Source organism: Lates calcarifer, linkage group LG11, assembly GCF_001640805.2.
Source record: "Lates calcarifer isolate ASB-BC8 linkage group LG11, TLL_Latcal_v3, whole genome shotgun sequence".
NCBI classification, from domain to species: Eukaryota; Metazoa; Chordata; class Actinopteri; family Centropomidae; genus Lates; species Lates calcarifer.
This window is the reverse complement of record NC_066843.1, coordinates 7024942-7166781: the sequence shown is the minus strand read 5'-3', so window position 1 is coordinate 7166781 and position 141840 is coordinate 7024942. Positions and strand designations below refer to the sequence as shown.

Sequence of the window (141840 nt, the reverse complement as noted above, 5' to 3'; positions counted from 1 at the left end):
CTCATCCAATTTTTAATAAGCCACCAAATAAAAACATGACATTTGCTTAGTTCTGACATTTTCCCAAAGTCTCAATTTACAAAAACAAAATTTAAATGAATAAATAACCTTACTTCAGATATAATCCACCAGCTGATGAAAAAACATAATATTAAAGAGTCACAATCAGAGGAGCAACAAGTGGTAGGCCTAATTGTAGAGTTATGTTATGATCAGTCATCTTTTTCATTTCAGTTATGGAAAAACTTACCAGCTGCATTAAAGACACATTTGGTATTTCATGTTTTCAATATGCAAGTGAAACAACAGCTTAAAGACCAAACAGTGTGTGAATACTTTAAATTGATTAATTTGTCATATACATGTATACAGTTATGTCTACTATCCAAAAAAGATTTTTAAACTCTCAATGACTGAGAAACTACACGAGGACATACTGCCTGCGTCCTTAACCTTTTGTCTTTTTGCTGCACTGAATGCATTTTTGTTATTAATAACGAAGCTGCAAAACAGTTCCTGACTTTTAACACCTCACTTGTGAATATCACAACTCTAATAAAGGTGAAGCTGTGTGTAATGGGGGAAGTGGGAAAAACCTCACGTTTTCTCTATGTTAGACTCTTACAAGTGGTCATGTTGCCTTCAGATGCACTTCCAGCTCAAAATGTAACTGATTTTGCAACAGGTTTCATTTTATAACACATTTCAGTGCTAGTGATAAAAAAAAATAATTTTTAGGGTTTTGGAGATCACTTTTCTTTTTCTTTTTTTAATTACAAAGTTGACTTTTCCTGACTTTTACCTGTCTCCAGTGTGACTTTCCAAATTTAAATTTTGGTGTTAATAATCGAGTTTTTGTTTTCATATTGCCATCATATTGTCAAGCAATTTGATGAGGTCTGCTCCATCATTACTGAAGCATGTCAGACTTCAATCCCTTCTCTTTCCCTCTGAATCTGGGAACTTAATTGGTTCTGTCCAACTCTTTTTTTTTTCCTGTGAGGCATTTTAATTTACAAATGCAATTATATGTCTAATCCATTATTCAGCTGCTAAGGTCCACCGAGTGCACTGCCTTGTCATTATGCATAAGCCCTGGTCTATCCAGTTGTAATTACTTTGACATGCCCCCACCCCTAATGTCCAGTATACCTTTCTTACATAAGAAAACTTTTAAAGTAGACACCTTTATGTAAGATGTTTTCTGCATATTTTCAGCTGCTTCAGTAGGTTATAGATTTTCCTAAATTTCCAAAACCCACAAATATATATATATATATATTTTTGTAGACTCAGACATCCTCAAATCTGGCCAAAAACTGATCAGTGTGACATAAATATTGCAGGGTTTTTGTGCTGGATCACATGTTGTTTTTTTCACTTTGATGCCTTTGAGAACACTGCAGGGTTAATGGGTACAATGACGACATGATTTTAACTTCTTCATTCAGTTTAGTCAGTAAAAAGCTCTAGGACTTAGCAGCCCAATATTACACATGAAAAAACCCAAAATATAGTATTATAAGTTCTTTTACCAGATTGTTTTTTGCTCTCAAACCCATTGTTTAATCCAGCATCATCCAGAGGAAGTATTGTGGATGTAAGCAAGGGGAAAAGTCACACCCTCTTTCCTTTCTGTGACGTCAGCCACCAAAAACCTTTAACCTCACTCAGTAGTCTCAGCTGTACACACAGTCCACTGTCAACCTCTTCTCACAGCATCCCAAATGTGTGTGTGTGTGTGTGTGTGTAGATGTGTGTAAGTGTGATGTAAAGATGATCCTTTTGTCTCTCCCCTCTGTTTGAACCAGGGGGGTCTTGGCTTTGGTGTCTAGGTGTTGCTTGTTTATATCAATGAACTTGCATTGCTACTCGCCTTTCTTCCTGTCTTTGTGCCCTCTGTGGGTTTGTTAAAGAAAGGCTCTGCTAACAGATGATTTTAGCCTTCACACATCTAAACCCACAAAACACAGAATCTGTATGTAAACCTCTCTTTGTCAAGGTTAACAGATTAAAAGACAAAACTGTGAAAAGTAGAACATACTGGATGTCTTTTTTTTGCACAGTAAAGGATTTGGGGACATAAAATTGTGTAATGGAAACATCACGTAAAAAGAATCTTTAGTAACATGTACCACAACAAGTTTTGCATTTTTGCCGACCTCTAATAAACAATCACTCAAAACAATCCTCTGCGCTGCTTTCCCAGGCTGCTGGGACTGTTACAGCTGGAATAACAGTTTGTGGTTTGGACTCCTGTTTTTCCCAGTCACGCCATTATCTCTTGCTGCCTCATGCACAAACATAGCACAGGCCCACCACAGGTTGGCAAAAAACACAGATTTTATATACTGATGAACAATCTTCATCCTATAGGTGTGACAGAGTTTCCTGTGTTCTTTTTAGACCATACCAAACAATCTCTTCAAAAATCCCAATGCACAGAATTGGTTGTACATGATGCTGTATTGTGTTTGGTTTTGCAAAAATATAAATAACAGAGTAAATATTCAGTGTAGACAGATGACTGAAAGCGCTACTGAATTTCAGAAAACAACCAGTGCGATATCACAGAAAAAGAATTTATAATATTTGTCCTGACAGATCAACAAACAAAGAGGCTGTAAAACTTTATGACAGGTTACTATCAGGCCTCTGATAGGAAACAGTTCAGAATTTTTACAATGCACCTCTGTAGCCTGGTAATCTACATTACATTAACCTGTGATGACTGTGTTAATGAGGAGCGAGGACTTTCAGAGAATATCCAGTGATGTCTTTGAGAACGATACATGTCTGATGTCATATGTTTGATTTCAGTTTTTATATTAAGTGGATTTGAAAGAAAAATTAGTTGAATCAGTTCACAGACAAAAAAACAAACAAACAAACAAACAAACAAAAAACAGTCACAAATGTGTAGATAAAGCACGTTTTACTTGGAAAATTGTTTGTCGCAGGTCCATTACTTATGTCTGTGGTTTGTCCACTGTTGTTTATCACCGTAATATATGTTAAGACGGGTAAGAACAAAAGATTGAAGCAGCTTCATGTTATCAATGTTGAATGATGTGTTTACCCAGTCTCATCCCCTCCTGGCAAAACAACACCTGCCTCTTTGCTCCGGCATCACGCTAACAGGAACTGACAAGTAGGGTAATAACTCAAATGAGCACTCACTGATTCTTGCCTTACCACATCCCAAAATCTATATATAACAAGTCAGAAATAAAGGGTATAGCTACATTACCCTTTATTCATTCCATGTAATACTTAGACACACATATATAAAACTAATTTAAATGCTGTTTGCTATTTTTGAAATCTAAAAAACAAACTTGTTGCAATTGGAATCAATCAACAACTTTCATTTTATATGTTTTAAAATGTGGCATTTCTTTATTTTTGAAAATAAAACACATTTGTGAATATTTGTTTTGCATTGTCCAATGAATGTTTGGAATACTACATGCCATGTCCCCCCAGTCCAATACAGATAAAAAAGCAGGATGGAAAAGTACAAAGAAACTGGTGCTGTATTATCTCAGAGGGTGGCAGTGAAAAGCGAGTCACTGCTTCTTGCGGCGTCCTCAGTTTTGTTCCTTAACTGTGATGTCCTGAACTGCCAGTACATTGTTTTCAGATGCCCAACATTCATTTCGTCATGACTTGTCACAATGTTGTGGACGGTGGGTATGCTTGAGTTTTTTGATAAATGCCACATTTACTTTTTACAGCACGCAAGCACGCGTGGAGTTTTAACTGAAATGACTCCTCTAGTGCAGCTGAAATGGATAGCCTGATTAGATTTTATGTGACGCAGTAGTTCCTCTACATATGTTGCTTTAGCTGTGACGCAGCCTTTGCTATCCCTACCACACACCCAGAAAATGCCCTGGAGGATTTATATAAGGAGGTCACACAATGTAAAGTTCTCTACTGTTGTCTGTCTTACACACTTACACTGTTCTTTTCTAAGACTCATCTGTCCATTAGTTACTTTTGTGCACAGGCTGTGCTCCTAGGGCAGATGTTGACATTTTGCCTCTCACTAGTATTTCATTTACTGATGCCTGCTTTACCATCCAGCGCAAGGAATATCACACCAAATACACTTAAAGAAAAACAGTCCAACATGCAGATAAACATGAAATAGCTTTAAGTACTGTATGTGGATTGTTATCTACTTAAAAAGATACACACATCAAGTCATTTTCAGCTTTTGAGTGCACATTCTTGGTGCTTTTTGTTCAGAAAGTGAGCACGTTAACTGAGACACTGGTACAACTATGAGGCGAAGCTAAACAACAGTTGAAAGAAAGCTGAGGTAATATTTCACACTGGGTGATATATCACTGATATGAAGATTTCTTGGGTGTAGTTTGTGGATTCAGTTTCATAACGGTTGTCCCTTTTCTCAGCAGTCACACCTCCGACACCTCGCTCCTCACGGGGAGGTGTAAATCGAGGCCATGGTGGCAGAAGCGGTTCACTACTGACCAGCTGGCCTTCTGCTTAATGAAGAGACGCAGCTTGTCCCTAAAGGTTTCCCCTAGAAAGCTGTAGATAATGGGGTTGAGACAGCTGTTGGAGAAAGCTGCCAGGTTAACGATGTGGCCTGTGAGCGGGTAGTCGTGCCACAGGGTGGTAGCAGTCCTCTGCGATGGGTCAGCTGTGCCCTGCAGCAGCTGGATGCTGATGAAGACGTTCTCTGGGAGCCAGCAGATGAAGAACACCAGAACCACCACAACGATCATGCGCAGGGCTTTCTGCCGCCGTGGCCACAATCCACGGTGCTTCTGGGCCCTCATGAGGATGCGACCGATCAGAGAGTAGCATAGACCAATGATGGAGAAGGGCACCAAAAAGCCAATGGTCACCTCCAGCCACTGGATCTCAAAGACATTGGCGAAGCAGAAGTGCACCTCGCCCCTGTGCTGGGTCTGCACTATGGTGAAGGGGAGAAGCGTGGCCAGGATGGAGGCCATCCAGATGAGGCTGCAGCTGAGCTTGGCGTGCTGCATAGTCCTCAGCGGGCTGCTGCTCATGGAGCTAGCCAAGGCGATGTACCGATCGAAGCTCATCCACGTGAGGAAGAAGATGCTGCTGTACATGTTGACCTGCAGGAAAAGGGACATGAAGGTGCAGAGGACAGCGTAGTCGTAATACTTCTCGTTCAGGTTGAAGACCTCGATGAGGGAGTCTGCCACCAGGATGAGGTCAGCTACAGCCAGGTTGACAAAGTAAAGGTCGGGGATGGTCATCTTCTCTCTGTGGTTCAGGTTCACCACCAGGATTAAGATGTTACCAATAAATCCAATAGGAAAGAGGAGGATGGTGTACAGACAGGAAAGGAAGAGACCAATTATGTAAGACTGGTACTTGTCTGAGTCTTCAATCAAATCTGTAGTGTTGTATTCATATGAAGTGTTCAGTTGTTCTGTCCTGTTCAAATATATCCAGACTAAAGAGGTTGTCTGCACTTCCATACTGACTGTAATTGGACTGTCTTGAATCATAGGCCACATGTAAGTCACCTGTAGCAGCTACATCATTAGACTGTGTTCGTTCCCAGTTATGTCTCTTTAAAGGGTAAATCATCTATGCTGCATTGGCGTGCTGACAAAAGTCAGGTGAGCGCAGCAAAACATTTACGGCTTGTTTGACCCCATGTTGACATCAAGGCTCATCTGCCAACAGATCCCAGACACAAAACTGAAGCACCTCCATGTCTTAAAATCAACTTTGGCCTTTTGTCATCTGGCGACTCACATCATTCACACCGTCCAAACTGTTGACCTGAGATTAAAAGGTGGCTTTCTTTCTCCTCTTTTGAGTCATCTGATTTGAGTGCTGCTTTGTCTCCCAGAGCCCATGTGCATCTTTATTCAGCGAGCCTAGGCCAGAGGCACTATTGCTGTGACACCTGAGCTGTGGAGAGGAGAGACGAGAAAAAAAAAAAAAAAACAGAACATGAAAGAGAATTAGGTGCAGAGACTTGAAAAAACAGCAATCTCCAAATTAAGATACAAAAGCAGCATAGTACTTGTCTTACTTTTTACAAACAATTAAAAAAAATTTAAGATCATGTATGAAAATGATAAGTCTACTTTGGGTTCACAGGGGTTCAAAATGGACGGCAGGCAACAAAATAAGCACATTAACATTCAAGCTTCAGACTTAAACAGATGCATTGAAATTCTCCTTAGAAATCCTTGGCCAATCTGCGTTCACTCAAACAGGCATGTGCTGACTTAATGACTATCAATTGGCGAGATGAAAAAAATATTGCGCCATTAAAATTTAACAAACCTCAATGTGAACCTCTGTGTTTTGATGGCTCCAGTCCACACGCATCATGCTCAGTTTTTGATGTATACGAAGAAACAATCTGTGCTTTATATTCAATGAAAGCTTTTACATTTAAGGACCATCTTCTTTCTTAATTGACCATTATAAGGCCCCAAATCCCAGACTTTCCCTGGTGATAGAAAGACTGAGTTGTGTTTGGCAAACATGCCCGGCAAACATTCACAGCCCTTAGGGTTTTATTTCCACCAGAGGACACCCTCTGCAATATTAATGCATCCTTATTAACAGTAGTCTTCTCAGCAGTGGGTCAGAACATGCATACACATGAGAATAAAATGAGATAAAAATAATGTCCAGGCAAGAAAATGTCAACTATGATTTTAAAATCCTTGCTTTAAAAGGTACTCTGCAGTAAATAAATGATAAATATCACAGCGTGAGTAGCATGCAGACTTTCCTTTTTAATTTTAAGGGAGGGTACAAAATCCCATAAAAACATGAGAAATGATAAGAACAATGAACTCAACTACTTTCATGACCCAACTACATAATGTTCTGTCACTAATTTATGATAAAACATTCCTGTTATTAAAAATATTATTCATAGATACATTCAGAGAAATTATCTTCACCCAGAAGTTGGTTTACTCTAATTAGATACATGAAATCCCCAAGCTTCTCTGGAACAGATTGCAACACTTTTTGAAACAGTTCTTTTGGTCTGAGCATGTTTATATCTGCACATTTTATTATACCTAAACCAGTGAGACATAGATTAAGTAAAACTGCACTAGGAGAAATGTAACATGCCACTAATTGATTACATAATGTACATCACAGGACATGAGTGAATACCCCATCTACACTGAAACTGACCAGGCACCCTACTGACTGTAAATTAATAATTACATACAGTACACTAGACTCAATTATAGTTTTACTGTAAACTGCCCTTGTTTTTAAGACACTACTTGAAATTGTCATTAAACACACAAAGTACTACACTACAACCACATGAAGTAATCAATATCAAAATCAAACTCAAAAGCAGTTCTTACTTTTTGAAATTTGGGATTTGTTGCTCCTCCATGCTTGTCCAGTGCAGAAGTCAGAGAGCCAGAGGTTTGTAAATCCCATGTCCGGGGCTTCTCTTCTGCACCACCTGCTGTTTGGCCCAACCCTTGTCTGGAAAGGAGAGGAGGGCGGATGAGACAGAGAGCCAAGAGATGATCTGTCATCCATGGTTTGTCACCATGCTTCATCAGATTCCCCTTTTTTCTCTGCCTCTTTTTTTTTGTTTGGACAGCAAATATGGTACAGAGTTTGCCTCGACCAGGTTGCGTTGTTATGGAAACCACTTATTTTGCAGTATTTGTTCACCTGGGTTGTCTAGCTCTTGGTCTTAACAGCCATGTAAACACACTGTGCCTGACCTTTTTTAGTTTTTCCAAGATAGTTTCTTTTCAGATCTGTATTGATTATTGATTCCCACATACAACAAAAGACACTGACCCTTGCTTATTTAATGTTTATCCTCAATACTACAATTGCATTCAGATAAGGCTTATAAAACTGTGAGCCTTCATTCTCAATAAGAGGGAAACAGAACAGACCCTTTGCTCCTGGGCAAGGAGTAACAGTAACATAATTTGAATTAATCTATGAGTGCAAACTGTGACTATGGAGACCTATTTGATGTGGTGTTGGCTGGTGTAGTGTCTCTTTAGATGCATTAACTGCATATTCAATACCTGCAGACACACAATAAACATCTGCTACAACAGAGCTATATATACTGTATATTTAACAGATTGCATCATACTGAATGATACTGGATAATGCTGTTAATTTAACTAATTCCTGCATAATCTGTTTAGACCTGCTATTATTAAGGTCAAGTAGACTTATTTTCAAATCATCAGTAATGGAAAACAGCAGCAGGTAGAGGAAATAACTTTGGAATCCTCATACAAAATTGGGTTTGTGTTTCATGACTACATGGATTTTCAGTTTGTAAATAACTCTGAGGTTCTTACAAAGATGGGAAGGTCACTTCATTCATAGACAGCCGGAGGGCAGAGAGAAGTCAAGGCTGGATCATTGCCTGGAGGTATGGAGTTACAGCTACTTAGGCAGCACTGTGCATTGGCTTTGAATGTGATATGAGTAACAACAGAGAGTCAGTGGACTGAGTTTGCACTGTTGACGTCCATACCTTAAGCTTGGACAGAGGTGGAAGGAGCTCTTGGTGTGGCAGAAGCAGGCTTTTGAAAGTTTCAAGCCTGTGAAAACATATTGCTATAGGGTGTTTTTGTGGAGTGATAATCAGGTTTTATTGTTTATTCTTTATCTATCATCTCTCCCCAAAGGGTTTGCTGGTGAGAAAGCCGAATGTCACTGGCTCAACATGCTACATAGCCTATTCGATGCTTGTGCTAACCTGCATATCATGCATCGATAGTGTGGCTCTGTCCAGTCCTATTTGTGGCTGTCCTATTCGTTTACTGCTGTTAATGCTCTCAGTCTCTCACAGGTAGAGAGGGAAACACAAGCATATACCATATACAGCTCTCTTCACGTTATCCATGTCTTAAGTTCCCATGATCATATGTTCTTTTGTTCCCTAGCTCAATTGCACATATTAACCCTCCTTGTGTTTGGGTCAAATTTAACCTGTTTCAGTAAAATTTCATAAATATTATCCTTTGTTGTAATGGAACAATAGCCCTAACCCTGACTGTAACCATAAACCCTAACCCATTTGATAAGTTCCCACAAATGTGGGCCTAAAATACTGACAGCCATAAAGCAGAACTGGGGAACAGAAAACCTTGGATGAGTTCCCACATTGTGGGGAAACACCTTTTCAGGTTCCCATTATGAGCTATAAAGAGTTGGGAAACTCAGGACTGTGGGAACATTAGGCCCTTTGTCATTTTCCCATTATATGCCATATGAATCTGGGGAACATAGGATTCTGGGAACATGGTAATGATTCCCTCCAGACTGGCAAGGACAAGGAGCATGTGGGGACTTAGGTAAGAGTGAGAAAACTGCTGTGGGTGGAGTGATGCAGAATAGTTGGGGGCTCAGTTAGAGTCTGGTTAAAGTCAGTACTGTTTAAGCATGGGAAAAATGAAGGCAGCCCCTGACAGATGGACCAAGCACTGGCTTCATCTTGGAGAAACAGTGTACCTCTTGCTGATTTGAGTACAGATGGCACACAGCCTCATGTCTTGAAGAAGCTGATTTTGGCAGTCAGGAAACGGAGCAGCAGAGCAGCAGCGACGGTCTTAAGGAGCAGACAGGGTCAGTACGGCAGCTGGTAGCCCTGCTGGCACAAACAAGTTTGGGTCTCTCTCAAGAGAAGGAAGGGATTTTGGTTGTGTTAGAAAGTCAACTTGGTGGCTGAGATGAAGACAGACATGAGCAGAAGGTCTAAGAGGTCATACAGCAAGACAGATTTGTGCAATTTTCTCCCAGCTACCTGAAATCTCAGTTATTCAGTCCGCATGACTTCACACAGATAAGGGGGAAAGCGAGGATGTTGAGATCAGTCCAGTGGAAGGGTGCTAGAGACTGTCAGAGAGAGGGGGGAAGAGGAAAGGAAGAAGAGCATATTTCCCTGAAAAGTGATGACAGGAAATGAAACCAAGATAATTAAATATTACTCAAACGCAGCACTCAAGCAGAGTGGGTAAAATTAGTTATATTTGGTGGAAATAGATCTCAGACATGCATGTTATCGTCAAATAAACTACATTTGATACCACTGTTTTAAGCCCAGTAGAGAGCAGACTTAGTTCATATGTCATAACTCCCCCTAAAGGCACAAACAAAGCTAAAGAGAGGAGCTGTGACATTGACTGACTGTAGGATTTCTCCAGATTAGAAAGCACATCCAAGGAACTGATTAAGTAAGGTAACATAAGGTTAAGTAAACAGTGAGCCTCATCTGGATAATGTACTTCTAAGAGTGACTCAAAGAAAAAACCTTTTAGGTGCTAACAATGGTTGAAATTATGTACAATGGGAAAGCCTGATATAAACCACTTGAAGAAATAGTGCAATCTGTTGCAGCAAAATTATTTATAGCGACTGCTTGTTCTGTTTTATGTCTTTTACTGTCAGTTTTATGGCTGAAAAAGGTAGGCATATTATCTCCAACCTCTTAGACTGGCCTCAGCTTTTGCCTTTTCACCATCTCCATGATTTGGATTTACATACCGGGCCTCAGCTACTTCCTCCATGAGACCTTTCCAGCTACATTAATTTGCTTGGGGGTTGTGAGAGAGGATGCACTCCCTGTTTATGTCCACTGGGTGGCCCACTGGCATAAACGGTGAATAATGTTTGGCAAGATGAAGAAAAAATGAAGATCACTGACACAAGCCCTGGCTGAAAACAGAGACATGACTGATGTGGTTATGAGGATGGTTTATTAAAGTGATTTTCTGCACCAAAATAAATTAACAGATGAAAGGTGAAAGCAACAGTTAGAATTTTATCTAAAACTTTCAAAGAGGCTTCAGGGTATGATTGAATTATATGGTAAATGACAAGGAAAAGCCAACATATGCATTGGTCTCGGTTTGTTGTTATGATAACCATGAAATCCTGCCATAACTGTAAAAGCATATTATTATAATAGCTTTTTTGTTTTCTTATAAGAAAAAGGGGTTCCCCATGAAAGAAAGAACAACAGCACTTCCCATCCAGTGATGTCTAATGAACAAGACAACATTACCCGTGTTGCTAATGGGAAGTTGTGGGGCTTAACTGCTTGTGGTTGGGGGAGTGAAAGTGGGAGGTCTAATGGGGAGGGAGGGGTACAACACCCTCATCTGCCTCCACTTACCAGTCTGATGTGCTTCTGGCTCCATCCAACATCTCCCACAGCCACAACCACAACCTCTGGATGGAACATCCTGCGCAGTCCAGCTCCTCTGCACTGCTTCCAGGGCCATGTTTGATATTTAGCTGATGCTGGGATTTTATTGTTAGTATGTGTGTGTGTGTGTGTTTATTTCTCTGCTCTCTTTTCTAAGGAAGAAAAGCAAAGAGCAAGATTGGCAGTGGGGAGGAAGGGTGGATTGTTTTTCAAGTATCTGCCCTATGGTCCACTTGCCTCCCCAGAGCTGAAGTGACATGGTGGATCAAAGATAAAGTCTCTGCTCTGTTCTGTGGGATTCATTATGGTGGGAGCTTTCACATATGTCAAGGAATAATGTTCTAGGTACAGCCAACAACAATCGGTTCAAATGTTTTGATCCTGTTTTATCTGTGTTGTTGGTCCTGGTGGTCTTTTCTATTTGATCCCTTTATATCATCTCCTGTTCTCTTCCCCTGCGTGTACTCTCAAAATCCCCAACCTATGCTCTTCGATTTCTTTTAAATGATCAGTGTTGTTTCAGAAATATTGTTCAGTTGCTCAGACTCTGACACTTTCATTTTCTTCCTGTAGGATTTAGGGTTTTTGTTCCACTGCCGCCCTCTGTCTGACACACTTGATCACAGTATGAGATAGATTTCTACAGCACTAGCTGCAACCTGTCTCATCTTGTTCTCCTCTTTACATTCTGCAGCCCAATATGACCCACATAAAGAAAAACGATGGTGGTCTAGGGCTGTGTGTGAAACCTGGTTGACAGCCAGATAAAACATTCAAAGCCACAAGCCAAATGTTCTGACTACATAGGTGGTCTGATGTTCGATGTCTGTATGTGCGACTGAAGCTGACCCTCATACTTTTGGTCTGGCTGAACCTCTAAAGGAGAAAAACAACATTAAGACTAATGCAGCACATTAAAAACTGTGCTATGTCAGCATTACCCTGTTCGCCGACAAATGCTTGTGTAGTTAAAAGCTTTTCCTGGTACGCTTTGACTTTATGCAACCCGAGGAAAACAATGTGAAACATCTAATTTGACACGCACAGTTCAGTTTCAGATGTTCAGTTTTCAGTTTTGAACGCATAAGGCTTCAGGTAACAATATACATCAGTAAGGTGAAGTTAATAGTTGAAAAAAGCTTGACATTATGGGAAAATGCTCATTTGTTTTCTGGCAGACAGTTAGCTAAGATCCCACTCTTGTGTCTATTCATTAGATATAAACCTTCAGCCAGCAGCCAGTTAGCTTAGCACAAGGATTGGAAACAGAGGGAAACAGCTAGCATGGCTCTAGAGTCTCTCTGGTGGTTGCCTGGCAACTGCTCCCACCCAAAAAAAAGACAGGGACATAAATGTGAAATGGTAGATCGTTACTTGTACAGTTTGCTTTATATTTGATTAAAACAAATAAGACACAACATGTTAATTAGTTATCTTTCAAGATGCTTGGTCTCTCATTGGAAGTCAGGTACTAACTAAAGGTCAAAGGATGTGTATAAATGGCTGTTGGCAAATCCTCACCTTTGAGATATATTGAGATCTGCTGCCCAATTAGTGTTAGAGACTGAGACTGGGTTATGAGAAGTGGGGGAGTAACACATGGCTCACACAAGCGTATAGGTATCACTGATTTGTTTTGTTTTGTTGTTTTGAAGCTTGTTTTGATGTACTGCTTCCCATGCATGCATGTAATACACAAGTTTTGAACTCAGAAATTTGGACTGAGACTTGGTGGTTAAACAAATGGTTAATAATTCCCCCCAAAACTGCTGCTTTAAGCCTGCACACTTTTATCCATTCAGGGGCAGCAGAAACCAGCTGTGAACACAACATGGACATACATAACAGTTTTAGTGGAACATTATCATTCATTTGAAGTCATGTTTCTGGCCACCTGGTGAATCGAAGTCCAATATTCTCTCTCTTAGCTCTGTTTTTGGTCTCTACCAAATCCAGAGGGAAATATCTTGCTCTTTAGCTGCTAAATGCTCCACTATATTCACCAGATGGTCATTAACTGTGTCTGTGCTGGGCATATTATCTAGCAGCCTTTTAGAGCTTTTTTTGTTGTTGTTGCTAACAGCTGCTGTGGACAGCTAAACAATGCACTGAAGCTTGCTATCAAACTCAATAAAACTGAGGGGAGCTGCAGATTCAGGTGACATTTCTCTATAGGTTCAATACTGCAATCGACCCATGTCACATTGTTTTCACATTGTCATTTGATAAATTGTCACTATAGAAATGTTGATTATAGCCACTGTAAGCTAAGTGCACACAGCAACAACTAGACAGTAAAGACAGAAGAATTACAGTTAAAGTAATTTATTGATGGATTTCTCATTTGCCAGCTCAAATACCTCCCTCTTTTGAGAGTAACTACTCACCTTATACTTCTCTGTCTCTCTCAAGAATAAAAATGCCATGCACTTTTGTCTCACTTTATGCACCCGCAACCATGTTACACTTGTGTCAAGTGGGACATGGAACTGACTGTTGCAGCATGCATTCTTGAGGGCCTCTTCTTGACCCGCAGTGACTTGGTTTGTACCTCATTGCACATCACTTGGGACAAAAGCGTCTGCAAATGTGGTTGGCACCTTATTTGGTTTGTCGCCCTTTGTGACGAGTGCATTTCCAGACAGGCTAATGATGTCATACTTTTTCCAGCTAAATTAAAAAATCCAAACGTCTTGCATCATCAGCTTCCCGTTCTTTAAAAATGAAAAATGACATATAAATACAGACACTAAATACACAGTGAGTGATCCGACTTGATGATTTGTGTTGTTTGCTTGAGCTAAGAGTTGAATCAAAGCCCTGTGAAACTCTAGTCCTCAGAGGGGGAAACGGCAACCATGACAACCATGTTCAATTCACTCCATTATCATATCATTTCCAGATGTAGTACATATAATTCAAGACCTCCCCCTCCTCCTGCTGGACCTCTTATGGTTGGCTCTGTGTTTTGGCTCCTAAGATGTTGTTAATACATCCACCATTGTGCAATATACAGTGTTGTTATTGTTGCAGGGCTTGTCTGTAAGAGATGAACAGTGCAGTAGTAACAACAGCTAATGCATTATGACTACTCCTCTGCATATTGTGGCACCTTACCTCAGTATCTTGAGCTTTAATTGCAACTCATCTAATTATAAAGTTAGATTTTCACAGTGTGATCCATCACCTCATCATCTCACTTCTGCTAGCTTCCTGTTGCAGCGCTTTGCAGGGTTTTTTTTTTCAGGTCCTACTTGCAGGCGGCCGCACAGCTCTGTTTGCAGCATTGTTATCAGATGTAGCCTCCACAACATTGTTTTTAGTAAGAATGGCAGCAGTATTGGCCTGTCAGACCCACAGAAGACAAAACAATTCCCCGAATCCCTGGAATGTTGCTATTTTCCCCAGTCTGAGTGGCGCGGTTAAAGGGTCTCGCCACAAGCAATCTACTGTTAGCAGCGCGGCGAGTGTGAGGGGAGCTGTGGCATCCTTCACATCAACTGTCACCGCAGCTCAAGAGGGAGGACAACCTGCCCTGACCTGATCACAGGATTAGAGGGTTGAAGAGCTAGAATCCAACAGCATTTGGTTTTGATGTGCACTTGACTTGCAGATAAAAGCAAAACCTACCAATTTAGTGAAGCAGCCAGTCTTTTTCAAGTGAAAAAGCCAAAGTAAGAGGAGGTATTTTTCCATTTGAAGGGACATATTTGGGGACAAGGCACCATTTCCAAAGACTGTCTCAGCTGAAACTTGTCACATTTTGTTAGCCTGTCAGCAAGACTGCATGATATAAATATCATCAGGTTTCATAGAGATAAAAAGGAGTGGTAACATCCATGTTAGTTTATTGTTTAATCAGTCTTTGACTCAGTTGACAGTTGAGTAGATTACTTACAGAATCTAAATATATCTCTCTGAAAATAATACTGTACTTTTTTTGTTGAAAGAGCATGGTATCTTCCTGTAAATCTCTCACATACAATATATACACATTATTCTGTATTATACATTTACACTTGCATACACAGTCACAAAAGAAGCATCACATCTGAAAGTGGATTCATCTGGACTTTTGAGGTTTTGCCGTTCAAATAGCTAAAATGCACCTGCATACATTCGAAACACGAGAACTCTGAGGGTGTTTTCATGCATGGCCTGTCTCAGCAATTTAACTAAACTCGGTGATTATCACTCCCAATTTCTTTGCACTGATGTGAGATTACGGCCCCGCTGAAATAACAAACCAAACCCAGACAGACAGAGGAGTCATCTGAGTTGGGTGTGATTTGGAGCCCACTTTGATCAATCTTTAGCTGCTGGGTGTGAATATCGTGCAGTCAGTCAATTTGTGGTGACTGCTAATTATAACCTCAGCCATGATGTTAGGCCACATCTCTTACTTTGAAAGATATTTCAAAAACGCTGTGATGTATTTCGGCAAAATTTTAAAAATAAAAGCATGGACTAAGGAAAACTGCTTAGAACTTCATGCTTAAAGTGAGGCCCTCTTTACATAAACTGCTCTAACTCTTGAATGTATTGTGTAATAGCAACCAAATTTAGATGACACATGCACAAATCAACTCCAAGCAAACTTGCAAAACTATTTTGCCTCAAGGTGGTGCTGCAGCAATATGGTAAAGTTAAATGGAAATGACTTCTGATTAGCTTTTCTGGAAAAAGAAAAACAAACAAACAAACAACAAAAAAACCCAGCATGATTGTCATTCACTTTCTGTGGTTTGATGCTGATTCAGATGCAGATGGAAATTTAAAACTACTTTACATTTTTTTATTATCAAAATAGCATATTTTGAGTTTTGTTGAGTGTTTGTGGTCAGATTAGTTTACATGAAATGAATGTAAAATTGACAAATTCAACTCTGTTCACTATAATTCAAGTGTCATTGTTGGAACTAATGATTAAATAATAATTTAGTTTTTGGTAAACATCAATGTGGACACAACTGGAATCTCTCACAGTGTATAGTGCACCAATTCTGGGCTTAAAATGGACACCACTGTTAAGAAGTGTTGCTTAAATTTCCTCCATCAGACCGTTACAAGCTTTGATTCAAACCATTTATCATTTGACCTTGTCCTACTGTTTGTCTTCCAATCTTGAATGAACAGTAGGCATTAGGACTTTGAACTGAGTTCAAATAATGATTAACTGTGTCACGATATGCAAGAGTTTTTTTTTCTTTCCTTTTTTTTCCCAAGTGGGGCAGCACATACTGTAGTACATAATGTCAACACCGTCTCAGATGAAAATAAACAGTTACTTCCCACTGACTGATTGTAGATACACATAATGAGGGTGGGGCTATGCAGCAAAGAATAAATTGTTGGACACTGTTTCATACCACAGTCATCACTGGCCAGTCTGTTATATCCTACAGTCAAAGCCAAGCACAATTGTGCACAAAGGTGTAAATTAAAAACTTCTACAAAGATGAGTGATTATTATATATTGTTGTCTGTGAGTGATATAACAGTGCGTCCACCTTCCATTTTTCTTCAAGTGAATTCCCCACCACACTGCCGGTGTATCTGTTCACAGGATGATTAATAAACTGGCCCTTTCATTCAGAAAGCAAATAAAAACTACACTAATGCAGCAATACACAGATGTCATGCAGGAACAATAACATTTCATTGTTCATCTTATAACTGGGGGATTCATCTCTATTAGATTTGTCTGTTCAATTTTCATTAAGTGGCAGGCAAGAAAGCAAAGTAGCTTTGCCAATAATGTGCAGATTTACGTGATGCGTCTGAGCAGCATTACAGTTCAAACTCTATGTCTGTGTCTAACACACTGTTTGCAGGTGCTTGGCAGGCCGAGTCTTTTCACACTTTTGTGAGAATTGATGGTAGTGCCTCTGGTGTGACCCAGTCAGGCTACACATTTTCGCTGAACAAACCCTCCCAACCACTCATGAGTGTGCATGCAGTTTAGGGAATGTACATGCCATCTCCTCAGGGTCCTTTCTGTGACCCTGCGGGGACTGCACTGACCCTATGTGAGGCTCTGCATGCGTAATTCCTGCAGAAGCAAAACAAATCTTAACAAAAATCACATACAGGGCTGAGGCAATCAGGTCAAACTAATGAGTTGATTTTATAATGAGTTCTGATGATTTGAACTGCTTATGGTTGAACAGGTGACGTGATTTCAGCAGAGATCACACGAGGTATACCGGTTATGTCTGAACCCTGAATATGAGCATTATAGAAGCATTTCATGTAGTTCTGTGTGACTTAAAAGTGGTGTGGGTGTGTATAAGGGTATTTTATAATATTTGTTGTGTGGAGCTTGACATATGCAAGAATAATCTCTTTATGCTTGTGAGTGGATCAAAACCTCTGAACTCAACCTATGAAAATGAAACGAGAACATCTCTTCATACCAGCACCCACCTCTAGCTGCAATAAAGAAAATACCTTTTGAAATTAACCTGCGACTTCTGGGAGAAACCATTAATATTGTACTTTGAAATGTAAAGAATATTTACTCTGGTAATGAGGATTCCCTCTAAAAACACTTAAGTAAGAGGAAAATTCAGCTCTGTAAAGGTAGAGCTGCCTTCTCATTCAAGTGATCAAGGCCTCTAGCTTTTGGGCAGTAAACAGTGCCGTTCACACAAATGTTGGTTTGCCGTGTTGACACACGATGCAAATTCATTAGCTGTGGTGGGGTGCTGATACGCCAGTCGCCATCCATCAACGCGGGGCTGCAGAGTTCTTAAGAAACAAAATAACTCCACTCAATAATTAAAGTTTATAGCTTACTGGTTCTGCTTGTGTGTTAAGGGAAAGCTGGAGGAAACGCTACAAAGATCAAAATAAATCGTATCACATAGCATATTGAGACTTTACAGTGAAATTTAGGCAGTTCTGTATTAGCCAAACTTGCATGCTGTGAGCAGGAAATATATTCAACACAGAACAACACCCAGTGCAAAGGTATAGTGATTGGGAGTCCCTTGCTAACAGGATATTTCATCAGTGTCTTATTGGCTGATTGTGCCAAATTTACCGCCCTGAAACTAGAAGCCGAAGTGTCTTAGTGGAGAGCTTCACTCTGTGAAAAAAAAACAAACATAATAGCACTTAGTGGTTTTTGCTTGGTTTGTCCTCTCACTCACTGCAGAGCAGGATGGATCAGATCAAGTTCTGGAAGGTGACAGGAAATTCCACAGTTAGCTACGTCGCTCTTAACACAGTCCAGAGCAGCAAGGAAGCTCAGTCAGATACTGGCTCTGTAGGGGTGTGTGTGGGGGGAAGATAAGTGCCGGCAAGGCCATGAGGTGGAAATGGGGGGTGGAAGGGGTGCGGGTTTGCTGATCTTCCGGGGAGATCGCGAGAGAGAGAGAGGGGAGGGAGGGTTGATCTCACGTCACCACTTGCTGCACTGTTGAGCGTTCATGGGGGCAAGACTGGTCTCTGCAGTGCAGCCTCCTGAGCAGCCGCTGAAGCTTGTTGGAGAAGTTTTTGTTCATCTGCCTGTACATGAGAGGCATCGCAAAGCTGCTGGAGAAAGCCAGCAGCTTAGACACGCATCTCAGGAAATAATAGGTAGGTAGGTAATGTGTGTTGCTAGTGTACCCCGGTGCACCGGCAACAGTGTGTACCAACAGAGTCATGTAGTACGGGGTCCACAGTAGAAACTGAACACAGACTGAGGCTAGCAGTAGCCTGTGGATAGAAGGGTCCAAGCGAGCGGAGTCCTGATCCAGAGGTGTGGACTCCTTCCTGATGCGCAAAATGAGCACAAAGGCATAAAGAACAGCCACAGCTGGAACCACATAGCCGATGAACATCATGATGGCATCCGCCGCCTCCTTATTCTGCATTTTGGAGCATTCTACCATCTTTGTGGAGATGTGGTTACACACGTAAAAGAGCAGTGAAGAAAAGCTGGTGAGCACGGCGCCGCCCCAGATGAACCCGCACACGTGCTTGGTGTTGTACACACTGGACATGTACGTGCGAGGCAGCGCTCGCTCTATGTAGTAGTCCAGACTGAGCAGTGTGGTGGAGTACATGATGACCAGTGATGAGATGTTGAAGAGGATGAGGAGGGTGATGTAGACCTCGTTGTTGTACTCCCATGCGTGCCAGCGGGTGAAGGTAGAGCTCAGCAGCTCCACGGGCGCCACCACATTGAGCACAAGGCCTGCGATGGCCATGTTGACGAAGTAGACGTCCGGCATGGTCATGGACACCTTGTTGGAAAGGTTGACCACGACCAGCAGCACATTGTAGCACAGCCCCAGGGGGAAGCACACCAGGAGGTAGATGAGGGAGAAGACTGACAGGATGAGCCCAAAGTCCTGGCAGAGCCGGAAGTCCACGCTGGTGTCCGTCTCATTGTAAACCATGCAGATCCACATCGCTGGGCTCTGGCACAGGTCAAGCACTCTCAACAGGTCGACTGCAGGCAGAAAGATGGGGAGAAAGGAGTCAGTTACTGCACTAATAATAAATGTCATGTGCACACAAATTCATATGTTTTATACACAAGTCTGTATGCGTACATTTCCAACCCTCTCTGTTATTGGTTCTCTGTGCTGGCTAGAGGAGCAAGCCCGGCCTTGACACAAAAAACACGTCAGCGTCGGCACGGCTATTATGCCCTGGGTAACACTGTTAATTTCACTTCACTGCATCTGACTGGCTGAATGCAGACGCCCCACAATATGTTTCAATTGCGAGCTCAGCCTCAAAACCCACTGTTTCTCCTCTCTGAGAGCCACGCAGGCTAGAGCAAATGAGGCCCTTGTTCTGGTGGAAGAATACAAAACTGCGTTTGTTTGACGCCTCTGCAAGCTTTTTCTGTCTTCGCCCCCCCCCCTCCCCTTTTTCTCTCTTTGTCACAGTCACATGCGGGGCCTGTTGCTGCCTGTGTGGAGCTGCCCTTATGCTTTTCACATGGTCAAGCAGCAGAGATAAAGAAGAACACGTCTTTAAAGTTAAGCATTTGCACCTTCTGTTCAGGTTACTGCCAAGTTGACTGAAGGAGGGAGGGGTGGGGTGGGCTGGGCTGGGCACGCGATGATGGGTAGATTTATAAAGAGTGAAATGTGGCACAGGCTCTGGTGTAGGGTCAGTGAGGATTGAGTTGTGGGGTTGGAGTTCAGGGCAAGGTCAGAGAAAATGGCCGTGCATATGTCGGGAGCCTTTGTGGATGAAGCCTGATATGGGGATGCAAGTTTTTAAAAAGTTATGTAATGCTCCCTTTGCATAATTTACTCTGGTCATTTTACATAAATTATTCAAATAGCTTCAGACACGGAAAAGAAAGATCACAAAGCTATCGCAGGATTACAGAAATAAGTCACCTAAAGTTCACCGTATTATGTTTCCTCTGTGATAATTTGGCTATTGTGTTTCCACATGTTTGGCTTCAATCTCAAAACTGCATAAAACAAAAAAAAAAAAAAAAAAAAAAAAAAAAAAGATTCTCTGAGGAAATACAATTTACAGGAAAAAATACATGTGCTAATCTGTGCAAGAATTTTCTGGAAACCTCCTCTTAAAAACAGAAATTACCCTGGAACAAAGTGTAGGAAGGGAGTTCTGTTTTCAGGAGGATGAGTAACGATGCCAGTAAAGGGGAAACATTCCTCCGTTTACTTACGTAACTCCACTACAGAGGGGCTGTTTTGGCCTTAAGCCGCAGACACAGACGCACATACGCGCACGCACACACACACACACACCACACACCAAGGACTCAGTCCCTCCTCTATACTACTCTGGCTGCAGTAAGACTATAGTGGAGGCTGGAGCTCAGAGCTGGACTGGAACGGGATCGGGAGGAAGAAAGTGTAGAGTTACTCTTCACAAAAAAACCTGTCATTCCCAGAACAGGAGCACTGGTAACCCCCCCACACACACTCCCCCTTGTAAACATAGCTCTCTAACACCAGCAGCTAGGTGACTCATTGACTAAAACAGACCATAACAAAAGCGCATAATTAGCCACGGTCGTCTCCCATTGATTCTGTACTATTGTCTGAATGTATAGTAGTTTATTCACCCTTCACTCCTTCAACAACCTCTCATCACTTAAAGGGAAAATGACTCTAAGAGAAGTTGGTGATTATTAAAGAGAGCTCACTGCCTTGTGGCTGGCTGTCCCCATTCATTAGCACCTGCTGTATACAGACATTTCTGCCACCCTTTCATTACCACGTTGGCTCACTCTGCAGCTTCCGACAGCTGCAGGGCACCTCATAATTTTGCATGAAAAGGAGTCTTTGCTTCCAAAGAAGTCTTGAACAAGCAGATATGCACTAATCAAGACTTCAGATCAAATACTACAGAAACTTAGCACCGCTATGACTGAAATAGTTTATTTCAAAATCATAAGTTAGAAGAAATAGTTCCTGTTTCCTGTGCCTCTGTGGATAAGATTAACCCTGTATCTCATCTCAGATCTTGACACTGACAAAACGGCGATGAAGTACAGATGAAAGGTAAATTGAAAGTTAACTGCGGAAATTGAAACCTTAGTATTTCCTACTGGAAGTGACATTTCACCTGAGATGAACCATTGGATCCTTCCTCTTAAAATCAGAGGAAGGATTTCACTCATTAAAACTAGAACAAACAAGTCAAGGCATAGTTACCATGCAATGAATAATGACACGTGAAAAGTGAAGAAAATTCCAGTCACTTCAATATGATTTGTCTACTTTGCATATCCTGCAAGTCGCTGCAACATAGGAAAATATATTCAGCTGCTAGGACCAACACTTAATAACAATTTAAATTGGGTTTTTCATGTTAGGCTTGTGAGCAACCACTACTTTTGCTTTGCTCTGTCTGCATCAATTCACTCTGGGCAACTTCTACCCGGCTGTTGTGAAAGTCACTGCACTTTAGCTCTGCACATTTTGCCAGCAGCCCGTGATAATGAAATCTCTAGTTTTCCACTCAGCTGAGGGAAAAACAGGAGAGACGTCTACTCCTCCTGACTCAGAGGCACCACCACACTCAGTACAATATGAGCTATGAGTGTTTTCATTCAAGGTAATGAGGACAATCTCATTTTATGACCAGTTTCAGATTCTGTCAGTAGACAGGGGTGACATTGTTTGGGGTTAAGTGAAGGTCGGAGATTTGCTGTTAACATGAACGAAACAACTGGCAGCATTTTCGGTTGTTATATGTGTACTGTCTGAGGAATACAGAGTTGTGGTAGTTGTGTTTCATTTAAGTACAGAAATTTTCTTTTTATTGTATTATTGTCATTTACTGTAATAGCCACACAACATTATCATTATCACATTATTAAGGCCAGTTCATACTTATGCATAGGGTAGGACTGACACAGAGCCTACGCCATTGTGAGCATTTATACATGTGCGTACATTTGCGCCGTGAAAAGGTTGATCAACAGTCACTTTTACTGAAATTTCTGCAACTCAAAAGTGAGAAGACATCAGAGGAGATATGACCACTGAGGAGAGTGCATATGACCACTGAACCGACTGAGGGGACAGGAGTATTGGAGTGTGGACTGAGGTAGGAAGAAATACAATGCTTCCAAGTGGACCAATCATAGCTGTTGTGGTCTATGCCGACTCCACATGTAGTTACATTTCTAGGCATAGGCATGGCATAGGGTATGTGTGCTACACTCTACCTATGGCACTGAATGAAAATGATCAGGAGTTGCAACTCTAGCAGGTGCTTATAACATACTGGTACTCAGAAGTGACTGATTTTGGTCATGCTGCCCATTCCTATTACTCTCCATTATTTATGCAGATACCTGTAACTACATGAAAGATCACATTTCCAGAATTGTGCCTTTCATACAGCATTTCTACACATATATTGCTGTAAATATGCATGAGATGAGATAATAAAACCAGGAGAAAGATGGCCGCTTCTCCTCTGCTGCTTCCCATAAAAATGCCATATTTAATACTACACAAATAAGTAAGTATAAGCTAAACTAAGAATCTTTGTTGTGTTCTTCCTGCACATGACTGCAGTCGTAGATGAGATTAAGGCCTGTCTGAACTTTTTACACCACTTCATGTCAAAAGTGGTTAAGTTAAATATTCCCAGAGGGGGAGCTGAAGGCAGGCCCTGCTTCAGCACACTTCAGCTCCACCAAAGGCGATCTCGTAGGAGTGACGCACACGTGCTTGACGTCTCACTGTTTTGATGCCAGATCTCGCGGGCTGATGGGAGTAGTGTGACATACTGGGCCCACACCCCTCATATATCCTTACTGGAATTTACAGGCCCTTCTCAGAAAGCACTGAGTGATGTCACATGATTCGCTACTCATATCTGCAGACAGTGTGCAGTGGAGCAGCAGCAGAAGTACTACAGAAAGAAAATAAGATTACATGTCTCACATTTACACGTTATAACTGTTTAGCAGCGTCAGAGTGACATTTGATGGGCAGAATTTTCTAGCATAATTCAAAGTAACTGCCCATAAAACTATCAGACTACTTACAGCATGAGAGTCCATTAAGATGTAAATGATTCATCTAAAGAAGACCCTAAATCTTTCCTGGTTTTAGGGATCTTCTCAGCTGCCTATTATTCTTGGAAAGCAGCCCATTGACTGAGAGAATTAATGAGGGATCTGGCTTCAGGTGTATGATAATGCTGCATAACATTTTGCAAATTAAAATGACTAAGCTCCCACTGACTCCATTACCGTGGGGAAGTTTTATATAATTCAGAACGTTTTCCCCAAATCATTATCAGTCCCGACAGGATTGAGACAACGCACCTGAATTTGTGTGTGAGCAGAATGGATTGCTTGCCAACTACAGATGTCGTGCTTAGCACCATTCTTTCAAAATCTGTCGATCTGCAAATCTTGAATGGTTAACAAGATAAATGATAAATAAAAGTCCAAATGTTGATGATTTCATTCACTCACTGCGGCACAGAGGACATGCAATGACGTCACGTTTGCTTTGGAAAAACAGTCATTTCCTAACATCAAGTTCTAGTGTAACAGACTCCGGTCAAGAGCGAGTCACGGTCAGTCTCGACAGCCTCATGAGCTTCTTTTCAGCAACTTGTTCAACTGTCACAGGCAACAACAAAGTCAGAGTTCAATGGTCAGCACAAAGCAGGCTTACTGTCATTAAGTCACAGACGTGTGCGCGCGCGCACACACACACACACACACACACACACACACAGACACTTTTGTCCCTTTTGCTCACATGGATGAAGTTGACAAAAACAAGTGCAAAGCCGATCTCAAGAAGCATTTAATTTGGTGCCAGGTCAGACTTATCTGAGCACTTAAATAGCTCAGCTCTCTAGTTAATGTGTAATATGTACAGGTTTATGTGCTGGCTGTCATGTAAAAAACATAATTACCATATCATCATCATCATCATCATTACTGAAACTTCCGTCCACACGTTATCTTTACTAGCCTAAGTCTGAGCAGTAGCAAATAAGCATCTGTTAGTATCTCTCACAAAACAGTGACTTTAAAAGCTTTATTCATCAAAACAAAGACGCAGTAGTGTTGAAAATACAAAATAAAAAGAAAACTGCGCACACTAGGTGAATATTCATGTACATTTTGAATACAAGAATGTAATATTAATTATGCTTTGAGCAGTTTATGAGTTTATATTTTATGACAACACAAGTCTGTACATATGTTTAAAAACTAGTTACTAATGACTTATTGATGGCCTGGGAGTTAAGGAGATACATTAGTAGGCTGAGTTTACTGATCCAGTAAATCAGGCTGCCTTCATCCTGCAGCCTACTGGTTATAAACATTACATATGGTTAAATAAACAAACTCACTGTGACATCCCATTAGTTGTGGGTTTCAATGGAAGATGAAAAGGGCTGTTATTCATCTAAAGAGCAGTCTGCCACAACTGTAAAACTGTTTTTGGTGTTAAAATTTCTTGTGAAGGAGCTTTTCTTTTCTTTCTTTCTTTCTTTTTTTTTTTTTTTTTTTTAACTCAAGAGGTCTCTGATTAAACTGATAGAGCTATTTCCCAGCACTGAAGAAAACTGATCCCGTGAGAAACACCTTCAGGTGTTCTTTCCCAAATATAAAATGCGTCCTTAAAACCGTGGAGCCGCCACTGCTGAACAAGAATAAGAAAACAAACCAGCGTATCGGGGTCTCTTAGTATTATTATTATTGAGGACACGGGGTCCCTCCATCACACTTGACTGCGCAGATCAAAGCGTGGATAGCTGTCACGGCTTTACTATTATTCTACCATTTCTGCGGCTATTGTTGGTACAACTAAAGCCACTCACAGGCACCTTCAGCGGTGTAAATCCACTTTTCCACCACCGCGAGATGAAAATGCGATGCAAACCTATCGCGTTCGTGGATAGAAATAGTAGAAAAGAGAGCAAAACTCACCGGGAACGTATAGATTTGGCTCGGTGACAAACCTACGGAGGCATTGGGTTTGGATGTAGCATTTCCACTGGCATTTCTCAATCGCTTCATCTGACAAACAGGACATGCTAAAATACACACTTCGGCTCTCCCCGCGTTCTCAAAGCCTAAAAAGAGCGATAACAAACCGTTTTTACCGCATTTCGGTTGACTCGCTCTTCATCTATCAACTTTCCGGACGAGGCTTGTTCTGAAAAGGGGCCGTCTGTTGCAGACTTTACTACTGCTGGAGTGCTGCTGAGCCCTACAGTGTGTACACACGTGACCCTCCCCCCACCGTCCTCCTCGCACCGCTCTGCTCTGATGCCGCTCCACGGACTCGAGGCCCGAATGGCCGGTTCTCTACGCTGATTGGACGGAGGGCAGGGAGGTGGGGACCGAGAGGGAAGACACACACACACACACACACACGCACTCAAACCCTGAAACCCTGCCTTCTTCAGCAGTGGATGGTCCCCAATAAACTCTTCATATGCAGCCGTTCATCAGAGCAGTGCTTGGTAAGTCATACTTAAATATCACAATCATACGAAACACAAATCCCTTCTTTATTTTTGTATGCACCATCCAGTATTGAGGTGCATCTCAAGAATCTCATTTCATTCAACAGTTCATTTGTTCAGTTTGAAAAATAAAAAAACAAAAACACCTTACAGATCTCTTGTGTAGGAATTGGTGTTTTGTTATAGGTAACTTTAATAAACCAACCTAAACCCTAAAGGCCCCTTCATACTTCTGCAGAGAATCAATGCCATAGGTACAGCATAGCTGCATACCCTATTGCATAGCCAGAGCTGTAGCCTATGCAATAGCTGGTCAGCCTGGTATGCATTGCATTTCCCCCTACACAATTCACCCTCCTTTTGCTGCATTCAATTCAATGGTCATGCTCACCATTTCCTCTGACATGTTCTCTCTTTCCTGTGCTGCAGTATTTTCAGTAAAAGTTACTTTTGTTCAGCATTTATCAGCCCCGACTCCAACGTAATCAGCTCAGTTTCAGTCACCATTGTTTGAAGTACATGAAAAAACAGAAACCCCACAGGCAAATAGTGTTTTGGCGGTGTAAGTATAAACCTAACCTAACCTAAAGGCACCAGTGTGCTCTCTTAGAACTTGCTTTAGAGCATTTTTGACATAGGATCAAGGCTATTTCTGACCATTTCTATAACTCTCTCTCTACAACTTTCTCAGAAAAAAAAACATGATGTTTCCAAAGCTGTAAAATCATGTGTTGATGTATATCCCCCTCCCCGGCTTGTATTTCACTGTTCCACCGGTACCTGAAATAACACACCCCCAATCAAAGCAAACCCCTAGTTTTAATGCAGGGATGTTTGGTCTGAACGCCTGCTAATCATAAGCTAACCCAAACCACAGAAGGCAGCACTACAGGAAACACATTCAGAAAAACACAGACGGGACTGACAGAGGTCAGAGAGCCTAACATAATGGCAAGACATCTTCTTTTGGAAGAAACGTGAACTGTGAGTGGGAGGTGCTGCATTAGTTGCGTTACAGCAGTCATCGTAAATGCATTGAGTTTCATCCTTGCTTGACGGCAAATGTGTTTGGATTTGGCTCAAAAATCTGCTGCTTCTGAAACAGTGGAAACATCCATTTACAAAAACAACACCGGTCATTTGAATCACTCGACCTAATCTGAGATATGGGTGACAATTCACAGAGGTGTAGAACCAGGCTCCAGACAAAATATTTCCTGGGGACTGTATTGAGCCCAAATGGGAGATGTAATGGTACCTGGATATTTTCAGAGAGCTTTTACAGTTTTGCATTTAACTAAATGTTATCTCAGCCTAATCTCTGTTGATGTCTGTGGGCCTGCTTGTCTTTTTGGACAAACAACATCACTGTCTCTCAAAATGAAAGAAAAAGAATATTACTCATGTCTGATGGCTCAATAATTCTGTCTACAAAAGTAGAGTATTGGTGACTTTCCACTATGATGAACATGCTCTTGAGAAAATGAGGAAACATTTGTAATGAAACAGACTCGATCAGCACTTTGGGAAGTGTTGTAATAAATATTGTTTATTAGAATGATGAAATGCCTTTGTGTTGTTCTGTTGAATGGAGCCTTTAATAAAGCAGCTGAAGTTTGCTAAGAAGATTAAGGATTATGATGTAAATTCTTCACAGTTTATAGCACATACCATAATCCTGACATGGAGAACTGCGTAATGCAGCAGATGATTCTAAGTATTAAATGCCTCTTGTTTGAACAGAAGCTAATTTCACAATGGATCCAATTTAGTGGATAGTGGATTTTTTTTATCACTACACCTAAAGGGTGCAGTATTTTATTACCAAATACTCACATTTTCATTTTCTAGTTTCTTGCTTTGCTGTTTTCACATTCTTCATGTTGCACTGTGCAAAGCCTGAGATCATATTGCATTTTAACAACTCAAATAAATCACAGTAATCTTTTGGGTCCCATGGCGATATGTAATCCTTAGAATTCAGAATTACCCTATTATAGGTACACAACCTTTCGTATTTGCCAGTGAGTCACGCAGAGATAGCAGGTAAATGTCATGTTCATTTGTATTGCTGTTGTTACTGGAAACCTATAAAGTCTTATTTGATCATTGCTTAGCTTTATCCATGAACCAGAGATAAGCACGCCACATGCAGCTCTGCTACGACATCAGGTCTTAATCAGTGCTTTACTGTTTACACACACCTATCCCTTCATTTCCTTCTCGGCACTTCGGGTGAGGGGTGGGGAGGAGGAATCAGCAACAAAGCCCTGAAGTGAAACCCTGAAGGTCCACGGTGTTAAAAGAACCTGGAGATAGATATTTCATTAAACTCTCAAGAATTGTCTCTGGGCCTCTTCAGCTCCCCATTGCAAGTAATGGATTAGTTCTGGCCAGCAATAAAAAATGAAAAGCAGTAGTGGAAGATTGTTAGAATGCACGGTTTCAAAACAAAATGCTTCGCCATGGCTCTGCGAGCACACTCAGGCTTTATAGGGAGTGTGTAGGAGTGTTGAACATAAGTCAGCTGTGCCACTTTGAAAGAACTGAAGGAGAAATACTAGGATGGAATAATTCAAGAGCAGAGTATTTCACTGATCTTATATTTAAGAGTTACATAACCATGGCCTTGCAGAGTCTAACAGATTTTGTTGTTATCGTCTCCCTCAGTCAGAGATAACTGTAGCCAGAGAGCTGCGAAGTTAAAGAATATAATGTCCAATTTGATAACTGACCCTACAGGAAACTGTTAGTGAAACTGTTTTCTCGGTTGCAGCTATAACTGAATCTAATGAGTCATAGCTGAGAAGTCTGTGCTGTAAATAATGTCTCCAAAAAGCAAACATCTGCATGAAAATGATGCATAGTTCAAGACAAAGAGCTATGCTTCGTAATATCAGCTGCCACACTATGGCAGTAATAGGAGATTAGTGCAGTGGAAACATGTAGTCTTTAGTTTTGCATGTGCTATAGCCATCATTTATGCAAAGAGGGAGCACACTGCAGCTCAGGAGTGAGTCTTAAATGTCAAGCGCTTCACTTCCCCACAGCTGCATCGACAGTGGAGCCAAATCAGAAGCAAGCAATGGTTAAAGAATAGTATTCCCAGCAGAGGAAGGAGGAAGTATTTTCACTGAGGTGTACTGTCGATGGTGAAGACGGCTCTTACAATGTATGGCTGATATGACAAATGATGATTTGAATAACACCTTTTAGCAACGAATGAGCTGAGAAAATGTTAAACGGGCCAGTATGATATCAGATATCAGATCTATGAGTCTGGTTAATGAGATGTTTAGAGAGTAAACCTTGTTAGCATAGCATCTGCTTGACTTTGACTATGGTATTGCAGCTTTAATGGAGGACAAAAGCCAGAATGCAGAGGCAAGTCAGACAAAATAGTAGCAACAGCAGTTTCACGACCAGATGGCAAATCACCACAGAGCAAATGAGTTATGTCTTTTTTGAGTCCCCATAAAATGAAATTTTTGTCTTGTTTCTGGCCAGCTAGGCTTGATCTCTGTCTTTTATCGCTCCTTTTCAATTAATTGAGACGCAGCAGTGGAACAGCACACTCTGGTCTCTGCTTCTTGTGAAAGCAGCACCCTGGAGACAGAGATTAAAATTGTTCCTGTAATTCCACTGTTGTGACTGTGTTCACTTATCGGATAAGATATCACTGTTCAGAGTTTGCCACGTGGTATGATGATAGAGGACAAAGTGGTCATTAATGCGTGTATCACTTGCTTTTATAAAATGATAAAACAAATTGATTTTTTTTCAATAAGCAATTTTGTTGTCTTGTTTTTGTCATGGGATTATATTAGATGGTGCATGAGATATATTTTGTTTTGATGGAGAAATAAATTGAAGTTATCTGAAATTGTCATTGCTTGGGTGTATCTGAAATACACCCAAGCAATGGCAAACTCTTCCCTGCTTACAGCCTACAGCCTGAGTCACTTGTGTGCGAAGGCTGGGTGTTAATGCAATAATCCCCCACATACAATCTTCAGAGTTCCACAACATTAGTCCAATTAATTCTGCTTACGCATAACTGAAAGTCTCCTTCATCTTGTGTGACATGTACTAAAAGCTAGGTGTCCTGCCCATGCAGCTTCATATGAATTTATTCAGGTAGTCCTTAAGTGCCTAGTTGTCTAGAGGCTTGTTTAGTGTATATTTTATTCTCAATGTATAGATTGTTGCATGCCATATGAATAACACAAGTTCTTTTTAATTTTGATCGCATGCTTACACAGGAAACAAACTGTATATTAAGGCTGCTTTGCATGGCAGCGCCTGTGATGTGGTCATTTACTGCAGCAGGGGAGAAAGTGAGTGTTAGCGTTAGGGGCCGAGTGGACCATGGTCTGAGGACTAAATCACAGTTTATCCCCAATCAAGCTCTGAAATCTGTTCCTATTCTTGGAAGCTTGAGCACCACTGTAAAGCTCCGGTCTGCATTTACTTCCCCCTAAAGACTTTTGGCTGCATGACGACATATGGCTTGTTTACAAATGAAAGTCTACGCTCGGCCTCAGTCGGCCCCGGATGCATGTCAGCTGTTTGCACAGTCACTTTGGCAACAGATGGTCACAGACACGTCATGTGAGTTTAATGATAATGATTAAACCGCAGTGTCCGTGGGCATGCTGAAATTCTGAAATATTTCAGCAGATTATGACTTTGAGTCATATTTTTTTCTCCCTGAGAGAACTGCCACCCCACAGTTGTTACTGCACTGAAAGATGATGTCAGAAAGTTATGATGAATCATGGTGGGAGACACATGGCAGTGCTTGTGTGTCTGACTTTTTAAAAATGGTTTTATGTGGAGAATTATACTCAAACACACACATAGAAGCAAACAGTGCAATACAGCAGTGAAGTGAATGCTGTGCACACGCCTTTAAGCTCAGAGGCCTGGGAGTGCACATTAAGCTCATTAAGTCTGTGGTGGAGATTATAGTGTATTGCAGACCAGGCACCAGCGTCCAGTGGCCGGGACATCTCCTCATTTTCAGATGGCAGGGAGGAAGTGGATCGAATCAGTGTTTCCCAGTCAGACAAGTGCATGCTTCATTAATATATAAAATCACACTAATCTAATTTAAAGAACACATATTAATGTTGGAAAAAGCCACCTAAAAAATAATATATAATGTGACTGCATATATCTACACTGCTAAAAACACAGTACAAAGATACGTATAAGGCTGATATGTACAGCAGAAGAGCAGAGCTTAGGCGTGGAGACCCCCTGTGATAATCCAAAACAAGTTCATAATATAAACATCAGTACAAACCCTGCAGCTTGTTTTTGTTTTGCCGTCACGACTGATTCGGCACCACACTGAGGTCTGTCATCCTGTCAGACGCCTTCCTGGAAAAAGGCTTCCCATGTGGCAAGATGTGTTTGTGTCACCAGGCTTGGCTGTGGAAGCAGTGTGTGTGTGTGTGTGTGTGGTTATGTGTGTGTGGCATTCAGTGTTTTAATATAAAAGTGAACAGAAATAAATAAAAGTTATTAAAATGTTTGAAGGGTGGACTGGGTAAGTGAATATATATACATATAAATGACAGTACTGCTGCAGAGTGAGGACGGAATAGCAGTGGAGCCTGGATTAATATAACACTACGTAAGCCTGTCTCCTAAGCTGGTGTCTGTGTGTGTTTCCCTGCTGGGACCAAATGATGCTTTGGAAAGATTTTTGATGATGAATTTTGATATTCTCCTCCCATCTGTCTATCTCCTACCATTTACCCCCAGAGATTCATTAACCTTTGGGCTTTGCATGCTGAATAATGTCATGAGCAGTAGTATTTTTTTTTTTGTCCTGGCCCATGGCCCTCCTCTTTGTTTATGCTGAAATGAGCAGTATGACTTGGCAGAAGATGGCAGATAGCACATCTGCTAAACTGGAGTAACTCCTTATGGTTTAACTGCAGTGCTGAAAGATTGTTATAAAGGATCATTTTGGGAAACTTCCAAAGCACATCTACTATAATTCATATAGAACCTGTTAAGTGTTTAGGAGGAATGTACCCACACATGTGCATGCACACACACATGAATGACGTGCATGTGAAAAAGGAATATATTAGCTATAACCATGCAGACTATATGGGGTAGTGTTATACTGCTACATATAAATCAATAGCCACTAAACAGTCCAACTGCAGAAAATGCTTAATAATGCTCCTCTCCCCTGTGGCGTGCCTCAGGGTTCCACTTTGGGCACCATTTAGTCTGTGTTGTTTATACTTCCCCTAGAACAGATCACAGCAAAAAAGGTATCTATGGTAACTTCTATGCAGATGATGTCAATCTACACATTTCATATAGATTTACTCAACTTTGAATTGAGGGTAAGAGATGAGTTTCCTGCAGCTGTTTCCCAAGTTGGAACAATGTATTGGGTCTCCTTCAATCACTTTTGACCACCAACATGTGAAGTGGTTTTCGATTTCTTGCTGGTAAATGGACTGTGTTTATAAAGTGCTTTTATCTGAAGCACTTTTACAATTTGCCCATTCATACACTGACTGCAGCGAACTACCAGTCGTGTTCTGGACTGCCAGTAAGGAGCAATTTAGGGGTCTTGCCCAAGGGATGCTTCAGCTCGTGTACAGGAGTAGCTGAGGACAATGACCTATAAAGTGCAAAGTGAACTCTTACTACATTACTTACTCAGTGTGTTTTCTTTGGTGAGCCACCCAATAAACACAGTGTGAGTCTTATTATTGCATAAACTGGGAGAGACCGTGACCCTGCAGACCCCAATATGCAGATATGATATCCTGCAGTACATAGCTGCAGAGAGGCCTGCATAGCTTAGCAACATTCCTGGAGTAAGTGAAGAGGACAGTTAATGTTTTGGTAGTGGGCATGTTTTAAAAAAAAGGAGGGGATACAGGTTAACTGAGGTGGTGCTCAGTGGTGCAGGGAGAAAAAACATGCAGACAGGTTTCTACCCACTCTGCTGTTAGCCCGTCCCTGGTGAAAGAATGAACACTGACCTCTGGGTCAACCTTGTAATGTATCCTTTTCAATAACATCCACCTCAGCCCTATGCTTAAACAGTAGTTTTATGGCACGTTCCTTGGATTTTCTTTGTCTCTCAAGGGAAATTTATTTGTTGCCTTTTGTCACAGAATAGAAGTCTAAATCAGGTCAGCTCACATGAAGCTTTTAGTGTAAACACAATCCAGAAGATAGGGGTGACCTCCATTAGGAATGTGAGTGATTTAGCCTCCAAATCATGTGCCCTGTCTCTCGCTGGCAAATTGATGATGACTGTGATTTTTGCTGCTGGTGGATCATAGATGCACTCATAAGCTTTTTCATCATCATTATTTGGAGTGTTATGCACCTCACAGCCTTGTTTTGTGTTGCCTAAAACCCACTAGTCAGGGGCAACTGATGGTTCATTTTGGTGTCATAGTGAGAGGCTCATTTATGGAAGTGTGAAAGTTATTTGTTCCACTTGCAGGAAGGTTATACTGGAAAAAGAGTGGACAAACATACATTAAGAGCTGTGTTTTACAAACATGTATTCTTGTACATGCGTGATGTACGTATCACTGTTTGTTCATAGCACAAAAAGTAAAAAAATCCAATGGATTATATGGGTTAAGAACAAAAAGTCTTTTATAAAAACATACCAGTAGTCAGTGGTTATAATAAAATGCATACCTCAAACATGTGATTTTAGTAGTAAAATCATTCTTATAATAGGACACAATACAATGATTTAATTACTGAGTACATATAAATACAGTCACACTGCCTACTTTTATTAGAACTGCTGGGTCTGGGGAGGCCATGCAAATCCTCTTGCACCTAATCTAGTTAAGAATTTATTGAGTTTAAACACTTGTATTGTATAACAGTCCTGTTGTTTTTTAAAACATTTTTTTTTTACACTTGGAAAAAAAAAGTCCTCATGACATCTTTCCTTTTTTCATGCTTTCTCTGAGTGGGACAGAAGAAAGAGGTTGGGCTGCAGGGGGATCTGATGAGGGCCCCCCATTACTCCCACCTCTTGGGCCCCATGCTCCATTCTATGGCGGCCGTAAGCCAAGATTATTCCGCTGTTTGGTTCTACCAGATGCAGCAGCGCCACTGGATGGGCACTGTCTGGCCCTGATGAGCAGATCTAAGAGGGATTAGCGGGGCTGTTGTGGTGGATCGGCAAGAACAGTGGGAGGCTGTCCACACACAGCTGTGTGTTTGTGTGTTTCATAATGCTCTGGCCTCTGGCCCGTCTCTGGCTTTGGCTCCAACCCTGAACCACCTTTCCCTCCCTCTGACCTCACAGTTCGCGGAGCTCTCGGACTGCAGACAGCAGGAACTCGGAAATTTCTGGAACGACATGAAAGCTTTCAAAGAAACATGAGTCTCCCTGAAGGACTGCGGGAGAGAAGTGCTCAGACAGACACTGTATCATCTGCAAGTGTTGACTTTTTTTCAGTGGCCATAATTGTTTGGGATTTGTACAGCTTCACAAACATTTCAAGCAATTATCATAAAACAGATTCATCTCTTCAGGGAAAGATAGAAGCCACAACTGTAGTAATGCCGTATTAAAAAGGTATGTTTGCAGAACAATGGGTCAGTGTAATTCTTGGCTGCGACTAAATAATCTTCTCGTACAGAAAGAAATTCTCGTTTGGGCTTGAGAAACTGCTTCTTGACGTGCCGGTACCCCTGTAGACATGGACGATTGCTTCTGTGCAGGTGATGCTGCCAAGTTGTGTTTATATCCTTTCAATGACTGTGGTCATATTTCAAATCCCCATAGTGGCCACTGTTAGCTGGTGACAGTTTCTATTTACAGAAAACAATCCCCACAGACAAAGAGTTGGTAGAAAATGACAGATGATAAATGCCTCATGGAAAGAAATGTCTCAACATACCAGCTTTTTAAAAAAAAAAAAAAAAAAAAACCTGCCCTGGAGAAATGTATAAAACACTGCACTACATTTATCATAGGATTTGCAAGTATTGGAAACCAGCATAAGTCAAATAAATCATGTCGTCACAGAAAGGTTGTAAAAACGTTCTTCATTTTTGTCGATAAAAACAGTGTTCTCACATTTGTGGTATGTGAAATGGGAATATTTTTGTGAATTTTGTGCAGTTTTTGGAAAACACAACATGACCTCAACTTTTAAATTTTACCAAATAAGGTAACTCACTAAAAAAAGACGTGTGTATTAATCAATAAGGTCAGAACCTCTGTAGCGCTAATCAGAAGCTGATTACCTACTCCTATTATGTTTATGTTATGATTTCACTTAAGTACTTGTTTTCATGAGACTCATGCTCAGATTAGAGCATTGATACAAAAACCTGCTTTTGAAATCCTGTTCAAAAGCTGTCTGATCTCTTTTCTTTGTTGACCCAGATTTTTGTTTTCTTGGCGTGGGCCGTGTTGTTTTCTTCACCATTTTTTTTAAAAACACTTTTCCTCAAAGACTTTCCCAATAAATTGGAAAGTGGAGCGGTCAGGAGAAAACTGCCGTCCTTCCAAGCTTTTTTTTTTTCTCTCTTTCTAGAAGGCCTTACTACGCACACAACATCGCTAACAACTGTTTGGATTCAGTGTCTCTTTCCTCTCACTCTCTGTGTGTGTCTGTGTATTTGATGTCGTGGTTTGGCTGTCCTCTAAAGCATTCATTTCAGAGTGGTTACTTTGGGCCTCATTTTGACTCACTGGCTGTCTGCCTACACCCTGTGGTCTACCATCCACTACAGCAACTGCCTGTGTGTGCATGTCTGTGTGTGTGTACATACAGTATTTCTTTTTGTGCACAAGTACTGTACATTCTACAATAAACCATCTCTTCTATATACTGTACACTATATGTTGTTCTAACTGCAGACTAGACTTGTTTAGTCTGGAAAGGTGAACCATAAAGAAGAGATCCTGGCTGTCAGCCAGCACAGCAACCAACCTCCAGTCAGCTGATGTTTTTCAGCTCCACTCATCATCCAGAAGCATAGAGTACAGTATATTGCAGTCATCACATAAGCATATTAATGGAAGCGTACACAGAATGCACTCATTACTTTTTAATGGATTCCATCATCTTTAATCACAGTCAGAGCTGTGTTCTGTGCCGACTGCTCATTTACGAGCAGAGCATATCTTGTTGAAAGTGTTCTTCATTCGCTTTGTCAGATAAAGTAACTTCTGCAGCACTTCTTCGATGCCTTCCAGGAACAGATAAAGTTTTGCAGAAGGAGCCTCGTCTGAATTCATTGTAGCTACGACAGGAGGGTCCTGACGTACAGTCTAATGGAAATAATGACAGTCAGTATGGGCTTAATGTCCCGCACAGCATGTACAGTATATACTCATTGCCATAACAGAGCTTTGTATCTGTGGAGAAAATTGTGATAATGTAAGAACAAAAAAAAAAAAACAAAAAAAAAAAAAACATTGCTCATTTTACTTAAGTGTAACAAAAACATAGAAACCATGAAAAAGCTAAAGCACAGTTTTGGTTAGAGAGGATGTGATTATTGCAGATTCATTCTTCTGATTTTTCAGAAAAGAATCCTCTTTGACAGAGACACACATTGTTTAAAGACAATAATGCCTTTTTATTGTGCATGTGCAACGCCTGAGGGGAGCTCAGGCCTGTCGCCTCTGAAGCCATTTTTAGAATAACTGAACCAGAGAGAGACAGGAACTGCACAGAGAATGACTGGAGGAGAGGAAGGAAGCGAAGAAGTGTTAGGAACTCTTTGAATAGAGAAAAAAAAGGAGCCCATCGACGTTGGCATTTATAAATCTTGATTGGCGCATGGAGTTTGTCTCTGCTGCATAGCTGTTTGAGCTGCTCGCTGTGAATCAGGCCAAGCTCTCTGAGTGTGGAGAATTGAATTGGTGTGGATGTTTGTACAAGGGGATAGAAGACAGCAGGGGAGGAAATGCTAATGATTTTATGGGCAATAAACAGGATATATATCTTCAGGTTGATAGACGCACATGACCTTTGGGGTGATTTAGTTACACTTAGGAATCTGAGTGAGTGTCTGGGGAAACCTGACGTCAAAAGGTCTTTTGGAGTTCTAGTGATGCAGAGCTGAGAAAACACAGAAGTTGAAAAGCCCTCGCTCAGGGATAAACTATCTAGTCTTGATCTATTCTTTTCTTCCAGGCACCAAAACGTCTCTGTGTCACCTCAGCTTAAAAGGCCTTGGCACAAATCTGTGTCCTAACTTCCGCCTTCATTCAGACCCAGTGACTTACCGACACTGACATCTCATATTCAGCACACATCCTGGTGTCTGTGTCATTCGTTGTAACATTATCGATCTTTCCTGAGTCTCCCAGTCAATGACCTGTGTTGAATCTGTGTGTTTAAACATTTAAAGCTCTCTGTGTTCTACTTTGTGATCAAAGAAGAGGGGTTTTAAAAGGCAAGGGACAGTGGTGGCACCTTCACAGTGGATATGTGTACCTCCTGCTGCAGCTCTTAATGGAGCAGAACACCCCCACCTTTCTCATTTTACTCCCTCACCTCCCATAAGCCTCTTCTGCCTTTACCAAGCCATGATGAGATTGGCTTTGGGGCCCCTTCATCAGATAACATTGCGACTGATAAGGCTCGTCTGTTGCCTACTCTGAGAGCAGCCTTCCTTTATGGTAATGGATAAGATAAGTGTAGGCAACATACTTCAAAAGGTTTTCTTAAAGGACTCATTCCAGATTTCTGAAAACATATTTATTGGCTTTTTTGCTGAGAGTTAGATGAAAAGATTAATACCACTCTCATATCTGTATGGAAACTAACATGAGCAGCTGTTAGCTTAGCTTTAACCTTGATGGTTTAAATGAGTTTACACCTGTTTCCCAGTCTAAGCTAAGCTAACAGGTGCTTCACAATTACATGCCAGACATTAGAGTGCATCATCTTTTTTCTAACTTCAACCTTTGACTTATATCATAAACCTGGTAGAGAAAGATTTTCCAAACTTGTTTTTCATGTAAGAGAATAGAAAACATGTAAAAGTAAAGTGATCTTGTCTTTTAGCTACTGCGACAAAAACGCCTCTGACACCTGCTGATGTCAGTTTTTGTTAAATTACAGCAGACTCTTTCCCTTTATTCACCAAGTGTGGGTTTCTGAAAAGCAAAGTTCTCTGTATCTTTGTTCTACATATGAGGTCCACATGTATTGTAATCAAAAATGTTCTATACCTTCTTGTTGTGGTTGCGGCTCATTTTGTAACTTCACCACCAGATCAGGCTAAAAAACCACAATTTCTGAGAGATTTATCTTTCAACACCCTTGTGGTGTACCAAATAGCAGCCAGCGGGGGATCTAACATCAACCAGCCATTTGTAGAAAATAAAGCCGCAGAATAGGACCACATGTTTTACAGTCACAGGAGGTATATGTTGGCTTGAAAGTGTTTATACAGCAACAGCTCAAGTCGTGACTTCTAGATGGGCAAAATATACTGTATAATGTAAAATACATCAAAGAGACCTCAACTGTGTTAGCAGATGTACACCAGTGTGGACTGAAATTACATATTTATGCCACGTCTTTCTCTGCATCAGCCTCTGCTAGCAGTTATACGCATACAACAAGTCAGATGAAAACATACCCATACTAATGTACTACACTACACCACGTGCAAGTTGATGACTTCTTTCTGACACAGCCACAGTATAAGAGCCACATGATGTGTCACTATATAATAAATAATGTTCACAACAGAGTTTCTTTGCTTCTTCTTACTACATCAACATACTTAAGACGTGCACTCTCTTGTTTGCATAGAATAAAGGCCATATGATGACCCTAGATAACACAATGTGTAAGGTGGGAGCTGCTTTTAACTTTCAGTTCAAATAATACAAATCATTCTCAAGCCAGACATAGAGCATTTTTATATAACCAGCTTCATAGAGTGGCCATTTTTCTCTTTAGGATTACACTATATATTACTGCAGAGCTCAGAGAATATGAAACAACACGGGCCTTGAGTCCATTGATCTCGCTCTGATGCAAATTATATGGTTGACTGGCCACATGAAATCTCTCTGTGCAGTGGAGAGCTAAAAGGCTGCATTAGTACACAAAGAATACCCAAATTAAAACGTCTGCTGTGTGCATGATGTCTCGGTGTTCGCGCCACCTGTTCCATCTTGTGGCACGGGGCGTTGAAAGATGAGGTTGCGTTTTAATACAGATTTTGGAGCAGCTTTCAAAAATGTATGTAATTACTTTGCCATTTTTCTCAACAATTCAAACAGGGGACTGCTTTTAAAGAGAGAAATATGACAGCTTAAATTGAGGAGGGAAGACGAATAGATGTGAAATGATATGAACAATAATAATCACTGTGTATTCATTAGAGACTAGGTGGGTTTCTGCTTAAATGGTTCCAACAAGATTAATTCATTAGTTTAGTCAAGTACACAATGCTGTTCTAACTCATACGAGGATAAAAAAAAAGAAGGAAAAACAATATCAGCCTCTCTGGCATAGTTAGATGTGCTATTAAATCATCATCATGGCCACAGGGAAGTCTTTGGTTACTACGCCTACAGCTGCAGTGATGGAGGTCTGAACAAAGTTAGACACCATAGCTGGAGGGAAAAGGGCACTGATGCTGTGGGCTATTGTCGTTATCCAAACCCGTCACATTTCTCTATTCTGTGGTAACAAAACAGTTTGTTATTGTGAAACAGCACTTGTGTCAAAATGCAAACAACACCAGATGACAAATGGCTCCATTAACTTTGTTGTTTTTAGTCTGTATGCCAGAATCCGGTCTTAAACAAACAGGAACTGTAACACTTTATTGTGTCCCTGATGATTAGAACCATGGGAAGGGAATCATGCAGCTTGTCACTTTGCTGTTGCAATACCAAAATTACACAGAGGGTTCAGGAGAACGCTGTACTAGTTTGGTTGTTTGTTTTAATGCATTACATTCAAAATCAATGGTGTAAGCTGTGTCCTAATTCAAGGGATGGATCTTTTGAAGGATGCAATCAGTACAAGTGGGACCTTCAGAGGAGTTGAAGATCAGACCGAACCTACTGTCCTTGTGAAACTGAATGTATTGGGGTTAGCTTAGCATAGCTTAAACTATGAATCCTGAGTTTAGAGTATGACTTTTGATGCTTCACTAAAAACAAATGCACAACCAGGAAATTAACAATTAACATATCCACATAACCTTTAACATTTTTTTTTTGTTTTTTTTCCCACAAAACCCAGTGTTTGCATTAGTATATATGTATAAACTCATGCTATTAAACAAATAATCTACACAGTTGATTAGAGGCATCTGTAAGAAGCAGCACTGGATGCTAAAAGAAGGCTACATTTACCGGCCCGGTTGGGAGGATACTTTTGGGTGTAGTTTGCTTGTTATGACATATCCATTCTAGAAATGTGGTCCCAGCCCCTGACTGGGGACACAGCTACAGAAGAGCCGAAGCTGAAATTCTGTAGCACTGCCTAGGACCCAAACCTTAACTCTGGGTATTAGCTTGTGGAGCTTCTGTCCAAGTGAAAGCCCTTTGGATCCAGAGATGTGTAGAGCACATCACTGATTTTAGAAAAACTGCACTGGGTGGTGGAGTTTTGCTGACATTTTTTAAAGCTGATTTCATTCAGCATTCCAAATGCATTCACCTACCAAAAATCATTTTATTTTTCTTTTAGACAGAAACATTTTAGAGTAAGTCTGAAGAACCAAATAGAGAAGCTGATCTGTGAACTGGTGAAAGATGATGGCAAAACAAATTCGCTGTGCTGTTTTCAGAGTAGTGCTGTCAGCATGGTGCTGTGTGCCTCCCTCTCTCTCAGTTCTGCTACACTGTGGGGCCTTTCAGCTGCCCCTCTCTGGGCCCCCTTCCTCTCCAAAGCCCTCCTACTCTATTGTTCTTCTGTTTGGTGCTTTGTTTGAGGCCTTCTCTTATCAACTGTGCAAGCTCCAACTCTCCTATTTATAAACATCTCAAGTATCTCCCCCCTCTGACTTTTTCTTGCCCCACTCCCTAAAAAACACGGAATATCGCATGTTACATTGAACAGAACCAATCGGCTGCCAGATCAACGGGCCAGATCTGTCTTCTTCCATCGCATATCACCACCCTCTCTCTACTCCCCGAACATCCCCCTCTCTTTGCCTGCTAGCAGCCCTGTTTATAGACCTTTTTAATGCATTGTGGGAGGTTTGTGTGTGGAGGTAGAGCCGAGGTGGCCGCCCTTGTCTGGAAAGCTTGTTTTATGGGAGGTCTACATTCACCGCACAGGATTTTCTAGAGACATGCAGACTTTAGCAGACGACATAGTGTTGGACATGCCCGCCTCCCTTTCCCACACAGAGCTGGAATCAAGACATTGTTGGAGCATAATCCATTGTCCTTATGTTCCTCATGTGCACGTTATTTATGTATTTAAGGTGGTAGAGGGATGGGTTGTGTGAGCACAGTGAGGTCATGTAGAGATGGGATTCTGTGTTTATAGCCAACACATGGGGGACCTTGGGTAGGATCAGTGAACCACAAGGGTGTCATTACACAGTTTTTCTTACATCAGCCACTTTTCCTTCACACCCAAAAACACATGACTGCAGTGCAAACAAAGAATCTGCTCTGTCCGGTAACACAGAGACAGATTGGCTGCTAGAAAACCCTAACCGCAAAGTTTTCTAAACTCCTGGGATTGTCTGGGTGACATCTTGAACTCAAGTCACTCTGCAGCAGCTGTGCAGGAGAACCAGACTTCAGGCTTAACCAGCTTGTATAAGAGAGCCTGAATAAAAACATGGGCCTCCCTGCACTTTCAGTCAGACAAGACTAAGTCTGAGGAGCAGGCATGGGCTTCCCTGAGCATTCCTCTGCCAATGCACACAAGGCAGCTTTTATCTGCCCTCCATATCTGTGGCCTATATTCCAGTGGCAGTGTAGGATGCATGTTATGTAGAAGCCTTTAGTCACTTGTACATAATTGGATCACTTAGAAAGATAATGCGATTAGAGCCTACATTTACTATACATAATAGCCCACCCAGTTAGCTTAAATGGCACAGAGATAGGGTAGTCAGTCACTGCCTCTGCATATCAAAAGGAACATATCCAAAGTTCTAGTTTTTCTCTCTGTAGTTGTGTTAATCTTTCTGCACCTCCTGCATGTGGTAAAACTGAGAAAATCCATCACAGACCATCCATGCGCATCACCTCACAATAAGTCTTGAGGTGTTGATACATCACAATATATCATTCAGCTGGAGCTTTAAGGGGTTAATGCGCTCCACAGGGACATGCAGGAAGAAAAGGTATCATTATATTTAAAACCCTCTGGGGGCATTCCTGAATTCTACACCTGGATCCATTAAATTCAAAGCAAGTAAAAACACTGACTCGAAGTAATGTAAGATTTACATTGTAGTAGTAGATAGAGAGTCATCACTGGTGCTCAAATAGCAATTTATGACTATGGTTGACAATAGATTCTTTTAGTCTTGATATATGAATCTAAAGCACAAACAAAAGGAAGAAATATGAGCTGGAATATATCACTTGAGTTAATTTGTTACATTCTGAATATGAATGAATGGGGTTAACCCTTTAACAAGTGGTGGCTTGCTGGTGTAGAAATTCATGCTGTGCAGCCGAGCATTGTTCCAACATAACTTTATTTTATATTGAAATAGAGATCTCAAATATATTGAAAATGTGTATTAAATGAAGTAATCTGGAATACTTCCAGTTGGCAGAATGGTGCAGCCATAAAAACAAACAACAGTCTTAGATTTAACTGTTTCAGTCAATATAAACATTATATGGTTGTAGTTATGTACATAGTTACATATGTAACTGCTTGCAGACACAAAATGCTCAGCTTCCTTATTTAACTGTAAGCTGCTGATTTCCGTATGTTGGACCCAGATTTGAAAAAAACCACGGCACTACTCTTCAAACTAAAAGTCACACATTTGTTGCTGAACTGCTTTTATCACAAATGGTTTAAAACTATTTCTGTTTATGTTGTTGTACTTCTGGGACTTGGCTTGATGGATTAAATTGTCATGAAAAGTGTTTCCATCCCATTAATATCTGATGTCATTACATTGGCATTTCGAGTTAGAGTTAAACCTACCATAAATAATACTTCATTATATCTAATGGCTTGTTTACTGGTGTTGGCTCGGTGCAGAGTTTGATATATGGCTCTTTAAACTATGCACATTACACTGTAATTCAGCCACTGACTGCACCACATGGGCAGAGATTTATGACACAGATTATTTTATAAATAATCTGTGATGCAAATACAAACCAAAAAAGCTGGTATACTTTTGCAAATGGTCGCCTTTAAAAACTGTAACTAAGTGTAAGTGATATTTACATATCACTTGCATATTTAAATCTTGATCCACCTAATACACTAATAATTTACTGTTTAGGGGTTATTGAGCAGTCTATTCATTTGTGTATAAATTGAGAAAATGTATTAAGTGGTTAAATCTGGAGCTAATCTGAGGGAACATTTACCTACAGAGATCTACTCCCACTGTAAATCTAAAAGATGAGGAGAAAGGTTTGGGATAGATAGATAGATGGACAAACAGACAGACAGACAGCATGGTTTTACAGCAGGAGTTCTTCCTCAGAGTGAACCCATCACTTCTCACTTCAAAGAGAGCAGTGCATTCTGGGGCAAACTGCAGGATTTTGCTGTTGTGTAACAACCAAGAGGTGTTTCTAGGATTTGAGAGAAAGGGAGGCTGTGTGTGTGTGTGTGTGTGTGTATGCTGGCTGGGCGGATGTGTGTGGGTGGGTGAATGCACTTGATCTGATAAAGTACAGTCTGTCTGTTCATACACTGATAATCTACGTTTACGCGATATGCGTGCAAGCCATGACTGCTTAACCTCATTCTACATTGCGCATTACATTGTGTGTTAACACTAAAGCAAAGTGGAACAGTAGACAGGGTCTTTGTCTTCTTTACCTTCTGAGTTTGGGTAGAATATAGAAGTTCTGAAACTTGAAACATCAAAATATTAAAGCATAAATTAATTAATTGAAGTTACAATACGATACAATACAATACCCTTTATCATCCCAGTGGTGATATTTGTCTTGGACTCAATGCAGCACACATGTAACAGCCTCCATGGTAATATAAAACGAATAATAAACAAATAAATAAACAATATATAAACAAAGCAACACTGTACCAAATCATGGTTTTTCTAAAAGGTAGAGGACAGGCCTTTAATATGCACTTTTACAGATTGTCATTATTTATTGAAAGCGTAGTATTTACACTACAAATAAGTGGAATATCTTATTTTTCACAGGTCTCTCTCTTTGTGGAGCAGACTGGAATCATGTTGTGGCTTTTGTCCGATTTCTCAGATTTTGGAAAGTCTGTCAGATCATCTCAATGATCTCCCACCAAACTCAAGATGACAGACTGCTCTGCTGGCATGACGAGAGTCAGCCATATTGTTAGTGGAGGCCAGTCAGGAGTATAGGATGAGACAGTGCTGGTGCTGCCAAATAGCAGGCATCTGGATTAAGTTTCACTCGGCTCAGGCTGTGTCCTCAGCAGATGGTCCTTGCCAAACAAGCAACACAACACTGATTAGAACCAGAGGGGTGGTCCTCACACTTGCGTGCACTCATTTCATGCATACTTGTCAAAAGGCCAGTTTTAATAACATGTACAGTTCCTCAAGGGGAAAAGCACTTCCATGCTGTTCTGTGGTTTAGAGCAGGCAAAGTTTAATTTACTGTAAAAGCGAGTGGTGACTGATCAGCAGTGTTTCTGTTACTGTTAACTTCATGGGCAAACTCCAAGTGTTTAATAAAGCTTAATATATAATTTTGGTTTTAATTCATTTAATTGTGGGTAGCATTTTTGCTCACAACAGAGCCAGTTTGTTTGTATGTTAGCAAATGGTATTTGGGGCAGATGGTGTTGTGTAAACAGTTCAATGGAACAAGCTTTGCAGTAAAACATCTTCATCAAGCTCGGCAGTGAGAACAAACAAGTACAAGTCGACATAAGAGTGAGACGTCACTGCAAGCTGGTACACTGCCTCACACAATATTCCCTTCTTTTCATCCAGACTGAATATACCCTCGAATTACCAAGCATTAGCTCCTGGACCCTTTGCAAAGGGAGGCAGGGGGCACACTGAGCTACTGTTCGGCTGATATACAGGATGGCAGGTTCTTTTGAAAAGCTCACCACATGATGTCCACATGATACAAAAACACACTGCAGCGCTAACCCACAATGGCCACAGAGTTTACTAGCTGGTGTGGGAGCTGATGAGAGCAGACTGTGAGTGCTGGCAGCTGCCATGGTGGTCCTAGGGGACTGTACAACGACATCCATCAGGCTTTGAGCAGACTAAGGAGGCTGAATGTGGGGATTTTGGCTAAAGCCTGGCTAGGTGTAGAGGATTTTGGCACTTTGAGGGCCGTATGGTTTGCTTCGTAGTAAACTGTCACCTTTAATTTGTTTGTCTGTCCCTGTAGTGGTGTCTTTGTTCCTCTGACACATGGGCACAACAGCATTAAAAAGGCAATGTCCACCGCTGTGGAGACTTTTATAACACAGAAAATGGAGTTTGCATTTTTATTTTAAATTGCTACTATATTCAAAAGGTTAAGTGGTTATATATGTTTAGCAGGGAATGTGTATTTATACTTAAACAGCATGGCTGAAAAAATGTCCTGGGAACAACAGGACTATTTAAAGGACTACTTTGATGGCCCTCAATTTTCTTTTGGCTCGTAAACATTTCTAAACAAATTACAATGGAAAATGAACAAGTACATTTTAAAACTGAAAAATATGGATTGGTCTATACTTGGATATGCATTTATATGATAGAATATGTAAAGTATATGTACAGTATTTTATATTGTATTGTATATTACAGTCTTCTTGTGTCACAAGCTCAGTAAGATCTAAATAGGTTGTTAGTAGTGAGGACGAGTTGTATGCAGAGACTCAGTTCACACTCACTCTGATAATGTGTCATGTTCATTTCTGAAAGGGTAAATGGGCTCTGAGTTAAAGTCAAGATCGCAGGCGACAGTGAAGTAAAACATGGGACAGCTGAGCCAGTTGTGAAACACCGTGTTGGGATAACATTTTAACAGCTGCTCCTGTCCTGAGAAAACACAACTTGAAAGTGCCAGTACCCCATCGGTGACCCCCCCGGCGACCCCCCCCACTGCTGATGTACCCAATCTACTGAGGGGATGTGGTGGGGGGTCGGGGTGGGGCTGAACGGTGTTTGGCTGGACGGAGGCTTTTGTATTGAGAAAGCTGATGTGACATATGTGAGGGTCGGGGGGCATGAGAGAGAGGCCGACATTATACGCTGTTCCTCGGGACTCACATACTGTACCCACAGGCCCCGCGACCACAGAGGCTCTCTTTAGATTTGTGTTATTCCCTTTTGGGAGGATTCCTTTCAGTCCATTCCCACAGCCTCTGTGTGAGGGACCAGCTATGGAGAAAGACAGAGAGCGCTCCATACGGTCGTACCTCCCACCCGGTGAACTCTGATTAGGGGAGGCATTTTCATCTTTTCTTTAATTTCACACATTCATCCAGAATACATGAAAAAAGTTGTACTGTGTTATCCCATCTGAGTTGCTCTGAAGAAATGTCAACTTTTCTTTGCTCATTTCACTCGTATTATTCCATACTAAGCCAATAAATTAATCCATGGAATGAAAGGGGGCCAGTGGATTCTTCACGTGAACTGACTGGAAATCTGCCAAGGAAACTGAATAGTAAGCACTGAAAAACAAGAAGGCTCTTTCCAGCACTCACATACATGTGATGAAATATCTGCAGCCAGTACAAACACATAGAAAGAGCAAGAGGGGAAGCACATTGTGTTCAAGTCTACTTTGAGTGGCTGATGTTTCCTGTCTGAATCATATTGGAGGGGGGGGTTGCTGCAGTGGCCTGCCACAGAATGTGCCTCTTGTCCAACAAATTTTGTGAAGTGTGAAAAGTTTGTTGACCTTGAAATGAACCAGGGAGATTTTTATCTACAGCAACCGGTCACATTCTCCCTCTTTCACCACCGGTGGCCATGGATACAGTCGTCTTTGTTTGTTAGTGGCCATCAAAGACTTCAAAGACGGAGCTGCAAACACTTTGGCTTTGCGACTGACCACTTGACCCTCGGATGCCCCACTTTTGGTGAGCTGTAATAGGAAATGAACTAAAGATTACTCTGACCACAATCAGTCAGAGGATAAAAAGAGGGGGCTTCACACCAGAGGATATTAGCCTTTCGCAGTGCCGAGAGAGAAGAATACATGGGCCATTCAGAGATAAATGCTAGGGTGGTGGTCCTTCAGATTCAATTAATGGTGACTTTGGGTGGCTTTGCTGCTACTTTGAAGAATTCAGACATTGGATGTGTTATTCCTCGCCTTTTGAAAAGGGCAGCAGTGACACAGAATAAATAACAAGAGGACTAAACAGCTCCGGTCAAAATGTCATCTTTAATGTCACTGCGGTCATCAATGCAGTGGTGAGCATGCTTTGACTAGAAGTGGATACAAGTCTTTTCCCTCTGCAACAATCTTCACCTTTTGCGACCTTCAGACCTTCATACCTCGGGTGTAATTAGAGAGGATACAGTTTGTATATTTCTTTCAGGGAGAGGGAGGGGAAAAAAAGTTTTATTACAGCCATCACTACAGTGGTCATGTGCCAAAAAGAGAGAAGGTTTATGCCTACTTGTGTAGTGGTAGTAAAAGTAAAACCGTGTCACAGTATTTGACTAATGTGATGAAAAATAGACAGTGCTGAGGGAAGATTGCTCTGTATGAATGGTTTTATCAAGGCCAGATTACTGGCATGATCCCTAAACACAGTTTTCCATTTTGCTCTCACAGTGCCAAAGTACACAAGTGTGCATAAAAGTGCAGGGCTACTCTGGTTTTATAGTGTTGAAATAGTCACTGCTCTTCATTGATAAAGTGTACTGAATAGGTTAAAGAAATGAAGTGTCCAAAACTTTAAGCGTCTCAGAAAACAAATGAAATTTGTGTTTGTCAGGCAAATATAAAGTCATTATTTTGAACTTAGCAGTATCATTCCACTTAGACTATTAAAAACATCCTGATGATGAGATTTATTCTTTCATGCATTTACAACTCTAAATGATCATGTATTGGAGTGTAACATTATGTTACCATTTACAGTTTAACTTGCTGTCCTAAATTGAAATTTGCTGCATACTGTTGTGTGAGTTATGCACATTCCCACACCGAGTTCCTCTTTCTTAATCTTTCAAACTTAACCTCAAAGTTTCACAATTTCTATTTGGACCAAACGTTGCTCACTGCACATTAAATTTAACTGACAACCTTCTGTTTGCTTGAGGAGTTCTGCAGCCTCAGAGGCCAGTCTCTCGTATAGCTAAATAGTGTTGGCCCCATGTTTTGAAGTAATTTTAATGCCACTAGCCGAGTTAGGAACAGCTAGTCTCCCCTTATGCACATTAAACAAATTGCCAAGAGAAAATAAAATCTAAATAGGTGCTTCCACACATTCCGCAGACAAAAGAGGAATACCAGGAGAGTGGAGGAATGTCTCCTAATGCTACCTTCTTATCCTGTAATCACTGTCAGCACTTACAAAAATATATCCCATTGTCGGCACCCCTGGTGTCATCAGAACTAAATAAAGCAAACTTTTTTCTTCATTGTTATTTGTACTCACTCAAAGCTCACAAACATACAGCCAAGGAGGTATATAAGTCGTTTGTGCTGTTGCAGAAATAGCCGAGGATTGGATGTGCGTGTTTGGGACCAGCCAAGGGAACCACAGTTGGTGTGCTTTGCCCTAACTGAGTGGATAAACAGAGGATTCATGTGGACATGCCACAATAATGACTTCTTCACAGAGCCCTCTGTGAGGAAAGAAAATGGTTCTGTTTTCATTTAAAGTCCCAAAATGAACATCCCTCTCCGACACCAAAATTATGGTGCTGGCGAGCCTCCATTTCAGGCTCTTTCTCTACTTTTCACGCTCTGCTTTTGTAGAGCCATCATCTCCGCCATGACTCAGCCGTTCATCTACCAGCGAGAGAGTAAATTCACAAACAACATGTCCAGTTGTCTTGGAGAGCTAACAATGATGGAATGATCAATGATTTCAAAAGGAATCAAAGAACCTCCTCCGGGCTGTTGTTGGACTTAAAGATCGGAAGGAAGATCAGATGGTGTTCATGTGATAACCTCTTGGGTTTTCATACTTTTAAATCCATAAAGCACTTGTTCTTTATTTGCTGGAACATTGCGTATTCTGCTGTACATAATCTACTTTGTCCAACTGTCTCAAATATATATAGAGAGCTCTTCAGTACTATTTCTGTGTAGATACCCTGAAGACATTTGAACAAGAGCATGAACAGAGATGGAGTGGAGGTAGGGAGCTAAACATGATTAGTTTGTTCATGAAACTAAGTCCAAGTGTCTCTCTGAGGTTGAAAGGAGGAAAAAGTGAAATTATTTCAGTGTCCAGGAGCCATTTTATGTGATGCAACTGGACAAAGCAACATAAAAAGAGAAGTAGAAAGAGACGAGTGAGTTTCATCTTCTATGGGGCATTTGAATAACTGCATTTTACAGCAAAACATTTCATAAATCAAACCTTTCATAAATCTTCTCAAATATAGCATACATGCATTAGTACAAGAGCTCAGAATACTATACTGTATGGGGGCAGCACTTTGTAGTGACTGGCACACCAACATTTCTGTGGTCAGAAATGTGAGACTTATTTTATATGAATGTTTGTTATTTAAGCTAAGTATATTACAGTGTGATGTTGTTGGCTCAAATCATATGAAAACATTTGGAAATTATTAATATTGGGAGAACAAGTATGTGCAATGATTACAACTGAGCAAAGTACATCTAGGTCTAAACTTATTCTTGCCAAATCTTCAACAGGGGTCTGGGTTTCCCCACTCCTCATTCCATTTAATAATCTAACCATGCTATGAACTGTGGATGTGAGGTCTGAGAGAGCTTGTGAGGTCAGAGAGCTCAAGAAGTCTGCAAGAAAGCCATGAAGCACATACTGATTTTACAGTCGGGGGCTAATCAGAGCATGTGTGGAAGTTTGTGAGTCCGCGATGGGCTGCTGGATGGACACTGGGATTGGACCGCCCCTTCTGTCGCTCACTTACTGTATTGAAATCATTTTGACAGGGCCCTGTGTGAAGCCGAGGGGATGATTCTGCGATGGGTTCTGTTAAAAGGCTCAGTGGAGTCGCTGGCTTTGGCCCAAGCGCATTTGCATTCCTCAGGGGCAAGCTGTCCAGTACTATCTCTGCTCACTCCAACAGAGGCCTCCTGAAACCACAAAGGAGTTGCTGTGTCGGGGGCCCCTCCTCACCCTGGCCCCATCATAATTTGCTGGAGAGGAGAGGCCGACTTCAGAAGTGCCTAATTATGCGGACCCACAGCTAAGGATGCACCTGCAGACAACAGGTGTTTATCTCCTTAGCCTCAGAGGAACCTTCCTTTATTCTGAAAGGAACCGGCTCAGGCACTTGGCAGCAGCAGACATTTACGTCTGACTGAATCATATTTCACTTTAAATCATAAAGGAGGACATTTCTGTGGAAGTGCTTCAGAAGTATTTATTCCTTCCTTTCCTTTAACATCTCTCATTCTCAAAATAACTTAATGCATACAAGCAAGCACATGCATGTACATAAGTGCAATTGCTGGGTTGGATTGAATTAATGGGCATCCTCTCCTTCCTTGGATATAAATGTATCAGGTGAAATGTCATGAATAAACCTATGGTATCAGTTTTCACTAGAAAGCCATACAGTGCCTTTCCAGTGAAAACAGTGCAGTGCCACGTAAGGGAATCAGCAGGTGTGTAATCTTAAAATCTTAGGACAGGAAAAAAAAAAAAAAAAAACCCTAGCGGAAGGAGTGTCTGCATGGGGGGCTGCTATAGTGGGAGGGGGCGGGCTCTGCAGAGTAACATTTCTGTGCAGAGGATTAGGGTTGTTTGAGGGGAGATAAGACACCGCAGGATCACAGCGCTGTTAAATGCATCTGCCAGAGCCAGCAGCAATGCAGAAACTCTGCCAACATTCCTGGGGATCAACACCGACTGAAGGCTCCCACCTCTCTCCCCTGCTGCCAAAACTTAAAGAATACCTGATAAGGAGAGCTCACTGTCCACTCTCACACTGTTAACCCATCTAGGATTTTTTTTTAAAATTTATTCCTGAGTGGTTTTAGTTTTCAATTGAGGCATTCATCAGAATAGCAATTAATAAATGAGAGCTGCTTTTTTACAGCTGTTCATTTAAACCAGCAGTGGTAGACTGTACTTGTGCACAAATTTGAGGTACTGCTACTTTACAGTGTACAGCTACACTGCAGTTCAGTGGGAAATATATACTTTTTTACTCTACTACGTTTGTGTATATAGTTTCAAGTTGTTTTTCAGATCAATTACAAATGATCCAATTATCAATTCAATAGTATATTTAATACTTTCACACTGACAGGGGCCAGTTCAGCATGTTACATTTGAAATTTTGCAACCAATACTTAACTACTTCTTAGTGCAGGTTTTTTTTTTTCTATATTTCTTACAGTGTGGTATTGCTACTTCTAAGTACCTGATCTAAACACTTCCTCCACCACTGTAAACCAAAAACTCAAAAGTGCACTAACATGGTTTGTTCTTGCCAAGGTCAGACACAGATAACGCTCGGTTAAGCATAAGGGCCGTGCTGTTGCACCATAGGAATCATTTTGATGAAGTGTAAACAAATACGCTTCCAATTATATTTTGTCGTTATTCTGCAGTAATTGTTATGTCTATTGGTCATCAGAGCACCATGTTAGCACAAACAGTAAACACAATCTGATCATCTGACTACTTCAGGTCACACCCTTGGTGGAGGAGGAGAGTGACCATGAGCCTTGAGAGGCGATCTGGGGACAGAGTCCTCATTTCCTGTTCTCTGTTGCCCTGAGTAAGTGGCAAACCACATGCATAAATCTACCAGCATGACTCAAGAAAGCTTAAGAAAGGATTTGTAACTTTACGAGGACATCTAGTGGTTAAAATAGGAAGTCACGGTTGATATTCTCTCTGACGTGTGCTTTTTATTTGATGGGCGCTGATTGTAGATTGGTTTTTTATGATCCAGAATAGATGACAGGAGACCAGTGAGAGTATTATTAACTTCTATATGAGGCTCCCAGCTGCACAGAGACATTAAAGTATAGTGGGTTGTCAGGTGCACCGATGGATGTAGTGTGTGCAGGCGCTGACTAGAGGGCATGATGTCTGCATTAGATGACAAGGTTTCTCTCCGCACCTGAGCCAGCATACAATTCAATACCCTTCAGTCATCACAGGGCTTGTAATTTAAAATGTATTGACTTGCATTCAGTAGAGTACAAGCACTCACAGACACTCATGCCCTCCAGCTATGAGAAATCCCTGTGTAATCTACTATCATAGCAGCTCTTGGACAGTAAAGGGATTGTGTCAGGGCGAGTCTTCTGATCTCGCACTGGACATAATAAACGCTCCTTTCTCACAGTGTTTGTGTATGGTTTTTCTCCAGAGTTGCGCTGGTGTTACAGGATGTGTTTGATCTCCAGGTAGCTGCTGCAGAGGGTAGGTAACATATTAAAGGTCGAGGACAGACGGAGAGACTGTACCGAGGGGAGGAACAGGGGAGATTGATCGGAAGATGATGACATTGTGGGGAAGATAGAGTGTAGACAAACAGGTCAGTGTCAGCCTGCGGCATTTCTTTACACCACACACCCCGGCTGAGTTTAAACAACAGGTGCGGTTCACTCAGTAATGTTTCAGACTATAATTATTTCAGCTATGCTCACTGTCAATGAGGGTACCAAATTCAAATTTACATACAATCTTTATTCAAGGTCATAGACATCTCCCAAAGGTATAATCCAATAAACAGCAACACAGGCATTTACAATTCAAGGACAAATAATTCACTTTTACGATAACAAATTGAAGGTGTTTTGCCTCTTGAAGATACATTTCACCAGCTGTTGCCTTTAAATTTGGCTGGCAGACCACAAACCAAATACTCAGTTAACAATACTTCTATATTAATACCTCAAATAAAACATGACAATTATGAACTGAAGTTTAGATGATGTTCTGTTAATTCACAGTCTGATGTCTTTTGCCATGTTTTCCAAACTAGATATAAGGCCTTTGACCTTTGTCTCTTTTTTTCCCCCCATTATGGCCATTTTATAAAATGCACTTTATAGGACATGAATACTATAAATAGATAATACTATGAATTCACTGAACATACTTCAATAACTCATTCAACTAATACTGACCAGATTGCCTGTTTATGGGCAACATAAGGACATCTACATTACTGTGACTAACACAGACAGTTGTATTTAATGGGAAAAGACTGTTTTCTTCACATAAAGATTGTTTTTCATTTAAAACTGTTGTTGTTTAATATTATTTAACTTCCCATGCTGTTAGAAAGATGTAAACCACTTCTGTAGTGTGACCTATTATAGATTATATAATATTAGCTTTATTTGACTATATAATGGTTGTTTACACTCAAAATGAAGTTGCATTTTTCTTTGTAAACATCTGGCCAGAAAACCTGGTTTTAAAGTGATACATGTAAAATGCAGTTGCAACACTGAAAATAAAGAATATTTCAATCAATGGACTGATTAACCATTTACATATATTATATTGAAGTCCTATCTTTGTTTATGACAACTTATGTTAAAACAGGAGATGGAGGATGATTTTTCAGTTACAATACTAACAAACATATTCTGCCTACAATCTCTTAAAAACAATATCAAACATAAAGGCAAGTGCTGTTCAGATGGACAGAAAGGATTCCTCGTTCCCATTAGGTAAGGCAGGCTTCTTTAACACCTGAACAATCCCTGTAATGCAGCACACTCCCCAGGCATAGATATGGTTTTTGCGTGCTTCATCCTCTCAACTCCACAGGGTTAACGACAAAGCATTACACAAGCAGCTACTGTAAAGATACATCGCTATCAAAATGCTGTCGGTGTGAAGGTTTTGGTGCTAAGTTCTGAGTACTTGCTACAGTGTTTATCAGCGTTTCTTCTCTAGACATGTTACTACTTTGTGATCCCGTTAGTTTGTCTGGAGGGTGTCTTTCTAAAATAAAACTGCCATTTTTTTAAGTGGCAACATTAGCTCTTGAGAGCCAGATTGTGCATCCTTCTTTTTGTGAATGCTAGCAGAAACTCAAAAACATCACGTGGTTTGTTTGTTGGGTGTTTTGTGTACCTAGTTTCTCCAACCTAGAGCTGCTTCGTCTGACTGCATGTTTACCAATTGTAAACTTTAAGCTACATTTCAACAGTAAGGGCCAGTTTCCTACTTTCATACAAGCCTGTAGTCAAGACTAAAGTGGCATTTTAAACCAGATTGATGGCATTCACAGACATGGTTTGTTTGGAACCATTCTGCATTTAACCCTTTCTATTAAATGAACTAATTCCCAGAAGGAAGATTAAAACTGCTCCACGACTAAAGTAACCAAAAATCAGAAGTGTCAGATTAATGGTCAGTAAACAGAGACACAAGAAATTTGGGAACTTTATACTGTGGGGTCTCTGTGCTCTAACTAGGGAGGCACAGGTGTTTGCTGTTAACCTCGTTAGTGAGAGCCGACCTGAGGGCCAACACAGGTGATTGAAATTCAGCTCGTTAGTCCAGGACCTTGTTTTCAAAATGGAAAATTTAAGACGTTTCGAAACGTCTTGTGTTTAAAACAGAATAAAGTGCTCTAGATTTAAGCCTTCTCCTGGTTTAATTCAAACTCTCAGTAGGAAACAAGCCCTGCTACGATAATATAAGTTTATTAGGACACCACTGTTATGAGATTAAAATCTGGGGTACTCCATTATTAAGCTAGAATTTGTGCTTTCTTGAATTGTTTATTAATGTTTCAATTGCATAATGTTCTCCACATGACGATAGTTAGATTCCAGGTTGTGTTTTCTGCAGTAATATTAAAATCCTAACCTTTCCCTCACAGACATGTAGCTTTGGAGGACTGGTGAGAGCTGGTGTTGAATTATGCCTGCCAGGCTGATGAGAGCTGGCAGGCAGATCCTGTCTTTCCCCCTTAAGTATAATTATGCCACTTCCCAGGTTCATTACGCTTTTCCTTTCTCTTTACCTCTAGAGATTGGGCCCCACACTGAGACACAAGCTCAGATTTTGGGCTGTGATGAGCCTGCATCGATTAAAAGTTGCATGTACAAAGGCTCTGCTGGTTTGATGGCTGCTTCCAGAACTTTCTGAACGCTACGTGAGCTCATTAGCCACAATTAGCTGGGTTTCTCCTAAGAAACATTTCTGAAGCTCTACCATCTGGACTAAGGCCACAGTGCCACACACTGTGTTATCTTCTCCCTTTTAATTATCCGTCATCAGTGTCTCCTGGTGTATCCCCATAACCATGAAATTCTGAATGATTCTGAATATAATTCCTGTTACCAGTGGAGCACAAGCAAGGAACAAAAGTGATCAGTGATCAGTGATCAGCATCTTTAGCTGGGCTGTTCTTTGCACAAGTTGCATGCTGACATGAAATGTAGTTATTTGACTACTATCAGTTGAAAGGATTTTTAAAAAGTATATTTATTCAAAATACTCTAAATGCTTTTCAGAATAGCTTCAGTCTAGTCATGATAAACAACATTTTGCAGTCAACACTCAAATTCTTTCTATCTATGATCATTCCTTTCTTCTTTTCATAGTGTGACACACACATAAATTAATTATTTTATGGCACAGCTACAACAGTGTGTTTTTTTTTTTGTTACCATGTCAGTTGCTAATTCATTAATTTTTGGCATCAATTAATCCTGAATTAAAGGAGCGCGAATGTGAGTCATTACATGAATTTCAACAGAGCTGATGACTCACCGGTGTCACACAGAAATAAAGAACTGAGTTAAAAGAATTGGTCTTCCCACCACTAAGGTAGCACTGTTTTTGGCCTCTGCAATGACCCATCATGAGCTTTGTGAAGAGCAATCTGAAAAGTCAAATGAACCCGAGCTGTGGCGTGTGCCTCGGGGGAGTGTCAGGCCTGCCTGCTGCTGATCTGTCTGACTGGCCTTAAAACACCAAGTCTCAGAAGGTGCAATTCCCCAAAGCTATGTATTGTTTCCTCATGATTTTCTTGACATACGTGCTTTTATTCATTGCTGTTTGTTGGTGAGCATCTACATGATTTTGAAAATGAATGTGAGTTCATGCTTTCACATCCTAAATAGGCTTTCATGCATTTTATCTCCACAATGTCCGTGAAAGAATGTGAAAAGTCTCGATACCTGTTAAACTCCCCTGCAACTAATGAGCATATCTGAGGTATAGATTTAGACTTTGACTGAATACTATTGGATATGTAAGCTACTTCCACAAAATAGTTCTGAAATGTTAAATCTATCATATCAAAGATCATACAACAAAGATAACATTACCTCATTACAAAAAATATAGACTAGTAACATTTAGGATCAACTATCCATTAAATTCTAAAATATAGTTTAACTGAGACAGCATAGGGTTGCACAGTGACAGGATGTTCATTTCCCAGTGAGAAAACAGCGATAAGCCTCACTGTTTCCCTTTTTTTCTTTTCATTTTGGTATAATTACTGAACAAACAATAATATTGGAAAAAAGAAAAATTCAAATATTGTAAACATCGTACCAGTACAAAAGCACATGTTGCAAGACGTGGTTCAGAAAACACCGACACAGGCAGCGCTGACAGCCTCTACTCCTCCTCCATTGACTTCTCAATCTCCTTCAGCCTGCGGACAAACTCCTGAGCCTCCCTGTCTCCGATGCGCGCGTCCAGCATCCTCATGATTGGCTTCTCTGGAGGGGAGAGCAAACAGATGAGAGTAGTTCCTTACACCTGACACAAATTTCTCTAGATTGAATGGCTTTTCATGTGGTATTGGGGAAGTAATTGGAAACCCAGACCTACACCCTCTGGTCTCCACAGAAGCCAATATTATGTTTGTGTGGGGGAAAAAAACTGATACAGCCTGGGGTTATATGTACCACTGGGTTTACTGCGAGACAGGTGCAGAATGACCGGCTGGACGCTCTTTCCGGCGGGCGAGGCGTTCGGTCTCCCTGGCCAGCAGAAGTCGCTGAGAGGAGCCACGGCTTCACCAGCGAAGTCGTTGGTGGAAAGCCAGTCGTAGTCCATCACAGTGAAGGTCAAACAGGCAAACCTGTGTCTGTACTGTTCAGGACTGACGTGGCTAGGAAGACAGAGGGAACCAACCGAATCAGGCTTAGATTACGCACATACATAAACAGGAAGAGGAACAGAGGGAAGAAATGGTCTCACAAGTAAAAGAGCTCATCGAATACTGGGTGCAGCGTCTTGAGCTTCACTTGCGTGCGTTGACTCTTGGCCATAGGGAAGAGGTGGTGAGGGCAGAGCTCTACTATGACAAATGGGTCACTCAGACCTGAGGGAGAGCAGGAAAGTGAGTGAAATCTCAACTTCAAAGCAGCAACCTGCATCTAATTGAGTCTTTTTCTGCAGCTTTACCATTGGCATCCAATGCGATGATATCTGCAGCATGCAGGATCTCCACCGTCAGTCTCTGCTCTGGAGCATCATAGTAGCACTTCACACTGATCCGACCGTAGCGGGTGTGTTTGAGTGTTTTCTGCAACATTTAGTACATGTTATAATAAGATGTAAAAGCAAAACTCCATCCATATCTGTCTAAATGTTGTGTCACTTAAGGGCATCCTTGTTTTGCAAGACTCTAGGAGAAGGCAGAATTTCAATCAGAGGTAAAACAGCAGAAGACGGAATGTCGTGCTGTCCAATCAATACCTCTCTGTCCACTCTAGGACTAAAATGAGATTGTCAGCAAGGTGAGTTGAAACGCACCTGCTGGGAGATCTTCTCCAGATAGTACTGTTCAATCAGCTCAAAGGAGGAACATTTATTCAGCCTGAGCTCCTCATCCAGGGCCTACAGCAGCATGGGGATGGTCAGAGAGGGAAAGAGATAAATGGCACTTTGGGTAAAAGGATATATATGTGACCTCGCACCCACTCATAAAGATTATTGGTTGTTTGATTGCAAGAGGTCCTACCTTATACTCTCCACTCTTCATGTCTTCCAGGGAAAGACCCTCTCCCCTAGCATGGAAGAACTGCAACACGGTCTAAAGCATTCAAGTTAAAAAAAAATAAAAAATTAACTTGTGAGCTTGTTGTCATCATATTCATGTCTCTTATTTTGACAGAATGAAGCCTCAGCATAATAGAGGAACATGTTGTTCACACAAACAGTGTGAAACCTCTGGTAGGAGGCAAACACGATATCTGTCTGCCAAACTCCAAACGGAGCCCACTCGTGTGGCATGCCATGACTTCTCATGCAAATCTCTCACGTCCTCTGCCAGCTGGTTAAATTGGCATTAGAATATACAGCAGCTCCCACATTGTCATTCATGAGGGGACTCACTTTGGCACTGAGCTAATACCTAGTGACTTTATAAATATCTGATATATGCTAATGATTGCGCAGCAGCAAGCATACAGAGCTAATTAAAGGGTGATGATAACAGTAGTGATGATAATCTTTACAGAGTTGACACATGTCTCTCTAAGCAGACTACTCTTCTTTGCGGGCACACACAGTCAAGGCTAGTGAGATAAAAACTTGCAGAGCACTGACCTCCACTGTGTACTGGAAGCGGTTGTAAAACTCCACCTGAACACCTCTGTTTTCTGTGACCGCGTCCAGGATCATCCGCAGGAGCAGCTCCCACATGCTTTGGAGAACTCTGCGCGGCGGCAGACACAATGAGACACCCACACATTTGTGTTTACCAGCACGTCCAATTACACCCCTGTACCCTCACTATGCCTCATGTATGTTTTTACAGATAATAGCTGAATAATGATAATGTGTAACACAAAACATGTCTAAGGGGTGTTATTATTATTGCTGCAGAGCTTACAGTACATTCATACACAGTTGCAGCATCTTTGCTGAGCTGTCACACTTTTCACCTGATTCTTTTAAATGGATGAAATCTTAATTAGAGAAGTGGAAACAATGAGCAGCATTATGTAATGTGGTGTAAGCATATGGAGCTGGAGCTAAACAAAAGTCGTTCTCCTGGTTTTACCAATTAAATGTGTACTAACATCATCACATTTCAAACTGGCTGATTAGATGACATCTTAAAGTAAACATTTTTTTTATTTTTACTGCCACTGGAAACAGTTAAAGTCAGAACTTTTCAAATTCAGCACACTGTTTTGTACTGAGTGTTTCTTTAAACTTTTATCATTAGCTGCACAGGCACACCAGATGGAAATGAGCAATTAGGCAGGATGCGTCACAATTACACCTAAGAATAGTTATGTTAATTAATGCATATTGTCCCAGTTAAATAAAAATAAATGAAGCCATATTTATAGTGAGGAGAGAGGAGAGACATTATTACCTAGTCAGGTTCTCCTTTACAAGGTTTTCAGTGAGGATGACCATAGTGTCTTGTAAGTACTTCATGAGAGGGGACACAGCCTGGAGAATTGTCATATTAACAGACATTACAGGTACTGCAAGAACTCCAGCTGTGAACACCTCTGTTATAAGAGTAAATGCTGTAGGAAAAAAAAAAAGCACAGCTAAGCCTCACGTCGTCATTGTTGATGGAGTCTGGAGACAGGCTGATGTGCTGGATGTACCTCCGAAGCTCAGGCAGCATCTGCACAGAAATAATCTCTCACACAAGTGCATGCAGGCACGTATGCAGATGCAATTATGCACATTTGTATAATATGCAGCAATGGACCATAAAAAAAGGAGTAATGACTGAAACCCATTAAGGCAAAATTGGATGCAAGCTTCTCAAACATTTAAATATAGCACAGAGCATACTATACATAGTAGTTGGCGCTGTGGGAGACAGCTGCCTCTCCAGTAGCTCTCCAGTTTTCTAACTCTTTTTACCTTTTACAACCTCTTTCCCTCTACTTTCTTACTCTTTTTACTCTTCTTGTGAAGAGATTGTGTGCTGTATATATATCCTATGGATATTTTTAACTTTAAAATGCAACCAAGAGCCAGTTTTTTTACTTATTTTCCCTGAGGGAGTCATCCCAAGGGATCAATAAAGTCTAGTCTAAGTCTATAATTTTGTTTCTGATGCAGTGTGAAATTTTTTTATAGTAAGATCAAAAATATTCATGTGACTAGGTGTGACTGGTCCCTGATGGTATCACATGTTCACTTGTGGCTGAACTGCAGGTGTTCACCTTGTCGGTGAGCAGCGAGATGAGACGTTTGGCCTCCCTCTGCAGGTCCAAGTCCATGTTGAACAGTTGGCCATTGAGAGCCTTGTAAACCTGCTCCTTCCCCTCCACCCCACATGACTCCTCCATGGCCCGCTCCACACCTTGCCAGTCCAAGTCGCGGGGCAGGTGACCCAGGAAAACGCGTACATGCTCTGTGTTGTTCAGGGCGATGCAGAGCTAGCAGAAAGCAAAGAGGAGCCCAAGAGGAGAAACAGAGGGTGGAGGTGGAGAAACAAAGAAGGAAAAGAAGCAGGGCTACAGAGAAGTGGAGGGATGGGGTGCGAGTGTAAATGATTGACAACAAGAGGCAACTGCTTTTCTTTTTTTGGATTTGTAAACATATCTGTTCTCCTGTTGAGCTCTTTGCGTTGCCGGGGAGAACACTTGCTGACATTTACTTCCCACATCAGTGTGTTCCCTCCCCCAGTTCTGTCTTGCTACAGGCGTTACCTGCACTGTGAAGCTCTTGTGGTCTCGGCCCAGCTGGTTCCTCTCAATCTTGCGTGTTATCATCTCTGAGTAGCACACAGCCTCACTGCAGAAATTCTATGATTGAAAAAAATCACAGTCTTGTTATAACAGGGTAATTTTAGTCTGTTTTTTTTTTTTTTTTTAATTATTTGGGTCTAATACCAGTAAAACCTTTCAATAATCCTGATTATATGTGTGTGTCTATTCAAAGTCGTGTTTGTGTGCATGCAGGATGTGAGTACATGAGTGTGGCGACACTGGAAGTGGCACTCACGTCTGTCAAACGAGTGACAAAGATGAAGGCCCCCGCAGAGTCTGGCCAGGCCAGCTGGAGCCAGATCTCGCGTACCTGGCTGAAGCAGGTTGCCACTTCCACTGCTGAGGAGCTGTGTTTGGCCTGCTGCACAGGCTCCAGCTGCTCACAAATAGATATAAGGACATAAACAATTAATAAATAATATATAGCAAATAAAATGATCATATTTTTACATTACAGTGTAATTTTACGCAATTTAATTTAAAGGTGCTATATGTAAGTTTTTGTTATCACCACATAGCCAGCATTAACAGCTGTTTACTGCAGCCATTGTTGCCTTAATAAGTTGAGAGGTTAGAATACATCCTCTGGCATTCTTCATGCTCTCATGTTGGACTAAGGGCAGTTTGGATGCTACAGTGACTCATTGCTGCAGTGGTCAGGGCTAGCTAGTTAGCATGTTAGCTCCTGATGAGTAAAGAAATGAAGTTTGATGCAAAATGCACAGGGTTAATCTAGACTGATAAGTAAACAGATATTAATGCTAATGCTGGCTATGTAGCAATAGCAAAAACTTACATATAACACCCCTGATGAAGAATCAATAACTGGTCTATTAATGTTATTGATACAGTTAAAGTTTGAGTGTAACGTCGATGCAATATATATAACCATGTGTGCAGTTTTAATAAGTTTAAACACATTTACAGTGATAGTTTTAAACTTCCTATGAATGATTTGCACATTTACACATATACATATATACTTATACATTTATATAAAAACTTATATCTGGATATTAAAAATGATTAAAACCTGTCTTCAAAATATCTGACCTATATTATTTTCATTTGCATCATTTCAAAGACAGACACCTCTCACCTTGTCTGTTTCCACTGCTTTACGAATCCTGTCACAGGATCTGTCATGAACGATCTGCAGCCACTTATGAATGGATGACTTGAACCAGTTATGAAAGCCTGTCAAGGCCAACATTTTAGCATCCCTGCCAGAGAAGAACATATATCTCTTTGAATAACTTCAAAGCTGAAGAGAAAGGTTGAATTCTTAACTTTTTTGCTGACATTTCAAACAAATAACCACCAGTCAGAGCCTTTCATGCTGCTATGTGAATGGTCATTATAGTCAAACTGATAACCAACTTGAGCGGAAGAAACTCCCGAAAGCCTTTGAGGATTTTCAAGGACATGAAGAGCTCAAAGATGGTCTCTCCCATTGTTTGAGTCAGTCTGGAGCTCTCCTGCTCCAGAGTCCCACACACCCGCTCCATTGCTACATTTACATCATCAGCTACCTGAAGGATGAAAGAATTTGTCTTCAAAGGCTCAGAAAGAATGACTTGCATACAGCCTCACAATGACTTTTCACATTTTCAGTGACACACCTGTTTCTCCAACTGCCTGTATGATATGCTGAAGAAATCGACTTTCACAGCACTGTGAGAACAAAAACAGAAGATGAAATGGCATCAGTCCAACAATACAAATTGATGTTTCCGTGGCAGGTAGCAGAAATTTTCTACATTATTATTATGATTATTTTTATTTATTTCTTCTAAGATGCACAGTATTGATCTTCACCTGTAGTAGAGTTTGTTGTAGATGTTCTGGGCTCTCTGTACATCTGCACAAACAGCATCCACCACTTGAACCAGCTTCTTCAGCTGCTCCTCCAGAGTCTACATTGTCAATACACAATGTACATCCTTGATATGAACTCTTAAGGCACAGTCAGTACAATTACAAGATGTCATGATTTCTGAATAAACTTACCCCGTCCTCTGGTCTATATCGTGCAATTAAGCTCTCATACCACTCTGCTGTTCCTTTCTGTTGAAATAATTACACAATTTAAGTAGAATACTAATTATGTATGTAAAAGCCTCAAAGTCTACAAATGTGTATATACAGCTATATAGTACATTACTGTACTCTGTGATTGGCAGAGATATACTGTGTATCATATCATTCCTATTTTATGGTGTACATGTGTATGCTGCTTTTATGCAATACAAACTGTATGGAGGACATTCATCCTCTTACACTTTCTTATACTTTTTATTACATCATTGTTACCTTGACAGCAGTAGTGATGTCCAAATGGAGTTCATTTCGAAGAGGACATACAGTCTTAAACGCCCGCATGTTTTGCATGTAGCCAATCCCCCTGGCATACACAGACAGGAAAAAGCCAGTTACAATACAAGACTGCTTTCAAGTCACATCATACACTAACATATTGTTAGCAGAATTAAATAAGCACACAAAAGCTATAATCTCTCAATTCTTTCTACTTTAATTGTATGCAGGATCCTGCATTATCTCTGCAGGAGAGGAGAGATACAACTTTAACTGTGAGGTGAGTCACTGTGTGTGTGTGTGTGTGTGTGTGTGTGTGTGTGTGTGTGTTTCTCAGAAGTGTAGAGGATCTCCATCGAGGTGTTGATCACTGGGCAGTGCTGGACTTTTTTTTTACGGGGGAAGTTTCTATAAAAAATAAGTCTCCTCCAAATTAGTCCAAGAAAGCAACATGAACTTCAGTAATTAGCTGATTTTACTGGCTGGCATTTATGTGAAACAGACTCTCTAATTTGGTGTATTTTACTGCTCTAACTTCCTTCTGTTTGATGGTAACTGGAAACTGAGGCCAAAGGATGGTGATTTCACTTGGTCTGTTGATGACTTTGATCCAGAGCAGAAGATCTCTACAAATACCAAACAAATGGCTATCACAATTTGTACCAACTATCCATGGTCTTCCATGGATTGTTTCTCATGATTTTATGGACACCTGGGCCTTCTGGTTTAAATTTTCCCTTTGCCAACACATCGTTGACAACAATGTGTCTAAGAAAATTAATGCACAGATTTCCATGATATTCACTGTGGATACTCATGTTCTCCAAAGGATGAATGCTTATGATTTTGGTGATTTCTTTAAGCTTTAAGTTCCACATGTACACAAGCAAACTAGATTTATATCTAAATCTATAATCTTGAATTTGATGCTCTGAAAGAGCTGTGATCCTGCCAGGTTTTCATGCCTGCGTGGCCTGTGTATGACAAAATCTGGCCACTGATTTTACTGGTGGAATGGAAGTATAATGTGATATAGACAATACATGCTATACAAGGTAAAAATATGTAGGTTTTTGCTTATGACCACAATATGTTAGTGAAAGTAACCTTTAGCCTTTATACAACAAAATTTGTGGCCAGGAACAAGTGTTTAATATCTCTTTTGATATGAGTAATGAGAAATGATTAAGATATCACTGTTTGAGTAAGAAGCTCAACACTGCTTCCTCCACAGAGTGTGACTGACTGGTTGTAGTCTCTCTGTGTCTGTTCGGGTGAGAGGTTGAGCGTGTTCCTGGTATGGCAGCACGGGCGAGTGCGTGATGTGATGTGATGGCAGTGTGACTTTACCTCAGCATGAGCTCGTAGCGTGTAATGGCAGCAGCGCTGGTGCAGGGGAAAACCTGACGCATGTTCTTCATCAGGCACAGGCAGTGCTCTGTGTACAGCCTGAAGCTGTCTGACAGCTGCCTCTCCTGGACACAGGAAGGGCCCTCAGTTATAGCTTCAAGTACACTGGCTGTGAGACATTTTTGGCTGAACCAAAAACCTTGATGAATGTCAGTGAAGAGCTGAGCTAATGAGGTGATGAAAGGTTTTTTCCTACTGGGGTGGGGAAGGGGAGGGGTGATGGTGGAGAACCTACCAGGTCTCCCCTCACAGTGGGAGGGTCCCATTCTGCATCGATGGCCCTCAGGAGGCGCAGCAGCAGGGAGTAGCACACCCTCTGGGTCCGATGGTGGCTGCTGTAGCACTGCCAGCGGCTGTGTTCAAAACAAGACATGCACCTTTTACCTGATTCCAGCGTTTTCATACTCAATTCGATCGATTTTATTCCTCCATTAATACTCACATAATGGCCTGTTGGAGAGGTGACAGATCAGTTTGCACAGCATGGTGAGTCAGCACAGTCCACGCTGGAGGACTAACCTGCCCATTCCAGTTGTAAGGCTCTCTCTAGGATTATATGTTGATGATTAGCATGTCATTTCAGTTACGCTCTGAGTGTTAGAAGAGTCTGTTTGCACTCCTCAAAAACTTTGTCTTACAAAATTGAATAATGCAAAACATTAACATAACTTAATTACAGTGGGTTAAAATTATCAACAAATCCAGACTGGAATCAGCTCAGAACATAATTTCTGAAACCCACAAGGAGTTCACCCACATGAACAGGTGTCTCTGTCTGGCTGCGGAAATACGAAATGTTCTTTCTGTCCTTTCAAAACACTTAAGCCACCGTGCCAGTGTGCAGACAAAGTAGACTTCAACCGCTCTTACATCAACCACTTCAGCAGCAACTGTTGTCTGGTGCAACAAAGGAGCACACCCAGAAAGTATGTGCTGTGCAGTTCCCATTCACAAAATTAATTTCCCTGTAGTCAGAACAAAGCCTTCTCATTTTAAATCCCATTTTTGAGGCCATGCTGTTTGTCTCAACTGACAGGCTAATCAAGCAGCTAATCAGCTAAGGCCATCTTTAAAGCTCTGTACTTTGACTGGGGAGCTAAACACAATAACACAAAACTAACACACTGAAGTGATTAAATGATTAAACAACAAACTATAAACAATTCAAAAGTAATTGAAATGAAAGCTGTTGCGCTAGAGTACATCACTGCCAAAACTCACAAGTTGCTCCATTATAAAGATGTTTTGTCTTAATAATCCGGAGGAGACTCACCTTAACATGAGCGTGCTCATACTCCACAATCTGACTGAGAAGTTTCTTGTGAATGGAGACATTTGTGTCCTTCTTGGACAAAGCTGTGTCTCTCTGGTGGAAAAAAGTTAACATAAGTTGCAATTCTTCTTAATCTACACCAAAGAGGAGATGATGAATCACTACTATACATACCTGGCTGGTGAAGAGCTTCAGAATCAGGTGACATTCTCCCTGAACTTTAGACGCGCTGGATCGAGGCTCCAGCTTAAACCAGTTGTCATAGCCGATGACGGGGATCTCCTGCGAGAAGGAAACCAGCCTCATTATTGGCACTGACATGCTTCCGGGGAAATCCTCCCTTCAATCTACCCGTGGCTGCGTTTGATTTGTCATAGTAGCTTGGCAATCTCTTTGACGAGCGAGAGTTTGTTTTGAACTTTTCCACTTTGAACACTCACACTCAAAGGGATGTTGATGCATCCGAGGAAGTCATCGGCGTTCTCCTCTGAGCCTGAGGATGCAGATCCATTGGCACGCACTGACTTCGCTATCTGCTTGAAATATCTGACAACAGAGAGCAGTGTTCAAGGAAAATGCCAAACTTTGTAGAGTCTGTCTTGCTTGTCACAGGTTGAATTCGTGTTCAGTTGTACGGTGGGAGCTATAATCTAACTGCTTTCATTTTTAGGCATTTAGCTTAATGCTTTAATCTGCAGTGAGAGCAACAGCAAAATTAGTTTCATTTCCTAATGAAAGTTGGCTAATAGTCAGTGTTCTTGTTAAAATGGAAATTGCACATTTTCCACCACAGGATTTGGTTCCTGTTGTCTCTTGGCTATGATTGGCATTCTCAGGTTTTCATTAGACATGTCTGCCATTTATTGGTCTCTCCATGACCCCGCTGAACTCTCTGTGTTCCCTGTGTGTACAGCTTTATTGGCACTGGTCTTTTCTGTAGGTCAGTCTGTCTTTATTTCATGAAGTGCAACTTCTGGCTTAATTCAGATGGGAATGACTCTTTGATTGACAGGTTGAATGCTTTATCTATTCAGCTGTGCAAAAAAATGGAACTTGTGAACCTGCTGCACTTAACTAACAGAGCTGCTGAAAGAATCATCAGCATTACTGAAGATATATCTACACCATTACACTTCATTACATTAATGGCAATTCAGGATTACATGATGTAGTTTCTTCTACCTGCCCATTCCTCGAAGTCCACTGACTTCATTGAGCTTTTTGCAAGCCTCGGCGACAGACACATCATCATCATGATCCCTGAAGAAAAGAGATAAGTCAGAGGTTATTACAGCCTCTTGTTTCCTGGGAGGACATCATCATCATATCATTATCTTTGCACAAAGATAAATGGAACTGAGAAGTGAAGATCTAGGATCGAGATCCAATGTAGTTCAAGAAAAGCATTAGTCTGCTCAGCTTTTACTGGAGTCAGCTCTTAGCAGAGCTTTTACCAGAGGAGGGAAAAGTTTTCTGAATAATGACTTTCCAACCAGTCTGTTATGCAACATGGCCCAGAGTTTCTAAATCTGTCACAAAATCCAAAAGGGAAAATTTGACAGTTTACAGCTGAGACATTAAGGACAAAGGATATCAAAGACCAGCTTCACCTGATCACAGTGAGGGACATAAGTGAGAGAAAAGTGCTGACTATCACCAGAAGCAATATTTTTTTTCATCCAACTTAAAAGATCTCTTCCCTTTGCTTGGAAATTCAAAGGTATTGCAAGAAAAACTTTTGGAAAATACTCAAAAACTCTAAAATGGCATGGTGACCTTGCACTGATCTTACCATATGTCCAGATGTAACAGGTCATTGTGGACATCATCTATTTCACTGAAAAAAACAAAAATCAGGAAAATTAATTTATTTAATCATCTCCATGAGTAAACACCCACAACAAACACCTAAATCTTTAGTGCTCCTTCCACAGTGACAATTATGTGCTGCATTGGTCACGTAACTGACAGCACTGGGTGTTAGTGTGAAACAAATGAAACTGTGACTCCTTCGTGTCACACATACAGTTATCACCACATCCAGTACTTTGCGAAAAGGTTAAAGCGCTGCACTCACAACACAAAGTGCTCGTCCCACACCGGGTTGAGAGTCTCCGGTTTGACCTCGGTCACCTGGATGCACCGGGCGGGTAACACTTCCTTGGTGCTGGAGCGTTTCTCCAACTTCTCCTTCCTCTTCCTGAAGCTGAACTTTCTCTCCTTCTTCTCCTCCATCTCCCGGGGGCTCTGGCCCACCAGGATTCCCAGCATGCAGTAGGGGTCGCTGTAACCTGGTAGGCCGCAGGGGGCGACACAGAGAAAAGGGTTATTGCACATGTGAAACTCGTTTATATTACCTTGATGATGCCGTTGCTGCAGCAAGCTATAATCAGTGTTGTGTTTCGGTCAAGTGCTCCTCAGTATAATCAGTCCAGCTGGTTGTCAGTGGGCTTGCTTGAGGCTTCATTTCAGCTTAGATAGACAGCAGACATGAGTAACTGGCCTATAAAACAATAACAATAACTATTGCAATACAATTTTATATTGTGATATAAAGTATGCCGTGCTATAACATAATGTCATTTTCCTCTATGAAAATACGACAAATGTCTGATAAATATAATATATATAAATATATAATTCAATATCCACGTTTAGGTAGCATGCACAGAAATTAATCATGAACTGCCAATCACGTCGCAGGTAATAGAAGTACATATTGTGCAAGATTTTAAGGTTTTAAATTAGTCTGTATCATTTCAGTTGTTTCAGATTAGTGAAATGTTCCACTGTTTGTCAAGTGTTTGTCAGGTTCTGGCCATAAAGAATAGTTTAAAACCACTAATTAACCATCTGGTTTCTTTAACTTTCACTCAGGACCAAAAATCAGCCTTTAATTTGAAAGCAATATAATTTGACATTAATTCTGACAAATGAACATTTGATGATGTGATAACATTTTTGGCCATATCAATGAGCCTTATGTCAGCTTGTTATATGCATACAGTACATACTAAGATATTACAGTAAGATACAGTATTGTTTCACTTAACTGTTGCAAAAGAAAAGAAAATTCTCTTGTTGAATATACTGCACAATATTACACTTCACTGTAACTAATTCAACTTCTGAGGGGTGACACACAATTGCTTTATTAAATAAATAAACTTTCATGGGAGAAAATAAACCTTTTAAAATCTAAATCTATGCAAATAAACAGAAAATTAACAGATAAAAATTAACAGATAAATAAATCCAGTCATTCCCCATTTTTAGGTTTTAGTCGTAAGAGAGCAACTGCAGCATCTGACTCTGAAAACTGATACTGTGAAATTATAGTTCTGTTTATCGTTTTTCATCACGTTTGACACCACAAAAAGCCATGAGAACTTTGTAATTATACCCATCATGCATTGTGTTATCACCGCACAGGCCTCACTTATCTAACAACTCTATTGCCATGAAGTGCTGAAAACTGTATGAAAGTGTTAGCTGAGAGGAGGTGAATCACTTGAAGATTTATTGAGTGGGAACCATTAAAAGCTTTTCAATTCCATATTGTTTCTGGATGGGACATATTTCACAGGGCTATTTTGTTTTCCATTAGAAAAGGGTTACTTAATGCTTGAAATATCTCACCATTTGCATCCTTGGCCATCAGGTTCTTTGCTTTCATAACAGAGACTCTCAAGGAAAAACTGGCTCGCTGTGGAAAAAAGGAATTTACAGCCTGCTTAGTAAATGCAACAAATCAAGGTCATGCACTGAGTGCATTACAATGCATTTCCATTTCTCCATTTAGGTAAATACTGTATCAGCATGTCTTGTAGAGTACTAATGTAAAAATCAGCCTCTCAGGTAGAGTTTCTTACCGTATATAATGGCTGTGTGAGTCACACAAGGTAGAAAAACTCAACAAATGCCACATAGCAGTAACTGTAGAGAATATTTACATGGCCAGATATTTTCACTCTGGTCACAACGTTTCCAGCAGTCTATCAAAAGGTTGCATAGCTCTTAACAGAGATATCTGAAAAGTCCCCGGCTGAGTCAAGTAGAAGAAATCATACAAAATGGGGCTTTCAGGAGTTACAGGTCTTACATCTCACAGCTCTCCGAGGGCATCTCTGCACTCCAACTGTGGCTCGCCAGACCATGCTTTCACCTTATTACTACAGAACTGTTGAAACCATTGGCATGAGATAATATCTGAAAATGCACAGAAACACCGGCTGTGGCTGCACAACTGAGGAGTTAGTGATGTTTCTAACTCTGCACGGTGATTTTAGCACATGAAATATAGAGTTTTTCAATTGCTTATCTAGATTTTCCAAAACACTTGTAATTCTCAGAACTTTCAGGGTACACACCACAGTATTCTTTAACACTTCCATTTGTTCTGCACAAGGCCATCACTCACTCAGAAGATTCAACATGTTTTAAAAGTAAAAGTAAATGAATCAATGAGTGTGTCCCTGCCACCAGAATGACATCTTCCTTTATCAATGCTGTCATGTCATTCTCATTCACTACATACAGTAACCAAACAAAGGCCAATGTTCTTTCAAGCGAACTGAATAACTGCCTCTTAGGTTTGCTTTAAAACACAGAAGTTTCAACAGTATATTCACAGGTTTCTTATTGGTGTTCATCTTTCTGGTACAGTATGTCCCCTATGCCTTATATACAGTATACTGTATAGTAATGGAACGAAAGAGTGCCTGGAACAGCAGGAAAAACAATACTAGTGTTCAACATACTAAGACGTTCAAAACTGGGAAAGTGTACATGGGCAAATGAGGTAAATACATCCACTCTGACACATTTCAAGCACTTAAACCTGCCAATTAAAATTGATATTGCAAATCTAACAACTTAATATATGTTAAGATTATATGACAGATTATATGAATAGACAGTGGGTCATGTTAAGAGCGTCTCACCTTGGATTCTTGAACTTTTTGGAGAATGATGTCATGTTCCTCTTCGCCCATATCAAACACCTTGGAGAGATGGCAAAAAATCGAAAAAGCTTCATATGTCACAATTTCCTGAGCTAACATCATGAGAACAAACGTGACAAAAATTCACTAAAACATCACTGAAATTCCTTTATAAAAATCTTTTGCTCAGTCACAGCCCCTGCCAACACACACCTGCACACCTTGGAAGAAGAAGTAGAAGAAAAAAAATTCCAGACATAAAAGAGGCTACAATCCTTAGCATGACATCACCTGAATGAATGTAATATTACAGCTGAATATCTGTGCACACTGTGACTGGGCTTTGATGTTTAATCAGGTCTGAGCTGAGAGCATCTGCTCAGATTCTTACAGCCTGCTCACAACAAATAACACTCTCTGTGAAATCTGGCATCAGTGTTACTCACAGAGATTTAATGAAGCTCAGGAAATACTTTGTTTTTCTGATCTGTCCATGATACGACCATTAAAAAATAAGATGGATAGATGGATACCTTTAGCAGGTACGCAAACAGCTCTTCGTCACTTTTCACATGTTCTGTTGAAGCCACTCCGACCCTGTTGACCACCGTGTACACAGCTTCCTCATAAAGCAGGTCCAGCTACATGAAAACACACTCCACTTAATAACAACCTCTTTAAAAATAAAAAGCTCATGTCCCTTTGACTTCATGCTTTCTGCTCTGCTGCACATCAAAAGCGTGGATAAAAAACTCCATGGCCACACTCTTGTTATTGTGTCTTTTAAAATTTAATCCCCGCTGAAACATAGTGAAAACAGAAAAGCTGAGCTGACGCACCTCTGTCCTGCTGATTCTGTCAGGGATAAAGGCTTGCTCCACATGCTCTTGGGGCGGCGGCACTGTGCAGGCCCCTCTTTGGCTCTGCGAGGGCACAAAAAAACAGTTTAGCCAAAACAAAACCTGCCTTTCCTGAGTGTGTGTCGAGTAAAAAACTAAGTTCATAGTAAGGTAAAGTATTACAAGTAGTTGATTTCCTTTGGTCTGACTGCCAGTGGTGGATAAAGTATTCACAACTTGGTTTAGAGTGGCAATCACTTTAGATGGGACTGTTAACAGCTCATAGTCATGTAAAAACTGACAAAGGGCCCCAACTAAACATTCCTATTTTGTAAGGAGTCACACGTTCAAAGGGAAACCACTGTTTTCCAGCCCTTATGATTCACAGACTCAACACAACCCCCTTGGCCCTATCCGTAGTTTTGGAGTGCCCTCAACTGGGTAGTGGCCCTTCAAAACAGAGCTACAAGGGGTAGGGGTTGAAATCTTTACCTAGGAAATGGGACACCACTTGTTACACATTTTGCAAAGCATTCTGGGAATTTTCTTCTCCCACTCTGATTAGTCTACATCCGAAAAAGCTCCATTTGGAGGGCCACCTGGAGGGAAAGATGACAACTTCCCCTCAGTTCCCTGAAGAAACAGGACACCCTTACTCTATGTGGCAGTGGTAGGTGTATGGGGATTGGGCCATAATATATCATATGGTTTTTATGTAACATCTTAATCTGATGCACAAATTAAAAAACACTAGACTCATTTCCAAAATTTAGACATCCACAAATAGGAAAACAGATCAAAATCTAAGTTCTAAGAAGATAATAAAATGCCAAATATGACATGTGGTATGGATGTTCCTTGTTTTCATGAACAAAGCTTTGATTTTTGCTTATTTTTCTGACTCTGCTGACATGCAGCAATGTGGAAATGAAGACATCAAGCTCTCTCTCAGCAAACATGTTAATAAAGCATCATTGCCTTGTTAGCACTGGCAGCAGGAGGAGCTGAACATAGCCATTGACAGCAGCTTGTCACAGTTGAGATTCCAGTCTTCTGAGCACCCTACTCAACCCAGCCCTTCTGTCTACAGACGTCATGCTGGCGGCGGCGGCAGGGCTGAATGACAGCGCTGAGGCCTGCCCCACGTACACGTACGTACGTGCGTGCGCTTCGAGTGTGTTAACAGAAGGAAAGGTGGAAATATTGGGTGGGGGTTACCTCAGCCTGGGCAGCCCGCAGCATGTTCTCCTGTTTCTGAAGGATGGCATTCATACGCTCAAAGAACTCCACGCTCTCCTCGGAAATCCTGCCAAGAAGAGGGAGCTGATTGACAATTCATCTCTAAAAATAGAGATGAAAGGCTTGGGAAAATATGTTAATTTGCAAGAAAAAAAGTGAGGTGAAATGCATGTTGTACTCATCAGTGTAACATCTGAATATTTCTGGGTACTGATTAAAAACACAGTGGGATTCAGTGACATTGGTGGGATCACACTGCATCCTGTTTGCAGACACTTTGGAGGAGTGTCTGTCAATAAAGGTGATCTGAAAGGTCTCCTTATGACTGGACTCTGTCGCCTGCAGTTCAGCTCGTTATTAGCTATCAAACGCGTCGTCTTATCTCATGTACTGACCAAAAAAAAAGGGCGGGGGGACAAAGCTGGTCTGGACCAAAGCTCTCAGCGCTCCTACATGTCTGCACTCTGCATGAACCAAGTTAATCTACTATGATGAGCAGAGCTGTGTGCAAAATGCAAATGATGTTTTTCTGTTTCCTCCAGGTGTGAGTGAATCCCCGGACTCCCGCCGGCCCCAGTTGTCATGGTGACACCAGCACAGTCAGGGAGGGAGTAGCTGGCTGAACACCTTGGGACCCCCCCCCCCCCCCATCGCCACCACCACCACCACCACCTTCGCCCTCACCTCCCGCCACCCCCACCCTCCGAAATCTCTTGCCAGGCATCTTCCTCAACAGCCTGTAAGGAAACACCGGGGCAGCCACTCTGATGTGAGCTGTAGCAGAACCGTCAGGATCAGCTGTTTGCCTGTACCATAACCACACCCCCCACCCTCTGGCCCTCCCTCCCTCTGTCTCCTTCCTTCGTCTCTCCCCCCCCCCGGTCACATTATGCAGAAGAGCCGTCTGCAGAGGCCCTATCACGCTCCTTTATTAGCGTCATTGCAGCGCAGCAGGTGTGCGGCAGTCCATCCCAGCACCCACTGACTCTCGCCGTGGTGGGGGAGCGGATGGCGAACCCTGAGGTATTGATGAAGGCTAATGGCAGCCATGCTGGGTGAGTTGGTCAGGTTTCCACTGGCATCAAACCCACTAAAACTTGAAAGGTGGATGTATTCAATTAGTAGGTCTGCAGCTAATGGTTATTTTCATTATTCATTCATCTGTTGATTATTCTTGACAAATCAATTAATTGTTGGGTCCAGTAGCACAGAAAGCTCATCATAACTTTGCAAAGTCAAACTTGACATCATTGAGATTGCTTGTTTTGTCAGACCAACCCAAAGACTTTTGGTTTAATGTCATAGAGGACCAAGAAAACCAGCAAATATTCATATGTAAGCAGCTTGAACCAGTGCCTTATGGGCATTTTAGCATTAAAAAAACAATTCAATTCAACTCAAGCAATTCATAATCAAAATATTTGCTGATTAAATTTTCTTTCAATCAAATAAACTAATTGTGTAAAGAGCATCAAGACTATTTTGCACCAAAGACAAGGCCTTTACTTCTCAGCTTTACTGGTGTGTTTGCGAAATATCAAAAACACCTCATCTAAAACAACTCTGTCAGTGTATGAAAGCTTGAAAACCAAGTCTACAATCTGTGAATGACTCCACAAACAAAGGCCGCTCCACTGAGAAAAGAGATTTAGAAGCTTTGTTTTTTGGAGCTTCCTTTTTTTTTTTCATTTGCACATATAGTACAAAATAAGCTTCATCTGATTGTAATACTTGTGCTATGAGACGCTCAATTCTCTCCATGTCCATCTTCAATCATCCAGGGCATTCTTCCACCCCGAAATCTGTCCCATCTTCTGACAGTCAAACAGCTTGAGGATTTGTCCAGACAGTCTGGGATCTTTTTGTTTCTCAAGCTTTGGGACGACATGTTCATGAGCAGAAATAAAGCCCAAATGATGCAAATCCAGTTAATTTTGATTTGATGCACCTAAAAATGATGCTGATATCTTTTAACCTTTCTCTCTCTCTCTCTCTTTTTTTTCTCTCTCTCTCTCACATACACACACGCACGCACACATACACACGCCACCAGAATAACAAACTGATTTGATGTTGCTAGGAAACAGGTCCTTTTTTTTTAAACTGTCATTTTATTCTAATTCATTTTCAGAATTCACTCAAACACTTCAATTATAATTTCCTGCCTAGAGAGTAAATCAGAAGGAAAACATAAATAAATAAAAACATGAACATTGTGAACTTCTTCGATCTGAGAGAATATGTGTTTAAACACGGCCGACTGGGAGTGTGAAGGTGACAGCAGCCCCCTCACTTCAAACTTCAATATAATATGGCAGTGCATACATAGCAATTAATAGTGCAGATATCACTGTCGTGTGCAGCATGAAAGACAATGTGACGCATTCTAATAAAATAAGATGATTTTTTAATCTGATTCATCACAGTTGTCAGTGCATAATATCAGCCTGCAGCTCCTATCATAAGCGAGTGTGCCCCCCCTCAATACTATACACAAGACAGTTTGTTTTACTCTAATTGCACATTTGATTAAGCAACAAAACACTGCAGGTGAAAAGGTTTCGGCATGGAGATACGATCGCAACAGCTTCGATAGGATCTCTCCATTCAATAACTTGGAGAAAGAAACAGCAATCTCTCAGCTAGAAGTACTGACAGACGGAACAGAGGCCTGGTGTGAAATTATTTCCAACTTCCTCTTGGGTGCTTCACAATTGTGTTTCACAGTTTAATACATCCCCACTGTGTGGGTCAATGGCTGACTGAGGGCCTGACCCATTTTAAACAGGCAAAGGGCAATTCTAACATACTCTCACACACAGTTCTTCAAGATAGAAAATGTATGAGCAGTGTGTTCCTTGCCCTTTGTTCATCAAACAATACAGTACTATAACCATCTTAAGTATTGCTGAGCTAAAAGAAAATAACTCTTGGATATATCTCGCAGTATTAAGTCATGTAGTGAAAGTTAAGCCAGTATTATTGGATATTCCACCCTCAGGGATTAAATGTGTCTCTCACTGGCGAGCATAACTGAACATGTATTAAGTTAGGGGTTTTTTTGTTTGTTTTTTTAAACAGGATAAGGCTGTTCATGTGTGCATCACATTGTATGAGGCCATAACATGCTTCACCTGTAAAATATTATTCAGAGAACTAACTAGAGATGGTCAGATTAATGTGGTAATGAGTACAATATTTAACTCTGAAATGCAGTGGCAAAGTAAGTAGCATAAATAGTACTCAAGCGAATTACAAGTACCTGAAAATTGTAATCCAGTACAGTACTTGAGTAAATGCATTACTTTCCATGACTGGTAGATTATTTAGAGTGTTCTGGCGCTCTCAATACTCACTAAACCACCAAATATAATTAAATATGCCAAAGAAAATAGTCCTCAACAAAAGGACAATTTCCTCCACTTTGAGTAATGTTTGCTAAAAACTACAGTGCCCAGCTGTTTCTGGACATTACTGAGCCTGTTTTAAAAAATGACACCATATATAAATCTTAAGTAGGAATGAATGAATGAACAGGCTTGGGGCTGAAAGCAACAGACAGAGTAGGTCAGAAAAATATAGAAAGATGGATGAACACGTGGTTGGTTTTGGTCTTTTCACTGGATTTGTTGCCAGTATGTTCAATATAGAGTAATGACAGCCTTATCCTTTAAATGCATAGTATTTCAACCATCAATGACTGTAATTGTGTGTGCATTTGGGGTTTTCATTAAGTGTCTTTCTAAACTGATTGTGCCATTGTGCATTAATTAAAATATGACAGCTTTACTGCAGTGACACTGAGGAGTCAAAGGCATTAATGACACTGCTGCAAGCTCATAATTCAAAACCCAGTGAAGTCAAGTGTGAAATATGAAGTCCACTGTTGCTGACAAAGATGGAAGTGAAACAGGCAAACACAAATAAACAAAAATATTCATTTGAATATAAAGCTCTGTGGGTTTTATGCAGCATAATGCCTGATCAATTTCATCTCTGACAGTATCTTATGCATTTCCGCAGACTTAACAACCCCACTCACATAGAGGTAAAAACATAATTTGCTCAACTGAATTAAAAAGTTCACCTCCAGTCTCTGCTATGAGAGCTCAGGGCTGACAGCCGACTGTACTACTGGGTCAACAACTGTGGATGGAGCAGCCCATATCTACACGGCCTCATTTGCAAATTCTCAATTAAAGTGAGAGTGCAGGCAGGTCAGCGGCAGTCTGAATGGATAACAAAGATCAACAGCCTGCCTCTAATGATGAGCGCTTAGGGAATGTGTACTGCTGAGGCTCAGTGTGAAGGCTGTAGCACCAGGGAGCTGGCATGGGAAATGAGAAAAAGGTGAGATACTGACAGTTCAAATCACTCTTTAATGAAGAACACAAATAGGGTACTACTAGAGCAGATTTTATATGAAACTGTGTTTAAAAAAATATATAATTAAGAATGATAAATCAATAAATCATACCGAGACAAGATTAATAATAACTATTAAATAAAGAAAATATAAATGAAAAATGTCCCCAAAAGTCCTCCGTAGGTCTAGTGTTGGTCTGTCAAATCCAAAATTGATCAGTGTTCAACACAGCATCCGAGGTTATATTCCATGTTAAAAATAGACATGGTCGTCATTACAAGTATAAGTTCACATTGTGGCAGCAGCCTGTGTTTAGGTTGCTATAGAAACCTCAGGTTCATACTATTACTTTTGGCTTCAGATGATGCTACAAAACAAGGAAAAAAAAAAAAAACCCAGACCCCCAAAAAAACAAATTATTGATTTTACCTGTGCCATGATATTTGTTGCTACGAGGCAGACAAGGAAAAACTCCAAAAAACCTTTAACAGAAAAAAATGGTATAAACCTTGGGAAGGATCAGACAAGATCCAGACCAGGGTACAAAATCTGCTGAAGTCCTGTTTATTCTCCCCATACTATCAAGAACACACATATTACACAACATTGTAAGAGACAATTAACATGTACAACAGAAAATAAAATAATAATAAAAATAAAGAATTGAACAAAAAATATTTAATCAAAATACATACTATACATATAGCATACCAAACATAAAAACACAGTACATATCTACAGTACATAGACACACACATGTACAGAAGCAAACATACATACACACAGGTTATATAGTATATGCACATTAATACAAATACAAATACAGACAGGCAAATACACAGTATGCAAATAATCAAAAACAAATCAACACAGAACAAATCAGTTGATTGTGGCAAAGAGGTGAACAATTTGTTTAGGAAATATAGATTTACTGTAGTATTTCTGTAAAACATCAACATTCATGATGTCAGCATAAGTGATGTGAGCAGTAAGTAACATCTGGAGTAAAACAAAACTGAACATTTGTTTATTCACAAATGCAGTGTAAAGAATTATTTTTTAATACAATTTATCTAAGAAGAGTACATCTTTATGCACAGCCTGGGTGACTATCTGGGTGACGAAAAGTTGGTTTATAAAATGTAAGGCTGCGACTGAATTTTAAATTTCTTTTCATTATCAATTACTCTGTTGATTATTTTCTTGATTAAATGATTCATTGTTTGGCTTATATAATGTCAGAAAGTATAGAGAACCAGAAGAGTCCACTTAAAAACAACCATAGGGGTTGTCAATGCAAGCAGCTTATTACGACCCATAGTTACGTTTTAGCGCTAGGTGACCTTTAGTGGCTGACATAATTATGATGGGGGCAAAGGAGGAAGCTGTGTGACAAAATATAAAGAGCAAGAAAATCCACATTGTGAGGAAGCTTATTGGGTGGATGGATGGATGGGACCACAAAGCACAAGACTTTTACACAAGAGACCACCACTGTTTGTTTCCCATTGGAAATCAATGCTGTCAATGGTGTTTCTTTTACCCATTACTGTTCCACAACCTTAACTGTGTGGTTATTATTGTAACCATGACAACGAATGTCCTCTAACCTTAAGGGAGTAATTTAACCTCCTTCCAAAAACCTAACCAAGTTGTTTTTGTGGCCTGGACCTAACCAAACCATGACCCTTCCTTAAGCTTAACTATGTGTTTATGATTGTTGCCATGACGACAGAGGTCCAGTGTGACTGCCACTGTATACACCATTTCATAAAGGTGCACTATGTGTCGTATCAGAGGGTGGGAACAAAACATTCGTATGGTCATTTAGGTTGGAGATTACTTCTTTTGTCCTATCAATGTTCCAAAACCTAAAAATATTCAAAGCACCATATTTTATGATGAGGAGAAGCAGAAAATCAACCAACCAATACAACCAACAAATTTTTGAATTTTTGCTTTAAAAATGACAGAAACGATTTATCAATTACAACAATAGAGAGTTACAGATTAATTTTCTTTCAACTGACTATTCGTTTCAGCTCCTGTTCAAAGCGACATCTTAATAATATAGAACATTGGAAAAAATCTAAATATCTAACATTGACTATCCACACACAAAACCTATTACTTAGCATCTTATTTGAGGAATCAAATTTTTATTTTTTTTTTTTTTTTTTAATCGGAACAAGAATCAGCCATCTTGTTTGTGCACATATACTGTTATCATTTCCTTTTGCTTTGTGTATTAGTCTCCAGGAGTTGTCTTGCTGTATTTTTGATGTTTGACATACATTTAAAATTTATTTACACATAAACATGCATACACACACTACACATAACTTTCATGTATATTTCCATTTGCACAAAAAAAAAACACATACATACATAAACATGTATAAAGTGATTTGCTCTTCTGATCTGTGAAGCAAAAAGATGTCTTTATTGTTCATGTAAAAGCAGCAGTGTGCTGTACCATCATGCACTCATATGTTGAACCATGTGGTGTAAACTGATATATAAGAAAGCAGCATTTGTCATCCCCTCAGAGCCTGACTGTGCATGTAATAGTGAGGCTTGATGTGTCCTTGGGGGGAGAGGCAGCTTGTGCATGGCCTCCTCACAATAAGTCACAACTGTGCAATAAATGGCAACCACATTAAAATGCCCTGTTGACAAGAAATGATGACCCGTGGCTTCAGCGGGACAGCCAGTGGAAAATAAATGAATAACAGACAGAAATGATTGCTTATGAGCTTGTGCTGCTGTTTTTGAAAAGGCTGTCATTATGTTTCTGAGCTGCACTGACTGCAATTTAATCTCCCTAAAAAAAGACTCTCATTATCAAAGCTATTACTTGTCCTAAACAGCAACACTCAAGTAAATATTACCTGTAGCTAGAAACTATGTTTCTACAAACAGTACTACATTAATAAACAGCCTACTTCCTGCTTCTTCCTCAGACTCAAGCAAGGTTTAATTTGCATCTGACAGTAATGCACTAGGTAATCAAAAAGTAAAAGCAGAAAGTACGTCATGACCCTACCTCTAACGTCATGAGACATGAAGTTCAAGCTTACACACTTCTGATACCCAGTGTGCCTGGGAGGATTTAAATCTTAAGCACCATTACATTTTCATGAGATAAACTGTGAACAACAACAAAGTATTTACAGACATGAAACCTCAGTAAAATTATTAATAATATGTTAAATGAAACAGCACCAGGCAGCAAATGTCCACAGACTTTCATGAGAATGACATCCATATAAAAACTTTGTAACCATCAGTTTCAGTACTTGAAGTCATACATGAGTTGGCTCACATGGGTGACTTACCTGCGAGGTAAGGGGTCAGGACAGTGTGTGAGGGGGCTGCTGGCAGCAGGCGGGGGCTCCCTGCGGCTCCTCAGTGACTGGCTCCTCTGCACCTGCCGCAGCACACTACTCTTCAGGTCCAGCAGCGTCGTCATGATGTTTCACTGCTGGAGCGGACACAGAGAGCAAACATCAAGACGCAGTGGTCACACTGCTGCACTGACTGACAGCGTTTGTGTGAAGGAGTAATTCTAGAGAAGTGAGTCAAATAGTATGTTTCATTTTAAGTAATTTCATATTTATACAACTGGTTGTTCCTGGAAATATAGTTGGTTCGGGATATTCTTTTGGTCTAATCAGCTGCCTAATCACCCCCCTCACTCTTTTAACATAATTATACTCTTCCCCGGCAGAAGGTGTGTTCTATTTCTGTCCGGGTCTGACTGATGCTGCAGGGTGTGCAATTTATCTTCCACCTTTTAGTCTGGTCAGCTCATAGTCGACCAACCTTTATTTTTGGGACCACACTTTCTAGAAAATATGCAAATCGAGGAGCCTTGTCGAGCCGGGAGCCATAAGAGCTGCATAATGGCAGTGTCACAGAAATGGTAGTGTCACTTCAATAAACGTGCAAGAAAACAGAGCTAATGTAAGCAGAGGCTATGTTTAGAAATGTTCCCTGAATGTCTTAATCACAGACCTGGAGTATCTGCAGGGCAAAAACTATAAGAGGACTTAATAGCTATGCCCAGAATATGTTGCAAAAACAGCTCAGTCAAAGCCAGCTGATATGAAAACAGAAAATATTGAGAAATAAAAGACATTTGTAGGAAAGTGTAGTGTAATGTGAGCTTGCAGATGGCTAATTTTGGTTGAGAAGTTTATAGAGAATTAGTCTAATCATGAAAAAAGCACTGGTGATTAATTGAAAACCACCTTCAGTAATAACTTCTTTATCTACCTGTACAGAAAAAGTCTATGATTAACAATTAATTATATCATTTACACTTTCATGACATGCTTTGCCCAGTTGACATGCTTTGCCCAGCGGCACATCAACAGCAGATGTTGAAGCTGCCCTAAGGCCACATGAAGACACACACTCACACATTCATACAGTACACTTCAGCTTTTGTGCAGATTAAATGAACATATGACCAGTGACTGTATATAAAGATAAACATGTCTCCATCTCCTCCTACTGCACCAAAATGAAGCCAAAATATCGCAGTTACAAGCGCTGCCATCTTGTGTTGGTGACGTCATTTGGAGCCAGAATCTGTGCAGTAGTGATCGGATATATGAGTAGTATCAATCTTCTCATCGAATTCTCAGAAATAGAGTAAATAAGTATTGCTGAAAATCTATAACTAATCTTCATAATGAAACCAAAGAATGTCTCCCATGTCCTTTACCACCTGTTTAATTTTGCAGATAGAATTTATCCCAAAAACTCTCTTTTCAAATTCCAAGAATGACAAGTTTTTTCAAGATGTTGTTTTTATCTGTACCTAAAGCAGTAATTAATAAATGTGTTAACTAATAAATTATCAGTTGTCAATAGTATAAACCAGAAATATTAAAAACAAAACATAATTAGGAATATGTGGATTAACATTATATAGCATAACATTACTGTCTTGCAAGGTTTAACAGACTGTTATTTAAGCATTTGTTGAGGACCGTATACTTTGGTTAATGTGACTGTGAAATATGAGTTCAGAAAAATGAGGCTATGTGGCAACCTTGGAGAGATTGGCACTGTGTTGCTAAGCAATTCACTGAGACCAGGCAGGTCTTTCTCAGAGCCATTTGCCACAAAGTCTCATTTTGGCTTCATGGTGTCTTTAAAGTATAACTGAATAATATGACCTCATAACAATATTGTGTCCTGTCAGTTCTCCCTGCAGAAGAGCCAAAGAATAAATGATGATGATGATGAAACTGTGCGGTCAGCATTTCCCCTACTCCAGGTAAAATGATAAAGGAATGAGGTAAAAAAAAAAAAAAAAAAAAAAATGTAGTAAAAAGTAAGCAAACAACATCAAATGGTTTTATATCAGCTCATTTTTGCCTATTGACTGTAACTGCAGCTGACTCTGTAGTCTGTAGGCACAGGAAGCCAAGGTATAAACTCTATTTAATGGGAATATTCTGTGCCACATAATTGGCATGAATATCATTTTTAAGTGTAATGCTCCTTTGTGACTCTTTTAGCCAAAAGTCAGATGCTGAACTTGATTATGTATCTGTAGTATAGACCCTTTATTAGGAGTTAATCCTTTTAATCTTAACAGAAGGTTGGGCATCTATAAATACCTGTGGTTCAATATTAAAGATGGTCACTAAACCCTCACAGGAACAGAATACATTTATTAGCTGCCACATTTTTCAAGTGCAACACAGCATTTCGAGTCACAGTGGCACTGAGAGTGTTTACAGAGCAGGCTCAGTTTCATTTTACTGTTCATTTCAAGTAAAAGAAAAGAATTCATTTGGTCATTAATTGCATTAATGACAGTAGTTTCTACAGCAAAACACTCAAGGATGCTCACACATCTGCCTAGCAAATGAGGAAGAATGAAGGTTACGGCCAAATCAAAGATTGTCCTTAACAGCATCCCTGCTTGTTCCAGTTTACCACATTTCAACTGTGATATGAAGATGTTTTAAATGCGGCTGTGATACCGGCTCCACCTGCATGACTGAGAGTCTTGTGATCCTCCAACAGCAAACAGAACAGCAGTGAAGGAGGAAGAGACAAAACACTCAAGAAAAGAGGACTGACAAGGACACAAGAGAGAGGGTTTGATTGATGGAGAAGTTGTTTCAGAGGACAGTCAGGCAGACTCAGACAGTCAGACGCTCTTTTCAATAGTTGACAGCTGATGTCTGTACATCTGTGTGAAAAAGAAGCGATAAACCGTGGGCTGCGAGCTTCTTTTTGACTTTTCAACCAGCAAAAGACACACTGTTATTAACAAAATGTAATAGAGGACAATTAGCTCAGTACGCTTGTGGAGCGAGCCTCTAAGCTGATGCAGCCCATTTAAAAAGAATTTTTTTTTTAGATGACACTGTTGAAGGTTGCCTGTTTTGAATTACAGCACTTACACCAAATGGATCCAGAAAATGAAACATATTTGCTTGCATGACTGCTGTCATTCAGTGCTCCAGGCCAATTCCACAGAGAGCAGTACTCAGTTGGCTTCCCAGCTCCATGCAGCGGGAGCCAGAAATTCATGGTACAAGTTGCATCATTGGCTGAGCCAAAGGACAGTATGCTATCAATCCAGGAGGCTGACATCTGTTATCTACTTGGAGTATCCACACTTTACTCTATTAGACTCAAGCGTCAATACTCCTTCCCTGTTAGATATCATCAATGTGTCATTTCCAATGCGCCTCACTGAGGAGCTGTTGGAATTTCCTCTATTTCTCCTTCACATAGTCATTTCCAGTGTTTCCCAAAATAACACAGATAAGTGCCACCTTACTATTTTCAATCAAAGGTGGTGGAAGCGCATGTAAACATTTGGCTATAGCCACATGGTTGTCTCGTAGGCTTTGATCATTCTGTATCTGATTTCTAGTAACAGTCATGCACTAGGTTTGCTCATTTACTAACAATGATTTACTCACTGGTAGTTCCAGCTTATACCAGACAGAGAGAAACAAACATGGAGGTGTGTTTGGCACTGTATATTCAAACTCTCATTCCTGCTATCCTGCAGCATCACCACTGGTTAAATGACGTGCAGTCTATCTGTGTTAAATCCTGCTAATATGCAGGAGCCTGTACTAATAAACTGCTGTTATATGCTTCCTAATTCAGACATGTTGCATTTTGATGGAAGACTTCAATATTAACTGGTTTCTCAGAACATGTCAATAAAGGAAAAAAATTTCTGTAACTCATTCTGTGACAAATGCCTGCAATTTGAACCAGGTTGTGACCCTAAGACCACTGCACTAGGCCATCACACATCCACATTTACTGATGATATATCCATTAATATCCCTGACCTATGACCCAAGGTCGTCCCTGTACTTGTGGCTTTACAAAAGGAATTCTAGCATGCTTAGAGCAACCCAGAACATAACTCTGGTCAGAATTTCAGTCAAGCAAACATTTCACTTATACATTCATACAGAAAGTTCAGTCTTTTGAGGTTTGCAAAGAATTAAGCAGATCCCACAACTGCTATAGCATTATTTATTAAGATTATGAGCAAAGAGGCTGACAGACATACTCCTCACAAAAGCGCATAGCTAAGAAAAATTATGCTTCCTGGCTGGATAATGAGTTAAAATCTATAATGGCTGAGCATGACAATGCTGAAAACATAGCCGTTAAATCCAATAATTGATGTGACAGACTCACACATCATACGCTGAGGAACACCATCTCCAAAATGAAGAGACGCAAAAAGAAAATTATACTATCAACACAAACTCTGAAAAGCTTGTAACAACAAGAAGAAAACATCTGAATGGCATAAGAAAAAGCATTAATCCAGGTATATCATGCATTGTATGTCAATCTCATGTCAATCCTACGCTGCTTGAAACTGCCAATTATTTCAAGAAATCCTACTCAGATAGCACAGAATTGAAATTCAAGAATGAATTATGGTGATCCATCACTGTCATGTTTTCTAATCAAAAGGAAAATCAGTCAAGATAAACAGTCGCCTTTTCAGTTTAAGTTAGTCAATAAACATCAAAGTGGAGAAATTGCTTTCATCTTTCTCTTAAAAGTCATCTCCTGACATGGACCATTTAGATGTTGAATTACTGAAAATTGCAGCAACATATATAGAACTCCTCCGGTAACTTGCATTTTCAGTAGATGTTTGATTACTGACATATTTCCCACATCCATGGAAAAACTAGATTCATTTTTTATTAGACCTATGACTAATAGCCAACTGATCACTTGCTATTAATATGCTTAGACACCTGGTTACTCCACCACTGCTGCTCTGGTCCAGATGACTGATCACTGGCTTCAAGTAAATTAGTGGGGGCTGGATTTCTTGACTTTAGTTTTGCTACTTTTGATTTAAATGACCCTGGAGTGCTATGAACCAGGTTAGACTGTTATGGTTTTTCAATGTCTGTGCTCTCTTGAATAAAAAGTCATTCATTTAATAAGACTCAAACTGTTTATTGCAATGGATGTTTTTCCAACTCTGAGAATGTTTCCTGTAGGGCGGCACAAGGGAACTGCCGCCTTTATTTCACAAACCACCTTCTATTTATCTTGGATCAAGGAACCATGGTTATGTATTGCACATTATACTACTGCTGGCACCACTGATGATATAAGTGAAATCTTAAATAAGGAGCTGGAAAAGATGGATTTAGCACTGAATTTAATTAAATCTAAATCTATGCTTTTTCAGATCCAGAGCCAGACTAGTCTGCAATCCACAGCTAAAGCTGTCACTGCAGGGCGTCCTATGGGAGCAAGTTAAAGATTTTTGAGTATCACTTTGAACTACAACCTCTCTTGGTCTCTGCATATTGATAATGTTAAAAAAAATGGGAAGAGGCATTATAAGCACCAGCAGGGAGTGTTCTCCTGATGTCCCCCCAGGTGTTATGAACATGGTTATATCATCACTGGTTCTAATCCACCTTAAATATTCCTCTGTTTTGTCTGCAGCCAAAAATAATCATCTAGGTATCCTGTTTTTATCAGGAGAAGAATTATCTGAACCTGAATTCTTTTGAGCGCAGCTTAAATGTACCAACCAAAAACATGAACATTGCACTAGGAATGCTGAGAGAGGTTAAACATGTCTTCCAAGATCCAAAAGAAGATTCCATTCTCTACAGAGCAACTGCGTCAGTGTAAGCTAATGGGGAATCCCCTCGCCAATAAAGAATTAACAATAAACTTAACATGTCTTGTTGAATTACATTTGTGTCTATTGAAGCTACTGTGAATAGCTGCCTATTGTATGATGGGTTTATTCTTGTATGCTTTTTCACTCTGTCATTGTTGAGTCTTGCAGAACTTTAGCTCTTTGAGCCTGACTGAGTCTTAGACTTGTTAATACTTCCTGCTGTCAATCTCCATTGGAGTTGAGCTGCAAATGTCATAAACATGACGGTATAATGGCTAAGTTTAGATGCTTGTATTTATCCACAGGAATAAAAAGCAGCAGAGTAAACTGCAAAGAGTGACTGACTCTGCTACTAAAAGATGGGGTTAGATTTGCTCCGGATCTGTCTGATTGTCTGTGTAAGATCTCAAAATCATACATCAAGACTATTCTAAATTTTCTGAGAATTGCATATCGACATGATTTTGAATTAATGACATGTTCAGAATTCTGCTACAGGTGAGACTCAGTGAACCTGTAAAACCAACATGTCCTCCAACCTAAATGACCACTGTGTATAGGCTATTTGCCCCTACCTTGGATACAACCCATAGCAGCGTACCAGTGGCAGGTGTACTTGATGTTTGTCAGCCATGGTAACAATAACACACAGTTAAGGTTGTGGAACAGTCATGGATATAAGAACAAGCACTGATTATTAGTTTCCCTGTGCTTTGTTGCCCCATTCATCCATCCAGCTTCCACCCAACCTCCTCCCAATGTGGACGGTCACTTCTCGTAAATCCCAAATAAGTTTCTTCTGGATTTTTGTTATTACATTAATCAGATTTTGTATGTTTGAAATCAGATTTTTTCATCAGTTATAGTTCGTATCCATTATATACATGTCAATGTTCCAGTACTGGGAAGTCTAAATTCCCAGGTTTCCAGGTTGACTGCTAAAAAAAGCTGCATTTTTATGTGCATTTTGTTGCTGAGCATCAGAGGCTCCAGTTTTGTGAGGTGAGAAATTGTTCCCTGTTTCTGCTCTACTGGGCGACTTCTGTTAACAGTGTTATGTTCTCTTCATGACATCTTTAAAAGGCCGAGCAGCTGAAGTACCTGAGGCATATTTGCTTGCTGTGGTAAACAGGAAAAAATGTTTTCCAACTTCAAACTACGGTGACACAGACAAAAAAAAATCTGCTCAGGCATCACATCATATCCACTACGTGCAGTCTGGTAAGCATGGACTGTTGACAGCTAACAGGCACCGCAGAGCAGCTGTCTCCCAGGTGAACTCATTTCAATTACAGGAGTGGATCTCTCCCAACTGGATTTCACTCTGTCTCAGCTGTCAACCCATAGTGACAAAACGGGTCGACGTGCCACTGTTGGTGGGGGCCACCGGCTGCCAAGGAAACACTGTCAAAGCCAAGTAAATGCCTTTTTTTGCTACACTGGTGCCGAAGTCGTGCCAGGGAAACACTTGCTCACCAGTGTCTCTCTCCTGTGAGAGCCAATGAGCCCGGCAGCCAAAGGCGCCTTGCTGATAGGGATGGAGTGTCTCTATGGTAACAGCAGAGGAAAAGGAGCTGGTAAATACAGGTAAATGGAATTCTACAAAGGCTGAAGAAAAGACCCTTGATGTTATAATACATTCACCTTAATGCAGAAATACATGGAGAGCATTATATATACAGTTCATACTGATGAGTGTAACCATTACAACAGGCCACAAGCTGGTCACTTTTGCCCCTAACACAAGTATGATGTTTATCACAGTCTCAGTCAGTTCAGAGTCATGGATGGCATATGACATCTTAAGTATTGCTCCTACTTCTCATTCCTTCCTGATTTCACATCTTTTAAGTACATGTCAGCCAAAAGACAGCCAGATATATTGTAGGAGATCAATAAAGTAACAAGGTTTACAATGTGTTCCGCAGTGGTCGGTAATTAGCAGCTTCAGACAGAGTCAAGATTAGATTGTGTCTGGTTTTCAGTAGCGCACCTTTCTAAATCATTAGTCTTCTTTTGTTGAGCACTTCTCTAAGTGTCTGTTTGACCTGTGAAAGCTTCATCCTTTAGAGAGTTGTTGAGTGTTTCAAAGGAGGGTCGGGACAGGGAGAGAGGGAAAGAGCCGGGGGGGGGGGACTGACAGCCACGCACACAAAATATATAAAAACTTAAACAAAGGCACAGATCCTTGCTTATTATACTCGAGATAATGCATCCTTTGTCACCATGAAAAAAAAAAAAATCACTCCAGCAGTAACACTACATTGTCAAAAATAGCAGCCATTGAGCTTTATGCAGAAGCAATAACCAGCCACCTCCATAGTTTACGCAAAAACATCAATCTGAATTTACAAGACACTGTGCTACAATACAAGTGATGCTGAAGTCATACAACTACTATAATTAATGGTGCACTTCCAACTGAACACTATATTTGTACATTATTACCATAACCTTTTTATGATGTGCGAGCAGGAGGAAAACACTGGGGAAGCTGCTTCTTTACAGACAGGTTTTTTGAGCAATGACCACTGATCCACTGTATAATAATCAGAGGTAATGATTAATTAATGACTAATGGACTCATAATGATTAGTCTAAAGTGGAGTTATGACCTCCAGCAGGCAGCTTCTTGAGAAAAGAGGAGAGAGCCACACAGTTTAAAGTATGAGCAAAACAGGCAAAGATAGACATTCACAATGTTTTTTTTCTTGTTGTTCTGCAAATGCCAACCAGAGCTTCTCTTCTATTAGACTGCAGTTTCATGCGGTTGATGAATCCTCTTCATTGCCCTTTTAATCTGCAGCACATGTAAGCATTGTCAATATTAAAAGCTCAGGTAAATTACAGGCTTGGAATTGCTGTTGCTGTCACTGAGGGAAAAGATAATTCTAGCTGAGATGTCGCCGTGCGTGTGTGTGTGTGTGTGTGTGTGTGTGTGTGACAGAGAGAGAGAGAGAGTGAGCTCCAGAAGCATCTCCAAAGCACAAGATTGATCTATACACAGTATGAAGCTTCTGTGCGCATTGTTTGTCAGCTGCTACAGGGGTTAAAAAAGATCAAGAGATCTAAACCTTCCTTTACCTTCAGGAGAAATATGACTTATTTTAGGGAACCTGTCAATCAGGATAAAGCACTGAGTCTACACATGTTTCAAAGAGTTCATTCAGGATGGTTGTAACCAGGCTCATGAGTAGAACAGCACATTTTCAATGACATATCCACGCTATCTTTATCTGATGTGATGCTGCTGTGTTGCACCTGTGTGTGTTTTGATTCTTCATGGGTGTGGGGCGTTGCTTTTGAAATATGCAGAGTAATTGGCTGCATAACAAGAGAGCATTTCCACAAACAAACAAACACAAACACACACACACACACGGTAAAACAGTGAGTCAACTACTTCAGAAAAGCCACAAAACCTCGTCCACCTGTCAGAGTTTTAGTGCAAAACCAACATTATGCAACATTTCAATGAAATGGATTGGCAGATTGTGTGTCAGCCTGGTTGTCTGCCTAAATCTGGCTTCACTCACAGACAACTTGAGCTGCTGATCAGATTTCTAACATCGTGTTTAGGATGTTTATGATGAACAGAAGGGGGGAACTTTTGGTCATATGGCAGACATATTGTGGGCTACAGCATTTATGATATTTCTGCTCACAAAAAGTGGAAGAGGTCCAATTCCTCGGTTGTAAAACCTCACGGGATTCATCATATGTCAATCATATATTAATTCATACACTGATATTACCTGGGTATCAACAGAACTTTTAACTCAAAAAGGCTAAATTCACATTATTTCTAACTATTGTGAAATGTGTGATCAACAGGTGCCAATTAACCAGCCTCGGTGATGACAGTATGAGTCAGTGCAGCTGTTGCATGTTTTCTGCTTTATTTTTTCTAAACTAGAAAGGTAATTTTTTCATGACGTTAGATGGTGAAAAAACCCAGCTCACCTGTGTCTCCTGACAGTTTTCCAGTGTGAAATGTTTTTGCTGCTGCGTGTGTCAGAGTTCCTGTGAATCAAAGCTTCGGTCGCTGCAGCAGTTGACGCTGTTTTTCTTCTTTCCGGAGACGTGGCGCAATCAACTTGTGTGAAAACAACGTTTGGGTATTTTTCTTGTAACAGACGACAGACAAAAGCTCATTTTAGTCCTTCGAAATGCTTTCCTGAGCTCACGCGCCACCGATGCTCGCCCAAATATGGTCATAGGAAGTGCAGCGATACTTCACTGCCCCCGACTGCTGTCGGAGATATCGCTATTATGAGTTGACCGCACGACACACACACACACACACACACACACACACACACACACGATGTAGGGCTAAAGTAAAGAAAATTGTGATTTCTATCACGAAAAGTTTGACATGAAGGGGCTGAGTTGTGTGGACAACAAGAGCATACAAGAGTAAGTACAGGCCTCTTTTGAATAGCCTTATTGTTCCTGTTTATACTTATGAGCCCTTTTGTACAGCATAGGTAACTTGACTTCGCCTGATGTGTTTATTATAATCATTTCCTATAGCTTCTTGTTTAGTCTAAAGAATGGTAATGTAAATGTGACGATTAGATATCACATAAATGAAAATAAATTTAAAGCTAATGGATGATACCATAATTGAAATGAAACGGCTAAATAAGTTTTGTTTTACTATAGTCTTTTGTTTTACTATAGCTATTCCTACAGCTATAGCTAACATGACTTTTTAGTACTTCTTTAGTGGCTTTACTTTTACTTTCCAGTTGTTTTGTGAATCAACTTTTATTTATTTATTTTTTTAAATTGCATTTCTTATAGAGCACAGAGCCACGAAAGAGAGGATGAAAGCAACCAGTGGTGTCACTCTATCAGAGTTTTTATTGGTCAAGTTTAAAATTCAACATCTAACTAACATCATTTGTTCCTTTCTCATATTCAAATTCAATTAACAACAAAGAAGAAAAGCTCCCATGTAAAGTTAAATTAACCATATGGTAATCACATTTACTGTTATTTCTTTAAAATTACAATACAGATGTCTCTTTCCAGGGTTTGCTCGGTACATTTGATGATTACTTCCGGCCACAGGCACTTGAATGAAGTGGAAAAGCAGAGGTTTACGGTGTGCACCTGAAGGCGTCATTTGACTGTTGCTGAGGGATGTCGCCGAGAAAAATCCTCTCAGCGACGGAGGGGGAGCAGGTTCCAGCTGTCAGTCAGGCTGGGATTCATGTACTCTCACCTTGCTGTGCCTAATTAGCTCAAACACTGCTTTAACCGTGTCGTTATTAACAGCACTTCAATAGGACCTAATACGGTATGTTGTTGGGGTACTGAGGAGATGAGAAGTCGTAGGCTTTACATACAATAAGAGTCAGCAACTATTTCTTTCATAATGTGACACTTTAAATTGCACATTTAGTGTTGGTCAGTAAAACATAACTTCCTTGCTTCATCCCTGTTCAACTAACAATTAGCAAAGATCTGACTTTACTTAAAATTCTCCTCATAATTACATTGACCAGTTGAGATTCGCAAAACTTCATCTGAACCATAATGTCTCACTGATAAAAGAGGATTAAAGATGGGATTGATATGGAAATGAAATAAAAATTTCCTTTAAATTACTTGTTCCTATTTAACTCCTGCTGTTTTGACAGTATCTTCTGTGTCAGTGCTTAGTTGAATGACACTCTTACAGTAATATTTGCAGCACAGTGCAAATAAGGTTGAGCAGATGATACACAGCACTTTGAAGACCTTGTATTATAGGACACATGCACTTTCTCACTCGTCTGTTTGCACATTAGGACACATGAGCGGAAGGGTATGTGCACAAATGCTTTAAATAGGCACAGGAACATTAATTATATGCTTGCAGGGTAGAGGTGTCTCTCTCCAAGCACAGAAATTATTTCACACATGGCCATTATAACGGGAGCCGCAGTCAGGCAGCATCTCATGGCGTGGGACTGACAATTCACAAACAGAGCCCTTCATCAGCGTCAACAAAGTGAGAGCTTGTCAGCATCCTGTGATTAGGGAGTTTCCTTATCACTGTTTACCTACAGTAATCTACATAAGAGCCAATTCTGATGTGTTCATTATACGACGTGGAACAGTTTAAATCAATTACTGAGAGTGAAATTTGTTTATAATGTCCAGGTAACATAAAATCAAATCTGATCTGTTGGTGGGTAATAATGAAGTGTGGCGGTGCAAATCCAAGCTGCAAACACCAGATTGCTTGAAAAGGTTGAAAAGCCATTTTAGTACCTCTTTGCATTCCTGTGAAGGTCAAAACAATAGCACAAACACCTCAGCTGTTTGTTAGATAAACATACAGTGGGCATTCAAAAGGATAACAGCTGCAGTCCAGTATTCTACATTAATCCCACATCCAATGCTAATTAATACTCAACCCTTAGGTGGGTCATGATGGGATAATTGCTAATATTAAGAACCTTTAGACTTTGTTTGGTGTTTTCTCACCAATGCATGTTAAAAGAGGGAATTTTCTTTTACTAGTAACTGAGAGTGCCCTTGGAGCTGTGAATGAGGGGGCAAATAACACAAAAACAATGTGGTGAGGAGTCTTAATGCCTGAGTCTGGAGAATTACATCAGAAGCCTTATCTAATGTACTAATGAGGGAAAACAAAGGAGTCATCCTCGCTGATTTTGATACGCTTTGACATCATTCTCAGCAAAATCAAGCAGAAGGCTTTTCCCATGTTGAGTGATAAGACACATGTGACCCTTCGCCTTGTTTCCATGGACACATCATTAGAGAACTTCCCCAGCTGGCTCTGACTGCTTGAAGCGTCAACGGCGAATAACAAGTGAAGGATTTGGCTATAACCAAGAGAAAAAGCAAAACAGACTTTCAAGTTCAACTCTCAGCCTGATTAAAGGCCTGTAAGCTAGGACATAATGGAGCGGATGCAGTGGATGTATTGCAAATGACAAATTTTCAATAATGTGTGAACATACTGATGTTTATTCTTTGTATTCTTGCATTCTTTTTTCAGATGTATACACAAATTATATCATTTATGAAGTATTTTTGATGGATTACATTCCCTTGAAGAATGCAGCTCAACTCAAAATCACGCTCCAGCGTCATTGTCTGAGTCAAAATTTTCTGTAATCATTCATTTTTACTGCTGCAACTTCCAGAGATGCAAGTCAGTCTTCTTTTCTTTTCCCTCTCATCTCTCTAGTGAGCGTATGAGATGTTTGACAGCAGGGAAGAGAGGGGAGGTGTATAGCATACAAAATCTTGTATCTGTTTCCATGTGGCTATATTTGTTTTGACTGCATTATTTTTTAGCGCTCTAGTTAGTTAATTTGTCTCAGCCGCATTACCCTACCTTGCATAAAACTTGTAAACAGCGCACAGAGGGAACCAACTTGTTTTTTGATGGTTTTTATAATGTAAATTGGATTTGGAGATGCACTGACAGGTTCAAAAAAGCACCCACTCAGATTTGACCCACTTTGTTTGGCTTGTGAGGAGCTGCAAAAAGCCTCAACAAGGCGGGTGACTGAATGACAGAAATTTAAAATACACACACACACACACACACACACACACACACAGCGACCCGGTGGTGAGTAGTCTGTTGCCTCTGTGTTTTGTCACAGCACAAATCATAGCTAATATCTACACTCACATTAAGTGCAGCCTGTAGCTGTGAGTAACAGACACGTCAGGCTGTGTTTTGGGGTACACTAATCACTGCTGATTCTGTGGCGTCATGGCGTAAAATAATGCCTAAAACTAACTGTTAAGCACACCTGAGTAACTTGTGACCAACTAGAGCCTCCTCTGACTGAGTCACAGCCAAAGTGAAGCTCATTTGAAGTCCCGGGGTAGACAGTAACTTACAGATAGAGGTTTTCTTCTACTTTTATGGATCAGTAGCATTGGACAGGACTGTCAGAGCACCACCACAGTGACATCTGACTGAGTTTTATTTCTATGCCATAAAGTTAACCATGTAAAATTCCCTATCAGTCATTAGTTAGTCACATTATGTAGTATTTCAATATTGCAGTGCCAATATAATGTTCCACCTTGAGTAGACAAGAAAAGACAAGTGCAAATTTAATATATTTTTACATCATTAACACCAACTATTTGATATTTGTGGGTATATTTCCTCTTTTCTACTATCTTTATTTGTCTTTTCCGCACACTTAACTGATGGAAGGAAATTCATTATTATTCATAGATGAAAACACTCACAGTCTCTTTAACACAGACTCATTGTGTTTCAGCTCTCACGCTCTCAAGTTCACTTCAGTTAATCGTGCATACCCTGCCATCGAGACAGCAATATTTTGACTGTTATATTTCACATGTTCAGATGTGCAGAGATGTGGACATAGGCTACAGATAAAGTAGTGCAGTTACACTTCCATACCGTGTCACTTTCTTATACATAAATACTGTACACACACATTACTATAGCATGCAAACATAGCAGTATGAACACATCACTCTTCTATTAGTGTATGAGGTGCTCAAATAATCAGACAGGTCTTTGTACATGTGACTATATCATCTCTGTCTCCTCTTCGTTTCTCATGCCTCTTGTGCCTCCCTCAGGCAGAAGACTGAACTGACAATGGGTAGTGGTAGTGACTTTGTTCATACTTTTTTTTTGGTTTGTTTCGGCACATAAACATGTTTTTAATCATTGTTACCCTTGATTTAAGCTCAGATATTCAGTAAATTCCTTTCCAACCACCTTATCAGCTCATTCAAAACATATTCTAACTTGAAAAAACAACTACAAAAATGATGTCTGCTTGCTCAGTATATTCAGCTGTAAAACAAAAGAACAAACAAAAATCTGCTTCATAGCATGTCACAGCAGCTTCTGTCATTATACATGCTGTGTTAGATTATGAACATAGAGCCTACATATGAAACAAATGAGCTAAAAAGTCACATAATGAGCAAGACTAGGCATTTTGAATTCGCAGTGGTGCATCTAGATCATCATTTTCTGCAAAACAGGTTGAAATGGAGGAAAAGTCATTAGAAAGGGAAGTCTACACGAACATATCTCCCATTTGGTTGATATAAAATAAGAAGCCATATCAGAGTCTATATTTGCATTGAGAAAAGTGTGTTGTTGATGATTTTATTTATTTATTTATTTATTTTTTGTGGATATGTTATTCATACTCCAGTCTGCCCTGATTCTGGTGAGAGGTGCTGCAGATTTCCTTTCCTTAAAGTTAGGCCTAAACTGTTAAAAGGGCAAGATTTGCTTATCTATCAATATGGACAATTGGTAAGAAAATATCTGGGTGGTTCTATATTGTAAATTACCCAGAAGAAACAGAAAAAAAGAAAGACGAAAGACCTTTTGCTCTACAGCCAGGCTGCTGCTCTGACTCCAGTCCGATAGGTGGCCGTGATGTGCCTGCAAACTAACCGACCAGCTGCCAACAGAAACAAGAAGAAGAAGAAGAAGTATAACGATTCTGCTATTTGGTAGCTTAGCCCTGAATGTGCCTCCAAATATGTGAGAAATGTGAGGTTTACCAAATTTCGGACACACGCTGTACTTTAATTGTCATCACCTGCATACCATGGCAGACGAACGGTTTCTGTCGGATTCAGACATCTCGGCTGAGGGGGACTGTCGCCGTTTCTGTGGCTCTTGTTATTGTAGCTAGCGTTAGGGTTAGCTACATTAGCTAACACTGCTGTCTTCGCTCTCAGCATAACCGATGTTGATTCATTGCTGCGGGGCAGTAAGTTAAACCGCAAAACAAGGTAACTGTGGAGCAAGTTGCAGACACAAACAGCTGACCTAAGCCATGTTCATGTTATGTTTCTTAACTCATTAGGTAACTGGCCTCAGCCAGTCTCTTAGGCAAGGTTGTAGTGCCCGATATGTAAACGTTATTTGACAAGTGGAATTAAACACCAACCGCTGTATGCTTTACCCGAAGAAACCTCAATTACAATGTCATTACTAGCTAAGGTTAGCTTAAACACCTAACGCAGCCAGCAGTTTAACGTTAACTCGTTGACGTTATTGCTATCTAAATGGTTTGAGATGGAGCAGCAGATATCAGCCACTGACATGGCTTTCTCTCTGCACAACACATCTGTCTGAGTTGAACGCCTGTGAAGGGGAAACCATGTCTTGCAAAGCTGCAACCAAGGACAAGAAGTCGAGCTTCAGCAAGAAGCTGTTCAGGCGAGGCTCTGTTCGCTCTGTGGGCAGTTTTATGAGCAGAGTCCTGAGGACACTGACAGCCTTATCCCACTTTGGATCTGAGGTACAAACAGAGGATGACAAAGATGATGGAGGATTTTCCACTTTTAAATCTGGAAGTAAAGATGTGCCCATGGACGATGGGGACATGGGGGGTTTCCTGTCCGGAGAGAGAGTTCCTGGAGTGTCAGGTCTCAAAAACCACGGGAATACCTGCTTCATGAATGCGATTCTGCAATGCCTCAGTAACACTGAACTTTTTGCCGAGTACCTGGTTCTGGAGCACTACAAAGGCGAGGAGCTGGACGAGGACAAGCCGAAGACAAATGGCGTACATCTGCAGAAGAAGGGTCCTCTGGGTAAAGGAGAGGTTACGGAGCAGCTGTCAGGACTTGTGCGGGCTTTGTGGACGTTTGAGTATACCCCCCAACACAGCAGAGACTTCAAGGTAAGAGTGACATGAGTGATCACACGAGGCAAGATACTGTCACAAGTGGACATTAAGGACTGTCGCTGTGTTATTTTAGCCAATTAGATAACTAATGGGGGAAGGAAATCACAGCACATTGCAGACAAAAAAATTCAGTTGAGAAGGAGTACTGTATGAATTATACAACATCTTGGTTTGTACATTTGTTGGTGCTACTTCAGATAAATCATTATTGCAAACACAGATATGTCAAACCTTAAAAAGTTTGGTTGATATTCAGTAAAGTGAGGATTTAAGATGGCACTGGTGCTGCACTCTCTGTGAAAAAATGCTCATGTCAATGCATGTTGATAATACCATGTTTAGGATCTACTGTTTATGAAACTTTGTGACCAACACATGTAACTACTGCAGAGATTGTGACCTCGCCTGCGTTGTAATCTTTGGGTCACGCTGTTTGTTGCAGAATGCTGTGTCAAAAAATGCCACGCAGTTTAAGGGAACGCTCAGCACGATGCTCAAGAGTTTCTGCTGTGGCTGCTGGACAGAGTGCATGAGGACCTCAATACAGTCAACCCCAACAGCAGGCCTGCTATAAAGGTGAATTTGGAGGATTTTACATTATATTTCACAGTAATTCAGTGTGTCATAAATGTGAGCTACTTTCAAGCCAGTTGAACTAGGCTTGCCTCATCTTGTTTCCTCTCAATTCCATGGGACTAGTCAATAACAACAGAGTCTTTCACGCTAGCTTATGAACCCTGATAGTCTGGTATTATTTATGACCTCTAAATCTGACTCATAAAACCTGTCTGTGTTTGTTCAGCCCCCTATCGAAGAAGATGACCAGAGCATAGAGGGGCCTTCTCCTCCCCTCTCTGCTGGGTCGTTCGTACAAGAACTGTTCCAGGCTCAGTACAGGTAGGCTTTATGTCCTGTAGAAGTTCTGTGATTTTCCCCGCAGTATATCCACATTATGTCTCTGCTGTATTAAGAGATTTATTTTTTTCCAAACAGGTCTTCTCTCACCTGTCCACATTGCCAAAAGCAGAGCAATACGTTTGATCCCTTCCTCTGCATCTCCTTACCCATCCCACTACCGCACACACGGTGAGTGCACACCTGAGGGAGTGATCAGTTAACAACCAGATGACAAGTTTTCACATGTTCATGATTTATTATTACTGTTTACCAGCTTTATGTAGTAATCTCAAGTACAACGTAAACCTACAAAAATCCTTTTACGAGGCTTTCAAAAAATGTGCAGTATGTTTTTGTTTTTGTTCTACCTCTTTTTCTACAATCTAAGCAAGCACAGTGTGTACAAGTTCCTCACAGGGGTGACACCTTTCATTGATTTGTGTGTGTTGACAAGTTTACAAGGACCTGAAGCAAATACCAGCATGTGTGGTTACAGGAGGAGGAATGTAACCTGGTTTGGCAGGGATGTTAGGGGGGGTTTAAGGTGCAGTAGGAGTAGCAAGGAGGCATGGGAGGAGCATGCACCTTTTAAAACCAAAACAACTGTGTCCTCATGTTAGGCGTTCCTGCAGTACAGGGAATAAAGAGGAAGGAAATACTACAAAATCTTGGTCTTTGTGTTGTTGTGTTGTAGAGCATATTATGTCAAGGTGTTCCTATGGTTACAGTATAATAAAAGTAAACTATGCCTGCATAGTAAACTTAAACTGTTTAATTCATGTTCCCTTCTTTTTTCCAGGCCCCTGTATGTGACAGTGGTCTACCAGGGGAAGTACTCTCACTGTATGAGGATTGGAGTTGCTGTTCCCCTCAACAGCACTGTCTATCGCCTCAGAGATGCTGTGTCACGTGAGACCAAGATCCCAATGGACCAGGTGCTATTCCTGTCACTTATCAGCTCAGGGTCTGCCACAGTGAGACTATATTACAGTCACACAGTGTTAGCTCAACGTTCCTTAAGCGGGTCGTACCTCTGAGCAGTAGCTTCTTATAAAGCTGGGGTTTTTTATAGAGTGAGCTCAATACACAGTTGGAGAGTAACAGATTTCTAAACACATTTTTTCCTTAGGGCTGCAACAGTTGAGTGCTAACATTGATGAAAAATGACAGGGTGAAAATGCCATGAGGCACACAGTAAATGACAGCGGTGGTGGGATAAGGAGTGATAGTGAGATGACTGTGTTTATTTTGGAATTACAATGTAAAAACACTGAAAGAACTGGATGCAGTAAGTGGTACATATTTTTAAACTGCACTCTTTCTTTATTTTTTCAGTTTGTTCTGACTGAAATGTACTATGATGGTTTTCACCGATCATTTTGTGATGATGACGACGACCTTGACATCATTCAAGAGAGTGATTCCATCTTTGCCTTTGAGACACCAGAGACCTTCAAACTGGAAAATATACGCACAAAAAGAGGTAAAACTTTCTTTATATCCTGCAAATATTCACCTTTTTCAAATTAAATGAGCAGAGTGGCATCTAGACTTGTCTTTTGCATCCATCACAGGAAGTCTCCTTGCAAACCTGAATCACAACAACTTGAAGTATGGGACAGAAATCAGCAGGACTCCATCTTTCATGCAGGGGGCCATGACTCCTGTAACTGCATCACCCAATAAAAACCTGGGGCCAGAAAAAATTATCCTTTTGGTGTGTAACAGGGCTTGCACTGGCCACCAAGGAAAGAGGTACTACGATACTTTCTGTTCTGTGATGAAGCCACATCTGCTGTATTTCTTAAGATGGTGTAACACATTTTCTTTTGTAATGTTCTTGTCAATAAACACAATAGACGTGTTAGGTGTCATTCTAACACAGTTTGTAGTTCCCATAAATGGTAATGGTACTGGCTCAGTGGGTGTAGTTATAAAGCCCACTAGAGAAATTGATAACTGCTAATAGAAGGGCATTACGTTGTTTTAGGTTCGGCTTGCCCTTTGTTCTGTACATGGAGCGCGCCGTGACCTGGGATGCTCTACAAAAAGAGATCCTGGAGAAAATGCGTCATCTTTTGAGGCCTGGGGTCTACATTCAGGTAGGAGGAAGAACAAGCAGTTGGCCTTTTATATTGAATGTACAGAGAATAATTTTGATGCAGCACATTGTTGGATTCTCTGTTTATTTTCCTGATAGTACCATGTTCGTAAGCCAGATGTATTAATCTCAGAGGTATTAAAAATGGTGTCTCTGTGTGTGTAGGTGGGACCTTTCAGTCTTCGGGTGGTTGGCGTTGTTGGTATAACCTACCTCCTTCCCCAAGACGAGCGACCACTGTGTCACCCAACTGTGGAAAGGTCAGTCCAAATATGTTATATAACACATGTTTACTGCTAAATGGCAGCCAACAAATCCCTCTTAAATGCCCCACAACCACGACTAAAACTAAAAAAGGTGACAGAGCCTTTGCAGTTGCTGCCAGATATCACATGTGCTCCTTCCATCTGTGTTATTAAATCTAGGCAAAAGACACATTTGTATTTGCTGGCCTTTTTGGCCACTAATCTTGTAATCTGTTGTCATGTTTTTAATTCTGTATTTGCCCTTTGTTGTTTATTGTTGTTTTCAGCATATTTCTCTGCATTTTTTTTCTTTTTTTAATACAATGCTTTGGTGAGCTTAAGTGGTCTTAAAATGTGCTTTAGAAATTAACTTTACTAAGTTACTTGCTTTACTTAGTGGTGAATGTTTGACCAAACATTTATATTGGAATTAATTTTGTGATTTTGAAGCAATCACACAAATGTAGCATGTATATTGTATGCATGTATGCATAGAACTTGTATTTGCTTTCACAAATCTCTGACTATTTATATTATGCCTTTGATGTGATTTGAATATTGTTTGGCAAAGATACACATCCTTTCACTTCTGTGTAAAAATACAATATTATTCTACTAGGAGGAGAAGTCTCCATCTTGATCTGTTTCTTCCTGTAAAGCAAGTTCACTCAGAGCAAGCCAGACATTTTCATGCAGTGGGATACAGCCTAAGAAAAGTAGTCAATGCACAAAAAGATATTTGACACCAATGTGTGAAATCAGATAGTTTGTAGTATAGTGGCATAGTATTTTTTAGCAAAAAGGGTGAATCATCTGTGCCACCTAATATGTGTATTTTCTCACAGCATTCTCAGCATTAATGTGAGTGAGAGGTGAGAATGAAGTAGGCAAACATTGTATATACATATGCACACAAAGGTAAAGAACAGGTATAATCTTGGGTAATGGGGTGAGGTCAAAATTATAGTCCTTTAATCTTCTCTTCACACACATACACAATTCTGCGTCTCTCATAGACCTGGTTAGATGACATGCCCTAACAGGAGTTGGACTGTTTGTTAAAATGCCAGTTTAGCATGTTTGGCTTATAACCTACATAAATTCTCAATAATAAAACAAGTCACATCATTGGTGGTCCAAAAAGGTGTGTGAATTAAAGTGAAATCTAAGTTGTTTTGCTTCTAATTGAGACAGATCGAAAGGCACTTTCATGACAACTTAAAATGTCTCTGGACAGCTGGCTATTACAGCAGATATATTTATAAATTTTTAAAATTTCCCTCACACTCACCTCATTTTTATATTGCATGTAATTGCTTGTTGATTGTGAGGCACACAGTTTTGCCCAGAAAAAGCTTTTCACTGCCTACAGGTGACAGAAATGATGGGGGTATAAAATCCCATTTATAAATGACACCTGCCTAAATTACTTCATTTGTTTCCACTACAGGGCATACAAGTCCTGTGGACAAGGGGGACCACCGCATGTGAAGATAGTGGTAGAGTGGGACAAAGAGACCAAGGACTAGTGAGTAAAAACATTAATATTTGCTGGACGTCTGTGGTCTTGTTTTGTTTTATCTACAGCATGTTTGCTCTACATAGAATAAAAAGAAGCCGGGTTTGATGCTTATTTGCTGTAATCTTTACTGGAAATAATATATTTAATTTCAAAAGGCAAGACCCTTTAGAAACTGGTAATTTGGGAGACATGCATGCACCAAATGACATTTGACTGAACCATGGTGTTCATTTGGAAGAATGGGTCAAACCATTCTTTTTAATAACTTGCTTTGTAGACATGACATTGAATGTGTAATTTACTGTAATTTCGTCAAAGGCCATTCATTAACAGGTAGGCTAACAAGCTTGGCTATGTAAGCAATAACATAGAAAGCACAGCTGGCCAAACCAGTTTTAATGTTGAAAAGTTAACATTATGAAAGAATAATTCTAAACCTCACAGTCTGTCAGCCATGACATAATCAACAGCATGATGTATTGAACCAAAGTCTCAGCCCCAGCTGATTTTGATCCTTAATGTCATCTAATCCTCACACCTGTTTCTCAACTTAATGTGACTCCTCATTGGATCAGAAGGCAACAACTCGCCACAGTCACAAAAACAAGCGTGCCCATGCATCACTGCACCTTCAACTGTCAGATTTGCAGTTGAAGGCATGGCAGGCATTTCAGTAAAAATGATGCTGAAACTTGTCGCATTGTGCAGGAATTTTCTGAAAAGACCTGTCAAGTCCAGCAATACCTCAAACTTAACAAATGCTGTTTTATAGGACAACCTCTTTTGAGCCCTTGAGTGTGGGTACCTCCCACTATTTTCCCCTAACGGCTATCCTTCATGCTGTTTGTTTTGAAAAGTAAAAAAGTGCTTAATTTGAAACAGTTGTTGTTTTAACACCACAAACCACAAACAGTCTGTAGTTCCACGTACACAATCAGCAACATGTCTGCTCTTATTTCTTCACTTAAGCTAATTACTATGTTACACACACACGTGCCTCTGTTAGTCAAATTAAAGTCCAACTGGACTGGTTGTGATACTGTTCAAAAGCCTTTTTTAGTACTGCTGCACTGCTTCACAGTTTCACAGCATTATCATCAAAAATGTTATTGTGTAAATACCAATATGACAAACACGTTAACAACTGTCTTAGTTTATTAAATACTTTACTTTGATATGGGAAACAGTTTGACTAAAATCTCAAGGCATGATCCTATGATCATCACATGATGAAGCTGTTGAATGAATGGACGACTGTGCCTCATTCTCCCACAGTCTGTTTGGACACACTGAGGAGGAGTACATTCCTGATGCTGAGAGTGTGTATCTGCACAGAGAACAACATCATCAGCCGCAGGCTTGCACCCTCGCTCAGTGCTTTCAGCTCTACACTAAGGAGGAACAGGTAACATTTTTGACCAGACGTATATACACATACACACACGGCCAATAACTGTAGGGTCAGTGCTTTGACATGAGAAAATAAATCTTAGGTTTTCCTTGGCACATGTCATTGGTGAGTATATTTTGAAGTGCAGCCTCACATTTGTCTCCTCCCCACTGGTTTATTATTCTTAACTAAAGTTGAAAAAGCCTTTCACTCACTGTGGTTTTGCTGTGTGTTTGACTTTTAATGCTATGTTTGGAATAAACTAGAAATTCTGAGTACAGACCTACATATTGTGGTTTAACTCGCCTGCGAATGTTCTGGAGGAGAATAGAGAGGAGCAAGAGGAAAACTCTGGGCCTCATCCTGTGTGTGAGGCCTATTTTATAAGCAGTGTGGTTAGAAGTCTGTCCTTGATGGCTGCTGCTCGGGCTGTGTTGTGTTTCAGCTGGCCCCAGACGATGCCTGGCGCTGTCCCCACTGCAAACAGCTGCAGCAGGGCCGCATCAAGCTCAGCCTGTGGACACTGCCGGATGTGCTCATACTGCATCTCAAGAGGTTCAGACAGGTATTTCAGCTCATCTAAACACAATCTGAATATCAAGAGCAAGAACAATGGTTATTATTTGAACAATGTAAACCTTTTCCATCTGTATTTGTGGCATTTGGACTAAATGTTGGAAATCTCAGTACTGCATGTAAATGGGAATTGTTCCTTAAATGCCCGTCTGTTTCTGGTCTCTTGTTCTTCAGGAGGGGGACCGCAGGGTGAAGATGCAGAACATGGTGAGGTTCCCGCTGATGGGTATGGACATGGCACCTCATGTGGTTAAGAGGAGTCAGAGCAGCTGGAGTTTACCTTCCCATTGGTCGCCATGGAGAAGGCCCTACGGCCTGGGACGAAACCCTGATGACTACCTATATGACCTTTATGCTGTGTGCAACCACCATGGGAATATGCACGGAGGCCACTACACTGGTAATACAAAGACTTGTGGCAACGTAAATGTTATATATATATACTAAAAATAATCAAGAAATCTTGGCTTCATCATCCATTTTTAACCCTTTCTTTTTTTAACTGTATGCTTACAGCTTACTGCAAGAACTCTATCGATGGTCAGTGGTACTGCTTTGATGACAGTGAGGTTTCGCCAGTAGCTGATGATGATGTGTGTCAGCAGACGGCCTACATACTCTTCTACCAGAGGAGGACTGCTATTCCCTCCTGGTCGGCCAACAGCTCTGTTGCTGGTCAGCATTTTATTTCCATAGGGTTTGGGTTTAAAGGCTCTAAACCCTTAAAAGAAACTACAGTTTTTACTGTGTCTTAAACAGGTTCCACCAGTTCATCTCCTGTGTGACCACTGGGTCAACAGGCTGCCCGGTAGCAGGCCAGCTAGCTTGGCCTCTGGAGCCTCATCCAGACGCACCTCACTGGCTTCTCTGGCTGAGTCAGTAGAGTTTCCAGGAGAGCGCAGTGAGGATGATGGTGAGACAGATGCTGATATTTGTTTTCTTTAAATGGTTTTGATGGTACCAGGTGTCAGATTGTAGTTCTTATGTGCATTGTCAACACATCCACATATATTCCTGCTGTTACCTGACTCATATTTTAAAGTTTAGAGTTCCAGAACAGTTTAAACAAAAATATGCGCAGCAGACCATCAGTTGGACTTAAATGACAAAAAGAGATTGCTTTAAAGATGCAGGTTTGCTTACATTGTTGCTCATTGTATTACACAGTAAAACGAGCAATATAAACCTTTGTACCAAGAGTGAAACACTCCTCCCACCAACAGTATTTCTTTTAGAATCAAAAGATGCCATGTTTCCCAGAGTTGTTCAAAGGCAGGAACAACACCCGAACTTACAACTGCTTTTTTTATTTATTTATTACTTAGATTTAAACAGATCAAAGCAGAACCATTACTGCTGGGATGAGGCAGAAAGTGATGGGACATATGTCACATCTGACTGGGATGAACAAGACAACATGCTCAGCAGAGTGGGAAACCTCACATACTGCGTGAATCCAAACTGAGATAGATGTTGGCCTGGGCTGCTGTTTGTGGTTAATATAAATGTAGGTTTTATGTAACCCTCCAGAATACAGGGTTAGCCCAGTCCCAAAAATGTTGGCCTGGCAAACTGGTGTTTAACTGCAGCTCATGGATCTCACTGTGGATAATATATCCAAATTATGTAATGAAAACGAGACTGTCTATATAAAACAAGATTCAGCTTGTACATAATAATTCCGCAGCATGGTGTGCCTTTTTAAATCAGTAAAACCCCAAATTAAAAGGACATATGGCAGGTTTTTGAATTCTGAATTTTCTGATGCCATGTCTCAAGAATGTATTTTTAGTAGCATTGAAATTGTTGGTTAAATTGGTTTAGTTCTTGGTTTCCAGCAGCAGTGGAAGTCCACTTGAGCTTTCTTAACAAAAAACACAAATTTCTTCCCTTTTTTTAGGAGGGTTCTCCGTCCGCCCTTTTGTGAGGAGCATTCAGCGTCAGAGTTTGTCTTCCAGGTCATCCATCGCTAGTCCTTTAGCCTTCAGCGACAGCGGGATAAAGCCGTCTTGGTCTCTCTCTGCGAAGCTGCACATGAGATCCAACTCACCCTCACGTTTCTCCCTCGACTCTCGATGCTCACCTCCTTTAGAGAGGATAGGAGAGGCCTCTGATGATAAGGTTTCCACATCCTGTTTTGGCAGCTACAGTAGACACGAACGTTACTTTGGCAGCAGGACTCCTTTGTCTATGATGGAGAGCAACTTCAGCGACCAGGACAACAATAAAAGGTTCCTAGACATGATGTACTGCAGGGCTCCCACTCCAGTGGAAAAGAGCACCAAAAATGAGCCAACTGAAAACAACAACCAGATTACAGCTATAGACCAAAACATACTACCTGCCCAAGCAACTCCCTCCAAAGAACAGAAACGGAAGAGTAGCATTGGAGGATTTGCCTCAAAGGCAGAAAGCACAGGCTCCATAAAGAGCTCAAACAAAGTGGAGCAAGAGAAAACCTCCAAAAAACGTTTGTGCTCAACGCTTAAGACCTCTGCTTCTGAGACGTCTTCCAGTACGCCTGTGAAAGGCAAGAAGGTGAGCAATACTAAAGAAAAGAGTGTAAATGCCAAGAAAAACACCTCAACACCCAGTGGGACCCCTTCCAAAAGAAAGGAAGCAACTCTGCCTCCAGAGGCGACACCACAACATAAGCCATGTGTCCGCTCCACACCTCAGTCCTCAGCTTCTCCCTCACCAACTGCAAAGAAGAATTCCAGTGTCACAGGAGAAAAGTGCTACGAGTGGTCGGAAACGACTGGTAGAAAGGAGCTACAGCAGAGATTCTATGCACACTAGCCCTCTGGTTGACAACCTCCGAGGCAGCTCAGTAGCTCGCTCTTCACCCTCTAAGAATGGGGAAAGCAATCCGGCTCGAAAAGAGATCTGTGAGGAGCTCCAGCAGCAGCTCTTCGGTCACTAGCCTGCGCTCACCCAGCGTATCCACCAGAGACCTGCAGCGTAGCAGCAAATCTGAGGAAAAAGGGTTGTCTTTCTTCAGGAGTGCCCTTCGGCAAAGGGAAAGCCGCCGGTCGGCTGACTTAGGAAAAAGTACCTTGCTTGCCAAAAAGGCCTCTGAGAGGACGTGCAAGCAAAATGGACAAGCCAAGGAGATCGGTGCTGAAAATGGAAAGACAGGAGACGCTGTGTCCTCACAGACGTCTATCGAGACTCACGGAGGTGAGACAAAGGAGTCTTCCAAGCCCCCCAGCTCTCTCAGTCGCACTCTATTAAACGTAGGCAAGTCCAAGTCTTCCACTTCTGAAGTAAGTCTCAAGTCTCCCACAAACGGGAAGAAGCCTCTTGAAAGGATGGCATCTTCCCGAAAGCTGTCGTCGAGCATGCAATCTCCCGCACGTACAACACAGAGGCCTCAATGATATATCCATAGTAGTTATATTGAACTTACATATTGCAGCTATTTTCTTTGTGCCTAAGTTTCAGTGAGCAGATATATTTGTAAAGAGACACATTTTTTGATGTTATGGTTTTGTATTAGATGTATAGGATAGGTTTAAGGTTTGAATATTGGCAACCAGCTTTGGATGAAAAGTAAAGCACTGTACTGCATTTGCATCTTTTGGTGCCAAAATTTTGCCTGGTATGGCTCCAGTTCTAGTTTTTAGAGTAGTGTATATTGTTACCAGTTACACCTTTTGAGCATTAGGTATGATTTTCACATGAGAGAGAAAATGGAGGGCAGGGTGATTACTTGACACATTAGACGTTTTCTGGCATCGAGGGTGCATAAGCATGCCATGTGCATCAAGCTGTGCAGCACAACCTGTTTGATTGTGTGTACTTGAGAACTGTATGACAGCTGACAGAATTCCCTATTGGAGTCTTGAAATCCAATTATCTTTCCTTCAGACAAGAGGATTGTTACATCTTTGAAAAATATCCAGCTAGAAAAACCTGATTTAAAATGCAACAGCTTATATGTTAAAAAAAATTAATAGGATAAGAAACATTTTCTCTTTGTATGCACCAACAATACATAGTTTGTCTTGTAGAGTAACATTCTTAACTAATACAGAAGCTGGTTGTTGATGCTCAAACCTCACTGCTGTTCTATATGCATTTTGAACTCAACAACAGTGAGAACAGAACAATAACATTGATAATTGTCTCTGGACAAATACTGAAACAGAGCTGATATGCTCACACACACACACACCACACACACACACACACACACACACACACACACACACAGTTTCATTCCGAAATTATTGTGGCATAATAGCTTTCATTGATTGTTTTAAGCCGATAAGACTGACCATTGGTAAGTAAAATCCACAGTAAATTTTTCACCCACACACACACACACACTTTCTCCACACACCTCATGTCATTGGTTAACAGGGATAGTATGAGTGGTTTTTGTCTAAAGTAGTGGAGAAAGACATCAGTAGACTATATGTACTCACAACTAATTTCACATATGTGTTGAGAGTATCTAGGATCAGTATGGAGCAGCAGTAACAAATAAGCATCTTTATTATTATAAACATTAAAAGAATAGTTGAGAAATTGAGAAGTAACAGCAGGCTCTGGACCAAAACAGGAAAGAATTTGAGATGAAAAATGGGAATTCAAGATGGGGTCAATACGCAAATTAAAAACTTTATTTTTGTTTGATACTAGTACCTTTTCAATAGAAATGTATTTTATTAAATGCTTATTGATGTTGAGTACGTTTTTTTTCCTCAAAAGGGAGGATATTTGGAATGAAACCCTTTAAATTCAAAATATATAAATATATATAGGTGTGTCTGTACAGATATTGACAGAAAGTATATAGTATATAACCCTTTCTTTCCCCCCTTTCCATGAGCAAGATGAAAATTATCTTAAGCGCCTTTCAATACTGTACATGGAAACAAATAATTGCCTTTGGCAACATAGTAGTCTACTACTGTATGCATCACTGAGTAGGAATGTCGTGTTGTCCGCACTTTGTATAGATAAAATAGTTTGATTTTACCCAAAACAGTCATACACACACACACACTAACTTAACAATGTAATTATCTAATTTTTAATATGTTGTCTGTATGTGATTATAAGACATATCGTAAAGTAGAGTCAATAGGCCTTAGACTTGAAATGGTAAAAGGGTACATTCATCTCAATGTTTCAGGGGTCATTTTAAACAAAATCACCCCTTTACTACACCTGGTGCTGTAACAGACCACTGCTCCTCTGGCACTAATGTTTCTTAAATGAACATGTTTGCAAATGCTGATGTTCAGAACTGTGACCACACACACACACACCCTTCAGTGAACTGGACACCTGTTGGCAGCGTTTATCATCACCTGTGGTACCTCACTGGAGAGGACCATATTTAGCCTTTTTTTTTCTTCAGACTGAAACAGAATATTAATAATCAGCCATTCAGTTCATAATAGAAAAGCATTTATATTGTCTCTGAGCAGTTGTCCAGATCTCAACTATCAGGCGCTGCATGATTGCATACTAGTTTTGCAGCATAATGATAGAAGCAGAGGCAGGTTAGTGTCACTTGAGCTGTCATGATGGTTGCTGGCCTCAATTTGAACAGCTTTGCCATTGTAGAATTAACCCACCTGTACCGGTTATTGCAATATTCATACATTAGATACCAGCACAGTGTATGTTTTCAGTGAATGAATGTGGATATGCCATTAAAATCCAACCATTAGTAAGCAGGTTTTACTTTAAGCATTAACATAATCTTTGAATTATAGATCTACAGTATTTCTCTCAACTGTTTCTCTGTAGCATCTACCAGGTTTACATTGGTTCTCAGATGGTTTCAGTGGAAATACCACTCAATTTAAAGACTGAAGTATGTTATTTAAATGGCCTGTATGTTGGTTTGAGCAGATTTGGTAAGAGAGGATTGCTTTTGGAGTATAAATCAAGTTTTTAGAGCATTTTTCTTGATACAAGCAAACATTAGTATTTGTCACTCAAAGATTCACATCATTCTGTGCACTCTTGGCAGGTAACATTGCAATATGGCGACACTTGAAAATCATATTCTACCTAGCAGTGTTTTATTTAAATGTTGCATCCATCTGTTGAGCATACAAATAGACACAGTGTAGTTTTTTGTTTAACCAGAGCATCAAACCTGACATAAGGAGGACTTGTGATGAGTAATTTTACCTGTGAAGTGCTGAACATGATCAATACTAAAATCCTCTGTGTATCCTCAGGACATTTTTATCACTGTGTTCTTTGCTGATTTAACAGTGTGCTGTCCTTTGGTGATAATAATGGATTTGTGGAAACGTTATCTGCTGTAGAATTGAGATTTTTGTGTTGGCATGCTCATCACTTTCTCCCAAAACTTTTTGGGACTGTCATTAGAAAAAATATAGTGACTGGTGAGTTCAAACATGAATGGACCATAGAAATAACATACTTATTGTTTAAATATGGTGGTATTCCTGTAGCTGCTCTTTTCTACTTAACATTGTGATCTATCAGGAACCTGTGCATGGCACTTTGGATCAAAGCAGGACGTTTTTTATGTAATTTTGGCTTTCACCGTCTCGTTTGCCTGTTTTTAAAGTCTGTAATTAAGTCGTAGTGGCTAGTGTGCATTTTAGAGCTGGATCATGTCATTACAATTCATGTAGCCAAAACCCAGTGCATTAGGATGTGATGCCCCCTCACTTTTTACTTTATTTAGATTTTTTGGGGGAATTGTAAACAAGGATCAGTAAATAATGTGAGTCATATTGCACAGTATACAGCTTATTTAAACATGGGTCATAAATTGTGATCACATTGTTTTTCAAATTTTTCCTGTACAGAACTAAAACCTGAAAGCTGCAGCACGTTGCCTTGTTTTCCAACCATTTTCCATTCATCCATAGCAATTTTGATTATAGCCATTATTATAATTATTATTTATTTTTTAAATTTTTTTTTACAGCATGTGAGATTACACGAGACATGGCGGTTTAGCAGTTACAGTTAGAGATCCTCACAGGAGACAGCTCACTCAGTAGCAACTTGGTGGCGTTGTACAGCCTGAATTCCTGAACGAGGTATATAGTATATTGCAGAGCTGGTCCAAAGTCCAGCGTGTGATATGAATGTCTGTGGTATCACTTTGGTCCTGTATTATGTTACAGGAACCTGTTGTCATTTAGTGACACATTTTTGAAATCAAATAGCCTCCAATCATCATCAAAAAAAAAAAAAAAAAAAACACTTGAGGGTTTTTATTTTGCCTTTGACCAACATACTAGTGGTAGAGCAATAACCCAGTAATCATCTCATCGAGTTGATGGTCATCAATTAGACTAAGGAAGTTGAGGTTTGAATGACCAAAAAGTGCAAACCTGACTGGCTTTTGAGAGCTCAAAAGGCCACTGAAGACCAGACAAGTACTGTACTCCATATGAGAAGTTTTCTATCCAGTTAATCCAAATACATATGTGTTTTAATGAAGATGTCAAAAAAAATTCTATGTAAAATGTAAACAGAAAACATTTTTACACACTTTCTTCTCTCCTTCACTGCAGTTGTCTGTTTTTTTAATTTGTTGTCAATGTACAAAATTAAGAATGATTAAGGAATGCAGTATTGCATGAAAACGCTAATGCATGTATTTCATTAACTATGCAAGAGTCTGCAGCTGTGTACAGTAGAAAGCAGAGCATGGCTGGTATATTCCATCGCTTAATTTGCACACCCTTCCAATATTTAGAAATTGTAAATTACAGAGTATTTCATCGTTCAGGTGAATGGATTAATCTTAAAAATCTTGCCTAAATGAAAATCTATTTAATGTCATAATTGCTTTTAGCATTCTACCATTTAGTGATCATATTTTGTATTGTTTGCTCATTATTTTGTATTTTTTTCTGCTGGTCTGTGCTCTCTGGGTGCTCCTACCAAACTGGTAGGTTACTGTCTTTTTTTTTTTTTTTCTTGACAAGATGTTTAATATTTACTGTTGTACACCAGCAGAGACAAACACTATGGATGCGATAATCTCAATGTGGTTACTAAATAGCCTCATGTATGTATGTATGTATGTAAGTAAGTGTGCATTGTGAAAAGGCTTTCCATCAATTCACTTCAGTGATAACAGTTTGTGAACCCCTGTTAAAATGTTGCTCAGCTGCATCAAAGATGTGGTCAGTCTCTAATATAAAGGTAACTCAAATAATTATATATATAGCTAAATGCAATAAACAAAGATAGTAAATTTATAGTTTTATATTACAACATGTAATGAACAGTGATTCAAATGTAAATGTTCAGTTAATACTTTTTGTAGTATTTATGCCACATCAATCATTTTAATCACGTGATGCGATGTGATTTTTATTTTTTATTCAAAGCTGGCAGTTTATCAGCAAACAAACAGCAACGCTTAAACATTCTTTAAAGCAGTGCCACTCTTTTTTTTTTTTCTCTGATGACTGGTGAAGTGGGTATAAAACATTAATCACTCTAGCCGTTAAAATGCACACAGGCTTCCCTGCAGAAGTTAATTAAGATTAGCAAATCCTGCATTGAGTTATTGTTGAGACATGGTTGTTTTGTTTAGTTGTTAACAGTCGCAAGAAGTTTCACTTTTTCAAGGTGAGACCATTAATTCATGATAGTATATGCAACACGTTTGAGTATTTTACCACTGAATCAAAGTTGCAATAACCACTGAAAGTAAAATACTAAAATCCTACATTTGAGCCACAGATACTGTAGTACTACAGCAATACAGCACTGAAGTGGTTTCCATAGGATAAATATGGTCAAAATACTTAATAATTATGAGTTTGGGGTAAAATGTAAACACTACAAAGAGACGATACAGGAACTTCAGCCTCAAGCAGAACAAATTGTAATGGTTAATTTGTATCTGGATGATACAGAAACTGAAGAGCTGTGTAATGAATGAATGTCATGAGTCTCATTTTATTTTTTTTTTTTAAAGCTAACATAAACACTACAGTGCTAAATCCATAGCACGTATCTACTTTGACCCTTTTGTCTTTTACTTGTGCTTTTTTAAATGCATCATTCACAAAGCATTTTGTAAAATACAGTATGTTGCATTTATTGTGAATTGTTTTTTTTTAACCTATTGAGGCCATTTTACTGTATTCCTTGTTGTACCAGGTTCATGAGGTTATTATTGACATCTGCTTTGTCTTAACTGGCCTAATGCTGGTCTTCTTTTCTTACACTTTACATTATTTTTCTTATTATATTTTTATTTTGTTTGTATTTTGTAACAGTAAGAAAACTGTTAATTCAGTAGTTCCAAGTTCATTAGACTGTCACAGTCTTCTATGTTAATTTATTTCTGTTTTGTTATCATATATGCACTTTTAATATTTTTTTTATTTCTCCAAAAAGACAAATGTGTATATACTTTGTTGGTTTACCCATGCAAGTACAAAATGAAAAATCTGATTAAAAAAAATATTGAAACTGTTTGTGTAGTGTTGAGTTTTGCTCATTCCTACACTAGAGGGAGCTTTCTTCTAACAAATGGGTTCTCAGCATTACTCCATACTACATGCAGTTCTAGGATATCAGTGGTTTATACAGACTCAACTGATGCAACATCAAAGTTAAGAGGTTTTTCTGTGTTACTGTTTCACAACTTCAGATTGATTAGTGTCAGAAGAGCCTGTGATCTTACCTCGAGTCAGTAATGAGTGTAACCACTCAATAGCAGGCTTAGTTTTCAGATCTGCGAAACTGTCCACAGTCTGCCATAAAAGCATTTATATTCTCACTGCTGTTACAAGTTGTACTGTAGCAGCATTAGAAGTATTTTGAAGGCATTTTTATTTCAATGTTCAAAGATCCATCTTTTATCCTGTTAAGATTCACTTGGGGTTGGACAACCAAGGGGCACACAAATTTACTGCTTATTGTCTTGCTTGCTGCAGAGACTGTGTATTTGAGACCTCAAGGCTGTGCAATACATGAGCAGCTCTAAATTTCAGGGCAGGATTATTATTTCAAGCTTTTCCAGGCTGCAGAATATAGAGGTGCATGAGGTGGGATATGTAGATGCAAGCATGTATGAGCTCAGTTTTTACTAGAAGAAAGTGTCCACTTGACATAACACCTTTTACCTTCAGTGGAAAAATTACTCTTCAGGTGAAAAGTGGGTGTGAGATAATTTTTGCTTTAATGAACAATAAGAATTTCAATTCATGTTGCTATGAGACTTTTAGTCAGTACTTTGAAACCAGTCAGATAACAGATGCATTTCTTTCAAGCACAAAAGAAACAAGAAGTGAAAAGAATAAACACATGATGAACAATGACATATTGGACCATCTCCAACAGCCAGCTTTAAGCCACTATTGATCCATCAGCTGTTAATTATTATTTGATCAATCATTCTGTTTTAAAAGGTGCTATATCTGTATCTATATAGTGCTACATAGCCAACGTCATTACATTAACAGCTGTTTAATTCAGCCATTATTGTACTTAAAAGAGGAGGTTAGAATACACCATCTGGGCAGTGGTACTTTTTCCATCCTCATGTTGAACTAAGGACAGACTGGACACTGTACAGACCAACTATCACAAAGTTATTTTACAAGATGGGACAGGGGTAGCTGGTTAGTATGCAAACTTCAGTAGAAGAGAAGTGATAGAAGCCAAACAAGACAGCTTAAGACAATGCTTGCTGAGTAAGGGAATGAAGTTTGAACTTTTCTTCTAGACTTATAAGTAGACAGCTGTTAATGCTAACGTAGCGATAGGAAAAACTCACATATAGCACCTTTAAGAAATCAAAAAAGAAATTTCCCTTTCAGAGGTCTATATTTACATGATAATTATTTTTTATTGATGCATGAACATGCAAGAATATTGCACCTGGTCTAGCTGGAGCAAATCATAAAGAGTTTATGAAGCGTTAGGCACTTTCATCGATTGTATTACGATTATATCACATATCTACAAAATGATGTTATGTTTTGTGTGAAAAAAATCATCTGTAAAGTAACTACTATCTACAACTCCCAGGTGAATGTAGTGTTTTCCATCTGATATGTAATGGAGTACAAGTATATTGGTATAAAGTGGAAATACTCGATTACCAGTACCTCAAAGTTGTACTGAAGAACAGTATGCAAGTAAATGTACTTGGTTACCTTCAGCAATCAAAAACTTATTAATACTTTTCTTCCGATCAAGTATTTGATTATTCAACTTGTCATTTCATAACTTTGAGATGAATTCCAATAAAAATGATCTTTTTAGATGTCAGTAACTTTGCTACAGAGTAGAGACAGCTCTCAGGCTTTTGCAGTTCAGTCTAACACATGACCAGCAGCTGTTAAACCATAGTTGTCTTTGCACTTCCAGTCTTTCTATGTCTATTTGATTGGCATCAGCCTGTTGGTTTATGCCATCAAACAGGACATCCAGTCAGCTCTTGACTGAGATCCACCTCATGAATCATTTGAAATTTCCTGGTAAGCAGAGGATGCCATTTACTCTCATTCTCCAGCGCTTTAAAATGGAGTCAAAACGGCATCTTACTCCTCGCTCATGATAATATCAGTCCCCCCATGGCACAGAGGAGTTACTTTAGAAATTCGCCTGTGGTTTTATCTCCTTTGTCCCCTCTTTTGACTCCACCCCAGCGAGTGCAGAAAAATCAATAATAATTGATTTTAGGAGACATGAAAAGGAGGTTGGAATTCAAGGGAAGGACCAGGGGAAGACAGAGACAGAGAGGTACTAGCAGAGAGGTGTGAGACCCTAAGCATAATATGCATGTGCTGGCACAGCTAAAGGTCACCAACATGAACCTGTCTGTAACAACAGATTATAAAGTGTCTAGGCCTTGCAGTAACGGAGGTCTCACATATAAAAGAAGAATAATAGCAGCTTTGAACAGTGATGCTACCTCTTAACTGTAATTTTAATCCATAAAGAGAAAAAGATAGGTCATGTTCAACTGCAGCAAATGGTGGAGATTATTTTAAATAACTGCAATAATACTGCATTTAACACGGCAATATTTTGTTGTTTTTCACGTCTGCTTTTAAGTGGGAAATAATGTAACTATACCAAATCAGATGTAAGATCTGCTGTCCCACTATCAGCATTAATTTGTCATGTTCCTCCTTGTAGCAGCCAATTAGCTGCCTGTTTCCTGCTAGCTGCCACTGAGCTTCATCTCACATTCACTTTCACACTGCTTGTTTGTTATACCCCCCCCCCCCCCTTTTTTTTTTTTTCCCAGAGACCACTCAATCAACCTTCACAGGGTAATGTTCAAAGCAGGACAAGACAGCAACAGACTTTCACTACAGAGAGGAAGGACTGTTTGATTTCTATTGCAGAATTCGTCTGGGGTCTGGTGGGTCAGTGTGGCTGACAGCTTGGAGATTGATAGTTGAGATCTTTCCCAGGCGGAACAGTGTTGGACAACACGAGCAGTGATCCAAGGCACCAGCAGAGTGGGGTGGAGATGGGGCAAGTGGCAGATGTGGTCTATCCCTTGGTAAAATGCATGTGCGTGTATGTGAATATGTGTGTGTGGTCTTTTGGCTGAAGGCCACGTACCCCCTGTCATCAGGACTGCTGAATGGTACTCAGTACCTGCAGACTTAGATCTATGCACCTGGGGACCCATCAATGGTTCAAGATGATTGAAATTTCAAAGAAAATGGGAGCTTGTTTTTTTCCCTCTCCTTTTTGTTCCTTGTTTACTTTATTGAATTTTTATTATTCCCTGCTGTCATTTCCTTTCCCTCTTTATCTAGTGTTTTCAGACAAAGCAAATACACCAAGATTAGCGCTGAGAGAAATCGTCATTCTTCCTGATTTGGATCAGAGCCGTCCGAACGGTGAGTTGATTTTAATATAGATGTGCACACACATGGACATCCAATCACAATGCAGTTACGGAGGTGCACTGATTCCTCTTCTCTTATGAAAATAACACGCTTATAAAAATAATTTGTTCAATATCACAATAGTGATTTTAAAAGTTGATATTTTCCCGGTGGGGTTACGCTCTGGTTTTGAGTGCATGGGGTGGGGGTTGTGGGATGGTGGGTGTCTATTTTGTCATATTTTAAGTGTGTTGACATGGCTGTGAATCCCAGGCATTTTAACAGCATTAGCATGCAGAATGAATCACATATTCTGTTATTCTTTTTTAATGGTTGTATGACCTGAAGCAGCCAGGTGTAATGACCCTTGCACTGCTCAGCAGATTTCTACTGACAGTGTTTACAATTATTCTGATGACATGCGTTTCTATGTTTGGTCGCATTTCCCATCAAGGTGGAATAAAACATGCCTGAACCTGTCAGTGAACAGGTCAATACCTGAGTGCTTCATTTGCATATGTGTACAGTATATATGCACACATTTCTGGGATCCCAATATGACATGAAGATTATGTCTGGGAATCGTTTCTTCAGACCATGGTCCTTGTTTGTTTCTCTTGACAGATTCAGATGCAGTTCCACATCTTTCTGCAGATGGAGAGAGAGAAAAAAAAGTGATTGGAAAATATTAAAAAACGGAATCTTCTAGAGCACACAGTTGGACAAAGTCGCAACAAGCCGGGCAAGAAAATCCAAATCCTTTTCTAAACATTGCATGAGTGTGGACAGTGTTATGGACTGGAAGGAGAACAGCATTGTCGCATTTGAAAACAACAAGTACCGTGGACCGTAAACAGGGATAATGGGCATACCAGCTCTCCCACACCTGGTAGATTGTGCTGAAAAGCTGCCAGATGTCAATAGAAGTCACTATCTTGCCATTTCTAGCCATTTAAGTTATTTGACCACCTGTTAGATGGTTTGAGGTAACACGCTGGTATGGACACTGGCCAGTCAAGTACAAAATAGTTCACAAGCTGTGTATCTGGCACAACATGAGAATATTGGAGCACAATTTTCTTACCCCAAACAATGTCTATTTAAATGTATAGCCATATTTTTGCACTGAAAACTACACATTATTGGATTATCTGGTAAAAGAAAAAAGAATCACTGCCTGACTCTTTCTGTCATGCTTTTCTATAGGAACAAAAAGGCTTGAAGGAACCATATTTTAAAGAGGCTCAGTGCTCATGAATCCTCTTTATCATGATACATGGTTTCATGAGCACAGCAGCTATAATACGAATATAAAGCCAGATGCCCCCCATAAGCTGTTCCACCATTATTTATGAATGAATATTCTCCAACTGCACTAATATGTCCTTGGGCTTAGGGAAATGGTCTAATGTATTTGTTAAGCTTGGTCTGGGATTCTTTATTACCTGTCATATTTCTAAAAGTAACACTTTATCATGTGGTTTTATTTCTGTTTCCTTTCACTCCCCCATGAATCCTCTTAAACTGTGAAAAGCTGAATCTGACAGGGGATGATGGTTGAGCCTGCCGAGGAAGTAAGATCCACATAAATGTTTTTATTATTATTACCTGCAGTTACTGCATTTTAAAAACTGAAATGAAAATTTGATGATACCTGTCAAGAGCACAACTGTTATTTATTGCACATGAAGGCAAGCATGTCCGTGAATCGGGCAAATGATACTTTAAACATCAGGAAAAAGCGGGTTCCTTCAATCATAATGTAGCTCTAAAAAAACAAGAAAGCACCTACATTTCTTAATGAGCCTGATGTAAATGCTGTGTCTCCACTTGCATTATTTACATCATAAACATAACCCAGAGTGCTGAAGGGGAGTGAATTGGTACCTTAATAGAGTTTGAGGAGGATTTATCATTACTTTCCCATCGCACTATTTTTGTACGCTTGGAGGGGAGTAGTGTGGCTCACAGAGGGACACATTTAAAACTGCTTTACTTTACATAACCATCTCTGGTGAATTGTGTTTGTTGGTTAATGAGCATGAACACAGGAACACAGTGCCTCCCATGAACATGATGATATGCTCATTTATGTGGGTATGGAGGTCTCCATATGTTCTCAAAGCCTCTCAATTAAACACAGCCATGTTGAACCACTGACTGCCTTACTGCCTCTTCTTTTTTACTTTTATGTACCATTTCTCTTGAGAAAGATTTTTAAAAAATGAGAAGTGAATGCCAGATTGTATTTCAGTGATATCGCAATGAGTCAAATTTCCCAGTCACCTAATGGCCTGGTGTCACGTTCATGACACGTTTCAAAAAAAGCCATCCACTCTGCTCTGCTAATTAACAGCAAGAAGAGACCCTATCACATTCCCCCAGACTCTCCTTTTCACCAAGGAGAATAACAATGAACGCGGCAGAATGAATTATAGATCATCCTATATACTGAAGAATAATATGAACGCTTTAGTACACAGTAAATTTTGGTGACCATTTAAAAGGCACTTTTAAGCTGTTCTCAGTGCCCACAGAAACTGACTAATGAGTGTACTCACAGCGCTGTAATGAGTCAGCCAAGCGTTGGCTTTAACCAGAGCAGCACCCTAAACCAAAGCCCCACTGCTGCTGCTGTGTGAGTGTGAGTGTGTGTGAGTGTGTGTGTTGCGTATCAAGCTTTCTCCTTCAATTTCCACCAGTCCCTGGCTGGCCTTCCAAACAGCCTCACTTCACTGATAAGCACTGCCTTTGCTTTTTTTAATTCCAGTATTTAAAATGCAAGCAACATCACTAACTTCACCTTTGTAATAACCAGAAATTCTTGAGACATAGATCTAAGATGAAAATGCATAATCAAGTATTACATGGTTCTGTTTAAAACAAACATTTTCAGATTCTCAGTGGATGACATGAAACAGAATTTCATATTGGAGGTTATATATATATATATATATATATATATATATATATATATATACACACACACATTATATATGTATACTCATTCCTAGTGATAAGCAGTGTATTAACTCTCATTCTACAGCTTTCTGACCTCAATATGACAGCTTTTATCCTTGCTTTAAAGCCAGAGTGTCCTAAAGAGTTCATTTAGCTGCTGCTATAAGAGATGGGATGAAGCCCTCAAGAGCTGGAGAACATTCAGTGCAGTTAGCTGCTCATAAAGTAAGAAATGTCAGCGGTGACTTTGAGGCAAACTGTTTAAGTCTACCTCTATAATTATGTATGTAAGGAAACACATTAATGAATAAAATATCAAATTGTGCCTTAAGTATGTAAACCTGAAAACCCAGTAGCAACTCATGAGGATCTTAAAACTCATACATTTTTAATTGGTGGTAAAATAAAGGCAAGAGAAAAGAAAACAGACCAAAATGAACTCCAGAAAAAAAGTCTTTACATGTAACGCAGAAGCAATTTAGTGTAGCTGGAATCCAGCAGCCTCCTCAGGCGCCTCTTTTATTTTCATAGAAGATCCAGTGACAGTAATGAATCATAGTTAAAGACCAAACTGCAGTGCAAGCTTGCAGTTTATTAAACAGTCAGCAGCTCATTGCTTTTGATCCTTGGGAACGTCACTGTAATAGATTACAGTCCACCTCATTGATAGTTCTCCAACCAATCCTTCTCCGGCATTTCTTCCTCCTTCATGTTTCAGACTTCATATTTCTTCACAGGGAGCTCGGGAGGAAAAAAAGAAAAAGAAAACGACAACAACAAGCAAACAGGACCTGCTTCAGAATGTGAATGCAACGACCTTGGCTTGTGCTGTCCTCCCGAGTGTTGAGTTTCTCTGTGGCTGAAGGCAGGAATTTAATCATCGCATTCTTTTGTCTCTGAAACAGGGTTCACTCTAACATTCGAGCTGAAGGGCGAGATATGTTTGGAGAGAGTTATCAGGTCTTACGCAGAAGCAGAACCCTCTCAGTTTCCCCTCAACTGCATCGTTTATCATGAGATGATTGATACTTATATCTGATGCTGACATAGGGGCCATTTCTCTTAATTCTACTCAATGTCTGCTATTGTATTGTCACTTGCAAGAGGCCACAAACAACACAATGTGCTGGTGTACCCACAGCAATGTTTAATTTATAATACCTTTTGTAAATTGTACTTCAAAAAGATACTCATTTCAAATTTAGAGCACACTAGTGAGCAGGAAAATATGTTATTTTTCAAAACAGTAGTTCATGGCCTCAGCTGATGTGGAGGTATGTGGTGGAGTTTCCACATCTTTTTCTGTTCTTTCTATAGAGCATGATGCAAAGCTAGGGTGTGAATGTTACAAGCACAATAGATTAACCTCAGATTAAGAAAGCACTCACAACAATTCATTCCTCTCAAATATGTGAATGTATAAAAAATGCATGTGGAGAATGTACCAGGGCCATGACCTCCATGTCCTCTGTCGCAGCTGTTGCTCTGACTGCTAACCAATCTACGTCTGTGTCTGTACAATTTCAGTGATGGTGGTAAATGGAGCGACATGGCACTCAGAGTGGCTTTTATGTCTCCTCTGTGCAATTTAGCTCAAAATATAGTCTTGTTCTGAGATGTTTCTAGTACCAACTTTGCAAAATAAGCTCTATCTGTAACTTGTGATTCTCACTTTAGTGTTTTGTTCTTCACATTTCTTCATGAGCTTTAACCTTATACCTGCTGTTGCTGTGCCAGTTGATTAATCCCCCATAATCTTGTGCATGATGATGCATTTTTATCCCATTATGCCCAATAAAAAAAAATCTGTTGTAAGCCTGCAGATTTCAAACCAGTCAGGTTTGAGCTGCAGTTAGTGAATCATCTTTCCAACCAGATACCACAACAACAAAGAACAAGTATACATGTACAACTGCTTGGAAACCGTAAAGAGAATATTGAGAAAACTGGAAGCAAACTACTGTTTTTAAATCAGCAGGATATTGATGTGAATATCTGCAGGGCACCTGGCTGTCTGCACTGATTGTTGATCACGAATCTCTTAAGATATTGATGTTGGAAGTTGGCAAAAGTTGAGCCTCCACTTAAAAGAACATTTCATGTCTGTGACTGAATAAAATGATAAAAACCCAGTGACTGAAAACTTGTGATGGGTCATTTATCAAAAAACCCCTATTTATCTTTTTCCATTTGTGATGAATGTAATCTGATGTGATTTGTGATGAATATATCTACAACAGTTCAGCCCCTTATATTAAACTCAAGCACAACCACTGCTGATGCAAACAGTCTAGTATTCTGTTTCGTAACTAGAATGGCACAGTACAGTGCATACCTTTACCAAGGCCAAACAATTGTACATGTCTGTCTAGCTCTTCAAACAAGGAGTACCCTATGTTGCAATGTTAAGGAAAGTGTGCTGCCAATTATTTCAGTATTTTCTGTATAATACTGCTAACAAACAAACAAACAGACTCAGGTGAAAACATAACCTCTGTGGCAGAGGTAACGAAGCTGAAATTTTCCTCTCACGGCTACTCTTCGAATTTTAGTTCCCTGGCCATATTAAAGTGCAAACCAAGGTTCAGATCAGTAGTTGCGAATACTCATCATACGTAAGTGCAAGCATAAAAAAAAAATAAACAAAACTTTCTGCCTTTCTGGCTTCAGCAGGCAAATGTTTGCCAAAGGGGAATCCAACACCTTATAATGTGAACTAATTGTGCACACCTGTACTAGTTCATGCAAGTGCACATGGGAAATGTAGTTCAATACATCTCTGGCTCCCATGTTCTTAGAGCACACCTTGAAAGAGGAACTGCATTTCCCATGTGCACTTGCACAACAAAGCACAGGTGTACTGTATTTGGTCCCATTAGGATTTGGATTCCCTTTGTGGGATGCAGCTCTAGGGACAGAATGTTTTATTTCTAACTGGTAGGATTGTTTGTGAGTGTGCAGCGCCTTCAGAACTGAATGTATTAAAATTGTGTCATATTCTGGCATGTGTGAAATAGTTCAGAAGCATGTTGCAGCCACCAGCTGCCCATCGCTGTTTCCATCCTTGGTGAGAGGAATCGAACACCATCCAGGACATAATGCCTCACAGATTGCAAAGCACGACACGCAGAGCTGCCTGCTGAACAATGAAGTCCTTACATTACATAACATGCCAGGTGCTACTCCTTCCCCTGTTTCTCCCTTGGTTCTCTCAGCATGAATTTTCCTCTGGTGATGTTCCCAGCGGGAGATTGTGCGGCTGAGCCGGTCCACGCTGGTCAAAGCTTTCCCTCTAATACATGGAGGCCCTTTGATGCCGATACTGTAGTGACTCCAAAGAAAAGTCTGCACTCAGTAGTTGGTGATATATAGCATGTGTCTCGCTGTGAGAGCTCACAAAACACAAAAATATTATACTTGTATTCCTATTTTAGTGTGCATGTTTCAGTGCTGCTGCTCGTCAAATTTAAGTGGCAGATTCTGCAGTGATAACAATGAATCTGGGGTTGTTGACAAAAAAGCGCAGTTTTCTGGCAGAGAAGCAAGACGATTATTCTCTACTTATGTCAGTGTGAATAAAAACATAAGCTAAATGCCTACAATGGACTCTAAAAATCACGAAAAACATGCGACAAATCCTGTTTTGTAATGTGATGCGAGACTTGAGACAGTTATCTTTAAAATGTAAAACTAAGTGACGTTATGTTGGGATGGGATTTATTTTTTCCTCAGGGAAGCTACCATAACATAAACAGAAACACCCTGACAAAAATGATTGGTAGGTGGAATAAGTACATGTAATTAATTATACTTAAGTCAAAATCTGAGGTACTTTTTTGTGCTAATTCTATCCCACCACTTCAGATGGATTATTGTACTTCTGTCTGACAGCTATACTCACTGGGTAATATTTTACATCAAAAATATACACTGATCAACCACATCATTAAAACCACCTGCTTAACATTGTGTAGGTCCCCCATGTGCTGCCAAAACAGCTTAGAACTGTCTGGACATGAACACGGGACTTCTGCAGGTGTCTTGTGGTGTCTGGCACTGGGGCGGATCCTTTGGTGGGTTGTGGGGTGGGGCCTCCAAGAATATGGCTTGTTGTGGTGCATCCCACAGATGTTTGGTCAGATTGGGATCTGATGGAGTTTGGAGGCCAGGTCAATGCCTTGAGTTCTTTGTTGTATTCCTTGAGCCATTACTGAGCAGTTTTTGCAGTGTGGTTGGTGCTGCCCTGTCCTGCTGGGAGAGGCCCCTGCCATCAGGGAGTGCTGATGGCAATGGGGGCTTGGTCTGCAACAACGTTTAGGTGGATGGTATGAGTCAAAATAACATTCAGAGGAATATCAGGACTCAAGGTTTCCCAGCAGGACAGTGTATTGTCACTTGACCGCTACGACTATACTGTGTCTCATCACTGTGAAATCAGCTGATAAAAATATTACAAAGCCAACTAATCCATTGTTGATGACAATTTTGAACGGTCCAAAACCCAACAACTCAACAATACAATATATTAATATATAATAATAATATTAATCAGAGGAAAAAACAACAAATCCCCACACTTAAAAAGTTGGAAACAAAGAATATTTGATATTTTAGATTTTAAAAAATCACTTTTAAACTGATTGTTTCAGCCCTATGCAACTGTATGTTGTGTACAGTTGTTAGAATTAGCAGATACAATATTTAAATACAGTTTACATGTTAATGTATCAACCGCATTAATCTATAGCAATAACAGCAGCCAATGAATGTATTACACCGTGTTGGAAAGATGGTAATTCCCCCCTCGACATCAGTGTGATTTAATGAGTTGTTCTCCTCTGATCTTGCCTGTGATCCTTATGAAAAAAAAGTATAATTTAAGGAAAGCCCCTAATGAATTCTGTCAAGTTCAGAGAAAAAATAATAATCTAATCTAATAAGATACAGTTATGTAACACTCTAAAAGGGGATATCCTGACTTTACCTTTGCTATAGTATATTTTATTTTACTAAAGTAAAAGTTTGAATGAGGTTGAAATGTAGCAGTTTTACAGCATGGTACTTTTACTTAAGTACAGTGTTGGAAGGAATACTTCTTTCTTCTACCATTATACTTCTGCTGATTTGGGGCCAGGTGTACTACAGACGAACATCACATCACACAGAGGGGTGTGGGGCATTGTCTCACGGTGCGTAACGACTGATTAGAAAGATAAGAGGAATCCAACCCCACCTGACATGCAATAAAAGTGACTTTAATCAGTGTCATCATATCCTGAGACCCTTCTGCCAGGTATTATCAAGCCCACAGAACACAGCCAGACAGTCAGCCCTGTGCCTGCTGTGCTCAGCATAAGGATATGTGAGTGCAATCTAAAAGCTGTTCCACTAACTGAGACAGAGCATCTATAGAGCCCTGTTCCTGGGAGCATATAATTTCCCATTTCAGCATATTGGTCTCTTCTGTAATTAATCTTAATTTAGGGGCAGGAAGTGGCAGGGGAGGGTGGTAATATGGAGGCTTCAGAGATTGGTCTGCTGTCAGGTTGGACCTGTGCTCTGGTCTTTTAATAAAGAAGAAAAGAGGGAATTAACACAATCGGTTGTCATCAAGTAAAACTGAAGAGGCTTTAGAAATGACTTATGCTATCTTCTGGGATCCTGGTGTACACAAAAGTGGAAATAAGTTAGTTTAAGATATTATACTTGCTGACTGTTCTCAGGCTATCTAACTCCATAGGCAATGATCATAAACCCTTATTTAGTCTTTTTCAGCATAGTTTATTGTGTCATAAATCACCTTTTATTATATTGTTTTCCCAAAGAAAACAGGGAAATATATTTGAAACAGAAGTGTACACTCACTTCTTTATGATACTGACGGGAACGTGACTTTACGGAGAAATGTTTCTGCCATCTTTGCTTCCATAATCAGGTTTGTATTCAAGCATATTATTTATCAGAAAAACATATGTTTGTGTCATTTTTAATTGATCAGATTTTGTCCTCCTATTATGGCATCTAACACCTCATCACACTGTAGATATCTGAGTGGACGGCCGGATATATTTGAAACATAAACTCTGTTATTGAGATGAGACAAAGCACACAGAGGTCAGCGTGTGCTGCTGAGAACAATATGGCCGCTCATGTTAATACGGTATCAATTTTCTGTTCACACAGAAGCCAAACAGATGAATGCAGCATGGAATATGGCTCTGAGCTTGGGGACTGAAGTCGAACTGGTGTTTATATTTAATTGCAGCGGTTTTATTTATCTAAATCTGTTAAAAACACATTGTGCTGTAGGATTCACTGTCAGGTATTTTCATGGCCCACAGCTTAAGGAGTGTAAAGGAATGCTAATGAGGACAGGATGGTAAATATACTGGAATCACTGAGCAGCTTTCAAAACAGTTTTCATACATTAGGAAAGACTGCAGGGGCCTTTTATATTTGAATTGGGAATCAGTTGCTCGGTAAGTAAGCTGGTTTTAGGGCTCCTGCTCCACTATACGCAGAATAATGAATGCGTTTTTAATATTACAAAGATTATTAGGCTGATCCTTTCACAAGACGGTACCTGGTTATTCTCAGACTGCTACCACCTTCTCAGGTTTGCGCTGAAAATCCCTGTGACATGTTTAAAATATCAAGTAGTTCAACGCTTGCGGTAATTGTGCATATTTGCATTGATGGACTTGCTGTTATTTCACTGGCATGATATGCAGGATGTGTCGTATGGGAGACATTAACTTCTCACCTCACTCTATCTCTTTACGTCTCTCCTCCAGTCACCCCCCACACCCTCCTCCCTCTATCTCTCCCTCCTCCTTTCATCTCTCATCTGCAGTTCTCGGCTGATCTGCCACCATCTTTAAAGTCGCTCTGGATCTCTGAGAGTATATTCCTCGCTCAGCAGCTATGGATGAACTGATCCTCATGCTCTGCTGCTGTATAGAGGACAAGGGAACATGTGAGATACCCACAGTTTTACCCACATGCTCTCTCTAAGTATGTGATGGATTTATAAAACACTACACCTTAACACCAAAAGAGACTCAATAAATAAAGTAAAAAAAAAAAATAAAAATAAAAAAATAAACACAATTTCCCCTGTGACATTTCCTCTGTAACAGCAAAAGCGCAGAGACTGTATTTCAGTTAACACTAACTGAGAGTCAACATGTCTGGCTTTATTTGTCCTAACACTGGTAACACACAGGCCTGAATAAAGATCTGATGTAAGGCAATCCAAACAAGATAGGCCTTTTCATCTAATCAGAGTCTTGATTGTTATTGATCTTCTCTCCATTCTGCAAACAGAGGTTAAGGAGAATTTTTATCATTTCACAGTGAAGCTTCTATCCTCCTGACTGTTTCGGCCCAGCAGAGGCAATTTGATTATTTTCTGTAGGCAGTGATTTGCCCTCTGATTGGTTTGTATAGAGCAGAAGCAGAAAAAAATGGAAGTTTACATAGCTGCGGGTTTATTAAAGTGATGCGCATCATCATGCTCAATAATAAATAAGGAGAGTGGAGCTGGTTTGGATGAGTCTGTGATGTGAATTAGAAGCTGTTGTAAATCTTTTTATCTGTCAAGCTAGAGGGAGTTTGCTGTACCGTCAGGAAAGTTTTACAGCCAATTCATTCCTTATGCATTGGCTTATTGTTTAAAATGTGGAGGCTGTGTCTTTTGTTTGAGCTTATTTCTTGCGAGAGCTGGTTTAGCGAAATCTGACAAGCAGAAAGCAGCAGTAAACTCCGATGTGTGTGTGTGTGTTTTTAAAATATTCTTATGATTTGTGCCTTACTTTGAAATCTCACACTTGCCATAGTACAGTTGGCTGATGTGTTGTGCTAACCTTCATGTCCCTGGTTTTGTCAAAATGACAATCATTGAGGGTAATGATCATTAATCTATCAATTAAGCCAGTAATGAGCAGACTGTATTCAGTCATACAAACATTCCTTTATGGTCAGCAATTAGCCAGTCCCGCAGTGTTTTACAAGTATGTATGTAATGTCCCTCTGCAAACTAGTCTGAATATCAAACAAACTGCATTATTCTTCAAATATACTGTTTAAGACATGATGGTGCTCTTGAATACATCAGTTCTGAGAAATCCTCTGTACAAACCTCTTCTCTCATCCCCTTATAATAAGACATGAACTCCTGATGAAAAATCAGTGAACAGGCAGCCTCATACTTTATATAAGATTGAAGCTTGTTTGCCTCAGTTTTGTGCTACTGTGTTTGTTTTTCAGTTCCAATCTTGACAGGCCTGAGGTGAGGATACGCTTGAGTGTTTTCTGAGGGCAGCGGCCCGTCCGCCTTCTCTCCACGTCCTGCCAATGAAGAACGTGTCACTTGGACATGTTATTTACCAGACTGTTTGCCATTCTTTAACGCAACACTAGAGCGAGACATCCCACAGAACAAAGAGGTATTTTCTCACTGTCTGCACCCCCACCCCACCCCGAAAAAATGAGACATAACACTGCAAGTTAAAAACTGTGGCACCCGTCAAGCATTTGCAAAATAATACATCCAATAATAAATATCTCCTGCTTGTTCCTGCAACAACCCTTAATTTCAGATAACGAGGTATTGTCAAACCACTCACACTGCCTACAGCCATGCAGGTTAATCAGTAATAATTGCTGTAAGTGGATACCAGAGCAAAACATTACAGTCATAATCAGAATTGTAACAATGATATTTGTTGCTGTGTGTGCTTTACTACCTCTGACTAATGTTTCAGGGGGTCAACGAATTTTACTTTCATTGGTTTCAATGATGGTTCATTCCTCACAGTGTAATACTGTGGTGTGTGACTCACTGAGATTCATTTACAGATACATACTTGACTTCTTAATGAATTTTTAAGCAGTATATAAATATTTAATAAATGGTTTATCTCACATTTGAAGTGTTTGCCAATGTAAAGTATTTGTCAACACTAACAACTACTCCTTTATATAGTATTACGGCTGTGTATTACTACATTAAACTTTCATTATTGTGTGTTGTAAATCATTAATTAGATGTATAACACAATATATGTTACTGTATTTACTGTTTAATAGCTCATTAATAATAAATTACTACGTGAATTGAGTACTCACAACCTTCTATCTTAAGTATTTGACTCTAGCTTATATCTAAAGTGAAAAATATCTTTACTAATGAAGACAAAACAGTTTCAAGGCCCATTTGCTATATAGTAATTTGCAAAAGACTGAATGAGTGGGAGGTTAATTGAGGGAATTTAAAATCTCACTTGAATAAGATGCAGCGATGAAGATAGAAATTCTTCAGTGTTGCTCGTTTTGCTGGTCGATTAAGCTCAATCATGACCGTTAGCCTCCAGAAATTACAAATTCAAATAAGGATGAACATAGTTTCAAAGGGGGCAGTAACAGTTGCAAAGAGGAAATATTCATCATAAATACCAGAACTTGCAGATTTTGCCTTCACTCGTGGAAAACCAGACTTCAAGATATTTTTTTTGTACTGAAAATGACCTCGGATGTTGAATTCCCAATAATGAGAAGCTGCCTGTGACTCACATTTACTTTCTAGAGAATCAGTGATAGATGGTTGAAGATTATTTCTCCACTTCTGTATTTCCAATCAATGAAACAGTTTTAAAGAAGAATCAACAGTTCAATCAGGGCAAAAAATAATTCCACTCCTCTTCTGCAGTTGTAGTTTACAAGCTTGTTAAAATGTCTACCTACTATTCCCAGTATGAAGATTAGCATGAGGGCTGGAGGCCAAGTATCAGAAATTGTGAGTCAGTATTATGGCCCCTTTTTGTGCTCTCCGACCCGAGTGGGGCCACATGGTGCATAACAAAGCTTTCTCTGTCATCTCAGCCTCTGGATTCCATCTCCGTGGGACTCGTCAGTACTCCCTTCTCCCCAGCAGGAAGGATACCAGTAATTTTGGTGAGGAGATGATACACTGTTTGGGAAAGGAGAAAAAAACCTAACACATAAAGTGCATCATGTACGCTGCAAGTCACACCACTTGTGCAATCAGAAGTGTGAAGTGAGTGCAAATGAGCAGCTTGTGTGTGGCTGGTGTACAGTCAGAGAGCTGCTATCTGATTCCTACAGCAGAGCCTTCTGATTGTTCTTCCAGGCCAATTTGTGAGGGACATAAATATTCAATTACACTCAGATCAACATCGTTTTCACCGGTTCTGCATCCACCAGATTTTCAACCCAAGGACCCAGTCCACTCTTTATGGACCAATACACTCGACATTTATTTTTGTGTTCATAAAGTATGAGTGCTTTTGTTTCAGCAAAGATGTCCAAAATCCAGCACCATCTCTCCAATTTTAATATATCACCCAATTCATTAATTGAGTGAGATGATAAGACAATGTCCTTGGTTTCTGAGTGGTTTTGTTCAGACACTCATTCAACTTGCGACATTTTCATTCACGCCAACTGGAGCGAGGGTTTGGTGCACAGGCTGTGGGGTGGATTTACAACTCCTCCAGGCTGTGCCTTTTTTTCTGAACATGTTGAATAGTGATGATAAAACTGTCAGCAACTTTGCCAGAACCTCTTTGTTTCTGGACATGAGGCGACTCGAGGTTCTGGCACAGCAGAGGCAAACCAGGTTTCCTAAAACTCTGAACAAAATCCAAACCACGGTGCCAAAAACTGCACACAGAGTCTGCTGGCTGTGTGAGGTTCAGTCAGACTGACCTGACCTCAGTGACCTCTGTTGGAGGAACTAGTGTTCTTCTCTGGACTGAGCAAGGTCTGAATCTGATTTTTTTCTTTTGTTTTAATAATTTATTGCCTTTGTTAAACACTGATAATGCACAAATTGAATCACATTTACATGCACTTTTGGCTTTTCTGATTATTTACAACAATGAAAAAGAAGGTTTGCTGTTTGAAAATGTACATTTTGAATTGATACAATATCAACAATATAATACATTTACTGGATAAAAGTGCTGGAGAATTTTACATAAATAAAAATCTTACTAAATCACATTAAATCTCAATCAAGACACAGGCAGTGTGTTAGGAGGAGGACTGTGTTACACTTGAAAAACTACTGTTCAAACTTGAAGTTTCTGTCACACAGTACACCAAAAAACTCTTACAACCTGATCACTTCACACAGTGGTGCAAAATTACAGAAAACCCTCTCTCTGTTGTTAAAGTGAACACACATGGTGATGGAATTGTTAATGAGAGCTGTGGAGAAGTGAGCTCTGAGGAAGTGTACCTTCCTCTGATATTTCAACAAATTTGCTGTCTCTAAACTCACAATCTTTATATCTGTCTTTCCAGCAAGAAAACACATTTGCAAGTTTTAACCAGTACAAACAATTCAAAGGTGTGTGACACCTGCTAGATGCTAAATAGCAAACAGCAAGCAGCATGTCCAGAAGCCCTGGGAGCATTTATTAAGAGTCGATATACCGTTGAGTTGCCAGAGCAGGGATCAGTCAGTCTGCAGTGTGTGTGAGAGAATTTCAACTTTATTCTAAAATGCATGAATTTCAGTGTCGCAGACCTGTAAGCTTATACATACAAATAAAGCTGTCACCTTTTACTGCATTATGGCTCTAACTGTAGCTGCCAGTGTTGCCGAGGGTTCATTCAGCTGATTTTAATCTGTATACTGTCTGGGACTGACTGATACTGTACAGGAAATGGCTTAGAACAGACAAATCCCCGCAGACACTGTACTGTACAATCAGGGGGCTGAGTTATTTGCATCTCTCTCAGCATTGATATTACAATCACACACTTCATGGCAGGTTGTTTGAAATGTTTCTTAGGGAGGCCTGAAGCATAAATATTCTTTGAACACTAAAGATCAATTGTCTCCAGTGATCAAAAACTACAGTGCTGCACTGATTCCCTTTGAAGTTTGAGGCAGTTCTGCTGAAGGCTCCTGATTTCAAGCATTGCTGATTCAGTGACATTTCATAACCCCTGCAGTGCATTATCATGCTCTAATATATTTTGAATAATACAGCGATGGCATCTTACAAACACTGCACTATTTATTCTGGTTTGCAGTATTTACATTATGATGCTAGTGATAAGAAAAGTATATTTGGTTTCTGTTACTGTTTTTTCCACGTCTGTTCCAGATCTATTAGGTTTATAACCTTTAGGCGATAAATTTGATGTATTTGTGAATATGCAACACTATGGTATATATTACTGATTGCATTATATATAACCTGGCAATGCTGTTATACTGTGGGTAAATAAACTCCTGCTTATAAATGATACCAGTGTGAGTTCTGTGTTAGCTAAATGGCTAAAATGTAAATGCTCCTGTCATTCAAATGTTTGTATTTTTTAACCAATTTCCCTACTAATTCTGATTTAAAATTCATATTTTACTTAACTCCTGTCTCTCCTGTCAGATACTGTTTGGTGTGATGTTTAGAAATATGTAAAAATGTTGACCTTCGGTGTCATCATTAACGCTCAAGTTAGCGTCCTTGCGATGAGGAAGTAGACAGTTGATGGACGTGCTTCTTTAAGTAGCAGCTCTCGGTGAAAGTGTTCTAATCAGGTCTCTGATTATCAGAAGTAACTCTGAGATCCTAAAAAAAACTCAGCAATGAAAATCTGTTCCCAGAAACACAGATTCTTTTTAGTGCTTTGAGTATCACAAACACAGCAGCTGTTTTCTCTGGGGTGTCGAGGTGACGGCAAACGTCTCTGCTGCAGAAACTTCAGCAAATCACACCCAGACTATGAGCACAACTAGATACTGTAGCACTCCAGGTATCTATATGTAAAATATGTTTTTTGTACTTTTGGCAAAGCGACCTCTTCAAACAACGCCTTGTCTCGTGGGATGCCTCTGATGTAGCCCGTTTCACATTCTGTGCAACTGCGAGCTGAAGAACGACAATGTCAGCGTTTCAGTTTGTAACACCTCATTATGTGAGTGAGTTTAAACTTGCCGTGTTATCTGTGACTCAGTTGGCAGGCCAGCTCAAGGTCACCAAATGGGGAAATTACATACGCAGCCTTTTTAGAATTAGTATAAGACAGTACATTACAGTGTGAAATATGGGCTGTTAAGATTTGAAGACGTGGTGTTTGAGAGGTGGTGTTTCGTAATAATCTATACCAAACTGAAACTCTTGTGTTGAATTGCAGTTCCTGTCGACTTAACATGGTCTCTCTTTGGATGCTCATCAGGCCTTCCATGCAGCAATATGTGTGACCTTTACATGATGAACCACGAGGGGCCACAGTTCTGACATATCGTTTTGTCTTGGGAGTCTTTGGCAAAGAGGCTCAACTCTCCTCAGTGCAAGAATGCATGACAGCATTCTGGGATTTTTGAAAGGCCACTATCCATTTTCAGAACATTTAACAAGCAGCTAGGACACACTGTATTTGCTTGGCCCCATGAATCATATACCTGTTCACCCACATCATCCCCCTTTATTTGCTCTAATGTGTTCTTAGCTTGAGGAAAAAGAGAAAACATCTTTTATATCCGTGCATGGCTCTGATTTCTTTTGTCAGCACTTCTTTCTAACCTGTTGCTTGCTGCTTTATTTTGCTGTTAAACTTGAGGGCTGTGGATATGAGCATTAGATAAATGCCGAGAATTCAATTAAATTTTGAAAGTGAAGATTTTGTGTGAAATTTTGTGTTAAATTGTCTGTACACATGATATCTCAAGAACACCTTCAGAGAATTTCTTCAAATTTGGCACAAAAGTTCACTTGGACTCAAACATGAATTAATTAGATTTTGAAAGTCAAAGGTCAAGGTCACTGTGACCTCACACATGACTCAAGAATTCACGATAAGTATAAGAAAAAATTCCACACAAAATGATGACATGAAGACATTTTAAATCCAAACAGGTCCAAGGTCAGTTTCACTCCGGCGTCATAATGGTCTGCAGAAAACACATGCTAACCATTATTCAGCAACATAACTCAGGAACAGAAGGGGAGATTATGACCATATTTCCTGCAACTAGACTGGTTGGTGGAGGCATATAACTTTGAGGCTGTAATTAGAGTTTTTCCTACAACAAGGTATGGTTAAAGGAATAGATACCACTCAAAATGTAAGGTCACAATCACACAATGGTATTTGCAACCTCTTCTTATTTTTCCTATTTATCATTCTGCCAGCAGCACACATGAATGCAAATTTGTTCAACTACTGATTTTAATTTAATTCAGTTCATTTAAATTCCAACTACAGTGCTACGTTAATGCACCGGCACAGAACTTCCACGAACCACAAACCTTCAAGCTCAATGTATCTTATCAAAGATTATTATTATCATACCTAACTGAGAACTGAGACCACTGGCTGTCTGGTAAGTCGAAAAAAAAAAAAAAAAAAAAAAAAAAAAAACTTACCATACCTAACATACCATAAAATCTTTGAAAACAGCTGTCACTACTGATAATTATGTGATTTGTACGTCAATGATCTAAAACCTGCAAAAACTATTGTGTAGTCCTTGAATTCTGAAGTGCCATCAGAACATTCTTCCGTTCAGATTCCGGATGCAACACACCAGTCATTTATTCTGAGTGAGAGAAAAAACACATTTGGAAACCTTCAGCTTCAGCGCCTTGAAGAAGTGTGGAAGCGTTGGCGTGTATAAAAGAAAAAGACATTCAGTTCAAAGTCAGGCAACGATTTCGATCTGTGTCAAAGCACCAGCACGACTTTGAGAAACAGAGGAGAGAAAAAAGCAGCAGCAAACAGAATTGCACATTCTTGTTCTTGACATTTTGTGGTAGGTCATCATTTGACACTTAGAGATAACATAGAAAGTGGAAATTTATTTAAAATCCATGCAAATGTAACATTGTAAAAATAAATAAATAGATAAATCTATTTCACAGCCTCCGGAAAATCCAGTGCAAAGCTGCAGCTCTGCAGTATGTTTTCTGCTTCTGTATGTACAATATTTATTTGCTGAGGAGTTCAGAAAGGTCTCTGTAATTACTAGGTTATTGACTGCAACTGAACTTGTCCTCAGATGAATGATTACAGTCCTGAACTCTGATCTCAGAGTCATTTTATCACCAAATTATTCAAATTGTATGGCCCTCAGTATAGTATATGATAGCATATACTTTCAGTGAATAAAGCTACCTTGTTTAACTGAATTGGTTTGGACTGAATATAGTTGATAGACAAGTTTTAATAATTCAATAGTCAAACAACTTTGATGCTGTGAGACACAAAGGCTGATTCCGGTGGAGCTCACTGTAAGTCCCAGTTATGTCTGCAAACATTAATAATCCTCTTACATTTTTGAACCCATGTAGTGCAACTTGTCATGCATTTCAGATTGATTCTTTTGTTGCCTTCATATAGCTTTAGAGTGTCTCTGCCAACCACAAGCCATTAAGCTGTGCCCATTTTACAGTCTGACAGAACAGACGAGCCTTGTTGTTACGTCTTTTACCTTTTTTTCTCAGATTTCGCGGGTGTGTGTGAAGTGATTCAGATGTAAATTACTGTACCTCCACAAGAAGAGTACTGTTCAAATCTGAGGCAAATGTTCAGTGGGTGATTTTCTTTAATTTATCAAGAAGATGACAGGCTGGTAGATTGTTGTTGTTTTAAAGGTGCATTAACACACCATTATCAGTTACTGTCCAAACACATCATTTTTAAAGATGCCAAAATGAAGTGAGTGTCTGTGATAACAAATCAGCTACCTGTACTTTGGGGTGGTAATCATTTTCTGACAGCGACAACATTTGATATTGCCTAGGGTAAAATGTCCCCCTTAAAAATCGATGATTGTGTGGTGACCAGAAATGTAACACAGTGAAACATTCCAGTCAAAGAGTACATGCAGGGCTACATTCAAAAACTACTGAGACTGGATTAATATTCCTGCCTCTTTAGAAGCCTTGAAGAAGATTCACGCTGACTGCTCAAAATATCTTAGTGTTGCCTTAATCTTTAAGTCCCCTTTCTTCTTAAAATTGGGCACAGTATAACAAGTTCCTGATGATCTTAAATAAGTCCGAAGTCCCCAATTTCAGCCACTTTCAAATCTAAATTAAAAACACTTTCTGTGTTGTGGATTGATTAAGTTTCTCCACTGAACTTTTCTTTATTAAATTTTGGGCTATCTATTACTGCCCTGATTTTTTTCTTTTCTTTTTTTGTCATTGTCTGTTTAAATGTAGTTTAATGCTTATTATGGCTTATGTAAGCATTTTGGAATGCCACACACTGTAAACCTGCCTTGAGCGATCATAAGTTTTAAAGTTTGAATGCAAGTTTGCATTTGTCTCTCAAACATTCAAGTGTCTCTTAAAGCAACAGTTCAACACTTCAAGGGAAGTGCTTTTTTGAAGGATGAGAAAACTGCTCTCATATATGTTTGCTAAATATGGAGCTACTGCTAGTGGTGTGTTTGCTTAGCTTAGCAAAAACACTGGAAACAGGGAAATGGCTAACCTGGCTCTGCCCAAGGGAAAAAACAGACAGACAAAAAAAAAAACCCAAAAAAAAACCAACAACATATTTTTCAATATTTTTCATGCTCACTAATTAACACATTATGGCTTGTTTGTTTCAATCTGTACAGAACTAAAGTGTACTAAAGTGTTATGTGTTAGACTACTTCTTGGCTGAGGGCAGTGACTTCCTGGAGTCTAGCTATTTTTACACTTCAGTTTTTGTATCCGTTAAGTAAATGAGCCTTTGGATGGAGTCAGGCTAGCTGTTTCCAGTCTTTGTGCTAAGCTAAGCGACTGATGGCTGTAGCATTTTATTTAAGGTACAAATATGAGAGTGGTATGAACTTTCACATCTAACTCATCACCAAGTGAATAAGGGTTGAACTATTCCTTGAACATATTATCACTTGTTTTTTTTTTTTTTTTCAGGCTCACAGTGCAGGAGACATTCACATGTCAAACCTTGGACACTTCAAAGAACCAATAAATCTCAGAATCCTATCTGTGTTTTTTTTCTTCTTTCTTCATCTACAGACATACAGGCTCAAATGGTTAAATTCTATGTGTGAAATCAAAGCAGAGTAGAGTGAGCAGCAAATATCTTAAAATATTTACCATGTGGGTTGGGGGTTGAGGGCTGCTGAAAGGGGAGCCGGTGAAAGACAAGAGAAGGAGTTGGACTGATACTGACTGAATGAGCCCATTTTCTCTGAAAGCATGAAAGTAATGACACAATGGAAATGCTTTGATAAGTGACATTACACTAAACCAGGGCCAGCGTGATTGCAGCGAGCTTCACTATAATGTATGATAATTTTACTCTGAGAATCTATCCCAGGCAGACAGAAGCAATCTCAGTGGCTCTGCATTTGCTCTGATTATTGTCTCCTGTTCTCCAAAGTAAGGGCATTAGTTCCCCAATTACAGAGAGTTACATTCAAAAATGATTCACCATTTTTTTTTTCAAATGCCTACACATTAAGGGTTAATGAGGCATTATATCAGCAGTACACGTCCTCCATCCATGTTTACAACACTAATGGTGTTTTATTAACACCCTGAAAACAATCATGACAGCTTTATAGTTCCATTTCATTAGAGATGCTGTCATAAATCTAACCCTTACATTCATTATTACATTGGAATAAGCAACACAAATGTGCAGTATCGATCAAAAAGGCAAACAGTAAGCATTATTCATGAAATACATAGCTGTAACATGAAGACTATGAGAGTTTAAAGACTGTAAGTCTCTGCAAACCTCTTGTTATCTTATCATGTCCACAGCAGCTCATGTGCCTGACGTGGTCAGGAATATATGTTTCATTTTTAAAACTCCGATTTGCACATATTTCACTAGTATAAAAGTGAAGACAGGCATCTAAGGCTATAACAACAAATACTCATAATAATTTAAAAAAACAAAACAAACAGAAACAATATCAACAATATCAGTGGTGTCATTTTTAAAATATTTGTCTCCTGTGTATGAATGTGTCAACATATGAAATAAACAAGAAACAGCTGCACCTGTTTGTGGAACTGACACAGCCTGACAGCTCAGTAACTAGCTGTAATAGCACTCAGCTTACTTGCCTTCTTTTCCCTTTTCACCCATTAGTAGTTAAGTGAACTCTCAGTGTTGTTTAGACTGAAGTACTATTCATTTCATCACCACAAGCTGGGATTTTAAAAGCTTCAGGATCTGTAATCTTGAGCTGCTTACAGCTGAGGCCAGTGGGCTCTCTGACAAAAGTGCTGAAAGTCTGGGTAAGTGGTGGTCATTTGGCACAGTTCCTTATTGTGTTGGGCTCTCCTGAACATGCTGTCGGGCACATTCCCTCAGTTGAATAAGGACTTAATTATCTAAGTTACAGACTCAGACGGACTGCATTTATCAGGCGTCTTGGAGAGGGTGTCTGTTATCACCGCATACCCCCTCTTTTCCTCTGGCGGGTCCCTTGGGCGCAGTCCTGTACGCTGAATGATTTTCTCTGTGATCCAACATTTAAATGGAAGGCAATGGGCAGAGTGCAGCCCTCTGCCAACACTGAACAGTTGTTTGACTTGCAAAACTTCACAACAGTTTGTATGTTATCATTCCAGTTCTACCCCACCCCCCCGCCAAGAAAATAATATTGAATATAATGTTGTTTGGCAGATGATTCCGAGATTCTAGATACTGCATTACTGGGGAGCTGTTATGTTAATAAAATCATTTATCTCCATTCTACATGGGGATATGGGCTGGCTTAATAATTTGGCATGAGTGCTATCAAAAACCCTGTTCAGAATTAAAATGCATCTTGGGTGATCTGATCACAAGTGGGCAGCTCCTCGTACAGGGGTGAATGCATCAAATACACAGTGAGGATGCACTGAGATCTGTTCGCTTGGACCATATTCAAAAGGTGGTCTGGGCCACATATGGCCACATTCTCTTAGCAGTAGTAGTAGGCAAATGTGTCCGGGGCCACATTGAGGGACTGCCTACTCAACTGACCTATGCTTAAGTGGAAGTACAAACTCATTCATTTGGTTCTCAAATTGTGTAAGTTGGTTTTGTCCATGATGTCTGAAAAAATTGAAAGTCCCCTAGAAATAAACATTACGAGTGCATCAAACATCTTGGGCCATTTGGTTTGTCTGGAAAACACCAGGGAATAGACCCAGTCTGTACTGTTTTTGATTTATTCTTCTTTTAATTTCCAGTAGATTTGACACAGGGGAGTCCAGTGGTGCCTCCCACTGGTGGAAAACAACAATGCATTTGGTCTTTGTGAACGGAAATTATTATATATGTGTATTTGCATATAGAACAATAAGATCTAATCATCAGGTGATCATTTGTGATGCGGACACACATTCTAAAACCAGGTGTAAATTGATGTATTGAGCTGTCCAGTTGCAATCTGATCACCCATCAAGGCCAAAATCCATGAAAGGTATTAAAGTTCTTATCAATAAACCAAGATAAAACCTCCACCATCCAAAATTCAGCATTTACATTCTCTAGCTCCATTTTCTGGCCATAATCACAGTATCAAAATGCAGCAGTATTGTATTCAATTTTCATCAATAACAATGTTTCATTTGATCTGTGCTCGCAAAGGGGAATAGGAAGTAAAAAGACTTTGTTAATACCATATCTCTACTTCCTCTCCTGCCACAGTGTAGAGTTCTTTTATATTTTGCATGAGAGCAAAGTAATGCAAATCCCTACCTTGCTTGCATGTGAAAAAACATGTTCATTACCCCTGAGGGTGGCTACCGACCGCTGCGGTATCCCAGGAGCTGGTATGCATCTTCCACCACTACTGCTTAATTAGTTGACTGTGTGCCTGGAGACCCGTTCTGCACTTGACCTTTCTGAAGGTAAGGCAAGCAGCACATGTTCAACAGACCGGAGGAAATGAGGTGAGGGGAAAGGTTTTCACATTGGTTAGTGGTGTGTGTCTGTGTGTGTACATACAGTAAGTGTGCATATGTGGCTGTGTTATTCATTTTTTCCCCCTAAAGAATGCATGGCTCCTTTAATGGAAAACTTATCATTAGTGAGGGACAGAGCATGTCATTTGTATTACATCAAGCATGAAACAGCACTGGAGGGACATCAACATGAGAAAATACCAACATGCATCTGTAGGTGAAATAAACCAGTTGTTTTGTACATCTTTTAATTTAGTGAAATAGTGTGGAGTTCGATACTCTGTGATGGAATATATTCCTGGAACCTTGGGGAATGATGACATATTCAAAAGGTGCATTGATGCAGGTAGAGGTTAGCTTGCATGTCATTTTGGTATTTAATGAGATTTCCTCTGGAGGGGTTTCTGGCTGCCAAGTTTCAAATCATCTAAAGGGAAGTCTGCTCTTCTCATTGTCCATTGGAGAAAAGGAACATCCTCATTATCCACCATGGCTTTGGCTCATTAGGAAGGACAAGGAGATGTCTCGATATAAATACTTCAACACTGTTCCCCAAATGGAAAAAGTGAAACTGCACATTCCTATTTCGAAACAAGTTCAAGATCTGCTTTCATTGCATTGGAAAATCAGGAAACAAATAGCAGCAAACTTGGTACATTATACACAACAAACCAATAAATAATATAAGATTTTTTTCTATTACTGTGCTTGAGAGTTTTTTTTTTTTTTTTTACGTTACTGATATATATTTTTGAAGCATTTTATTGTTACTCTGCTTTCTGGGACACAGCACATTCATAGCTGTTTTTCTTTAGATGTCGTTCCTACAATACAGAGATTACAGACACAAGCTTGTAAAGTGTGTGAAGTGTCAGGGTTGGCGTCTCAGTAGAATTTCAATCGGGTTTCAAGGCAGGCATTATAAAAGACCTCTACAGCTTTGGATTCCGCAAGAGGCAACAGCAAAGTACACATTTGAATGATGCCTCATTATTTCTTTTTATCTAATAAAAAGGAAAATGAATGGACTCCATTGTAAATTAATTTACTATGTACTGTTAGACAGTTCTGATGAGAGGCAGAGGTGTATTTTACCTCTGAGTCTTTGAAAGATCATGACATTTACAACAGCTTCTTTGGTATTTACTTTGAAGGTTAGAATGGTCAGTCAGACAGCTTTTAGTTACCCGATGAACACTCTGTTCTTTCATAATGAGGAGTAAACACATTATATACGTCGATGGACAGTGTGTTTTCATTGCTGCAACTGCATGTGTGACACTGCAGATGCAGGTTACCATCAATACTGCAAAGTATAAAAATTTAATGAGCACACGCATTCAAGGAAAAGATGTGCAGAACTTTGAAAGCTGCCATTTTCTTCTCTGCAACATGTCTTGCATTCTGTTAAAAGATAACCCCAGATGTTTTTTAACCTGGGCCTTATTTTTCCATGTTTCCAATTCCTGATTTTGTCAATGGAGTCTGGTTCACCAAATAGGGTCTTACTCTTCGATAAAAAGGTCTGTCTCTGTAGGAATCCTCTCCATAATGTTGTCAGACACACACAGTAACAACCTGAACCTGTCAGTAGCAAAAACAAGCACTTTAGAGGACGTATTTTGACATGGACCACCACCATATTGTTCTTGCTCAATACTGCACCGATTCCAAAGACTTTTGTCCCTTTCAGTCATTTACAGGTTAAGAAAATACTAGAGTTATCCCTTTAGGTGGCATGAAGGAACCTCCACCCCCCAAATAAAATCACCTAATATTCTTCAACAAAAATTACATGAGAGGTCACCATGCAGATGCAGGACAGATAACGCATCAAAGTATTCATTGGTTATTACAGTGGCAGCAGTGTGGGTGTCTTTTCTCAATGCCATGTCATCAGGCCCTAAGCATTCTGGGGGAAAAGTTATAATTAACTGAGCTGAGATAAAGCTGAGCTTATTGCTAAACTGGTGTGTCTGCTGATGGCTCACTAAGTAGCAGGCAGCTGCAGACAGCATTGGCAGGTTAATCAAAAATT

At 40.0% G+C, this 141840-nt stretch overlaps 4 protein-coding genes across 5 annotated transcripts; 1 reads left to right on the top strand and 3 right to left on the bottom strand.

Moving 5' to 3' along the window:
* Positions 1-2411: 2411 nt before the first annotated feature.
* gper1 (G protein-coupled estrogen receptor 1) lies at positions 2412-7448 on the bottom strand. Its single transcript, XM_018704991.2, has 2 exons — positions 7371-7448; positions 2412-5931 (listed from the first exon to the last, which is right to left on the bottom strand). The coding sequence occupies exon 2, from the start codon at positions 5526-5528 to the stop codon at positions 4425-4427; it is 1104 nt and encodes a 367-aa protein (XP_018560507.1). The 5' UTR covers positions 5529-5931; positions 7371-7448; the 3' UTR covers positions 2412-4424.
* Positions 7449-15043: 7595 nt separating this feature from the next.
* gpr146 (G protein-coupled receptor 146) lies at positions 15044-25971 on the bottom strand. 2 transcript variants are annotated; one of them, XM_018705089.2, is made up of 2 exons: positions 25784-25971; positions 15044-19646 (listed from the first exon to the last, which is right to left on the bottom strand). In XM_018705089.2, exon 2 carries the CDS (start codon positions 19603-19605, stop codon positions 18604-18606), a length of 1002 nt encoding a protein of 333 aa, XP_018560605.1. In that variant the 5' UTR covers positions 19606-19646; positions 25784-25971; the 3' UTR covers positions 15044-18603. The 2 variants fall into 2 exon arrangements, with proteins under 2 accessions (XP_018560605.1, XP_018560604.1); XM_018705088.2 differs by having other exon boundaries at positions 25608-25966.
* A 27138-nt stretch (positions 25972-53109) lies between these two features.
* Positions 53110-90879, bottom strand: baiap3 (BAI1 associated protein 3). Its single transcript, XM_018705098.2, has 34 exons — positions 90646-90879; positions 80849-80994; positions 73124-73211; positions 71906-71989; positions 71600-71707; positions 71067-71126; positions 69763-69829; positions 68201-68414; positions 67916-67960; positions 67306-67383; positions 66564-66669; positions 66298-66405; positions 66124-66216; positions 65293-65396; positions 65086-65203; positions 64791-64915; positions 63438-63528; positions 63135-63191; positions 62943-63040; positions 62747-62798; positions 62505-62656; positions 62224-62347; positions 61360-61500; positions 61065-61160; positions 60576-60791; positions 59957-60025; positions 59762-59841; positions 58984-59092; positions 58397-58468; positions 58189-58272; positions 57838-57958; positions 57631-57754; positions 57336-57541; positions 53110-57146 (listed from the first exon to the last, which is right to left on the bottom strand). The coding sequence occupies exons 2-34, from the start codon at positions 80980-80982 to the stop codon at positions 57043-57045; spliced, it is 3528 nt and encodes a 1175-aa protein (XP_018560614.1). The 5' UTR covers positions 80983-80994; positions 90646-90879; the 3' UTR covers positions 53110-57042.
* Positions 90880-96129: 5250 nt separating this feature from the next.
* usp31 (ubiquitin specific peptidase 31) lies at positions 96130-113551 on the top strand. Its single transcript, XM_018705081.2, is given in 20 exon segments — positions 96130-97364; positions 97813-97840; positions 97843-97946; positions 98173-98267; positions 98364-98456; positions 99067-99202; positions 99603-99750; positions 99842-100022; positions 100258-100369; positions 100534-100628; positions 102064-102141; positions 103411-103540; positions 103971-104090; positions 104276-104501; positions 104618-104776; positions 104861-104877; positions 104879-105014; positions 106002-106828; positions 106830-106970; positions 106972-113551. Coding segments are annotated over 20 exon segments (3861 nt in total). The 5' UTR covers positions 96130-96839; the 3' UTR covers positions 107482-113551.
* The last annotated feature ends 28289 nt before the right edge of the window (positions 113552-141840 follow it).

Bases quoted from the DNA above. Each gene is read 5' to 3' on its own strand.
- gper1 (XM_018704991.2), bottom strand. From the start codon at position 5,528: ATGTGGCCTATGATTCAAGACAGTCCAATTACAGTCAGTATGGAAGTG.
- gpr146 (XM_018705088.2), bottom strand. From the start codon at position 25,713: ATGTCCTGTTTGTCAGATGAAGCGATTGAGAAATGCCAGTGGAAATGC. The intron at 19,647-25,607 runs GTGAGTTTTGCT...TTCTGCCTGCAG, and splicing joins GCCAAATCTATACGTTCCCG to TCGACCTGTTGAGAGTGCTT.
- baiap3 (XM_018705098.2), bottom strand. From the start codon at position 80,982: ATGACGACGCTGCTGGACCTGAAGAGTAGTGTGCTGCGGCAGGTGCAG. The intron at 61,161-61,359 runs GTGAGTGCCACT...TTTCAATCATAG, and splicing joins TTGTCACTCGTTTGACAGAC to AATTTCTGCAGTGAGGCTGT. The intron at 58,273-58,396 runs GTAGGACCTCTT...ATGCTGCTGTAG, and splicing joins TGAAGAGTGGAGAGTATAAG to GCCCTGGATGAGGAGCTCAG.